Source organism: Peromyscus leucopus, chromosome 11 (assembly GCF_004664715.2).
Source record: "Peromyscus leucopus breed LL Stock chromosome 11, UCI_PerLeu_2.1, whole genome shotgun sequence".
NCBI classification, from domain to species: domain Eukaryota; kingdom Metazoa; phylum Chordata; class Mammalia; order Rodentia; family Cricetidae; genus Peromyscus; species Peromyscus leucopus.
Window position 1 is genome coordinate 63,434,367 of NC_051072.1, and position 144,179 is coordinate 63,578,545.

The window sequence follows — 144,179 nt, forward strand, 5'->3', positions numbered from 1 at the left end:
TTAAAAGTAACCCAAACCTTCTTTTCAAAATGAAGTTGGTGTTATGGGGTTTAGGAGGAATATCACAGAGGTAAATTTCTGCTCTCATCACACCACACCAAGTGTACATGCTACAACCAAAGTGACATTTTTCAGGCACTGCCACCACAGTTACTTCTTCATTCTGTATATTCTGTAAGGAAGTTAGGGTGCATGTCCCACCTTTTGGTCCCCCACATTGAGGTTGGGACAACTGTACAAACAATTTGGAATTTGTTATAGTTGAAACTTAATGTCCCTAAAGCTAAGGTGTTTGGGGCTTGATCTCCAGGGTGGTGCTTTTCATTTTATCTAAATTGTCAAATTTACTGAGTTAGGGCTATTCATAATATGTTTTTTTTTTTCTTCAACATTTTATTGTAGATATTTCAAGCAATAGAAATTCTTGCAACAGGTTGAATTTTACAATAAACAAGTGTTTTTTTTCTACTGGATTATACCATCAGAATCTCATAACTAGTACATAACTGTCAACCTATCACTCACAGTTCTAGACATCTATCCTATGTTTTGGTGTGTTGCAAAGTAGATAACACCTATGGTAACCTTCCCCTTACATGTTCTATGTATGCCACTATCTAGAGTGGAGTAAATATGAGCCCTTTCCCCATTATTGTTTAATGCTTTCCTTTTGAGTAACATTCTCAATGAAATATACAAACAAGTGAAGGATCATTGAGTGCTGATGGATAGAATAAATCAGGATAACCTCTTGTCTTAGGGTTTCTATTGCTGTGAAGAGACACTATGACCATGACAACTCTTTTTTTTTGTAACTCTTGAAACACAGATTTATCTTTTTTGAAAACTTCTAATGTAAGGTACATAAAGCAGTCATCATAAAAAGCCAGAATATTTAGGAAATGATTTTTCATATGCACTGCAGGTGAGATGCTGGATGGGTGTGCCCTGCAGGTGAGATGCTGGATGGGTGTGCCCTGCAGGTGAGATGCTGGATGAGTGTGTACTGTAGGTGAGATGCTGGATGGGTGTGCCCTGCAGATGAGATGCTGGATGGGTATGCCTGTGGGTGAGATGCTAGATGGGTGTGCCTGCAGGTGAGATGCTGGATGGGTGTGCCTGCAGGTGAGATGCTGGATGGATGTGCCTGTGGGTGAGATGCCAGATGGCTCTTCCAGAGGAGACAGTTTCAATTCCCAGCACCCACATGGCAGCTAACAACTATTGGTAACTCCAAGATCTGACACCCTCACATAGACATACATGCAGGCAAAAGTACCAATGCAAATAAAATAAAAATAAATAAATTTAAAAATAATGTAATCAGCACCTCTTTACATTTTGTCCATTTAGACAGTATTGTCATGATCAGGCACTGCTTTCTTCAGTCATCTCCTCTGTTAAGGTGTCTATGTAGTACCACAAAATTTAATGCCAGACTTAGCCAATGCTTTCTAAATAATTTATCCTTTTTTTTTTTTTTCAGTATTACTAGGTATTGAACACGGGGCTTTGTGAGCATTCTAGGCAAGTGCTCTCTGATGTATTTTTTTTTATTTTAATACATTTGTTTATTTATTTTACACCCTAGCTGCAGGTTCACCTCCCTTCTCTCCTCCCCTCCCCCAAGCCCTTTCTGATCCCACTTGTAGATGAATTTCTAAATGGTCTTATTAAATAAAAAACATGGAGCCAAATATAGGGGTGAAAGCCTTAGAGATCAGGGAAATATGGAAAGCCACCAGCCAACCTTACCTCACCAACTCTGCAGTTTCCAAAGAGAGTGACTTCCTGTCTTACCCATGCCTTTATTGCCTTGCTTTTCTGCCCTCTCATTGGCTCTTAGCCCAGCTACCTCACTTGTCAGGTCTCTATGGTTGGTGTGTTACCAAGCTTGGCTTTGTTCCTTAGTATGGCCTTGAACACATAGAAACCCTGCCATAAGTGATAGGATTAAGAGCATGTGCTGCCTGACTTTATTTACTAAAAATGACTGGCCTTTTCCCTCTGATCTCCAGGCAAGCTTTATTTATCAAAGCACAAATAAAATATCACCACACCCCCCTCCCAATCTACTTCATGGCAACTCTTATAAAGAAAACATTTAATTGGGGTGGCTTGCTTACAATTTCAGAGGTCCAGGCCATGATAATCATGGCAGGAAGCATGGCAGCATACAGTCAGACTTGGTTCTGGCTACATTTTGGCTTGCAGGCAACAGGAAGTTGACTGAGACACTTGGTGGTATCCTGACCATAGGAAACCTCAAAGCCTGCCCCTACGGTGACACATTTCCTCCAACAAGGCCATATTCACTCCAACAAAACCCTATCTCCTTATCTTATGAGATATATGCCACATCTTATGAGATTATGGGGTACAATCACATTCAAACTACCACAATAAGGAACATTCTTTTCCTTCCAGAAGGTCCCACATCTCCCCAGGCAGTCCTCAATACCAACATCCTAAGAGGCAACCATTCTTTTGATAGCTTTTACTATAGATTAAGTTAACTATTCTACAGATTACATAAATGTGGTGTGTGCTATGCTACATAAGGCTTTATCTTTAGCACATTGTTTCAAAGATTAACCCAGGCTTTGTGTGAATCAGTACTATGTGCTTCCATTGCTGAGTATATTCTATTGTAGATATACATCAGTGTCTTTACATACTGTATTACTACTGGATTCTTAGACTGCTTCATGAGGCTATTATGAATACAGTTCTATGAACATTATTCAAAACTTTCAAAGATTTTTTTTTTTCTCTTAGGCAAACACATGCAAGTAAAATTGCTGGGCTAGGTAGACATTTTAAGAAATCTTTCATTTCTTGACAGTGTGTTGTTGATCATTATTCTATAGGAAAGCTACTCATTTTTAAAAATTTGATTCATATTTTGTTGGAAGTGTTTACAAGTTCTAGAGTCTCCGGTTGAAAGTTTTAGGGTTTCTTAAGTTTAGGGTCCTATGTGCAAACATGGATGACCTGACTTCTTCCTTTGCTGCTTCGCCCTTTCTCTCGCTTGCCTTTCTGCTCTAGCACAGACCTCAAGCACTATATTGAATAAAAATAGAAATAATAAACACCTTTGTCTTACTTCTGATTTTTGAGGAAATACTTGAATTTTCCTGCAGTCGGGAAAAATATTGGCTATCTGTGTATTTATCATGTTGAGGTTTGCTGTTTCTATTGTGAGCTTCTTTGGGGCTTTTATCATGAACAGATGCTAAACTTTGTCAAGGGTCGTTTCTACCTATTTGACATAGAAGGAGAAGCTGGAGAAGCAGGAGGAGGGGAGGAAAGAAGAGGGGTGGATACAGTCAAAGTACATGGTATACTTGAGCTATGATACTGATCACCATGTATAATGAATACACACCAATAAAAACCAAAATGACGGGTACCTTTTCTAGAGCAGGGATACCATTTCCCAAGCAACTTTACCAAAACACTAAATCTTGGTTGATTTGCATGCCTTTCGACATGTGGGGATGACAGGCTTCTTACTTTTCATCAGTTTAGTGGTTATTCCTGGTAGTTTTGATTGGCATTTCTCTGATGACTAATGATTTCAAGTGGCATATCTTTTAAAATAACATGTGACTTTCCTCAAGCTATAATAAAACATCTGGTGAAGAGCAACCAGAAGGAGAAAAGTTAGTTTGGAGTACAGTTTGAGGGGATTCATCCCATTGTGGTGGGGAGGAGATCACAGCAGGAGCAGGAAGCAGCTGGTTTTATTGCACCCACAGCAGAAAGCAAGTAATTTGAATGCTTGCTTTTTCTTTTTTGATGAATTCCAGGTCACCTGCCCAATGGAATGACACTGTTCATATTTTCAGTCCAATTTCTCACTGAAACTAACATAATCTAGAAGGTCCTTCACAGATGTGCACAAATCTGTTTCCAAGTGATTTCTATATCCATCAAGTCATTGCAGGCATGTTTGTCGGGGGTGAGGGTGGGGCCCTGCAGGTATCAAGGTCAGCAGGGAAACCAATAGAGAAGAAGTGAAAATGAAAACTCAGTAGAGACGGTGTTGGTCAGTCAGACTAGAACAAAACTTCTAGAGTCTGATCCTGTGGTTTAATTTCCTTAGACATTTAAGCACAGAAAAACTTTAGAAGTGGGGTCTCCAGGTGATGATTCTCATAATAAAGCTTCAGGATGGCTACACTGAAATTCCTTTGCAAAACACACCACTATAGCAAAATACATACCTGAAACATTTATCATAAGAATGAGTTCTTTTAACTGGGAAACAGTGCTCAGGGTTAGGGCAGAGAGAGGAAGGATTTGTAGTAAGCATTAAGGATGAATCCTATTGTCAGAGGATGCAAAGTACATAGAACTTCTCACAGAGACAAAGTCCAGGATTAAGGCCTAAATGATTCTCAGGATTTTGGGGAAATTCAGGTGAAGGCTGACTCCTAATAGAATAGCAAAGGATAACCAGTTTGTATGACCATTTTCACTCCAGCATTCCAGGCGACCAGGTGTCCTTCTTCCTTCCTTTGAAGAAAGTAGGCCCTCTTGTAGGTAGGCTCTTTTGTAATCCTGGCTCCTCCAATGTGTTCTTTAAGCTGCGAATCCTACACTTATTGAATCAATATGAAGAAAGTAACAAATTCACCTTCCTAGATACACCCAGTCCCGTGCTTTACTAATTTGCTATGCATTTCTTAATGCAATCAATTTATAATTAATCATTACATTAAGGAATTTACTTAATGTTAATAAAGCACTTGTAGACAATTTACATCTCTTAACATCTTCTTTCTCTCATAGACTACACATATGCACATTTTTGGAAACCCAAAGAGCTATTGACCTTACTGTTAAGGCTCTGTACCTGACTTTGAGAAGGAACTAAACACTTCATAAATTTTCTATAAAGTAGTCTATAAAGGACTTGGATTTATGCAGTACTTTACTTTAAAGGACAACTTTCTATAGGATATTTGTACAATTATAGTGTGTGAATAATATATATATTGCTGGAGAGATGGCTCAGCAATTGAGAGCGCCTGCTGCTCTTTCACCAGACCTGAGCTCGGGGCTCAGCACCCATATGGCAGGTTACAACTATCTGTAACTCCAGCTGCAGGGGATTCAGCACACTCTTCTGGACTCTGGGCAATGCATTCACATAGTGCACATACATGTGTGAGGCAAAGCAGTCCTACACAGAAAATAACATAAAATACATCTTTAAAAAGAAAAGAAAAATAACATGTGAACAGGAAGCCTGTCTATGAATAGAGATGGGAAATAAACATGCTCCAACCTGAAGTGAAAGCCAGGAGCTAGTTATTCCTCCACTTCCATCCAACAGGAAATTACTGGAAACCAAATAGACTCCTTCACTTTTCAAAACTCAAGTCCACAAACACACATTAAATAAAAATGTAAAGAACTGAGTAAGTGGCAAGGTACTGGAAAGGAAAACGATGAGATAAACACGTGTTCGTGCTCCTACTCACTGTAGTATCAGGCCACAGACCAGCAGAGCCCAAGTGTCTCCTGAGGTAAGAGGATTGTTCTGCAAAAGGGATCTGGAGTCCACACGGCACAGAGCCATTCGGGCCAGAGCCAGAGCTCTAGCGTGGCGGAGACTACTTCATCTTTTCAGCTGAATTGTTGACTTTTCATTGTATTCCTTAGAGACAGTGTGTTACACAGGGGTATTTCATGCGAGTGTAAACTACCCACTGAGAACATGTCCCCTTCTCACTGTCCCTTCAGGCTTCTTGGTTACCCTGGGCAGTTTTTGCTGCCACTCTCCTGTCATAAATCTTGAAACCATAAATGAGAGAAGTGTAGAGTATCTGTGTTAATATTCTGATCCGCCCCTTGAAATCTCACTCCTTGGGGCCGTCCTGCGTCCTGACATAGAAGCCTCTTCTTAAGGAAATACTCCACCCCTTTCTCGCTCTCTCTCATCTCCCACGAGGTGTGAACCCCTCGACTCCCCTCTCTCCCTTTCTCTTCTTTCCTCTCTTCTCTTCGGCTCCCGCCGCCACGCCCACATGGGGTGGGTCACCTGCCAGCCCATCCCTGCATCTGCCCAGCTTGCCAGCATGTTTCTCTGCATGCACGGGATACCCTTGGGGGTCACCCCTGCATATATCATAACATTGGTGCTGAGACAATTTGTCTGTGTGTCCGTGACTCAATTACTTAACATCACCAAGTACCGATCTGTACTAACAAAGTGCCGTGAAGTCTTACAAGATAACGCCACTGTTTGGTGTAGAGATCTATCCAGGATAAAGATAAGGTGGCTCAGAATCTGAGATGTGTGTGTGTGTGTGTGTGTCTGTCTGTCTGTCTGTCTTCTTTCTGCAACTGGACTGTGGTGGAGTTATTGTGGACTTTTTTTTTTTTTAACCTTCAGCTTCTATCTTTACACCAGTTTTGTATTTTTCTTTGAATTAAGCAATCTTAATACACTTCATTTTAGGCCATGTGGCTCACATACACTAATCCACTACCGATACAGCTGTATGCATTTCCAGTGCTCATGATTTATACTGTTCTGATTTGCACTAATTTTTATTCATACTGTGAATGAACACTATTCTCCTTTACCCTTCCATTTATTATAAATTCTTAAACTGATTATTTTAGGATTCTACTGTATATTCGTTTTTAAAGAAATAGTTAATAGACACTAGCTCCTTTCACAAATGGCAACATTCTTTTAATTTTTCTTTCCCACTGTTACTATGCACTTTGGGACTGTTGAATTAAAAAAAAAAATTATGTGTATGTTTGTGTGCTCAAGTGTGCATGGGCCATGTGCATGGAGGAGCCTGAGAAGGCCAGAAAAGGCATTGGGTACCACAGAACTGGAGTTCCAAGTGGTTGTGAGCTGCCATGTAGTGGCTGGCAATGGTACATGAGTTCTCTGCAAGTGCTCTTCACCTGAGCTGTCTCTCGAGCTCCAAATACATTATTTTTATTTTATGTGTGTGTTTTGCCTGCATGTATGTATACACGTGTGCAATGTCAGCAGAGTTCAGAAGAGGGCATCAGATCACCTAGAGCTGAAGTTACAGGTGGTTGGGAGCCAAACATCTTTAAAATACCATCAGACAGTCAGTCTGTCAGTGGGTACTGGGAGCAGGAGACACTGCCCCAAGCCGTCCCCTGTAGCAACCCTGAGTTCTTTTCAGAGACCTCTCAAGTAAAGCTGGCTTCTTGACTGCCACACTAAAAGGATTTCAGGATAAATCATTACTAGCCTGTATTAACTTATTAGTGTTACAAGATTTTTAACAGATTTCAGCACATTAGTAGAAACAGACACCAGAAAGGGTAACAGGCACTGTGTGCCTTACAATCGCCATACATATGATCTGGATGGCTTCTGAAGTTACATCTTGTAGCACAGCTAAGGGACAGTCCACCCTTTCCTGAGGTACCTGAGAGGATTACACTCTGGTAAGGAACAACGTGGGTCATAAAGATTGCACATGGGGTTAAGGCATGTCCTCTACAGCAGGTGTTTATAGTTCTGCCTGTGAGCTTCCTACAAATTCAAGGCTTGTCCACCTGTTCCAACTTATATAAACCAATAATAGAGAAACTTCTTTTTGTACATCTAAGTGTCCAGGTGTACTCAGTTATATTCTAAGCTGACTTCTAGTTTAATATATTTAGCGGGTGATGATCACTGAACAATACTTGCAGGAATTAATGAACACCATGGAAAAGAACTTTCTTGATAGAAATGCTCAAAGTTGTTCAGTAGTTTCAGTATCTAATTTCTATATTACAATAATGGTGCTGTTAATATTCTTGTAAAGAAATGAAGTGTGAGTGACGACGGAGACATTCCAATTATCTGACTTTCTTTAGTGAGTGGAGTTTCCCACTCTTTCTTGGATGGTCCTTCACTGCACCTAGCAGTAGAGTCCAGTGTTCAATTCAGTCCCACCTCTAAAAAGATTCTCTTATGCCTTTGGGAAACCAAGTGATTACACCAGGTACAGTGACCACAGGAACTGTCTGAGAAATGCACTGGGAAGGGAGGCCAATGCCTGCTCACATTCCCTCACCACAGCACAGTAGGCACATACACTGGTTCACTTTGGACCTTCCAGGCCAGCTGAAAGCAACCTCAATCTGTGGCTTGTGGAGGCAGGGTCACTGGATTGCTTGAAACTAACCCACACCGTCAGGACAGGTAATAAAGTAGCTGACGGAAGCGACAAGTTCATTGTCATAGTTTTGGGGCAATAGGTAACTGGAACAAATGGTCATCAAATAGCAGCTCTCAAGATTCTCCTTGCTCCATCAAATGTCTTAGTTCCATTTATGAACCACTGAAGTATAATCTTTTCTTTTAGCTTTACCCACTGACTGGCTGGAGGGACCTGGCATAACTTTACCTTTCCAGTCTGACTTGTGATAAATCTCTATATTAAAACAAAAACCTTTTAGGTGACCAAATAATTTCATTTTAAATTGTATTTAATTTTGATTAATATCATGAAATGAGTAGCTTTGGCGCATCAAATGTTTGACTGAGAAAAACATGTTACATTTGTATCCATTCTACCTATGGCTGGCCAGATATTTATTTTAAAATTATCTGAAGTTATAAGGAAAGTATAAAAACAAACTTATAGCATAATTTCTGCGTGCATTCTGTTAACAGTATCTTATAGCAAAAATATACAAAATAGCATTTCATTGAGTAATGGCTTAAAAAACCAAGGAGCAATGTTACCTCAGGATCAAGGTGCTTATTACACCAAGCAGGTACATCATAAGCTCTTCTCAAACCTTGGAAATCCCCATCTCTTACTACTGATCCCAAGGAATTTAATTTGTTACATTTTGACTTGAAAAATAAATCAACTTAAAAGTCTATATTCTAAAGATACCATGGGAAACCTTTTCCCTTGATCTGTAAAATGTAGGTGGAAAGAGGAATGCATCACCATTTGCCAGGACTGCACTAGCTGAATATGTCTGTGGCACCCTGGAGGGCACCCTGCTGAAAACCTCTCCAGTGACAACAAAAGCCCCCACCTTCAGATTGACAGATAACATATGGCTTTTTACTTGAAAATACCCTCCATGTAACTTCAGTCTAAAACTTGCCTCGTGTGCTTTATACACTAAAATTATATATTAAAATTCCACAAAAGAAAGTGTAAAAATTAATAGTTTTGTAAATATGTGCTACTGATTTCTAGTACACACCAAAACTCTTTCCCCATGGTCTAGGGATCACTGAGGAGGAGGGGGTAGAAAGATTGTAGGAGCCACAGGTGGCGATGACTCCTGGGGAAGTTTCCCAACTACAGGAGAGCAGCTCTCATAGGAACTCACAGCTATGAGACAGCAAGCACAGGGTCTTCTCAACAGGACACCATTCCAGGATGGGGAGGGAACGAAAGGGCATGGAGTCCTACCCATAGCGAGGGAACTCCAGCAATTGATAGATGCTGGGAGAGCGAAGAGTCAGCTGTTTCTAAGGATAGAATTCCCTGAAAGCTCCACCATGTTTTAGTAGAAGACACATTCAAGAGCATATGGGTAGCACAATTGAACTTGATGGACTTAACAAAACAGGAGATACAAGTTGTATGAAGGGGGGTCTGAGAAATGAGGGAGAGGAGGTAAATATGATTAAATGCATTGTGTAAAATTCTCAAAGTACTAATAAATTTAAAAAGAGTCATAGCAGATAACATTTAAGAACATTACCTAGTTTTACACTGGGCATTATTGATACCGTTAAGAGGGGTTATACACTAGCACATATTTCTAGTACATGTGAGCTCATTCAGCACACTAGCATTTAAGTACTAATAAAATGACCTTTAATCATGTGATTCAATTTAAGCCACAAGTCTTATTTAGAAATTCACTTATCTTGTGAGAATTAGTTTAAAAGTTAAATGTTACCTCAGGAACTCTGAAGTTCCGAGTAAAATTACAAAGCCTGTACAGCATAACTCTCAGACTTACTTACTTTGACACAGAGCCACAGCCCTTCAGTCAGTTTCTCAGATGGAGAGTCAAGGTCTCCTTGAGGAAACTCTGAGATGCAGACACTAATTCACTGGCTCAAAGTATCAGCCAGTCTATGTAAGCACTGTGGTGGTTGGCTTGCTTCTTCACATTCTCTCTCACCCTCCCTCCCAATTTCTTCTGAGATGGTGTTTCATTTAACCCAGGCTGGTTTGAATTCAATTTGCAGCTGAGGATGACCATGAACTTCTGATTCCACCTTCCAAGTGCTGGGACTTCACGAAAGTGCTACCATGCTAGTAGAGAATTTTCAATGGAATTTTACTCAGATCTGTCAATGGGGTCCCTGAGTCTATTTGAGTTTTTCACCCCTTGCTTCCAGAACACATAGTTGAGATATGTATGTATGTATGTATGTATGTATGTATGTATGTATGTATATGTATTTAGCAGCTGGCAGAATCTTCACCTTGAGAATTCAAGTAATTCAAGAACACAAATATAGGAAAAGTTTCCATTCAAATTATTTTTTCAGCTGGGCGGTGGTGGCACACGCCTTTAATCCCAGCACTCGGGAGGCAGAGCCAGGAGGATCTCTGTGAGTTCAAGGCCAGCCTGGTCTACAGAGAGATCCAGGAAAGGCACCAAAGCTACACTGAGAAACCATCTCGAAAAAAACAACAACAACAACAAAAACAAAAAAACAAAACAAAACAAAAAACCCTTTTTTCCTTTTCTTCCACAATGCTATTACTTTTCAAATTTTATGAGCTTTTAAAACTCATAATCAAAAATTTAAGATAATTTTTATTCTTTTTTTTGTAACTGAGACCTCTGATGTCTAGCCATAACAGAATATTAACTTTAACTATAAGCTACTTATTCAAAAATAGGTATAAGAACTTATCATAATGATAAAAATTTGAACATTTGGTAGATACTTTATTCCATGCTTGAAGAAACTATTAAAACTAGAAAGGAAAGAGTAAGCATAAACACATTCACGTAATAATAATTGTAATAATTCCTGTATCTAATTTGTGATTTCCTATTTTTAATTTTGAAATTTCTTATTCAAAAGTATGAATTACTTCATTGTTCAATTACAGAATAAAAAATTTATTGCAAATAAAAGTATATGCTAATGCTAATTTTGGTAGACAATATTAAAAACAATAAAACTTCCCTTAAAAAAATGTTGGACAAGCTGGGCGGTGGTGGCGCATGCCTTTAATCCCAGCACTCGGGAGGCAGAGCCAGGCGGATCTCTGTGAGTTCGAGGCCAGCCTGGGCTACCAAGTGAGCTCCAGGAAAGGCGCAAAGCTACGCAGAGAAACCCTGTCTCGAAAAACAAAAAAACAAAACAAAACAAAAAAAAAAATGTTGGAGGTCCAACTTGTACATGCTCCCAGTCAGAGCTGTCCATCACCTCATTTTTATGGTACTTAATATACTTTGTGTACAAATTAAAGTAAGACATATAGGCATTTATTTCCTTAGCCTCACAGCAAGCCAAGTCGCAGAAATCAGGTTGTTTGTCCTGTTGTGAGCCACAGCAATATTGATGCTAACAATCCATGTTCCTGTATGCACTCATGTCCTTCGAGTACTGAGAAGCCATCCTCGGTGATGCTCTCTGTAGTCATCTCGCTTAAAATTTAAATGTTATCTCCAACTCCACATTCCCCTTCCATAATTTATCTTCCTACCCTGAACTCACCAGATCTCATTCTTACTTAACACACCCTCTAAGAGACATATGCATCTGCTTATTTTCTGCATCCCTCACTACATTCCCTCCAAGACAATTTAGCTGTATTTAATTAGTAGGAATTGAGGGCCCAGTGCATGCACGCATGCATGCATGCATGCAAAAAAAGGGGGGGGGGCTAATTACAGACAGAAATGGAATGAGCTATTTTTATTATTAGATTAGTATTTCTGCAAAATCATGTTAGTTCATTCAAGAACATAAACTGTCTTTCACTAAATGGGAGTTATATGAAAGAAATACAAAATGCAAAAACTATCTGCTCTAGTAAAAATAGAGAGAAAGCAGTCATAAAGGCTGTGCCTTGCTTTCTTCTACAGGAAGAAAACACAAATGAGTGTGACCACTTCCTACTCTAATAATGCTAATGAAAGGTTAGCATCAGCCTTCTAGGCACCTGTCAGCGCCTATGTTGCTTGAAGCAGCATGATCCAGTGAGAGAGTAGAGGATGACAGCGACTGCGTGAGCTATAGGTCTTTAAACCTGACTCTTCAGGCTACTTGAAGTTCTGTGAAGACACAGAATGAACCACATTAAAAAAAGAAAAAAACACAACAAAACCATTTAGCTTTATTTGCTGAATAAAATCATATATCACAAGAGTATTTTCAATTATGTGATGGCTCAGAAAATGTGTACAAATTCAGAGAATGTTGCAATTTTATGCTCCCAAATACTGAGAATTTAAAGTTTCCGTTGAAAAGAAGAAAACCTATCTAGTGATACTCCAATTATATATTTTATAATGAATTCGACTCACTGTTTCCTGGACCTAATAATTCCATCAATAGATGATTGTCTCTTCTGAATCATGACTCTAGGAAGAAAGGGCGATATTTTTGCCAGTGTTATTTATTTATGAAACAATAAGACAATGGGCCCATTATGCTTGCATGCACTGGTCACTCCATGCACAGCAACTGGGATTCGAAGGAAAGATAATTAAAATGCATATAAATATTAAAATCATATGCTTTTCATTCCAGAAATGTAGGAATAGGAAGGAGTATATAGTTGTGAATTTTATAGTGTGTTAGGGCCAAAAATTGCCAAATGAATTCTACAAATCGTACAAGGCAGTGTTATAAGGGTTCATGTGTCAAACATAGATTAAAAAGAAAACTTGGCCTTTAAAACATGTCCTGATTAGATTCTAATACAAAAAGCACAAAGAACTGTACCGGTCTAACTGGGGGATGTGAAAATATTTGGTAGGCAGTCATAGTGGCTCACACCTTTAATTTTAGCACTTGGGAGACAGAAGCAGGTAGATTTCTGAGTACAAGGTCGCAATGGTCTCCACAGTGAGTTCCAGGACAGCCAGTACTACACAGAAAAACCCTGTCTCAAAAAATAAGAATTAAAATAAGAAAATATTATTTAGTTTATATAAAGTACAAAAAATTCAATTAAATAACATAATTTTTGGCACATAGGTAAGGTAGTTAAATATACCAGTTCAAATAAAACCAATATAAATAACCTACTTTAAAAAAACATGCCTTTTGCCCAAGTCCACAGTATACTTAAGGAGAGTTCTATAAATAAATGAACCAGCAAAGCACTAAGTACACATTATTCTATACAGTACTCTAGTATGTGCCTGTCATCTGACATGCTACCGTGCAATCTGTGGAACATGAAACAGTAACTTTCACAGTTGCTGACCTTAGTAGGAAATATTATAAACACCAGGTGCAATTCTCTCCAATATTAGCATCTCAGAACCTACACATCCAACATAAATCAAACTCTGGTATAATCTTGTTATAAGATACATATCCAGTGATGCTGTACAGCTGAAGATACACCTGAAATGTTTTAGAAATACACATGAAGTCTCATTACACTGTAGTCAAAATTCATTTCAATCAGCTTTAGACTTTAAAAGGAACCCATTAGTCTTAAAATATCAATTGCTTCCAAAATATTTAGATCTATATTAAAGACAAGAATTTGCTGCCCTGAGATTATTCAAATGAATGTGAACCATAAGCTATGAAGATTAACTCCAAAAAAGTGCTTCAAACCTGCTTCGAATAGTGGGAACAGTACTAAAACATAATATACAGTTTCCTATGACAGGTGTATGAAAACAACAACAAAACAACAAAAAACCCAAACAAAACTCAAACCTATTCATTTCTTATAGTTATAACTTTAATCTTTCATTTTGAGTTTTACTTTTTTCATATTTTAAAAATTCAGATTATTTCATATTTGGCCCATTAAATAAAAAGAGTGTTTTAAATTTCGGACACTAGAAGTTTGAAAGAAGTACTATTTAACAAGGCTTAAACATGTAAACTTGGTCAGAAAGAGCATAACTTTTAAAAGTGAAAGAAAAAGAAACTTATAGACCACCCCTGCCAGAAAACCAGGAAGGCTGACTACAGATCTCTTTCCCTCTGCTCTCATCCCCAGCTCTGCAGCAGAACACCTGTGGCAGCTTTCCGTCTCCATCCCACTCACTGTCCCCATCTCTTGTGGATCTCAGATCTTCTCTAACCTCCCTCCCTGACTCATTGTTCCAGTGCCCAGCCCAGCAACCACCCCATGCTAAGCCAAGGGTCCCTCGAGCCAGGGAAACAAATAGGCTGAAGGTGGATCCACACCTTCTTCTGCTCCTTCAGATCCAATTCCCCCAGCTCTGGAGCAGGGAACCTGCTGTGGTCTCCCTTTCCTTTCTGACCTCATCACAAAGGATCACAAAGACCATCTCCCCCAACCTTCCTTCCCACAACCTATCCCATTATCTCAGCCTCCAGCACCAGCAGGAATTTATTGGGAACACAAGAGCTGACGAGGGCCAGAGAAACAAGACCACAGAAAATTTTCTACCAGGCAGCACACAGTCACCACAACCTCCTAAGTCCAGGGAAGAAGCAGAAACTAAGGAACCAAACAATCATCCAACAGAGACAAAACCAGCGATCATAACCCGGAACTAAAATTATCCCAATCCCAGATGCCTAGACATCAGTATATAAACATAATCAGTAACAGCCAGGACAATATCCTCTACATATTGTAGAGCCCAGCAATCGGACCACAGCAGGCACTGGATTCTTCAACACAGCTGAAGTCCAAGAAAAAGACCACAAAACAACCTATACGAAGATGACAGATGCCATGAAAGAGAAAAATGATTACATCCCTTAGAGAAAACAGGAAAAAACAAAGAGTTAAAGGAAATGTTTAGAATAAAACTGTTCAAGATCGAAACATGGAAACAGAAGCAATAAAGAAAGCACAAACTGAAGGAATTCTGGAAATTAAAATTTTAGGAATTCAGAAACTAGAGAGGCAAGCTTCACCAACAGAATACAAGAAATGGGAAAAAATGGACACATTGGTCAAAGGAAATGTTAAATTTAAAAACATTTTCTATCTCCTGATAGAAAACATCTAGAAATCTGTGACACTATGAAAAAAACCAAATCTAAGAATAAGAACAGAGGAAGGAGAAGAAAGCTAGCTCATAAGCACAGAAAATATTTTCAACAAAATCACAGAAGAAAATTTTCCTAACTTCAGAACTTCATCAAAAAGATTAGACCAGAAAATAAAGTCCCCATGGCATACAATAATCAAAACATTAATTGTACAGAGCAAGAAAGAATATTAAAAGCTCCAAGGAAAAACGACCAAGTAACATATAAAAGGCAGATCTATTAGAATTATACCAGACTTCTCAATGGAGATTATAAGACAGAAGGTCGTGAAAGGTGTGCTGCATCCTCTGTATTAAAGGGTCACAACATTAGGAAGGTTGAGAACCACAGAGAACAAGAAAGAATATCCAAAGTAACAAAATCAGAAATGAAAAGGGAGACATAACAACAGACACCAAGGAAATCTAGAGAACCATAAGGACCGACGTTAAAACTGTACTCTACCAAATTGGAAAATCTTAAAGAAATGGATAATTTTCTGGATAGATACCACTTACCAAAGTTAAATCAAGATCAGATAAGCAATTTAAGTTACCTCTAACTCCCAATGAAACTGAGAAGCTTTTGTAGAGCAAAGGACACAGCCTACAGAATGGGAAAAGATCTTCACCAACCCCACATCTGACAGAGGGCTGATATCCAGAATATATAAAGAACTCAAGAAATTAGACATCAAAATGCCCAACAGTTCAATTAAGAAATGGGCTATAGAGCTAAACAGAGAATTCTCAATGGAGGAAGCTCAAATGGCTGAAAGACATTTAAGGGATTGCTCAATATCCCTAATCATCAGGGAAATGCAAATCAAAATGACTCTGAGACACCACCTTACACCCGTCAGAATGGCTAAGATCAAAAACACTGAAGACAGCTTATGCTGGAGAGGATGTGGAGCAAGGGGAACTCTCCTCCACTGTTGGTGGGAATGCAAGCTTGTACAGCCACTTTGGAAATCAATATGGCACTTTCTTAGAAAATTGGGAATCATCTTCCAAGACCCAGCTATACCACTCTTGGGCATATTCCCAATGAATGCTCAATCATACCACAAGGGCACATGCTCAGCTATGTTCACAGCAGCATTATTTGTAATAGCCAGCGCTTGGAAACAACCTAGATGCACTTCAACTGAAGAATGAATAAATAAAATGTGGTACATATATACAATGGAGATACACTACTCAGCAGAGAAAAACAATGACATCATGAGGTTTGCAGGCAAATGGATGGATCTAGAAACAATCATCCTGAGTAAGGTAACCCAGACTCAGAAAGACAAACATGGTATGTACTCACTCATAGGTGGATGCCAGATGTAAAACAAAGGATGACTAGACTGCTACTCACAAATCCAGGGAGGCTACCTAGTAAAGAGGACCCTAAGAAAGACACAGGGATCACCCAATGACAGAGAAATGGATGTGATCTACATGAGCAAACTGGACGTGAGGGGGGGTGATAATGAAGGGCAAGGGTCAAGGGAAAGAGAGCTCAGGAGATTGGGAGATCCCAGCTGGATCAAGAACAGAGAGGGAGAACAAGGTAAGAGAGACCATGATAAATGAAACCCCATGGGAATAGGAAGAAGCAAAGTGCTAGAGAGGTCCCCAGAAATCCACAAATACCTCCACAATAGACTACTGGCAATGGTCGAGAGAAAGCCTGAACTGACCTACTCTGGTGATCGGATGGCCAAACACCTTAACTGTCGTGGTAGAACTCTCATCCAATGACTGAGGGAACTGGATGCAGAGATCCACAGCAAGGCCCCAGGTGGAGCTCTGGGAGTCCAATCGGCAAGAAAGAGGAGGGATTGTATGAGCGAAAGATGTTGAGACCATGATTGGAAAAAGCACAGGGACAAATAGCCAAACTAGTGGAAACACATGAACTATGAACCAATAGCTGAAGAGCCCCCAACTGGATCAGGCCCTCTGGATAAGTGAGAGAGTTGATTAGCTTGAACTGTTTGGGAGGCACCCAGGCAGTTGGACCCAGACCTGTCCTTAGTGCATGAGCTGGCTGTTTGCAGCCTGGGACCTATGCTGGGACACTTTGCTCAGCCTGGGTGAAGGGAGGAGGGGACTGGACCTGCCTCGACTTAATCTACCAGGCTGAGCTGAACCCCAGGGGAGTCCTTGCCCTGGAGGAGATGGGAATGGGGGTGGGTTGGGGGGAGGGAGAGGCGGGAGGAGTGAGGACAGGGAAATCCGTGCCTGATATGTAAAATTATATTATAAAATAAAAAAATAAATTAATAGGAGCAGAAATTAAAAGTCTCCAAAACCAAGAAAGAAAAGCTCATGGCCAGATGAATTTTATCAGACTTTCAAAGAGTTAACACCAATACTCCTAAAATTATTTCACAAAATAGAAACAGAAGGAACATTGCCCAATTCATTTTATAAGACAACAGTTAACCTGACACAAAAACCACATAAAGATCCAACAAAGAAAGAATTAGAGACCAATTTCCCTTATAAATATAGATGCAAAAAATACTCAATAACTTGCAAACCTAATCCAAGACCACATCAAAATGACCATCCACCATGATCAAGGTTTTATCACAGCAGTACAAGAGATGGTTCAATGTATGAAAATCAATAAATGTAATCTACCATATAAACAAACTGAAAGAAAAAAAACATTATATACAGAAAAAGCTTTTAACAAAATCCAACACCCTTTCATGATAAAAAGTCTTAGAGAGATCAGGAATACAAGGAACATACCTAAACATAATAAAAGCAATATACAGCAAGTTGATAGCCAACATCAACTTAAATGGAGAGAAACTCAAAGCAACTCCACGAAAATCAGGAACAAAACAAGGCTATTTCCTCTCTATATACCTACTGAATATAGTACTTGAAGTTTTAGCTAGAGCAATAAGACAACTGAAGGTGATCAAGGGGGTAGATTGTAAAGGAAGAAGTCAAAATACATTTATTTGTGTATGATATGAAGTATACATAAGTGACCCTAAAAATTCCACCAGGGAATTCCTACAGCTTTTCAGTGCAATATGACTGGATACAAGATTAACTCACAAAAATTGGTAGCCCACCTGTATACAAATGACAAATGGACTGAAAAAGAAATCAGGAAACATCTTTCACAATAGCTTCAAATAATATAAAACATCGTGGGGTAACTCTAACCAAGCAAATGAAAGACTTGTATGATAAACATTTCAAGTCTTTGAAGAAAAGAATTGAAGAAGATATCACAAGATGGAATGATCTCCAATGTTCATGGATTGGTACAATTAACATAGTAAAAATGGCCATCCTACCAAAAGCAATCTACATATTCAATGCAATCCACATCAAAATTTCAACACAATTCTTCACAAATCTTGAAAGAAAAATTCTCAGCTCCATATGGAAGTACAAAACCCCTGGATAACTAAAACAATCTTAACAACAATAGCAACAAGAACAACTGTACTTGTCACCATTCCTGATCTCAAGTTATACTACAAAGCTATAGTAATAAAAAAAAAAAAGCACATAAAATAAAGAGTGATCAACTGAATCAAATCTAGATACACTGAACCTGATAGAAGAGAAAGTAGGGAGGAGCCTTGAATGCACTGGCACAGGAGACAACTTTCTGAACAGAATGCCAATAGTATAGGCCCTAAGGTCAGCCATTAGTAAATGGGACCTCATTACAGCAGGACAAAGCAGCAGCCTACAGAATGGGAAAAGATTTTCACCAACTCCACATCTGATAGAAGACTAATATCCAAAATATATAGAACTCAAGAAACTAGACATAAAAAACCAAATAACCCAATTAAAAGTGGGGGTATAGATCTAAACAGAATTTTCAATATAGGAAACTCAAATGGCTGAGAAACACTTAAACACATCCTTAGACAGAGTTAATGAAAATCAAAACTAATTTGAGATTCCATCTTACACCTGTCAGAATGGCTAAGATCAATAATACAAGTCACAGCTCATGCTGGCAAGGATGTGTAGCAAGGGGGAGCACTCTTCTATTGCAGATGGAAGTACAGCCACTGTGGACATCAGTATGGTGGTTCCCCCAAAAGTTGGGAACTGATGTACCTCAAGATCCAACTATACCACTCTTGGTCATATACCCAAAGGATGCTTCATCCTACCAAGATACTCCTGCTCAACCATGTTCATTGCTGCTCTATTCAGAAATTGGAAAGTCAAGATGTCCATCAACAGATAAATGGATAAAGAAAATATGGCACATTTATTCAATGGAATATTACTCAATGACTTAAAAAATTGACATCATACAATTTGCAGGCAAATGGATGGAATTAGAAACAAAATCATCCTGAGAGAGGTAATCCATACCTAGAAAGAGAAATAGGGTATGCATTTGCTTATATCTGGCTCACGGCAGAGAGAGAGGGGGGAGAGAGAGGGGATAGAGAGGGGAGAGAGAGGGGAGGGGGAGAGAGAGAGAGAGAGAGAGAGAGAGAGACAGAGACAGAGAGAGAGAGAGAGACAGAGACAGAGAAAGGGAGGCATATACTTTGGAACACATAGCTTAAAACAAGATGTCTCCATCAAATCCCTCTCCTTAGAGCTCAGGGAAACTCCGCAAAAGAGACAGCAAGTTTGGGGGAGACAAAGGGTATGGAGGACACCAGGAGAACAAGGCCTTTCCTGAACAAGGCTCATACAAACTCACAGAGACTGAAGCAGCAAGCCCAGGGCCCACTGGTCTGCATCAGGTCCCCTGCATACACTACAGCTTTCAGTTCGGCACTTTGACGGACTCCTGAGTGTATGAAGAGTGAGTCTCTGACTTTTGTCTGCTCTTGGCTCTTTTTATTTTTTTCTGTTGGCTTGTCTTGTCCAATTTCAATGTAATGGCTTTTATCTTATTATATTTTATTTTGTTATGTTTCCTTGCTCTCTCTTAGAAGCCTGTTCTTTTCTAATGAGAGGCAGAAAGGGAGTGGATCTGGATGGGAGAGGAAGTGGGGAAGAACTGGGAGGAGCACAGGAAGGGGAACTGTACTCAGATTATACTGTATGAGAAAAGAATTTGTGTTTAATAACAGGCAAAAACTGAAAAAGAAAAAAAGAAATTTAATTTGGAAGAAATCACTTAATCATCCATAACATTTTAATTAATGTCATATATGTTCAACAAATAAATTACACTCTATTAAGCTTTAAAAAAATGTATTTTAATCTCATTCCAAACAAAATTTCTAGATACAAATACATCTCATTCAAATCATTTTTAACAAACATTCTGCAACTTAAAATATTATAAGGATTCAATATTTTCATCTTTTATAACATCAATATATTATATATTTAATATATAATATAAACACAATACATACACATAGTCAGCAGGATTACAAAGTAATTTTTAAATTTGATCAGTATTGATAAATATTTTTAGATTAAACGTAACTATGTAGAATCAAAAAAATAAAATACAGCAGGCCCAAAACTAACAGTGAGACTGCAAGTGTTCAAATGGCCAATCATTTGAACAGAACTTTCACGCTAGGTGGCACACACTTTAAAACAATACTCTTGCTACTCTCAAGGAGCAGTACTTGTAGACTTCAGGCATTTATATCTCCATTCAATTTAAAATGACTACGCAGCTTTTCGTACTGTAATATACAGTAGCTTTCTCTTCCTTTCTGTTGGATTTTTGTTCATTTGTTTGAAGACTTATATTACCAACAGAAGTGACTTTAGTTCCTTCCCTCCCCTAGAGCATGGCTCAGTTTGAAGATTGTTCTATAGGCAGCAACTAGAGTAATAACAGTACCACAAGACCATGAAGAGACACCAGGAACTGGAGTCCTAGAAGTCGGAAAGACTGTTGGAGGTTTGCACTGTAAACCAAGGTAATCAGAAGGATCACCCTTGCAGATAGCCCTCTCCCATTAGCTAATACAGTGAGTTACGATTCCAATGCCACAGTGTAACAGTGTAACAACCTATCCTGGGATTTTTAACTAGTACAACATGAATTCACCCTGAGAGTACAGAGGACGCATTTGCAACAAGACACTCCAATAATTCCTTTTCTCCTTTGTATTTGCATTCTTCTTTTGTCAACCCTTCAAGGGCACAAATATCCGAATTGAAAGTGTGACTTGGATATCCATTTTTGACTGAAATTCATGCCACTGTCAGATATTGATGATAGAAAAGCCCAAAAAGGCTTGTGGAAAAGAGGCAGGCAGCGATCCACCATGTCAAAAACGACAGAAGTCCTCGAAAAAGGAGAGGGGTGAAGATGGTCTTCAAGCTGCTCAGTGCCACTGTGATCTGTGTAACAGTCACCTTCATCTTCCCGTCAGCTGACGGTAGTTCAGAGTAGATGGAGTTGGAAGGGAAGCTATCCACTGGCGAGGGAGACACAGCTTCCGGATAAATCCCCCAGGAATGATTCCCTAGAATAGTCAAGACACAAAACAACAAACAGAAGAAAACCTGAAATCCCCAACCTATATTAGAAACTCAAACATTTAGTGATACACTCAATCATTTTAAGTTGAAAATAAAGTAATAATTTTGCTATCTGTTAAAAGAACATAATTAATGGAACCATATTACAGAATGTTTTTCAAGTAAAAATATTAAAAAACCCAAGTCTGACAAGGCTCTTAATTCACTGCAGTAGAATCTAGAAATCCATAAGCTATGAATCGACCACCTTTACTAACAGAACAGACTCATTAACTTCCTAGAAATCCTTTCTACCTCCACAGCATCACTACAAATGTCTTTCTGAGAAACTACGTATGACGTCAAAGGAAGCAACTACTGGTGGCTTTTGGAACTGGTTTCCTCCTAAGCTTTTCTACCTCGCACAGGATGTGACTCACACTTTGTAACTGAGCTACCTGCCCAGTATGGAACACAGTTCTAAGGCACAGGTATACTTATCATCAGTTCCACCCTATCAGTTAGCTTACTCGGATCATACTTAAGAGTTTCTTGGTGCTTCTAAGCCTGCACAATGGCAGGCTGCCCAATCTAAAAAAAAAGAGAGAGAAACAGGGCAACAATGGGCAGTTCCTGGGCACTACCACACAAGCAGACTTGACAGTCCAGACCTCCCTTATTCCTAGAAAATCCTGAACCTTTTCTACATAAGTTACCTAAAGTCAAACTATACAACCCTGCAGTCTAGCCAAGTTTATAAAGACTTGGTAATAATTTAAATGTTAGGCACTAACAAACCTTTAATTTACCTGTTTCTACACTAATATCTAAACAAGTGCTTACCCACATTACTTGAGAAATCTGGAAATTAACATTAACATAAAACCCTTCTAAACAGAAAATAAGAAAAACATATACACCTGAGCTTCTAGAATGAAGACCAATCAACTCCTATGGATAAATCTTTCCCCGATTCCATAAAGCTACGACGACGACAGCTGGAATGTCATGATGTGCATTTCTGTGCTAGTAATAGCAAAGGAATTAACTATAGGGAGAAAGCAAGGGGTGTTTCCCAGTTGCCATGGCATGCCTACCTAGTGTTTTCAAAAGCAGAGTTGTGTGAAGCAGCATTACCAGCGGTGCCACATACTGCAGGGCAATGACACAGAGGTAATAAAAGACTCGAGCCACCTGCAACCAACAACATGCTTAAGTATCCAATACAGCTGACATGGTACGAGTGAGTTAAACTTTCATAAAATCATCTAACTGAAATGTTTATAAGTAATCCTTTCATGAGAAGAGAGCTAAATATGATTCATTTACATTTCGTTATATATGTACCCTGACTTTAGAAAGGCTCAACCCAAAGATAAGCTTTTGGAATTTGAAAATATTACAAAATTGTTTAAAGAAACATTTCAAAGGTAAAACAAAATACTAAAATCTCTATGGAGAGCTACTTAAACATCATAGTTAGTAACTGTGACAGGTAGGCATGTACAACACGAACTCCTTATAAATAAAAACACTAGATCTTCATTCCATGTGAACATATTTGAAGTTAAGTTTTAAATAACATGTAATATATGAAAGATAAAAACAAAAAATAGAGGCACAACATTATAGTAAATCTAAAAAGAAAGAGGACTAGATTACCTCTTTCTTCTTCTCTAAAATCTCTGCAAGTATTTAAAATTCCCATGGAAGCACATGGAAGAATGTTAAAAGGAATGATCCGAGGCACTGAATTTCTACTCATGATGTCTGGGCAACATACCATAATGCCTTTCTGATCATCAGGCAGGTTCCCGCTCAGCAAACAGGCTTGCTACAGCTTTGCAGCATCCACCTGTGTTGACACTTAGAGCACCAAAGGCAAGAAGACAAGCCAGATCCCTATTCAGCACCAAAATCCAATAAGATCTGACAAATGTCAGCTTATGGCTCTCCGCCCCTTTATTCTAAGGACATGAGATGGCTTGCGCCATTTTTGTTTTCATTTTAACTCTTACAAAGCTTACCATTTTCTGTAGCTCAACTGTACTTATTCGGCCTGCTTCTTTCTTCATTTGATCTACGCATTTCTGGGCCAAGTTTAAATATGCTTGCAGGTGACTTCGCATCATGGCCAACCGCAAAGCACATAACAGGATTATTAACCAGAGTCGCAGGGTATCAAATGTGGCTTCTGTCATTCTATAGATCAAAAAGTTGATATGTGCTCTCAGGGACTACAATACACTAGCATAGCGGTCATGCAACTGTTCACCACATAGAATACAGGAAATCTCTACTTCCTTAGAGTCAACTGGTAGACCCGAACAAGAGTTCTATTCTGCCAATAACTTATCTAATGGCTCTACTTGTGTAAAATAATTAAGCAGATAGATGTATAATGAAAGCACAAGTCACAATAGAGCCCCCTTTCTAGCTACCTATATCTATGGAAGAAATGTAAGCTATAACACAGGCAGTGAGTCTCAATGCTCTTAGAGATGAAAGAGTCCCTAAGGGGGACCGGGGACCATAGGTGATCACAGGTGGAACTAATCAAGTCAATGACTTATGTAGTAGGTAGCTGTTCCAACTTTGACCTTGAAGCACTGCCCCAGTGAGGCAGCTGGTAACTGCCACACCTACTTATGACCTGTCCCTGGGGTGTGGCTAAGACAGGAGCCCTTAAGACCTGAGATCCAGACATGTGGGCCTCTTGTTTCCTTGTGATCCTGGATGCTCGACTGTAGACCAAGTCAGAGTTCTCCAGAGAACCCTGCTGGACTGCACCTCACCTCTCCTGGATCCTGTAACCAACCCCTTTACTGGCTGTAAGTTACACCAAAATAAACTTCCTTTAACTATCAGATAAACTACATAAAGTTGCCTTGCTAAATCCCTGCATTAGACTCATCTATAATTTGCTATACTTTTGTCTGTTTATATACTTACTTGATTGGGTGGATTTCAGTCTATTCTATTTTTAATTAGGACCACTGAAAACTAAAAGCATCCTTACATATTACAGCACATTAGATACCTCAGATTTCTCTAAAAGCCACTTAATTAACCTATTATGCTCTAAGCAGTACCTTAACGCTGAGTTTACAATTTTAACACATCTTTTAGCTCACAATTAGAGGGAGCTGGGGGGGGGGAATGGGTGGGAGCAGAGACAGGTGCATCCCTGAAGCTCACTGGCTAAACAGTCCAGCCAAATCAATCAGCTTCAGTGATTCTCTGCCCCAGAAAACATACTGGTATATTGTGATCTAGGAAAGACACTGATGTTGACACTGGTGCTCTATATGCATGTGTACACATTTATCTCACACACATGTACCCCGCCCTCAGCACACACCCTCACCCCCACATACAATTTTTCCCTTTTGTGTGTTTCTATCCATTCTATCATCTATTTCAGGAAGCATCTTCTTAGTTATAGCTCCTCTTTGGGCAATCAGTGTATGCAATACACTCAACAGTCATGCTAAGTACCTTGGGATCCATGCTACAGATCAGAGTAGTAGCAAGCTTGGTCCAGTTACTACATCAAATTACTCAAAAGGCAATTTCCTTTCAGCAGGAATCAGTTCTTACAAAACAACAAAACCTTTAAACCCTGAAGGATAGATATCAGAAAGTCTGTCTTCAATACCAAAATATTTTAAGCTTTTCCTAGCAGTCTAATTTCTGGAAAGATATAAGAGTATGGTTCTCAGGCCTGGCTTTTTATGTGGGTTCCAGGGACCTGAACTCAGGTCTTTGTGCTTACACAGCTGTCAACTTTACCAACTGAGCCATCTCTCTAGCCTGAAAAGATGAAAATGATAATAACTTATAACGATTCACAATAGTTCTCCCCTAAATGTGTTCCATTACCACATCATCCCTTTGTCCAACAGCAAGTGCCTGGAAATGTACTAGAGGCCCAATACAAGTGCTATGGAACGGCCTGCTGTTGAATAGGGAAGGACAAGGAAAGGCAGAGAAGACATCAAAGTGTGATTTTGTTTAACTGTCAGAAACGGGAACGAGACAAAAACTTTGTAATACATAATCTCTTGTTTGCCTTTTCAAGGTTATGAATGCACATGGATATAAAACTCTAATGCAAAGGCACTGTTGTCTAGAAAACATAAACACATAATATTTTAACAATACATTTTCACTACAATAAAAAACAAATGAGCAGTCACATAGAAGTAACAGTGTATAGGATGTAAGGGCATCTGCAGCCTTGAAACTTTCCAAGGGGCATCTAGAAATCTGTTCCCTACAGTGTGGAACAAGAACTGACTGGCAGCACAACGAAGATGGCTATTTCACAGCCATCAAGGAGAACAAACATAAAAGTTACTAGAGTAAAATAGAAAATGACTAACTCATTTCATAAGTTTAAGATTTGGTATAACAGCTATTATTCTTCTAACCCATACTAAGGTAATACAAGGATCTGATAATGTGATCAGATGGGGTGTCTCAAGAAGAAATCTAAGCTGGGGTAAAACAATAGGTCAAGAATAGGCATAAGACAAGTGTGGTAGCTCACACCTTACACAGTAGTTTCTGGTAAGCCTGAGCCACAGCCACAGCTCTAACAAAGGGGAAAAAAAAAGCCCAGGTAGGGGGTGTGTAGAGATCTCTGTGAGTTCCAAGACAGCTGGGGCTACAGTAAGACCCTGCCTCAATCAATCAGGGAGAATAGGAAGAATGGATTCTTGCCAAATTTCAAGGTAATTTCAAGGGTTTTACGATAACTACTGATTTTCTTCTCAGGTTATAAACATACCAAGGCTGCACATAGCCACACTTTACTTTTTCAGTACTGTATCAGAATATGTGGATGAATTAACGCACATTTCCAAATTGCACAACACCACATCTCTGCTTCTGACTACAAACACTTTTCCATATACTAACTTGTTTATGCAACAGAAACACTCATCATTTCCTTTCTGACTACAGACAGTCATTATTTCATTCTCTACCACATTGACACTGAAATTTAAATAGAAATTTTAAACTAAATTATTAACTCACAACTAAAGAAGAGTGAGATGGAGCATACTTAAGGTTATAAGTCTGACTGATTATTTATAAAATTGGGTGGAAGCAAAGATGAGACAAAGAAGAAAGAAGTTTCAACAAGAAGAACCCAGGCTGTTGTGTATAAACAAAATGGAAAACAAATTTTGGTACTGCTACTATCTCGGGGAGGGAGGGGCTGGGAAAAGGTAAGAATCTCACTCTGTATCCCAGCCTGGCTTTAAACTCCTGATCTCCCTGCCTCAGGCACCCACAACTAAGATTATTAGGTATGCACCACCATGTCTGGCTCCCCCCAAAATGGCCAACAACTAGTAGCCAAACTATTTAATTCTAAGTCTGCTACCTTACACAGACAATAAGAACAGTAACTACAAATGATTACTATACAGAAAAGCATAAACCAGCACAACTGGTTTATGACAAATGCTAGTTTCCTTGTTTTTCCTGATTTTATCTGTTATCTGTCAAGTGAAAACTATTACTAAAGTCATACTTAAACATTACTTCTTCAGTGGATATTTCCCTAAAAAAAGTCATGGTCTCACTGGTTCTATTCTCCAAGACAAACAAATACATACAGCATTTAAAAGAAGTGTATTCTATACAATGCACACTGTGGAGTCAATGACTAGTCAGGCTTTTCTATTTGAATTCTGATGAGACACTGTGAAAAAAATATTACTAAGCGCTCATTTTTCAAAGACTGAATTACATGTGTTACTTCACTGATTCCAGCAATAACCCTGTGAGGTTCATACTATTTCATTTTCCAGATGTGGAAACAGAGGCTTAGTATAGCTAAATAACCTACCTCAAGTGACAGTTTTAGTGAGAAGCAAAGCTAGAGTTAGAACCAGCTCTCTAAACCTTTCTGGAACTGTGGAATAGTTCCATAACACTGTATCTAACGCACAAAGTAGTTATTAATGTCTTTCAATAAACTGCTGCTATATTTCCTTGACATGCTATTCTGCTAAACCACGGTTGTCAACTGGGGATATCTGAACAAGTATTAATCATAATTTTAAGACATTACTTTTAATTTTCCTAAGTATGTTGTAAACAAAACTTCTCATTTGTTAGAGATGGAAATCGCAGTGCTTGTTGTATAAAAATACATCTCTAATTTATTTGAAAAACATTTTATCCAAAAAACAGACATGAAGCAAAAAGAAATGTTAAAAATTTCCATGGATAAGGAAAGGAACATCACTTATATCTCTATTGACAACACTTTTCCTCCATAAATTTCACAAAAGGACAATAATAAAAGCACTATACAAGCATCTAAATAGGCAAAATGACAGGAAAAATGTAAGATGGCAATTAGATTACATAATTAAATAAAAAATAAAGTACCTAGTGCTGGGCAGTGGTGGCATATGCTTTTAATCCCAGCAATTGGAAAGCAGAGGCAGGTAGACCAAGTTCAAGGCCAGCCTGGTCTACAAAAACAATTTTCAGGACAGCCAGGGCTACACAAAGAAACCCTATCTCAAAAAGCCAAAAACAAACAAACAAACAAACAAATAACCTCAATTTATCCAAAAAACTGAAACAGACAAATAAACAAAAACTTAGATATAAGCCAGGCATGGTAGTGGCACATGTCTTTAATTCTAGTACTCAAGAGACAGAAGAAAGAACTGAGTTCAAGACCAGACAGGTCCACATAATGAGTTCCAAGACAGCCAGTCATATACACTGAGACCCTGTCTCAAATAGCAAACAAGCAAACCTATCAAAATACAGTGCCATTTAGGAAAGTAGCTTTGATTTATAATGAAACAAAACTCAGAGCTCAAGTCCTTATACTTACAAAGGGACACTTTCTTTCCCCAATGGTGGGTTCATGATGTAGTCTTTGGTGATAGGTTTAACCCAGAGCAGAACCATAAATAAAGGTGCCAAGAAGTTGATATGAAGTAATGTTCTGAAAGAATACAAGAAATAAGCATAAAGATCCAGAAACAAAATGTGATAGTCAAGTGTAACTTGCCTATTACATTTTTAGTTATTTATTGTTAATCTGAGTTCTTAAGAAATGAGGTTATTTTCTTAGTTTTTCAGATGAGAACATGTACACAGAGAGAGTTCAATAGCTTGCTCAGAGCCATTTAACAGAGGAGAGGGCTCTCTAAGACTAAAATGAAGATCTGTTCACTTCTAGTCGAGATGCATTTGGTAATCCCTTATTAAATCCATGATTCCAACAGGTGCCTTAATGATTCGCTAATTTCCTATAGTCAGTAATTCCAATGGCAGATACTCAGGAGTCATCTGATAATTTTCAGCACAGCCAAACAAAACGCTTGCTCAGTATTCACAAATAAATGACAGTGATTAGCAAAGTCCTAATACCAGAAGGCATATGGCAAATAGAACACAACTTATAACTGAGAAACCTTGCAATATGTAATGACCATTTATAATGTTTAAATTATACTATCAAAATTATAAATGACTCAAAAATTTGTATTTCTTCTTGGACTGTTGCAAACACAGCTGAAATTAATTTTTTTATCATATTCAAATAAAGATAATTTACTTTTTGTTTCTATTTTTAATTTTGTGGAATAGCTCTTGTTTACACAGCCTAGCTTGGCCTCCACTCCATGATACTCTCAGCCTCATGAGGGTTGGAATTACAGACATGAGCCACCACACCTTGCTTTTCTCGTGACAAGGCTACAGTCCTAATGCAGCAGGACTGGGCTCCAACCTCATTATTAACTAGTATCTAAATTTGTATCCTACAGATACACATGGCTGCTAAAAATTCTGTTTTAGGGATAAAAAGCAAACTCAACAGACTGTTTTATTCAATATACTGTTTTCATTATCAAGAGTTTAATTTCATTATTAATTAATTAATTTCATTATCAAGAAATATAGTTAAGCCACAGACAGGCTTAACACCATGCTTTAACATACACACAAACACACACACAAATGGGAGTGATGGGTGTGAGGTACAGGGCTGAATGAGGAACAGGGAGGTGATAGGGAAGATGGTTGCAATCCCTCTTACTCCACAAGTCCCAGTGCCTTGCCACTCAAGCTACCCACAGCAGAACTAGCTTGCCCCAACTGTTACAACACAGCAGAGGGATGCACTACAGCATGAGGCTGTAATAAACTGGAAATAAAACAAAACCCCAAGTCCCCAAAGGGAAAACACTTAAAAAGAAGCCACATTTTACTGAAGACAGATGTGCCACCCCTCGCTCCAACCACCACTAAACGCTTTATGTTTTATAAAGTGATTCTTTCATCCCACACAGCCTTGGTAAACCGTCAAGGGCAGGGAAGAAAGAGCAGTATTAGGTATGCAGTGTTGCTAGGGAACACTCCAGTATCAAGGAGCAGCCCACAGCGGTTTCAGTAGCTTGTGAAGGGCTCCCCTCCACCCATCCTTTCAGCTTATTTAAATCATAGCACTGGGGTTAGTGGACTGCAGTTGTGTGTGTAGGGAGGAGGGGGGAACCAGGTTTTGTCTTAAAAGAAGGCTTCAGAGAGATGGGTGGTGGGAAAAGGGCAGGACATAGTAAGGAGCATGCTGAGTCAGAACAGGGAGATGAGGTAGTGTGTAACGGGCGGGGTGAGGGGCTAAGATAAGTAAACACATACTAAACATGTAGAAAAATGAAGTCACGGAGGAAGAGTGAAAATTAAATAACACAGGTAAGAAATAAGAATGGAAAAGCAGAATCAGCATCATTAAATACAGTATTTTAAAAGAACAGTAATTTTAGGAAATAGGATTGTCTGGAGAAGCTTAATGACTATACACATTCATGTAAAGTGGAGTGTTCTCAGGTAGGGCTTGCACTGCACGTAAGATAAGGCCTGGATCTAAAGCATACACAAGCCCACCCTTCTGTTACGCTGTCTCTAGTCACTAACAAACAAACACCCCCAAAACAAAACAAACCAACCCTGAAATACCTACAAAGAAAGCAGCAAAGGGCTTGGAACCGCAGGCAGAAGTTTAGTATGTTTTCCCCATTTCAGAATCGTTCAAACTCCCTTGCTCTGGGACGGTGCGCATTCTTTGCAATCTCACAATAAACAGTGAGTCACTTTAAGTCTAACACAGATCACCAACTTAGGGAAAATATTTCTTACAAATGTAACTCTTAGCTTTAAAAATATTTAATTATCTTAAACAAAAATAACAAAATACTTGAATAAACACATAAACTTTTAAGTATTTTAAAACAAAATTTAACAGGGAAATTGGATCTTCAGTTCCAATGTAGAGACTGAAATATCATAAATATCTGAATTAAAAAGAATTAACATAAACCTTGGTATTTCAAGTAGAAACACATTTAACAGCAACTGTATTTTTAACATAGGCTTGAAAAGAGAAACTATTTATAGCTGAGAGGAAGTGGTGTGACATCAAATGTTTATTAATATTAATTCTGAATAAAATAATTTATTATGTTATCACAATAATATACCTTAATTAAGATGGAAAACATATATTTATCTGCATGTGCTTATGTACATTTTCCGCTTACTGTGTAATTTTTTCTGTTGCCAAATTCAGGGCATCCAGATGCATTTGAGCCAGCCGTAATCCAGGAAATGTCAAAAAAGCCCCAATGAGTGAACAGAAAATAGCCAGGAAAAATTTGAAAGTAAGTTTGGAAACAGGACCCCTAAAAATAAAGTTTTAAAAAGAGCTGATAAATTTTCCAAGAACCCATTTTTTCCCCATTCACCTAATTTACAAATCACAAAAATAGTATCAGTACATCAAAGAATATATCTACAAAAATACTGATCTTATTCACAACAGATCTTGGTGAATGATAAACTAAACCAGGTATTTCTTAAATGACAGTCAACAATCCAAGCTACATATTCAAATGATATATAGCTTGAATATATAGTTTGTTTCATCCTTGGAGATAGTGGGCATATAAGATATCGTAGGGATATAAGAGCAAATACAACTACAAAATCAACAGGAGATTCTGACTTCACAACTGTAAAAAGTGTGATGACTGAGGGCTGGGGATGGAGTGGGATGAGCCCCTGCTGGTCTGCATGCATTAGCCCCTGTGCTTAATCCCAACACTGTAAGGACCAGGGACAGAAGTGAGTACTATAAGGAATTATTTTACTGATTAAAATCAAATAATTATATCTATTTTTTACTATAGTAAAAAGTGCTTTATTTAAGAATAGAAAATGTTAAATTTAAATAATGTTCAAGTTTTCAAAAACTTACTGAGATTCTAAACCCTGCTTTTCAAGAAACTGCATCGCACTGTCTGAAAAATTTGTAAACCCTGTAGGAAAAAAGAGATTCCTCTTATCATGAGGGTGAAATATAGCCTCTCCTACAACAGAGCATCTCATTAGGTTAGTGACTAGCTTTGGGTGTGTGCGTGCTAACTAGTATGCTATAATGCAATAAAATCAGTTATTAGCAAGAAAAGTCTCTAAAATATCCCTTTGATCCTTGTACATTCCACAAGTGCATAAAATTTGAATTAATTCTTTAGCATTACATAAATTAATTTAACTTTATGAAGAAAGTGAGGTTGTAGTATTTTGGGGGAAAAGTTAATAAAAACCTTAGCTAAAACAGCAATAAAGATCTCAATGAAGATTAATAAATGTTAACTAGAACATAAGCCAACTTCAATTTTAAGTATTTATTAAACCTAAAACTAAGATAAATACTGAAATCAAAAATTACACTACACAAATAAAATTGATTTTTAAGGTTGTGTAAAACTGTTACCTGTTTCAAGCCCGAACTCCAGGTAATTCTCCGTTACGATCAAAACTGCCATTGCTTTAACGAAGAAAAAAAATCCAAAGGTGACACAGACTGACCTTTCACCACCGTCTTCTACTTTAAAATAGTGGGTAGTTAATGAAAATAGAACTTTGCTGCAGAAGGAAAAGTTCAGGAAAAACCACAAATAACTTGTGGGAGCTATACACAACATCTCTAAACGAGGCAAATGCCAAGAGTTAACACGATTCACTGATTCTATTGGGCAGTCTGTCAGGTGTACTTTGGAAGTGAAAACCTAATGAAAGACTTGATGGAAGCAGAACAGAAACAAAGAGAAAAGCTAGTATGACTTTATCTTTTTAAACTAAGGAAAAGTACATTAAAAGTGAGTTGCAATTATAGAATGTATTTCTTATGTATATGACTCAAATTTAATGGGGTAACTACACAATTTTATGCTAATAAGTTCATGACAATAGTAGCATGAAAAGAAGGGGTGGTAGAGAATTTAGGCAGTTAATCTTATTGGGCATATTTATCAGACATTTATTGTTACATTTATAATTAAATACAGAATTCAACACCACAGGACTAATTTGTAACCATTTAACAATTCAAAATTTGAAAATTACTAATAGCTACGGGTACTCTGTTATATGAAAACTATTTAGGACCGTCATTCATGAGGGTTAAACAAATATGAGTTCCACACTAGTCAAAGTTTCAACATGTTCACCTTGAAAATCAAACTAAAAGAACATGTTACCTGAGCCCCACATAACACACACTCATTTAATTAGGATCAAATCAAATATGACCCAAACCTAGAACCTGGACCTTATATATACAAATCATCCTTCTTGAAAGGATAAGCCAAACACAAAATAATGCAGCCAGTAAACAAACCTAGACACAAGTGACTCTGATATGACTGTTGGTTAAGCACTAGGAATAATGAGCTGCCACTTAGGATGAGTCATGTACACAACAAAACACATTTAAAGAAACCTGTGTGGGGTTAAGTAAAGACCTGAAAGTTATGCAGATTAGAGATGATTGAGATTTAAACCCAGGCAGTCATAATCCAAAGCCTGGGCACTTAGCACTCATCTGCCTCCATAAATTACACGAAGCACCTAATAGTTATGTGTAGCAGCTCAGAGATAAAAGATGGAATCTTTTCAAACTAGTTAAGCATTCTTGCTATAGTTTTCAAAGGCAGCAAGCTCTATGCTAAATTTGAAGCTAATTTTTTTTTTTGCATTTTATTTTAATTAACCCATCAATTAAAGGATAAATGCTGTTAAGGGTTCCAACCTAGGGTCTTGGGGTTTCTAGGCAAGTGCTCAGCCACGAAGACATATGCCCATCCTGCTACATTATTTTTATAACACAGAATAAATCTTCAACTCTTCTGCATCTGGAAAGCTGACACTCTCTTCAAAGCACAGAAGAATTTCAAGAGCAATCCTGTCCTGTGTCCCCGGCAGTCAGGACTTGGTGCCTCTGTTTCACCCCTCCTCCTCCATCCCTATGATTACTAGATAAATCCTCCCTGCACAGGAGTCAATCTCTTCCTCCTCTGACCACCATGGACTCGATCATTTCTCAGCAGCTAAGCGTATACTGTGGCACTCCTAAATCTGGCATGGTTCTGTGCGATTAAGCTTAATCAAATCATCATATTTCAATTAAAATGACTCACAGAGGTTTATCAGCAGCATGATTTCCATGTTATTTTAAGAACGATGATTTTTTAAAGCTTCTCTTCCATAAAACCATTGCATATAACCCAATACTATTCTTCTCGACTTTTATACATAAGATTTGACCAGTTATGCTCTTACCTACCGCTATAGAAAAGACTCTTCAATACCAAGTTTTTTGATAAAGCCAAGGGACCATATATTTAACTTTTACCTTAAAATTAAAGCATATACACATACATACACATGTATATAATCTTAAGCAGAGTTCTACCTCTTGGACTGATAATGTTCTCCCCAAGAACCATAGACTAACAAAAACCTCAGTACCAGGGATGAGAAACCTATTTTGAGCTGTTGGTCAGGGCTGTCCAAGTGGCTCACAAAACAATATAGGTTACTGCTATTGCTCTTGGCTGTGTCTCAGAGGTCAAAGGTCAGATACTACACACTTAAGATAAAGGGCTTGGATGATTGAGCATAATACCATGGCCTCCTTCTTTCAGTCAGAATGTAATACCAGAAAGTACCATGCAAACTGACAAGGGAGGAAAGCAATCATAGTTCTATCTAGCTGTGATGCTTGTGAATCACAACAATAGTGACATTTGTATTTTGGAAGTAATGTTAGATAGGCCAACAGCTATCTAATTGCACTTAAGGTTCCCTCAACAGCAGGAAAATCATGCCTAGTACTAGAGACCTAGCCAACTACTTGGGGCTGGGGAAGTCATGGATCTTAGAAGAGAACCTATTCCTTTCTACTTTACTAGACTGGCATAATTCCTAACTACATTCTAATACTTATTCTTATAACTACAGGTCTGTATGGCTCTCATCCCTCATCAAAGAAGCTTCTCTTTACAGCAAACAGAGATCATTACAGAAAACTGTAGCATAAATTCTAATTGGTCTTAAAAATAAAAACCCGGAGTCAGATATCAGAGAAGCAGAGCAGCCAGCCACTAGAAAGACTTCTTACCTCTTGGAATCATCAGACTGAAAGGGCTGAGCTCCTGTCTCCATCCCCTTATCACTTCATCTCTCCACCCAGCCATATCACTTACTGTTTCCTCCTCCCAAGTCCTGAGATTAAAGGTGTGTGCCATCACTATCTGTCCTCTAGAGGCTAGCTCTGCACTCTGATCTCTGGGCAAGCTTTATTTGTTAGAGCACAAACAAAATATCACCACAGAAAACCACAACAGGACACAATGCAGAAGTCAAAGAGACTATGGGGAACTCAACCCCAACTGATACATCTACAATACAAGACCGGTTACCTAAGCTCATAGAACACCGTAGACTATGTGGTAGAAGGATGTAAGAACCAGAGACCCAGAAAGTCTCTATATCCCTAGAAATGGCTGCCTATATAACACTTGAACAATGACAATATCAGTAGTCATGCTAATTAATGCAGAAGAAAACAAATCTCATGGGGTCCAAATCCTAGACAAAAAACTACAATTAATGACTGCTGAGAAAATGAGAATTAGCCTCTCCAAAGGATGAGTCCTCTAATTGATTATCTAATACAAAGTGGTCAGCCCTGAAATCCTATATATACAAAGAACAAAAAGAGACTCAGAAGGTTGTATTTATGTATCTCTGCCTCTCTTCTCTCTCCTCTCCTCTCTCTCTCCCTCCCTACCTCCCTCTCTCTCCGTCCCCCACACCAATAGTAATCAAAGCAAAAAAAGGCCATCAATTTGAGAGTAAGATAGAACATGGAAAGGGTTGACGAAAAGAAAAGGGGGAAGTGATGTAATTATATGTTAACTGAAAGTTTATTTAAAAATACTATATACATTGAGAGACTATGACCCTGATAAGACTAAAGAATCTCCAATTTTAACAATGCAGGGACAGTAAGACCCACATAGATAAATGTAATTCATCAAGTAGTTAAGATCAAAACACAGAAATAACATAATCACCTCAATAGAAAACCTTTGACAAAATCCAGCACCCTTTCATGATAAAAGTCATAAAATGGCTAGTGATGGAAGGAGCATATATCAACATAATAAAAGTTATATACAACAAACCTATAGCTACCATCATACTAAATGTGGAAATCTCAAACTCTAAGAAAAACTCACATTAAGATCTAGAATAAGATAAGAATATCCCTTCTTTCTACTTTTACACAATATAGCTTGAAGTCTTAGCTAGACAAATTCTTTAAAAAAAGGAAATAAAAGGGATACAAATTGGAAAAAAAGGACAAAGCATCCCTTTTGGCAGATGATATTATATGAGACCCTAAAAACTCAGTCAAAAAAAAAAAATTCTAGAGATGATACTTTCAGCAAAATGGGAGGATACAAAACACATAAAACCAGTAGCCCTCCTATATACCAATGACACACTGAAAAAAGAAAATCCTATCTATAATATAGCCATATAATAATAGCCATAACAAAATCAAATCAAAATGGCTGGAAATAAACCAAACCAAGGAAATTGAAGAACTCTACAATGAAAACTTTATGACAGAGAAGAAAGAAATTAAGGAAGACACTGAAAGACAACAAGCTTCCATGCTCATGGATTGGAACAACTAATCTTGTGAAAATAGCCATCCTACCAAAAGCAACCTACAGATTCAATGCAATTCCAGTCAGAATTCCATGGCCCCCTCACAGATGGGACAAAAAGGAACCAGGACAGCTAAGGCAGTCCTGGGCAAAACAAGATGGCTAAGGAGGCACCAGCATGCTGTTGTTTGTTTTAGCTCTTTGGCGGGGGTGGGGGGGTTGGTAGGTGGTGGTGGTGGTGTCTGCCACTCAGCTCCCACACAGAGGCTTTTCTTACTTATAAATGCCCAGCTGTAGCTTGGCTTTTTCTTGCCAGTTTTCCTTAACTTGTCCGGTCTCCGGGCTTTTCCTCATCTCTTCTGTAAATCTTACTCTTACTCCATGGCTTGCTGTGTAGTTGGGTGGCTGGCTCCTGACGTACTCCTCTTTTTCTGGCTACTGCTCCTTCATCCTCTCCCCCAAGATTTCTCCTGCTATTTATCCTCTCTGCCTGCCAGCCCTGCCTATTTCTCTCTCCTGCCTCATTATTGGCCGTTCAGCTCTTTATTAGTTAGACCATCAGGTGTTTTAACAGGCACAGTTAAACAAATGCAACATAAAAAGTAAGTAACACACCTTAAAAGAATATTAATCAACACCACCATACTCGATTTCAATTATACTACACAGCCTCAATAATAAAAACAGCATGGCACTAGAACAAAAACTCAGATCAATGGAATTAGCTACTCAAATTTTGGCAAAGATGCCAAAATTATACATTGAAGAAAAACTGTATCTTCATCAAATGATGCTGAGAAACCTGGATATCAATATGCAGAAAAACCAAAGTAGATACTTACCACCCATCCTCCACAAAACTCAACCACAAAAGAATCAAGGACCACTTCAACATAGTCCTGATACTATAAAACTAGCAGAGGAAAAAGTAGGGTGCATGCTTCAACTTATAAGTTGAAGGACAGGTAAGAACTTGGGGAGTAAGACTCCAGTACCAGAGGACATAAAAACAACTGACAAATAGGATCTCACAAAACTCAAAAGTTTCTGTCCAGCAAGGGAAACTGACACAAGGAAAAAAGACCATATTTGCCAGCCATTCATCCACCAAAAATTAATGTCCAAAATATACGAACTTAAAAAACTAAACATTAAGAAAATAAAGAATCCAACTGAAATATGGGTTATGAACTGAACAGAAAATTCTCTAAAGAAAAAAATACAAAAATCTTGATAACACTTTAAAAAGTGCTCAGCATCATTGGCTGAGGTAGTTTGAAAGAAAATGGCCCCCAACGGGAGTGGCACTATTAGGAGGTGTAGTCTTGTTGGAGAAGGTGTGGTCTTGTAGGAGCAAGTGTTGTCACTGAGGAGGTGGGCTCTGAGGTCTCATATATGCTCAAGCCACACTCAGTAAGTCAGACTACTTCCTGGTGCCTTCCAGTGAAGAGGTAGGGCTCTCAGCTACTTCTCTAGCACCACTTCTGCTTGTATGCCACCATGTTGCACCATGATGACAATGAGCTAAACCTCTGAAAACGTAAGCTACCTCAATTAAAAGTTTTTCCTTTATAATAGTTGCTGTGGTCACGGTGTTTCTTCACAGCAACAGAAACCCTAAGACATTAGCCATGAAGGAAATGCAGATTAAAACTATTTTAAGATTCCATCTCACCTAATCTAAACAGTCATCTCCAGTAATACAAATGACAACAAATGCTTGCATGGATGTGGCAAGAGGGTAATTTTTACATACTGCTGGTGGAAGTATAAACTAGTGGAAATCAGTCTGGAGGTATCTCAGGAAGTTCTATATAAAACTGCCATATGACATATATATACCACTCATTCCTGGGCACACATTAAAAGGACTTAATATTTTACCCCAGAGAGACACCTGTACATCCATGTTCACTGCTGTTGTGGAATGTTACTTTAACTAGGCAAAGATGTGTTACATTTGTTTATGCTGTATTTGTTTAATAATGTAAAGACATGTTGCTCTGCCTGCCTACAGCACCTGATTGGTCTAATAAAAAGCCAAATGGCCAATAGTTAGGCAGTAGAGGGATAGGTGGGGCTATCTTACTAACCTAAATGAGTAGGTTTCTGTAATGCTTTATTATATAATGCTAGTGTATAATAAGTTATCATTTAGGATAGTAAGTAGGAGGAGGAATCTTAGCTTGAGGCTTGAATAGAAGGAAAAGAAGAGAACGAGAGAAAAAGAGGGAGATGCTCAGGGCCAGTCTACCAGGCAGCTGCCAACCAGAACATGGAGTAGAGCATACAGAATGAAAAGCAGTGAGGCAAAACATAGATGAAGAGAAACAGGTTAAATTAAGTTATAAGAGCTGGCAAGAAATGAGCCTACCTAAGGCTGAGCATTTGTAAGTCTCCGAGTCATGATTTGGGAGCTGGTTGGTGGCCCAAAAGAAAGCCTGCTACACACTGCTCCTCTACTGACAATAGCAAAATGACAGAAAATATGAACTGATAAATAGATAAGGAAAATGTGGTACATATACACAGTGGAATGCTGTTCAGGTACAAAGAACAACAAAATAAATCTGCAGGTAAAAGAACAGAACAGGAAAACTAGTATCTCAGGCCCCAAAGCATAAATGCCTCAAATTCCCTCATATCTGTATCCTAGTTGCAAACTTTTGTGTATTTAACATGAAGCCAGTAATTAAAAAGGTGCCATGGAGGGATGCATTGAAGGAGAGAGGAGAGCAGATTATAGGTAAAAAGAAAGTAGAGAGCTGTAGGAATGGGCATTCAAGGAAGGGTATATGATAAAATAAATGGAACCCTGTTAAATATTAAAATACATGTGAAATGGAAGAAAGAAGTTTGGAAAGCTAAAGAAGTGGGGGTGTGGGTAGGAGAATGGGCAGGAGGAAAGAACACAGCCGGTGGGTTAACCAACACTGGCGTTGTATAATAAGCACTACAGAAACCTACTCACTTAGCAAGCTCATTTCAAAACAGTAGTCTGGGCAGAAGGACCCTGCACAGATGGACAATGCCATTCCCAGAAGACACAGGCTATTAAATGAAAATCATAATGCTAGGCATAGGATGCCTCCATCTGAGTTACTAGTTAGGGAAGCCCAAGAGGTCTCAAAAACCAACAGAGGCTATTGACACTGTACTTGATTACCTATCACAGATACATGGGGAAATCCTACTGTGGAAGACACCACATACTTAGGCTACAGGCCATAAAGAAATCAATCTCAGACCAAACAAGAAACCTCCTCCCGGGAAACTAGCCTTTACAGTGCTAGAAAGTGCTACTACAGGAGAAAGGAGAGCATTGCTCTTACTCAGAGCTGGACCTTGCATGCCACATCAATCTGTTAAGTTTTATGTGCCCACTGGTGCAACAGTCTAACTTCCTGCATTGTGACTGGAGTTGAGTCCTGCTCCCTAGGAAATCTTCCTGGTATTGTAATCTCATAGCTGCAGAGGTAACAGACCCTAAGGTGGACCCTGATAGTATGTTATAAAATGGTCCTATTGTCAAAAGCCTCCTAAGCATGTTTATACCTATAGATTTATGTTACTTTCAACCTTGGTGAGAGAGGCTTCTTTTTAAAGCAGGAAGCACAAACTCCTAACTGATCAAAGAGCTAAGAATAAATGACTGACTGCTCAGCCCCAATTGGGACACCAATAGACCCTCCCCGCACACCTCCAAAGGCTGTGGACAGGAGGTGGAAGGAAAGAGCTGAAGGATGGGGAGGAATGCTGTGAACTGCTGTCTTCTGGATATGGCCTGGCTATCACAAGCACAAACTCCCAGATCTGTACACCAAGTGTACCATCTCAAGCAAGCCAAAATTCTAGCAAACACAAGGGAGGGTCTTTTAAAGCTCCACTTCTACTGAAAGGCTCTTGGCAGTTCACAGATACTGGAGAAGGAAGAATCACTCTACCCTGAGGAAGTAGCCTCTGAGATCCAGGCTCTAATGGATGGTCCTATGCCTACACACACATGGGCAACATTTATTGGTCCCATAGGTTGTTTTTTAAAAAGAGAGAGAACATGAAGTGTGGGGGAAAACACGTTGGAAAAAGGGGTCAGGAGGAGTTGCATGGGGAAGGTGGGGGAAGGATATGATCATATTTCATTGTATACATGTATGAAATTCTAGAAGGAAGGGAGAGAAGGAAAGAAAAAGAAAAGGAAGGAAGCAGAATGTGGCTAGCCCATGACACCATAGGCAGTGCTCGCCCTAACACTGCTGCAAAGTCAGACTTACAGCTCAGTGGCAGAGTCTGGGTGGCACCTACGGGGCTCTGGGCTCAATTCCTAGCACTGCCAAATCTACAGACACATCTAAAGTAGACATGGCTTGTAATGAAACAACAGGATGCAGCCTGGAGTCAACTAGCTGTGTATCAGAGAAAAGAAAGGCCAAATGTATTCATCTAAATTTTAAACCACCTTGCATGGTCTAAGATCTTGGAGTCTTGATCTCGGAGTTAACAAATTCTAAACATGCTATAATTTGGATTTATTTTACTCGGTTAGTAAAGGAGAACTGTAGAGTAAGCTTTCTCTGTTTAGACTTTCTAGTTTCTCACAGGAAACTAGTATGTATATGTATGTGTGTGCGCATATATATATATATACATATATATATATATACACACACACACACATACATACATATATACAGTCTCATACACAACTAGTTTTAAACTATGCATTTTAAGGCATTATTAACTACCTAGTAATAGAAGTGAAAGCCAATATGATGGAAAAGTTGGAAGCAAACAGACAAGAAAAAAAACTTCAGGACTTAAGACTATTGAAACCTTATCTATACAAATCATAATTTTCTCTTTGAAAGTTAGGAAATTGAGTATCAAGTTAAAGAGAAAGCAACCACAATGACAAATTAGGAAACATGTTTAAGTCTTAAAAAAAACTATCTAATTAACACATTAAATACTCTTCACCTAACTAACATACTAGTCAGAATCCAAATAACTAAAAGCACTTTTTGAGAGCAATGGTAGGACTCTAGAACACAGATGTTCAAATTATTCTCTATTTCTTCCACATTACTCTAAGCCACATGTTTCCCTTATTTATCTTTTCTAAAATAAAACTAGAAGTAAACCCATTGGTTTCTTTTACTAGAACCAAATACTACAACTCCTTCTCTTTGACATTATATTGGAATATACAGGAAAAGAGAATAAAGGTAAAAATCACAGAATATAAAATCTCCCAAACCACACCTGAACTACTTCCAAGATACAGTTTTGCCATCTTTTAATGCCTCAGGAGCCTAACCCCTGGTTTGAAAAACACTGTTTCATTTTATTGAAAACAGAAACTAGAATTTCCAGAGACAATTTTCAACTCCTCTACTGACAAAAAAAAAAAGTCTTCGGCCAAAATGATGTGAAATGACCAGAGTGACATTTCCAAAGATGACATCTAATGCTATAGATCTGAATACATTATAAAATATATCAACACTGAAAGCAAATAATACTAGATATAACATGACCCAGCATTAAGTATGACCTTGCCTTCAGAATTTATCTATTAATATAATCCCATACCACAAATGCCTAAAACATAATTCCTGACTCAATTCATACTGCATACTAGACAAATTATAAAATCAAGTACTTACTTCTACCAGATTAGAATAAACCCTCCTCAGAACTTGCTATAAAGTACACATAAAATATTCTGCAATGTAATGCTATGATCTGGGTTATTAATTCACATCTTCAAGTTTTCTTATAATAATAATCCCCAAACCTCCTCTTGAATTAAAATCTACCATCTTCCAGATGTAATCCATACACTGTCTTGATCATAATCTATAATCTGGACTGTCCTCTTCCCTCCCATCTCCCTAATCAAAGACTGAAGTGAAAGCCCCACATCCTTCAGCGCTCTCTTCTGAATGGATGACCGCACTTACTTCTACAATGCATGCACTATGCAGTCACATGCTGAGGACTGCTATGTGACAAAGCTGTAAAGAGCATTCTTTTGCTCTACAGTGTCTTGGTTCTACTCTTGCCATGTGACCTTCTACATTAACCTCTCTGTGTTTCTATTTCCTCACCTGTAAAGTACAGCCACTATATTCAAGACCTTAAAGGTCTAGTTTGAAAATCAGAGATTCTTTCTAGTCTCAGCAACTTCAATGTTTTCTAGACACCTGAATTAACAGCTGAACACTGATAACAGGAAGGAAAAGGGAATGTATTCATGGACTGACAGATCACATAATGATTCAACTTTTTAACCTTTCCCATGAAATTTCAAGCGGTAAAAGATTCCACAAAGTATGTCATGCTGTGAGCTAAAAATAGAGGTGAGCTGACCTCTCTCTATGATGGAGAGCAGTTAAAACTCTATTCCTATTGCCTTCCTGTGCAAGCAGGGAACTAACCCCACTGTGACTCTAAAACTAGAGACTGCCTGTGAAGAAATGAACTTGAGGCAAACAGACTTTAGATTAGGTCAGTATACTAAAAAACAGAACAATTAAGTGATAGTCAAAGATACCAAAGATGCTCAACTTTAGTGAAAGGTGCATACTGATAAACCCACAATAAGCTGAAAATATTCAAACTAAAAAAATGCATGGACTACCCCTAATCTACTGACTACTGCAGCTAAGACATACTGCCCTGTGACCACACAATGACTAGTAGCTCTAACTGACCAGCTCCCTGGAATACTGTAACACATATTACTAGTCCCAATAAAGAGCAAACTTTCAAGTGTGGTTTACACAGGATGTGTTGTGTTCACACAACTTAAAGGAACCAAAAGGAAAAGGAGACTTGAGGGGTTCCCTGCTCCCCCTTGGAAACAGTTTGTACACACGCAGGAAGGAGACTGAGGACTACAGAAACTAAATCACTCCAAAGGACAGTAAATGACATCATGGCCTTTTCATAAGATGAGCTTCAATATTACTAAATTATTCCTCAGTGAAACTCCCAAACCCTACTTACATACAGAACTTCCATTCTTCCTCTTCAAGTTCAGTCTCTCACTTTTAAATAGGAAAGGAAGCCTTAGATATTAAGGCAGGGATCAAAAATTTTCAAATAGTAAATGCTTTGGGCTTTGTAAGCAACATATACAGTCTAATTCTGTATATAAATTTTGTATCCTTTTCCCTACCCTGAATCCTTAAAAAAAAAAAAAAAAAAAGTTAATCAACTATCCTTTGCCCTAGAGCTATACAAAACAAACTGTGAATGTAGGCCCTGTTTATTTGTATACATCTATATTATATTAAATCAAAGACACAATTATCAATGAGGAAAATTAACTTGGTAAAAAGATGCAGGCAGCCACATAAAACATTTCAAATATGTAAGTTATGCATGTTTCTGTACACATACACACACACATATATATTTCATATTAGCTATGTAAAGGTAAATGCATTTTTCAAAGAACAAAATGTTATGAAAAGTGATTAGCTAATAAAATTAAACATACAATAAACAAAAAAAATAGACAAAAGAAAGTTTCATCAAGCAAAACAAAGAGCATCAATGCATGAGGTACATTATCTATCTAACATGAGACAAAAGGAATTATATGCACTTATACGTACGGTGTGTGTGTGTGTGAGGGGGGTAAGAGTGGGGCCTTGAGGATGTCAAAGGCACAATAAAACAGTTTCCAAACCGAAATTTACAAAGTTGAGGAGTCTTCAAGAAGCCTAGCCCAGGGAAGTAAGAGCTCAATCAAAGTATGTGTCGACGAGCTTACAGAAGTGGGACAAACCAGTTAATAATCACTGTTTCCTAAGGGAGGAGGAGAGGGGGCAATGTAAGCCATATGTATATCACGACAAGAATGTTACTCTCAATGGTATCTCTGAAAGTTATGGATAGTGGAATTATATTTGAAACAATGGAGAAATATTGAAAACCTAGAACTCTACACCCAATCGAATGGCAGCACAAAGTAAGGCAGCTTCAAAATCACAAAGTCCAAAACCAGTCACTGTCCATGCTATGGCTGGAAGTTCCATCCAACCATTTGAACAAACCAAGAAAAACAATGAAAAATTAGGAAAATGGGAAGTTAAGATTGGGAGAAGGGAACAGGAAATTCTTATGAAACCCACAAAACTAAGCCCCAAGATAACAGTTACTTAGTTGGTCTGAAAGGCAAATAATCCCAATAAAGCCAAAGCAAAAAGAAAGTAATTCAGTTATAAGTGACCTAGTAGGCCATTACTGAAAAGCTAATGGAATTACTAAGAAATGCAAAGAATAAGTAAAATTTTACAAAGAGTAGTAATTTATGAAAAAATTACAAATGAAACCACAGTGCCTTAAAATGCTCACTATGAATACTTAGGTATAAAAAAAAATCTGACTACTGATTTCACCAAAGTTATACAAAGTGTACTAGTAATATTAAAAAGGAAAAATAGAGGGAATAGTATATTGTGAGAAAAAGAAATTCTCTCTGGCCATAGCAGCACATGCCTGAGGTTGATGCAGAAGAATTTTGAGTTCTAAGATAGCTTGTGACAAACAAATTGACCCTGTCTTAAAACAAACCAAAATACAAAGCTACATTCACTGGTCAGGAGAAGAAAGAAAATCTTCACATGCCATAACAGATAAATTATTGGAACTGTAACCTCTCATTTAGAAATACAGAGATTTGACTATGATTGCATGTATGAAGTGTGTGTGGGAGAAGGAGCCATACGCATGCACCACGTGTGTGGAGGTCAGAGGGGCAACTGTGTGGAGTCGGCTCTCTCCTTCCACTTGACATGGTTTCAAGGGTGGACACAGATGTCAGACTGGAGCAGCAAGTGCTTTTACCCACTAAGACATCTCACTGGCTTTGAACATATGCTGATTTTTAAAAGTGAGAAGAAACAGCAAAAATGGAAGATAAAATAGAAAACAGAAGAGGGCAGATTTAAAATCTGCATGGAGATGTGTGCAAACTATAGAACTATTGCATCATCTCTAATCTCAGCACTCTGGGATACTATTTGGAGTCAGCTCAACTGATTCACTGTCTTAAAGACCCGACCGATTCTCTGGGCTGAAGAAAGTGCTCAGTGGTTCAGAGTGCTTATTGCTCTTGTAAAGGATCCGAGTTCAGCTCCCAGTACCCACACCAAGCAGGTCAAAACCACTTATACCTCCAGCTCCAAGGGATCAGCTACCTACATCTGAACCTGTGCCTTCACAGCATACACTCACCTAGAGACAAATACACATTTTAAAAAGGACCAATTCTCGTATCAAGAAAACATGGCTTTTGTTAATAATATACTGAAATCAAACAAATATATTTTACCACTTTTTTTTTTTTTTGGAATGGAAGAAACAAAACATACTGTGATTGTGATTATCAAATACTTAATTCTGACCTGTGTAGCAATACCTAATAAAGTGACAGCTAAATTCATTCAAATACAACAAAAAGGGAGACTATATTCTAAGAAGAAATATTACTCAAAATGCAAATGTGATTAATATTTTAATGAATAAGCATAAATATTCTTCATCATTTCTCACAAATTTGAGATTATTTTTAAAAATATGATTATGTTTCTACTTAAGTGATTTTCATATAAATTGAAATGTGTTCAACTATGGAAAGAGAGATTATAATATATATATATATATATATTTTCTGTGACTTATAAAAAAATGTTAGTCCTCCCCAACCCATTCAAATGATTAAGCTTCCCACATCTATTTTTCTTGGTGGAAAGGCAACTAAAATACTTGAAACACATTACACTTTTCATTCTACACTAGAAACAACAGACAAACCAAACTCTAGAAACAGTATTAAAATTCTATTACAGATTTTCATTTAAGCTAACAATAAGCATGTTCACTCTTATGACTTATCTAATAAAAACCTTTTAAAGACAATCGTTCCTATTCAATGGTACAAAAACTTTATAACATTACCTTAAAATTTATTTGTAATTTTAGATGTGCAGGCTTAATTATTACTTTTTAAAAAAACATAAAATTCTCCCAGATGTTAGAAAAATTAGCATGCATGTTTTAAACTATGTCACAAAATAAGCTTACAGTCGCCAAGCTCAATCTGAAAGCAATAAATACGAGCTTTATGTGCAAAACAAAAAACGACCAGAGTTCTGGTTAAGATAAAACAAAAAAGGCCACCCTTGAATTTTTAGTTTCAGAAAGAAAATGATCACTTCCCAGCTAAGAGGAGAAAGTCATATTAACTGTCAATCAATAGACAGAAAGAAGGTCCTATTACTCAGATTCAGCTCCCCTCTTTCATTCTTAGGTTCTGACCAGAAATCTTAGTACCCTGAAAGGACTCATGTCACAAAAGGCCTGTAAATGTTAAAGAAACAAGCCTGGAGCTAGCAAGCTGACTCAGTTCTTAAAGGCATTTGTTGCCAAGCCTGACAACCGTGAATTTGATTCCCAAGAACCAACGTGGGGGTGGAGAGAAATGACTCCCTCATGTGGTCCCGACATTCACATGTGTGTGTGTACACCACATTTGCACATACATACAAAACAAGCTTAAACATGTCTGCTCTAAGTTCTCAAGTTCACATAAATACCTTGGCTAAGATTAAAATTCTCTTTTCTCACTACACTTGATATATAAAGCAATCTACTTCAGAGTTCCACTTTCCCTATTAATTTAAGGCAGAAACATTTGTATGGAGGAAGAATATAGTAATTTGCAACCTTTTAAGGGATTTAGAAATGGCAACTGAGTTGTACCTCTTTGCTATAGCTGTCTAGTTCCCACAGCAAATAAGGTAGCATTAATTTATATACCTCTGCATGTCTAGAAAGAAAACTGACTCAATCGGAAAACCTTATAACTTATTTTCACTAAAACTATTTACAACTTTTGATTTTATAAAAATCTACATGTCCACAATCACGGCAAATTAAAAACAAGCATAATGCCTTTTGTAGCTTACACGTTTGACACTGTATAATACAAATACTGTGGAAATGTGACTAATGCTTTAGTTCTTTAGCCAAGCACAACAGGTGCAACTGAGAAGCCTTAGACTTCTTTGCAGCCTAGTTTTCTTCTTGATATTCATGTAATTGACTCAGCATTACATAGCACTACAGTTTATTCTCAAGAAAGCGTTTTATTTGTATCACAGGATCACTGGCTTTTTTCTATGATAATTTTACCTTTTCACTTTTCATTTATTCATAAATGAGGATAATATGCTTCATAATCATAAGATCAATAGACATTTCCCCATAATTCTAAGATATCACACAAAGTAAAGACGGTCACTACAGCTGCTTCCCTGTGCTGCAAGTCTTCACAGCTGTCTTCCTTACACTGTTAACAGGTGGCAAAAAAGGGGACTGAACATCAAGTACTGGGTCACCGATGGTGCTCAGAGATGCAGAGAGGAGGGGAGCTAAGGATCAGTGTGAGATTAAGAGTGCACTGATAGGTGGTGGTGCACACCTTTAATCACAACACTCGGGAGGCAAAGGCTGGTGGGTCTCTGGGTTTGAGGCCATCCTAGTGTACAGAGCGAGTTCTAGGACAGACAGGGCTACACAGAGAAACCCTGTCTCGGAAAAACAAAACAAAAACAAAAACAAAAAAGAGAGAGGGAGGGAGGGAGAGAGAGAACTGATGACAAGAGGTGGCACCCTACCAAGTTCCACCACTCAAGCTTTAGTATCACACATTCAATGTCATTCTCAGACTTCTGGACTCTCACGATACTACAGAAGCCACTTCCGCTGTCCTATGCAAGTATGCCAAAACGGTGAAGAAAGAAAGGAAACAAAATGATTATGGAAATAAAGCAATTGGCTCATGACTATCCACTAAGCTGATTAAGTACATGTATCTAATTTGAGGACTACTTTAACCAGTAACAACTGCAGAGATTTTCTGAATCAATTATATATATGTGCTTGGAATTCAGCAGAACTATTGCCCCATGAAGTCAATGGAGACCTGATTTTGATTCCTAAGTAGGACATACAACAATGAAATAAAGAAATCTCAGACAGAAGTCACTTCTAGTAGACTTAGTGTATAGAGTTAAAGCTGAAAACAGTTGTTATAGCTAGAAAAGGCACAGCCTGCCAGAACTCTCTTCTTTGTTGTGAATCTAGACATTTGGCATGCAATTCTGGTCTCCTGAATGTGCATAACTGCAGTAGACTATTATTTCACACCCGATGTTAAATAAAACTCACATACGCAGTCATACATACAATTCTACTTCTTTCTTCTTCCCTAACCTCTTCACAGAGAGTCAAAGCTAAAAAAAAAGTGACCTGGATTATAAACTCTACCATTTTCTATACTCTGTACTATGAGCACATAGAACACCCCAACATTCCTGTGGGAAGATGGTATTGTTTGGTACCTTTCATAAGAACACTACTTAAATGGAGTAGAGCTAGTTCAGCTAAAGACTGTGATTGCTGCCATCAACTAAGCAACAGGAAATAAAATGAAAAATGACAGAAAATATGTGAGTAGCCTGTTGTAAGTATGTGTTTGTTTCTAGTAGTAATATACTAATGGCTACACTACATAAAATAATCTGCATAAAAAGCATATACATTCCCATATACGCATAAACTGTAACTAAAGCAGAGAAAGAAGCATTCCATAAAGGATATTTATCATTAATATCTTAACACACAAAATAATGTAGTCATAAAATAAGCAGTTTCACAGAAGGAGTAAAAATGAAGAGCTCATGAACATTTTCAACTGTAGTAGAAAGTGTAAACAAGAACCATAGTAAAATAGTTGGGAAAGTTAAGAGTATCTCCTAGGAAATCTAAAATTAAAATAACCATGCCATGAATGACAGATGACAATTCTAGATGTTAACATAGGAGACCCTACTTCCTCAGCAATAAGCATCCCTGAAGTGTTCTAAATGAAGAGAAACTCATCAAATAATTACATAAAAGCTTCCTAGAATTCATGAACATATATTTCCCAAACTGGCAGTTTTACAAAAATAAGATCAGCTCTTCCCTAAAGTACAGTTATCTACTTTTGTTTTGATAATCTAAGGGGTAAACATAGGATTTAAGACAAAATTTCAGAATCCCCAAAACAAAGAAAACAAGTTCCGGAGTGAGGGCTGTATTTAGGTGGGGGGAGGAGGCACAATGTGAGTGCCAACAGGCCATCCAGTTCTTCAACACTTCGGAATTCTGAAGAAAACTATTTTTGAATTTTCTACCAAGTCAAATTATCAATCAATAAAGACAGCTTAAGGCACACAAAACTTCAAAAACCACCTTTTCTAAAGACACCACAGAAGAGTTCATGCTTGCAAAAAAGAAAGTGAGTCAAGGAAGAAGAGATCAAGGTACCTAAAAAAAGAAATGGATTTTTTTTTTTTAGGAAGACAGCAATGAATAATGTTCCAGGACAAGAGCTACGTAAAAGTTTATGAAGACAGAACTGGGGATGGCCAAGCAGAAGGTGCTAGACACCCAGCCTGAGGACCCGAGTTCAGTTTGAGGGCAAAATGGTAGAGAAAACCGTCTCCTGAGAGAGGTCCTTTGCTCTCTCCCCACACACGTGCACACATAAAGTAATGCACTAACACAACTGTGTAGCTTATAAACAACCAAGGGTTCCAGAAGGATAGTTCTATAGAAAATAAAACGAAAATGATGTACTGATCTACTCATGTACCAGCGCTCTGGGAAAGCTTAGTTTCTATAATATAAAAATACATTTTCAAGTGAGGTAATAAAATATTTTTTGCTACAAACATTATTTTCATAGGTAGCACCACAAAACTGACAGAATCTTAATAAAATGTTATCTCTATTAGGGAGAATTGTCCCGATATCAAAGAGTAATTAAGCACCTGGGAGGAAAGCCTCCCTCTATTCCCACCAGCACAAAAGGCCCCTTAAAGAAGTCAAAATGTCTGTGGCCTTTCTGACATTCTACTTGGATAAAAAATAGAATGAGGTGACATCTCTCTACATTTAACTTTTTAAACTACCCAGCCATTTTGAAATTTTAAGAAGTTACATAAAGAATTTCCACTGAATATAATCAAGGTACACTGTATACATAAGAAATTGTCAAAGAATAAATAAATTTAACATATCCTAAAAATTCTGTGAAGTATTCAACAAAGGAAAATTCTCTAGCAACAGACAAAATCTTTTAACATTAAACACAAGGTCTAATGGTCTAAGTTCAAAACCAAGTAAGTTTACAACACCAATGATGGTTGGAAGGATACATTGCAAAAGACAGAACCAGGAGGCACCAGACTAAGCTGATGTTCATTTCCTGTGTAGGCTTCATGAAACTGTAATATACTTCAGTTACTAAGTACACAACAGTAGCAGCCACTGTGAAATCAACCAGCCACTGATATTCTGGAAAGTAATGCAATGCTGAAAAATAAAAGGCAAGAAAAGTTTCAGTTAATTGAAGCTCATGAGGATCTATCCATATAACTTTAAGTATGCTACACTTTATTCTACTTGCAGACTTGAACTGTAAAATTTGCAAATATAAAAATGTAAAAGAGAGTCAAATTTTAGCATTTAACATTAAATTTTGATAGTTCATAAATTAAATAAGGAAAACAACCCTGAACTGATTACTATAAATCATTTAAATTGCTGTTAAAAAATGAATACAAATATACTGGTGTTTTCTTAACCAGTCAGCTTATTTTTACAAAAATTATGTGACTAATTTTCTTTTGGTGTATCTAACTATGTTAACCTTAACTTCAATGAATACAACTTGGTTTAAAATACAAAAGGTTTACATTCATTTCAGACTTAAACTTTGCTTTTAACCACTGATGGAGGACTAGTAATTTGTGAGTTACTGCACACAACAGTAAATGAACACTCTTCTCATTCTCTCTTAGAAGAAAAACAATGCTGATTTTACATAAAACCACAGCCTTTCAACAAGTAATTCCATCATTCAGTGCTTATATTCAAAATAAAATTCCCTGACAGTACATGTAATTCTATTGCTCTAAGTATTTCATTTGATTTAAATTTTTTACAAAATATATAGTGTGTTTTATATCCTCTAGAGTGTGATAGTTATCAATTATGTACACAGGCAACCAAAGTAAAAGTGATATGCTTAGCCATATATTAACCAATATGATCATGTCTTTTATTCCTATTTAATAATATAACCATATATGTCTCTTCAGTAGAAAACTGGGAGTCAAAAGAAGTCCACAGAGGGCAGAGAGCTCAGTTGTAAAGTGCTTGCTTGTATGAGGCACTTGGTTCAATAAGGAATACCAAAAAAAGGAAGAGGTTCAGACAAGCCTGTCTGCATAGCCATACACACGTGCATGCATTCACACAAGTACACACACACACACACACACACACACACACACACACACACACACACAGACACAGAGAGAGAGAGAGAGAAGGAACATGTCACTGCTACTCTGGTTAATAAGAATGTTCTTGAATTAAATAACCAGTTGTTAAACTAATACTATTTGTAAGTACTTCTCAAAACTATCTATGGGAAATCATATGTTAAGAAACTATATGCTAAAGCCACATCACCTAAGTGCACTGTTTAAGTTAAAAGAGCCAAGTTCTCATTGGTTTGCTTTTTAACATACAGAATCTAATTACCCAGTTACTTCATATTATAGAAATGAGTTTAGAAAACAAACAAAAAGATATCTACCGTGAGACCTCTGAGTGTAACAATATTCATACAATGTTTGGCTAAGTAGCTGCTAACTTTTCAATAAATATTAGCTGATATCAGAAACAACAACAATATACAGAAATTAGTGAGCACTTTTACACAAGTAAACACACATACAGAACTCATAAAAACAAATTTGACAACTGCTGATCAAAATAACAAGGTGTTTTGAAAGTTACATGAGAAAGCAAAAAGAAAAAGGATGGTTATCAGTCTTAAATGTTTAAGTGAGCTCATGAGATTGATTTACAAAGTTCTTTGTGGGTTATAGGCTTCCTCTATAGATACTTACAAATTTTATACAACTAATACTCAATCCTCAACTGATAAAGATTCTGATGTTATTTTATATTATAAAATAATTTTATATAAGATGCTTGATAAATCTGCTATGGTTTTGTTGAAGTTGGTATGACTTAGTCCTAAGAAGAATCAAATTATAAAATAATACTTTATGTATTATCTGAAGTATTGTTTAAGCTAATGTAGCCATTTTAATATGACAAAATAGATCTCAAACCAAAACTAATCAGAAGACACAAGGAAACACTATAAACTCAACAAAGGAAAATCCACCAAGAGGACGCTGAAATTCTTAACATCTATGCCCCAAATCCAAGTTCATAAAAGAAACACTAGCACAACTAAAATTACATTCTGACCCTCAAACAGTGATAGTGGGTAACTTTAATACCCCACTCTTGCACAGACATTAATAAATAACAGAGATGCTGAACTAATGAGTATAAATCAAATGGACCTAAGAGATATTTGCAGAATATTTCACCCAAACACAAAAGATTATATCTTCTCAGCACCTCATGGAACTTTCTCAAAAACTGACCACATACTGGTCACAAAACAAGCTTCAACAGATATAAGAGAACTGAAATAATGCCCCACATCCTACCTGACCATCAGGATTAAAGCTGGATATCAACAATGGGAACAGCAGAAAGCTCACACTCATAGAAAATGACCAACTCAGTATGGGATGAAAATGTGTTACAAGACAGAAATTAAGGAAATTAAAACATTGAGAACTGAATGAAAATAAAAACACAACACACCCAAATCTATGATGAGTAGTTCTAAGCAGAAAGTTCATAGAGAACAAATGGAAAGCTCTCACACAAGCAACTTAACAGCACACAGTTCTAAAACATAAAGAAGAAATAACACCCCAAAAGAGTAGACAGAAAGAAATAACCAAAGGCAGGGCTGAAATCAATAAAATAGAAACAACCAACCAAAAGGAACCAATGAAACGAAGAGTTGGTTGTTTGAGAAAATCAACAAGACTGTTTAAGCCCTTAGTGAAATTAACTAAAAGGGAGAGAGAATATCCAAATTATCCAAAATCAGAGATGAAAGGGGGACATCACAACAGACATCTAGGAAATCCAGAGAATTATAAGGACAGGCTGTAAAAATCTGTACTTTATCAAACAGGAAAATCTTTAAAAAAAAAATCCATTTCTTGATATATACAATCTAACAAAGTTAAATCAAAACCAGACAATTTAACAATTTAAACGTACCTACATAACAACTAGTGAAATAGAAGCAGTAATTGAAAGTCTCCCCACCAACAAAAACCCTGGGCTAGATTAATTTTGCATAGTATACTAGCAGACCTTCAAAGAATTAACATCAATACTCCTCAAATTATTCTCCAATATAGAAACTGAAAGAATACATAGATGAAAAAATACTCAATAAAATACTTGCAAACCAAATAAAAAAATACATCAAAAAGAGCATCCACTATGATCAAGTAGACTTTATCCCAGAAATGCAGGAATGGTTCAACATATGTAAACAGATAAATGTAATCCACCAAATAAGCATCCTTAAGTACAAAAACCACATGATCATCTCATTAAATGCAGAGAAGACCTTTGACAAAATCCAACACTCCTTCATTATAAAAGTCCTGGAGAGACTAGGGATTCAAAAGTCAAAACTCAACATAATAAAGACAATTTGCAACAAGCCCACAGCTATCATCTACCTAACCTCAGAGAAACTCAAAGACTTTCCAATAAAGCCAAGAAAAAAACAAGTCTACTCTCTTCATACCTATTCAATAGATAGTACTTAAAGCCTTACCTAGAGCAGTAAGACAATCAAAGACCATCAATGGTATAAAAATAGAAAAGGAAGAAGTCGAAGTATCTTTATTGGCAGATGATACGATTATATACATAAATGACCCTAAAAACTCCACCAGGAAACTTCTACAGCTGATAACACTTTAAGCAAAATAGCAGGATATGAAACTAACAGAAATTAGTATACAAACGACAAACTGATTCAGAAAGAAATCAAGGAAACAGTACCTTTCACCTCAAAAAGCAAAACCAAACACACACACTTAGGATAACTCTAACCAATAAGTGAAATACTTGTATAATAAATTAAGATATTGAAAAAAGAAATTGAAGATCAGAAGATGGAAAGGATCCCATGCTCAAATGATTGGTAGAAACAGAGTGAAAGTGGCCATCCTACCAAAATTAATCTACAGATTCAATGCAATCCTTATCAAATTTCTAATTCAATTCTTCACAGAAATTGAGAAGAAAAAAATTTAGTTTCATATGAAAACTAAAGAACGGCTACCAGCTTACCCTATGTCAAGGCGTACTACAGAGCTATAGTAATAAAAGCATCATGGTATTATTATAAAAATAGACATATTGATCAATGGAATCAAACTGAAGGCCACACAGAAGTCCATACACCTATGGACACCTGATTTTTGATACAATGATAAAAAAGACAGCATCTTCAACAAATGATAGCTGGTCAAACTGGATAGCTGCCAATAGAAGAATGGAAATAGATCTCTATTATCACCCTGCACAAAAACACAACTATAGCATAAGGCCAGGTACATGGAATCTGATAGAAGAGAAAGTGGGGAATAGTTTTGAACTCCTTGACAAAGGAAAAGGCTTTCTGAACTGAACTCTTATAGCACATTCAGAAAGAACATTTAATAAATGGGACTTCATGACACTGAAAAGTTTCTGTACGGCAAACGACACCACCATTCAGACAAAGTGGCAGACTAGAGAATGGGAAAAGATTTTTACTAACTACACATCTGATAGAGGGCTAATATCCTAATTATATAAGGAAAAACACTAGACATCAAGAAACAAATAACCCAATTTAAAAATGTGGTATAGATCTAAAACAGAGAATTCATAAAAGAAGAACCACAAAGAAATGTTCCACATCCTTAATCACCAGGGAAGCGCAAATCAAAACTATTTGGAGATTTCATCTTATACCAGTAAGAATGCCCAAGATCAATAAAACAAGTAACAGCTCATGCTGTCAAGAACATAGGGTAAGGGAACATCATCCATAGCTGCTGAAAGTGGAAACTTGTACAGATACTATGGAAATAAGTATGGCAATTCTTCAGGAAGCTAAGAATAGATTGACCTCAAGATCCAGTCATATCACTCTTAGGCATCTACCTAAAGAATTCTACATCTTATTACAGAGACACTTGTCCAACCATGTTCAGTGCTACTCTATTCACAATAGTCAGAAACAGGAAACAACCTAGACGCCTGATGAATGGATAATGAAAATGTGGTACCTTTCACAATGAAATAGTACTCAGCTGTTAACTTAATGAAATTTGCAGGTAATAGGAAAAATTGTCCAGAGAGAGGTAATCCCGACCCAGAAGGAAAAATAGGGTATTTGCTTATATGTGGATGTTAGCTTTTACGCCTTCAATTGGCATGCTACAATCCATAACCACAGAGATTACGTAAGAATAAGAAGCTAGCAGGGTGGGGAGGATCTCCCAAGGAAGCTGAAATGAAATGTATGGTTATGAAGAGACAAGGGGAGGAGGATGGATTCAAGGGGCTAAAGGGGATGTTGGGAGAGACACCTAACACTAAGGACCAGTTGAGGGTTCATATTGATGCCCACAACTATAGAAGCTTCCTAACATGTATACATACATGAACAAAATATAATTAATTGGTGTCACCAATATCAATGCCCCACCTAGAAATCTTTTGCCACCAAATGAAAACTTCAGGAATGGGTTACACTTAAATGTGTTGCTGGTCAAAGGGCCCCATGGAAATCCCCAAACATCTCAGGCTGATTGCTCTCTACAAATTCATAGTAAGGCCTTATTGCTGAAGATAGTACTTCCATATCTCATTGAACATGGAGATGTCAAGCTGGTGCCTAACTAGAGCTTTCCTCTATTGACTAGTGTTCATGGTACTGGAAGGAACCCTGCACATTACCAGAGGAGAAAGGTAACTATCAACCCAACTACAAACCCTGTGGTCTACAATGATGTCCTGCCTGCATGATTTGATGATGCAATAATCGCACAAATGTTGTAGGAGTGACCAATCACTCTTTGATTGGATTAAGTCACACTCCAGCAGATGGAACCTATGCCTGACACTGCTCAGGTGGCTAAGAATCTAAGACTGGATAGGTCATGGGCCTAAGGAAAAATTAAATACTATTGTTCTGTTAAATAAACATAACAATAAATAACTCTTAACAACATTCTGCTATAGATCATTGTCTTGATCGGCCATCATCAATCAGAGAAGCTTCCTCTTGTAGTAGATGGGAATGAATTAAAACAGAGACCCACAACTGAACAATATGCAGAGAGTGAGATACTTTAGAAGAGTCAGTCCTAAATGGGATGTCTATCAAATCCCCCCACCCTACAAGGTTCAGGAGGTCATGTGGAAGAGGAGGAAGAAAGATTGTAAGAGCCAGAGGTGATGGATGATTCCAAGGGAATAGTGTCTTTCAGATACAACAAGACTGACACTGACATACATATGAACTCACAAAGACTATGGCAACATGCATAGGACCTGGAAAGGATTAAGTCAGATGGGGTCCCAATGTTGAAAAAGGGTAGTGGACATGGGAATCCATCCCTAATGAAGAAGCTATATCAAACTGACACTGGCTTGCAAAGGAAAAATTAAGAGTCTCATTGTGTGTAGTAAACACATTTAAGGATAGGCCTCCTGCCAAGTGATAGGTGGCTAACACAAAACAAATTCAACAGTATTTGCAAACTTTTTGTCTCAGAGAGTTTTGGGCATTTTTGTCTTAATTATCTTTTGTTTGTTTATTATGGTTTCTGATTTTGTGTTTTTATGGTTTCTGGTGGTAGTGTGTGTGTGTTTCTTATGACTTATCTTTTTAATTCTGGTTTGTTCAGGTTTTTGTTGTTTTGTTTTATTTTCGGGGGGGGGAGGGTGTAGAGCTGAGAGGGTAGAGAAATGGGGAGGAACTAGAGGACTTAGAGGAGGAGAAACCCTGATTAGAATATAAAGTATGACATTTCTTTAAATTTAAGTACTGATTAATGTGTTAATTCCTCATTTTTCATGTAACCCAGTGGTTCTCACATCTGATTATAAATCAAAATCACTTGTTTCACTTTTGAAGTCAAATTCCCACAACCTATTCTAGAGTCAATGAATTTTTAAAAAGAATTGCTGTGGAATGTCTTTCTGTATGCTGTGAATGTGTTGCTCTGATTGGTTGATAAATAAAATGCTGATTGTCCAGTAGCCAGGCAGGAAGTATAGACAGGGCAAACAGATGAAAAGAAGGCTGGGAACAGGAAGGCTGAGTTAGGAGTCGCCAGTCAGACACAGAGGAAGCAAGATGACAAGGCAGAACTGAGAAAAGGTACCAAGCCACATGGCTAAACAGAAAAGAATTATGGGTTAATTCAAGTGTAAGAGCTAGTCAGTAATAAGCCTGAGCTAATGGCCGAGCAGTTATAATTAATATATGCTTCTGAATGATTATTTGTAAGTGGGCCAGGGGACTGCGGGTGCCTGGTGGGACCAGAGAAACTGACTACAGTGAATAAGGAATCTTTATTTCTAAAGATCTCTTCAAGTAATATGAATGTATAAGGTCTGAAAACTAGCCTTACAAACAACATCACTTCAGATGTCTTCCCCCTCTAGGATTCAATTAGCTTCATATAAAATTCATTGTAAACTTAAAAATCATTATAGTCATTATTATAAAAACTGAAAAGGAAAAGTAAATTATTTATTTTGATATACTCAATGGATAAAGGTGATTTGTGAATAAATTTTTTTCAACATCTTAATACCCAACACTATTAGAATAGTTGAATTACTACACTTTAGATAATTCAATATGCAAATGTAGTTTAAAGTGCATTATGAAAGTAGATTATTATAGGAAATAAGTTTTGGGAATTATTATTGCAAGACTGTGATTCCCGCCTAATAACCAGAAGCTGTAACAAAGATGAGTAAGTGTCTGCTTTCCAGAACTGGGGAAAACAATACCATACAAAGAGAAAAGAAAAATTTCATTTGAGTAAAGTCATTTGGAGCTGTTAAGTTCATTTTGAGAAACTTACATGTTAGACTTCATGCTTTGGACAATAAATTCATGATTAGAAAAATACGCAAAGTATACCCCATAAACAAACAAAAGATGTTCATTGCCATTAGATTGGTGTAAACAGAACAAGTACAGGACTCCCTTACCTAGAGTATCTACTTCTGTAACAGATTTGGTTTCTAGATGAAGGTCAATGTCTTTTGGAATGGTTAGTGGCTTATTTTCAATGTGACCATTGTATTTTCTGCAAAAATGAGACAAGTGACACAAAAAACAAATTACTTAGTTATCCAAGTGCTTATATCCTTCTAAATGCAAAAGAGATTTTAAGTTTCATTCTAATGTCACCCTGGAGGAGGTCAGATACTCAAAAACAGTTTTCCAAAGGAGACTACAAAATGCTAAAAGTAAATTATGTTACTGTGTAATTGACCAGAGGAAGAATGACCTGAACTAGCAAGAGAAACAAAACCTTGCTTGCTAGTATAGTATTTCACACCCATTTTTCCTACTCTCTTTTGCAGATTCAAAAGCAACCTAGTATCTCTTTTGTAGGCACAATATTAAAGGGATGGAAGAGAAAATAAAATTCTCTTTGAAATGATGTACACACAAACACAGCTGTAATTATATGTAGGACTGAGATGAGTGAGTATATTAAAATTAATGTTCGTAAGAAATTCAGAAACATGAAAGGCAACCACTGGAGGTTCCTACACAGACTTACAGACAGAGGAGGCCAGCAAATATCTCTAAGTGTACTTGTGTTACTCCTAAATCTAAGTTTTAAGGGCAATCATATAAATATAGAAAGTAACAAGTCCAGCTTTAATAAGATTATTTTCAACATTATATTTACTCTTGAATAAATAAAAATGGGGGGATCTCGGTGACAAATTTCATGTAAGTAAATCAAATCATGGTTACTGCTGTTAGTAAGAGGAGAGCATCACTACTACATCTCTCTGTAATTACAACACTGAGAAATTCCTGTAAGGGCTGGGCATATAGTGCAGCTGAAGACTGCCACGCTCCTGGGTTTGATCCTAGGATGTAGCCAGAAACCAAGAATGGTGATACATGGCTGTTATTGGGAACTAGAAGCAGGAGGATCACAAGTTCAAGGTCTTCCTCTGCTACCAGCATGGGCTACACAAAACTCAGCCTGAAAAAGGAAAACAACAGATTATAAGGCATGCAAAAAGAATCCAAATATTTACTTACCAAATGAATAATATACCGCATAAATAAATCCCACAATTGTCTGACATGGTAACAATGGCTACCATCAGAGTTTTAGTGGTTGAAAACAAAAAAGCAACTAAAAACTAACCTGGATTAAAATTCTGGTCCTTAAGTATATCAACTTGGGGAATTATTTGATACTTTAAAAAAAAATTTTTTATTGTGTTTCTGCCAGAATCTGTGTACTACATGCATGCAGTGCTCTTGGAGACCAGAAGAGGGCCTCATATCCAATCGAACTGGAGTTACAGGTTGTGATCTCATGTGGGTGTCAGGGATTGAACCCGGGACCTCTGCAAGAACTGCCAGTGCTCTTAATCACTGAGCCATCACTCCAGCCAGGGTGATTATCTATATTAAGTTGCACCTATACATAAAATATTTTGGAAACTATAACACTGGCTAAGATTATTTTATTAAAGAACTACTAAAATTTACAAAGGGGAAGGTGCGTGATTAATAATCCAATGAAATTCAATGTATATTATAATAAGTGAAAAGGGAAAAGCCTTAGTCAACCCCTAGTTGAGGAAACTAAAGCTAATGTAGAGAGTACATCAAGGCAGACTTTCTCAGAATTAAATACAGGTATGCAACTTTAATGGCAGAAAAGTTCTTCAATACGACTATGTTCAATCTCTCCAATTCACCAAGGTGACTGTGGTTCATTCAATGAGGCCTGGCAGCAGACAATTAAAACATTAAACAGACGACATATAAAGAACTGGGCCGAGGACTAACGCTCCACGTAGAGTTCTTGCTTAGTAGCTAGCACCTTGAGGAGAAGCAGTGCAGTGATGAGTGGAACCTACAAAGCCAGGGCTTGCTCTATTCTTCTGTGCATGCGGACTCTAAGTCAATAGGCCAATCTACCAAGAAACACGATGTAAGGCAGTGCCATGCTGTCTAGCAATAGGAGCAGCCAAGATTCCCAAAAGACATCTTTGAAAGACCTGTGGACAATACTTCAGCTCTTCTCTTAAGCAACCAAAGCAAACAAATGTAAAAGGTATTTTCATAATTTAAGAATAAAGTTAACAACTTTTGAGTGAAACAACTGTCTTGCATTTACATACTATTTTCACTTACTGAGATTTACATGGGTTCTGATGTCAAACATATTAACTATTCAAGAATAAAGTTACTCTGAGTAAAACAATTATTTTGTGCTTATATTCTAATTTCTATTTTACTGGAATTTTCATGGGTTCTGATCTGAAATTCATCAACTACTTACAATAGTTGTAGTTGTTAATACACATTGCTTTAATCAAAGCACAAACTGTATCTGCAGAAACGATGTTAAACAGTTCACGTTGGAAGCTCATCAAGGGAACTTACCTGTCTTTTTTACTCTTTCCTTTCTGCTGCTTCCCTGCAAGGATTCTCAGTTCTTCTTCTGAAGGATGTTGATACCACCTCAAACTAAAGGAAGAAAAAAATGCCCTTTTAAAGAAATCGCTTAATTTACCAGATTATTTATTTATTCTACAAATATTTACTGAGTCTCGAATTTGTGAAGACATTGTGGGAAATAATCAGGTGGCAACTGTAATACAAACAGACACTGCTGCTTAGGCCTTAGAGAGCTCAGAGGCAGACCCAGGCAACACCTAGATGCAATTACTAGATGCCAGGCCCTGCCATGCTGTATGGATTTCTAACATCCTCCTCTTTCATAAACGAAATGACACGAACTCTGCAGGTGATGGGCACATTAATTCCCCACCCTCCTTCATTTAAATGAAGTGATAGTTACCTTTAAAAGAGCTGACTGAATGCTCCCCATAGTTATAAGTCATCTTTCTTTTTGTCCTTTCTACCACACAAAATATCCACATCATTTAATCCCCCCCACACCAACCACTTCACTGACTTTCATGTCTTACTGAGTGGTCTCACTATCTACCAGTCACTTCAGTTTACTAATGTATCTTACCATCAGTTGGTCGAATGCTTTAAACTTTCCCACTCTACTGCAAACAGTTTACTTCAACCCTGAGCTCCATCCACTTAGTCCTCTGCGGCATGACTATCACAAAACTCTCTGATCCTGCCTTCCCTTGGACATCCTTCTCACCCACCACTCAGAGCTCACTTGGTTCTTTTTCCACAACGGACACCTCCTCAAAGTACATGAGCACATTTAAATCCTTCCCAAGGCCACTCAAGGCAATGAGTTGGCTAAGCCAGAACTTTCATCAAGGTCCTTGCCCCTATACTGTTACAAAGGATGATAAATACACACCTCATGCTGCTATACTATTTTTTTAATTACAAAACTCTAGATTATAATGGCATATCTAAATTTAAAGAAATACCAACAACTAACTTGCTCTTTTAAAAATGCTACAGAAATGACAATTTGAGCAACGACTGAATATTTGATATAAAAGTGTTTGAGAAAAATCTTAAGATGACTGTGAGATTATGTTAATTTAAGTTTACATTAACAAAGATACTGAAATATTCATGGCTAAAATAATACAATGTTTAAAATTTGCAACAAAATATGTTGGGGTAAGGGTAGATGAAGCCAAGAACACAGGAATTGATAATATTAGTCTGTCACTCTGTTTGAAACTTCCTGCTAAGACACCTCTCAAGGCCTTAAGGGGTACAGAACTTGTGACTTCCTGGTCCCACAGCCCTGAACCATAAGCCCAGAGCTCACTTCTGCAGATTTCTTTTCAATCATTCCCTACTTCAAAAGAACACACTACCTTTGAAAAACCCTAACCCTTCAGGCTTACACCCCCAAGTCCCAGGAGAATAAGGAACTAAAAGGAAAATCTAGTTCCAAGGGCCACCTGACTCAGCCATTATTCAAACTGTAACAATGTAACAATGTAAAGAGATTTCTATTAAGAGATGTGCTCAACTGTGACTGGGATAGTTGCAAGTGTTCCAGGAAGGACCACTGTGACCTTTGTGTAAACTCCACTCCCGCCCTGATACCCCCCTTGAGGTTTTGGGAAGAATGTGCATGCGGATGTGACTGTACCCACTCTGTGATTACCCTGTGATCAGGCCATGAAATTGTATGGGAATCTTATGGCTTTTGTGGGTTTTTCCTTTAAAAGTACCCATGTGATTGCAATAGGCGTGACTCTTGCTCTCTGGAGCTGAGTTTGCCCAACTGTACAGCCGCATCAATAAACACCTCTTGCTGTTGCATCAACTGGATCAGAGTCTGGGTTCTTGGGACGCCCACTCAAGACCCTAAGCTTTGGGGGGGGGTCTAACATTGGAGGTTCCACCGAGATTTTGGGGTGCCCCCGGACCCCCACTCTGCAAGTTGGAGGTAAAAACAAGCTCGATCTATGTTTTATGTTATTGTGTCCTTACCCTTTGTCTGGTTGATTTGGCATCTGTATTCTGTGCCTGCGCAGGAGGTGCGTGCAGGACCTGTATCTGGGACCTGTAAGGGGAGCAGACGTGCTCAGACGTCCCCGGGTCCCCTCTCTGGAGGTTTCCTCCAGAGTGGTCTGGAGGAAGGAGGCAGACACAGTGTCTCTCCTTCCTAGAGGGGGGGGAAGGGGTGAGGCTGCAGGCTGTTCGCGGCCACTCCCATCTGAATCTGTGCTTTCAGTTTTGTAGCCGGATCGATCAACCACCACACGGACTGTGTCTGTCCATTTTATGTTTTGTTTTATGTTTTATCTCTCTTTGTCTGTCTCTACCTCTAACTTCCCTCTCCATGGGGCCCCGACACCACTTCCCCTTTATCCGCACACTCCCCCTCTCCACCTTCAAGCAGCTGCTGCCAGCCATGACCCCCCCTCTCCCCGGCACCTGCCTGAGCGCCTCGCACCTGTGCCCAGCACGCACTGAGCGCAGGCCGAGCTGCCGTTCCTCCACACCCAGGCCCTTGTTCTCCAGGCTGCTGCCGCCTGGCCCTGGCTGCGGTGGGACTCCCACTGGCAGGCAGGACTCCTGCTCCTGCTGACTCTGCTTGCATCGAAGCTTTCCCCTTGACCCGCCCCACTGTCAGATTCTCCTGGCGGGTCTCAAGGGGGCAGGTAGACGCCCCACCAATTTGGCTAAGGTAAAAAGATTTTCACACTGGGACGTCACAGGTCTTTCCCCTCCACTGGGGGGACGGCCACTAACCCAACTCCCCCATTGCTTCCTTGCTCCCTCTCTGACCAGAGCACAGGCAGCAGGCAACAAAAAGCTCTGCAATGGGTCCTGCACGCAGCGGCTGCACAGCTGCCGCTTCGGGGACCCAGGGCACCACTGAGAAGTCTAGGCAGCCTGTGAGCATGGGGCAAAGCTGGCGGGAACCAGCTGGAGCCTCGAGGAGCTCAGAGTGTGGGGGCTGGTGGAGAACTAACTGTCCTTCCAGGGTCGCAGTTGAGGAATGACCTACAGGTCTATGGGCCCAGCCAGGATATGGAGTCACTTTCAGTCTGCCGCTCTCGTTTAAACTGTTTGTTATGGTTTCTTATACCTGCAAATACTGAATTTGAAAGTTAATTCTGGTTGGTTTTCACCTTAAAAATGGCTAATGATTCTGCAAACTGCTTATGTGTGTATATGGACAAGTATATGACCTGGAAATGTAAGCAAGCTTTAATTGTATGTATGTATTATGTATATATGTATGTATGTATGTATGTATGTATGTATGTAACTTGGATCCAACTGTGTGTATGTATGCAAGTAATTATTGTTTATAAAATATATATATGTATGTATGTAACACCTAAATACTTATCTTTACCAAATGTTCAACAAGTTTCTAGAAAATTTAAATAGATAACATATGTTTAATAAATAATATATTTGATAAATATTAAAGCTGCACATCAATGCTTTTATACACAGGAATATACCTTGCTCTGGCAGCTAAACTTTGTAACTTAAGATTTACCCATGTAAAATGATAGTGATTTTAAAGACATAAAAGGATCACAGGAAACAGCTGAGGTTTACAAATATATGGCAGGACTAGAGTTCCAAAAAGAGTCTGGCTGCAGTGGTGGACCTTAGCAGTTTTAAAAACTGCCAGTTCAGGTGATGATCACCGGAAGCACCAGCCATAATAAAATAAAACAGACAGGCTATGAATATGCTGCCAAAGGTAGGGTCAAAAAAATCATCCAAGCCTCTAAGTAAAAGAACCAGAAAGATTATAAATGAATCCCAGATATTGAACTTTGGGACTGTTTGTACTCTGGAGCTTGGTTTTACTTTATACAGATTATGATGATGCCATGTTTTCTCCCCCTTAAAGTAAAAAAAAAAGGTACTTTATTGTTAATACTACAAGAAGACATTTAAGAGATCTTAATCTTTTAAAAACAGTTTTTAAAAATGTTTCTCCTTATCCAAGGTACATTCAGGCTTAAGAATGTTGTCTAGCCGGGCGGTGGTGAACGCCTTTAATCCCAGCACTTGGGAGGCAGAGCCAGGCAGATCTCTCTGAGTTCGAGGCCAGCCTGGTCTACAGAGGGAGATCCAGGACAGGCACCAAAATGACACAGAGAAACCCTGTCTCGAAGAAAAAAGAAAAAAAAAAAAAAAAAGAATGTTGTCTAGCCTCCTTGTATTTGCTAAGTTTGTTAAACTTAAGTTATTTGGATAAGCTGGTACATAATACTGATATTTTGTTTTGGCTTCTTTACTGAACCTGTATTTGATGCTAGAAGAGCTTCAACTTAAAAGCATTGTTTTTAATAGTCAGTCATGAGTAATCAAGTTTCTTTTTAATTGTAGTCAGGGTGAATAAGTACTGATGTAATATTACTGGGATAGGTTTACTCATTTACTCAGTCCCTTGCATATGTTTTCAGGGTTGAGCTTAAAACAAGTAATTAGAAACAAAGTTTGTCTATTCAGACACCTGGACAGCCCTCATACCAGAGATCTGCAGAATATGGCATTTAAATGTTGATCTAAAAGTTTATTATATCAGACAGGCTTCCAGATCCTAGCAGTGACCCAAGATCTCCGAAGATTACGTATGAGGCACCACAACATCTCTGCCTGGATTAAGACAACGCTGACCACAGCACAAGATGCCCCAGTGCAACGCCTGCTGCCAGGACCCAGCCCAGACTATGGACAAGCAGTAGGACACTGAAATTGATTGCACCCTTTTGCCTGGTCAAGGTCAGTCTTCCGTGTCCCTATTCTACAGGAAAAATACTCTGCCTTATGGGCCTGATGGCGGAAGAAGATTGATGCTGTTCTTACTGGTGCCTCCAATGCTATGGAGACCTGGGTAGGGATTGGTCCCTCTAATTTATAGGATTGGAAGTTTCTTGGTCTGCACTCAGATATAGTTTATCCTTCTCAGATCTCTGACAGTATTGATGGCTAGGCTAGCTCTAACTTTGTCAGCATGGAAGCATCAGACAACCAGATCCTTCTGCAAGGCCATAGCTAGCTTGTTAGCTCACTTTTAAAAAAATGTTCTAAGATATAAAAGTTTTAGTAAGTCATAAAAGTTCAGATATGAGTCTAAAATGAGATATGTTTTAGATTACTCTCCTGTTCTATGATTCAGAGCTTAACATTTAGGAGTCTTGATGAGTAGGTAGAGCAATGACTAACTACTTACTGTTCAGTCACAAGCTCAATATTTTGGATTTGTTTTAGATGTCATCTAAACATGTCTAAATGTAAACCTAGAAGTGCTTCTCACCAGGCCAAAAATCTCTGTCCAACTTATACCAGGCTTTCTGGACAGAAGAAAAATGCCCAAATCTGTAGTTCTTGTTGGGACTCAAAGGTATGAGTCCACTTCTGCTGTGGCATAGAACTTGGATCTCACACCTCAGCTCTCTGTCAGGAAACCAGGGAATTCTGCTTTCCTGCCTGCTACAAACTCCCTTGATGCTCTACACGAAGGTGGAAGGTGGGGAACTAAAACCACATTAATGCCTTCTGGTGAGCAGCTTTGGAAGTGGCTGTCTATATTTCTATTATAGAAGTGTGTTACATGTTTACCCCGATTTTAACCCGTCTCCTAATTGATTATAGGTCATCTCTTTAGAGGAGCACTGTTAGAGTGACAGGAAAAGGTCCTGTAACAAAACTATTACCTTCCAGCCACTGAAATGAAATCTACCTCTGGGTGGAGACAAGCCACTGTTTCCTCCTTCAGGAGTTAATCCAGTTAAGCAAGTCAACTGCCTGACTAAGGGCCACCCCTCAGAAGAGTAGATTCACCTAATGCCATCTTTAAAAAGAGGAGAGGAATAGTTACTCCTTTAATGACCCTTTCTTCCCAGAATTCCCACCCTCTGTACAGTTGCTCACAGAGCAGCTGGCCTCTCTGAAGTGCTCAGAGAACTGTAATTTCCCATTTTCTTCACCTCTTTTGAAAACATGCTGTACCTGATGCTTTGGGCTTCCTCACTCTTTGAAGTTTTCCAACTCCTGTTTTTGGCAGTGGCTTCCTGCTTCTAAATCCATGCCTAACATTAAGAGGCACTTTGTCTCCACCCTGCTTCTCCAGGCAACTCCTGAGATTTACAGCTTGCCTACCCTGGAGATTTCTTCTGAGTCTGCTCTTGAACTCCTTTATTAAGGAGACTAGGAACCCAAGAGGGGGCAGGGCCTGCTTGTGGCAACTCTAGTGGTCCTCTCCAAATTTTCTGGTACTGTTCTGATTCTGCATGCAAAGGACACAGAAACTATGTGCCTTTCACCCCAGATCTTATCATATGTGCATCTTTTACAAATAAGTACAGAAGTTTCTTGAAGTCTATGAATCACTCTATGAATTACCGAACTGCAGCCCAGTCAGCTGCCAGTTGTTTAGATTAAACAGAACAGTGCTCTAATTTTCCTGATGCTGACTTCCTATTTTACTATTTCTTGTTTCTGTATACCACAAAGCTAGTATAGTTACTGGCATATAGTAAGTGCTCAAACAGGATCACTGAACCAAAATAATTCAGTTTTCCTCCTAGTTTAATGGACAGATGGACGGACGGACGGACACACACATGGGGACACACACATGGACACACACACACACACACACACACACACACACACACACACACAAGTCTCTAAATTACAATTAAGAGGTGAGGAGGAACTTCCTGCTATTTCTATTCAAGTCCAGAACTTGAACTTACAGTTGATTCTCGTTATTTGCAGTAGTTATGCTCTATAAAGCCACCATGAAACACTGAACCATTGCTCCTAGGGGAAATACAGGGTTAGGTTCCTGCGAGCCTCTGGCCACAACAGCTTTCATCAACTGATCAAGACATAACCTGTTATACATGTTTCAAAGACTGCTGGTTCATTAACAATGAATTCACCAAGCAGCACAATCATGCCTGAATATAGCTTTTCTAATGTCCACAATCATAAATATAGCATTTTCCCACATTCTGTAAATCATTCAAACAATTTCCATGAGCACAATCACAGCTTTTGTGTGCTTATGAATATTAGACAATAACTCAGTCTTATGTTTGGAGGTCATTTTATTTTATTTTTATTTATTTATTTTTTTTGTGACAGGATTTCTCTATGTAGTCCCGACTGTCCAGGGACTCACTATGTAGATCAGATTGGCCTCAATTGCTTCCTGAATCCTGCCTGGGATTAAAGGCTTGCACCACTGCACCTGCCTGGAGGTCAACTTTTTAAAAAGCAAAACTATCAATAAAAAGTCAAAGTGAAGTAAGAGTAGCTTTGACAGGACAATCAAGATGCCTACTTATGAGAATTTAAAAAAAACAGGTAAAATGTTCTTGTCAGGCTCCAACTGGGAAGATATGTGTAGGTCCACACGAACTTATTACCACCTTGTAGAAGTCCATATCTGACTAGGACAGCCTTACCCACATACTGACTCTGGTGTTACACATATTTTAGTTTGTGGAAAATCTCAAGTGTACAATCCAGAAATGTTGGTGAATGCATGGTATTCAGAAGAACATCTAAGCAACAATGCATTTAAGAGACTCCATTTAGTTGTCTGGCTTTGAGAAATAAAACACAGTGAGTGAAAAAAAATCACAGAATTGATGAGCTATCTTAAAAACCTTCTATTATCAAAGAACTGTTTCTTCTAAAATTACTTACTTGTGTGGGCCATCATGTATGCATATGTATGTATGCTCACATGCACATATGAAATGGAGGGGCAGTGCACGAGTGTTCCCCTTTATCACTCCCTCTTCTACCCTATCCTTTGAGGCCACAGTCTCTCCTAGAACCTGGATGGAAGCTCACAGCTTGAGTGGGTTTGTATTCTGTCAGGAAGGCAGTAAGCCACAGTGCTCCTGCTGTCTCTGCCCACTGCCATAACGGGGTGACAGGCACAGCATGGGACCACATATGGTTTGCTCTGTAAGTGCTCAGGTCCTCATGGCTGCACAGCATCTGTTTCAGTCACTGAGTCATCTCTCGAGCTCCTAACTTATAAGTCCATTTTTCTAAAATGGAATGCATACTATAGTTCTTCTTAGACAATTTAAAATTAACTTCATTAGGATTATTTTTACAGCTAAACTCCAGTGATACTCGGTCTTTTAGGAACATCTATTTCTAATCTACCTCTCATTCATTCATTCATCAGCCATTTATGGAGAGCCCATCATGTTCCAGATACTTTGACATGGTTATATACTTGATTCAAAATCAACTTCAATAAAGCCAAAATCCCTGTCTTCTTGATGCTTCTATTCCAGTCAGGGTAGAATTTAACCATTTTCTAATGAAAAATAAATTGCAAGTTGTGAAACCACATAAAAAAAACAAATGAATGGTGAAAATATGAGATTTCACTTATTAGATATATGATTAGACATATGAAAAAAAAAAAAAAACCAACAAACTTCTCTGAGCCAGTACTTAACTAGCATCCTAATAGGTAGGAAATGAGGAGAAGAGCATTTCAAGCAAGAAAGAGCATGTCCAAATGCACAGAAGCTTAAAGAAATACACAACACTGCAGTAACTAAAAACCCAACGAGGCAATAATAGTATCAACAAAAGATGCAAGAGGTAAGAAAGGACCATATCATGCCAAGCCTTCTAGGTGATCGTATGGAGTACAGACTTTATGCTAAAATAATATTCTCAAACTTGAGACAGAGTCGTTCAATTTATGCTTTAAGATTTATTTTGTTGCTCTGTACATCAGTGGGAGGCCAGAAACAATAGGGAGAAAATGCATTCTAGACTGCAAATCACCAGGCGAAACTCAGATGGATGCTTGCCTGATTTCCTTTAATAACAGTCAGCACACTTTGCAGTTTCATTCACTACCACACGGTTCCCACTTTCTACATTTGTCTCAGGAAAATGACTGCATGTCTGCAACAGCTGCACTGTGTCTTCCTAACATGGCTACAAGAGCGTAGTTAGAGGAAAACCGTTTGCTATGTTAAGCAAAAAGCTGTACTAGGGTGTAACTAATGGGGGATACTGAATAGAAAGATCAGAAGGAAATACAACAAAATTTACTTATTATCACCTGTAGGTCATAGACATTTAATCTACTTCCTATTTTTTTAAACATTTTTATCAATTTGCCATCTTTGTTTCTCACACAGTACGTATAGGCTGCTTCTGAAGTGGAAAGCAGTAAAAGGTATAAATAAATTTAAAAAGGCACTCATTAATACCTGAACCTCTCACATTTAAGTATATTAATTTCAGTGCATTTGTTAGCAGTTAACTTGGTTGGCTACTCTGTGCTTTTTTTTTTCACTTACGTTGAGTTTATATTAGTAGCAATATTTCAGATAATAAAGTTAAGCTGCTGTTGTACTTTACTAAATTATTAAATCAGGTTTATAATGGTCATTCTCACATCAGTTACTTACATAAAATATCTGACTACTATAACAATTCAGCAACACTGAAAATCAAATAGCAGAAACTATAGAATTATTTGGTCTGGATTTTACTATAAAAATTGAAGTAGTAGGGTTATTCACCTCAAATCTTTTTTTTTTTTTTTTCCGAGACAGGGTTTCTCTGAGTAGCTTTGTGCCTTTCCTGGAGCTCACTTGGTAGCCCAGGCTGGCCTCGAACTCGCAGAGATCCGCCTGCTCTGCCTCCCAAGTGCTGGGATTAAAGGCGTGAGCGGGGGGGGGGGCCGCCTCCGTCGGGCGAGGGAGACTCTGCGAGTCGCTGGCTACAAGTAAAAGCAAAGTAGCAAAAATGCGAAAAAAAAAAAAAAAAAAAAAAAAAAAAAGGCGTGAGCCACCACCGCCGGCTACTATCAATCTTTATAAAATCAAATGAAATTAGATGAACAAGATAAAAAAAAAAAAAAAAAAAAAAAAAAAAAAAAAAAAAAAAAAAAAATTTTGTTTCTAAAATATAAAACAAAAACAAGTACAAATAATATCTATAAACATGAGCTTAAGAACAATAGCTAAAAAAGCAGAAAGTCTTCCTCTCTGTTGAAATACACAAAAACAGCAGTGGAAATAAAGACTGAAACCAAAACACCTGACAGAATAGTAAACTGTGAGCGACAGGCTTCTGATTATACAAGCCACTCAGTTGATGGCACATGCTCTGTTAGAGCAGCCCAAACTGACGAAGGTAGTAACTAATCACAATTTTAGTTTTTATTCTAAATGTTCATAGTTATATTAGGTGGGAAGAAATAATCCTCTGCTAGTTGTTGAAAGATTTCAATGATTATCATGAACATTCCAGACCTGGAAGTTATTAAGGCAAAGAGAGCAAGGACTCAAACATTTCTTATTGGCAATAGCTGAAGATTTAAATCTTTCTTTTAGGTCTTAGGTCCCACTCACTGTGCATGTGAATAGTAGGTTCCTCTCACAGAAAGGAACTTCCAGATGGTTGACTCAGGAAACGTGCATCCAATAACAGGCAAAAAGAATTCCAACAATTGAACACTAAGGTGTTATAACACCCTCCTTACTCGATATGGAAGGAGACAACATTACAGTACATTTGACCAAATTACAATTTAATTTTAAGCTATTATTAAAGTGTGTGATGTGTGTGTGTGTGATGTGTGTGTGTGTGTGAGAGGGGGGGGGGAGAGAAGACGGAACAAGAGCATGCATGCCACGGCATAAATGTGGAGTCGGTTTTCTCCTACCATGAGTTCTGGTGATTGACCTCAGGTCTTCCTGTTTATGTGGCAAGCACTTTTACCCACTGAGCCATCTTACAACCCCCCAAATGTATTTCTGCTGAGAGACTTGTGGAAGGTAGCAAACCAAAGCAAAGTGAGAGAGAAATGAAAGTGTCAAGAGAAATGCACGCATGAGGTTTATGCTGAGCAAACAAGGAAAATGACCAGCAAGGTGGCACACAAACCATCCTGAGTCAACAGTACCCTGTGTTCATGCAAACCCACTATTCAAATGTCTGAAGACTGGAACCTATCACTTACCTCTGTGTAAAGAGGGGCCAAGCAAACTTCAAAACAAAAGGTAACTTTCATTACAATAGAAAGTCAAGAATTCTTTGGCTCAAGTGAGTGGTTAGAGAAAGCTATTCACTCTACTATATGAAGAACACAATTTCTTAGGATTGTCCTTCTAAAGGTGAGAGACTGGAAGTCTAAGAGCATCAGGCTCTTTGAGGTTGTTTTTCAAGGTCAGCAATAAACTTCATGAGTTAGGCCTAAGAGATGCTACTCACTAAACTACCCAGATTCTTGTTAAAGGAGAAATCCCTTCAACCAAATCTGGTAATCTTTTTAGACAGGGTTTCTCTGTGTAGCTTTGCGCCTTTCCTAGAACTCGCTTTGTAGACCAGGCTGGCCTCGAACTCACAGATATCCGCCTGCCTCTGCCTCCCAAGTGCTGGGATTAAAGGTGTGCGCCACCACCGCCCGGCAAGTCTGGTAATCTTAAAAAAGTACAACTAACATTTCATAAAATAGTGGCCGGCCAAGTAAACCTGCAGGTGAACCAGATGGGTTCAAGGTTCAGATTTTGTAGTATTTGCATACACATGGTATCCTGGGGTTGGAATACAAAACCTAATTATGGAATTCATTTGTTTTAAAATATATATAGCTTGAAGGCAATTTTAAAATTTAAAATTTAAATTTTAAATTTAATTTACTATTTAAATTAAATAGTAAAATACACTTTGTTACCTGAAACATGAAGTGTCAAGCTGTCTAGTTGTGGTATTGTGAAGGCCTAGACTTAACTTTACAGGCTCAGGAATGTGCCATGATAACTCGAATGGATACAGAGCAGTATCCTCCTGCAGACATCCTGTCTGCTGTTTAAAGGAAAGCCTAACAGGATCCAGATATTGCTGCAGACATCCTGTCTGCTGTTTATACAGGAAAGGAAAGCTTAACAGGATCCTGTCTGTGGTTTATGGTCCTTGGAGATATCTAGATAATCCTGCTGAACAGTCCAGATAATCCTGTCCAGGGGGTTGTGGTTCCCCACCAAAAGCCTAGACCAATAGTTTCAAATCATCACCTTGCCCCTTCTACCCTATCCCAAGTTGCCAATTCCTGGCTTGTGGTTTTTCCCTAGAAAAACCCTCTATACCTGGGCTCCTGGCCATCACCACATTTCCTTCCATCTGCCATGTGGTGGCCCAGGTTGAACCTGAATAAAAGGACCCTTATCTGCTTGCATCAGAAACCAGCTCCTTGGTGGTCTCTGGGGGTTTCGCAAAACGGGTAAAACAGTATTACATAGATATTTAAAAAGTTTCAAACTTTAGATAATTTTAGATTTGGGAATTTTAGGTTCTGAATGGTCACTATGTATTCTCCTATTAAAGACTGAAAGGATGAACATAAAACACATGGAATAAACTTAATTTCAAATGACAAGGTAAGAGGTATATAGATTAAGAAATAAGATAGTATTTAAATTTTACATCATAGTATGCTTCTGAATTAAAATTAGTGTTGATGTGCCTTTTGATTTAGAATATAAATGGCTAGGTGCCTAAGAACACAGAAAGTGAAGAGAAATCATACACTAGCTGTAACTACCTATGTGTATGTGTATGTATGCGAGTATATTCTACATATACATGACACTCTAAAAGACAAAGCATTGCAGGGAGAAAGGCAAAGAAGATAATCCTAAATTATTCCACTGCCAAGAGAAATCACAGTTCTACTTGTAGTTAGATAACCATATCACATTTAAAACCCTGTTCACTATGACAGCTCCAGGACAAGATGTGGAGCACAAGAGAAGCCATCAATCAAGCAAATACAGGACTTCACCCCTTACACTTGGTAGTATGGACCAAAAAACCTTAGTGGGTACTTTTGAAACTACAGACACTATCAAACCCTATATATGCTATGATTTTTCTTACATATACTTATTGGTAAAGTTTAATTTATAAATTAGATACAGTAACAATAAATAACAAGTAGCAAAATTATAGCAAATTACAGCAAGATACTGTAATAAAATTGTTACTATTGCCTCTCATAATCTCACTGTACTACCCTGACCCTTCTTGTGATGGAGTGAGGTAATACAACACAGCTAGATGATCAGATGAAGTGAAGGGTAAATGATGTGGGCAACCTGATCTAATGTAAATATGATTTAAATGCAGCCCTCTGATACCGCCCAAGTAAGCCTCATCCCCTGGCATGGGTCTAGAGTGAATAACAGGCAGGTAGCATGCAGTGTGGTCAGTCACGAACACACTGCAGTTTTATTATGCTACTCAGAATGGTGTGCCATTTAAAAGACAAACTGTTTCTTTCTGAAGTTTTTCCCATTCAGTGTTTTCAGATTCTGATGGACTGTAGTGGAAAGTAAGATCACAGGTTTGGGTGAAAACTCTTGCACTAGACTATGACTTGGCTTCTAAAGGAAGGTCTGGGGCTATTTATTTCTCATTATATGGACCTGAGTAAATTACTTACAACTTGTTTTCCCACATGTAAAAATGGAATACCATCTATTCTAAAAAATAAATAAATAAATAAATAAATAAATAAATAAATAAATAAATAAATAAAAATAAAATAGGTATTCAATAATCTTGTTTTTATTTCCGAGGTACAATGACAACAATATTTCTGCTTCCCCTAACCTTTAGCTAGCCCTAGTCAAAAGGCCGCAGCTTATGAAATCAATCAGTCTATTTCTAAAGTTGATACCTCAGAATCTCTTGATCCATAGTCCACTCTTTTCATTTGCCAACCAGCATAGCAGTTGACAGAAGAATCTAAGGTCATGGGAAGAACACTAAAGCCACAACAAGCAAGACGACTAGATTACCTATACTTCACCACTGAAAAGGTAACTAAATTCCTTAATCACCATTTTGTGAAGAGTTCACCTGAAGAGCTGCCCAATCACACTGATTCCCATGTGATCCCATTCCTGTCCGGCAGAAGCAAAGCCTACATTAATTCATATGCACTGGGATTCTGGAGGTTATAAACATGTCCCAGTGCATCTCTTTTCCTACTTTACTCAGAATATCCAAATGAGACACTAGATTTTAAAAAATTTGTCAGTATGCATTATATAACTACAAAGGTAATATCAATGGAATTAAACCAGATTTAAGGCTTTACAGGTTTTTTTTTTTTAACAAAAAAACATACTGTTAAAAATTACAGTAATGTTACAAAATAAACTTTTTATATTAAAAGTCTTGTTAATTTTAAAAACTGCTTATTTTGTTAGGTACAGTTGCTTATTCCTTGAAGGTACTGACTCCTTTGGAAAACTGTCTTAACTATCATGTCAATCACTTGGCTCAAGTGCCTCTGTAATCTCTGCACTTCAAAGACACAGGGTCAAAGAAATAGAGAACATAAGTTAACAGGAACCTAAGTCCTAAGTTTTAAGAAAATTATGATTTATTTATATTATCATGAAATAAATGAATAGTAAGATATACACAAAAAGTTTTTTTAAAAAAACACCCAAATTTTTAGCATACTATTGATTAGTGGTATCTATACCTGTATTCAATCACATATATGATCTTACTAAACAGGTCTATTAAACACAGTAATTCCCATGTCATCCTATAATAGTTTTCATTTGTTCAAATGGCTTCCAATGAAAACTATCATTTAGGATCACTAGTACATAAGCCACTAAGAAGATATCTGAGTGTTTTTTCAATTTTAACACAATATGGTTTCATATCACTGAAGGTTGGCAAAATAGTAATTATTCTAAATGTTATAAAAATACATGATCTTATTCTACTAGATTAGTTGACAGTGCTGAGAGTTGGCTTTTGTGACTCCAAAATATCAGTGTCAAACTTTACAAATGCAGATAACATTAGAACATGAGACAAAACAGTAGGGATATGAAATAACAGACATAACCTTACTAGAACATATGTCTATTAACACACTTCGTTTAGCATTAAAGGCAGCCTTTATCAATACAAAACACAATCTGCTAATGAGAATAAGTTAAAAAGACGCATTCTTGTAAAAGAGCACACTTTGAGTGATGGAATATAGCTCTCAGTGAGAGCCCTGCATATATATGACCCTGAGCTCAACTACCAGCACCACAAAAAAGAAAAACTTTATAACACATTATTCCAATATTAACAAATTTTTTAAAATACATTTTAAGGTTTTGTATGTTTAGAACGTTATCATTTGCTTAGAACTAATGATAATTAGCACAGCTGTTATTTTTCATAATCTATGGAATACAAAATAAGCAAACAAGATTATGGAAGGTATATTAAGCAGACATAACAAAATTTCAGTCACAGATGATGGATCTATACATGAGCTTATCAATTTTATCAAAAAATTTCATCACTCTTTATTTAAAATACATTTAAACAGCCAATTTCACATTATGAGTATATATACAAACGTGCAGTATTAAAAACTTTAAGTCTGAATATTTTTCTACAATTGACTATCACAAAGAGAAAAGTATGAAACATAGCAAACATGGGTAAAATGAGAAATAAATCAGATGAAGGAAACTTCAGTTTTTAAAGAGAATAGCCTATTAAATTAAAGGCTTATTTGTCTTGCTGCATAACGAAGTACTAGTAAGAGAGCCACCCACCATCTTCAAATTTCAAAAGGTCTAAACAAAAGAAAATAGTTGACATTTGGTCATCTATTAAAATAGTTATGGTACCAAATTTATTACTGACCTTTCATTAACTGCACAGGAAATACATATGATATTTCTGTGTATAGATTTTCTGTAATTATATCACCTAATTTCTTTTTTTCTGATTTCATTATATTATACAAATTCTGGAGTGTCAACCTAGTTCTTGGAAGCAGTGGGGATAAACAATATTAAGTTTACAGTACAATAGATAAATTTAAATAATACAACATAATTCCACTCCATCCTTACTGAATTAAGGAGATTAAAGTTATTTGAAATCAAACAAAGAACATCTAGTTTTTATACTAATTTTTTTAACTAACTCACCAAAATCAAGACCTTTTTTTCTAATTTCTTTCAAACATTTAATTAAGCACTTGGATTTCTAACTTTTCACCCTCTTGCTGACCAGCTTTCTTTCTTTTTTTTTTTTTCTTTTCAGTTTTTAAGACAGGGTTTCTCTGTGTGGTCCTGGCTGTCCTGGAACTTACTCTGTAGACCAGGCTGGCCTCAAACTCACAGAGCTCCATCTGCCACTGCCTCTTGAGTGCCAGGATTAAAGGTGTGCACCACCACCACCTGGCTGCTGATCAGCTTTTAAAGGTAACTAGAAAAGAAAAAGAAAAAAAAAAAAAAAAAAACTTCCTTGTCTCAGTGTCCAGAAAATAGATGAAGAGGAAAAAGGAAACAGAACCTGAATTGTTACGGCTTGCCCTGTTGCCTCTGTGCAACACAGATAAACCAGCATGTCAAGAGAAAGAGAAAGCAAGATTTTCTCACTCCTTGCTGTTATTTTAGAAACAGATTGGAATTAGTACTTGGAGGAAGTTCCTCAGCTTGTAAGCTGAATGGAGACTGCAGGTGCCGCCAGGTATGATGCAGGTGAGGAGGTCTTTGCTTACAACCCTAGTACTTGGTAGGCAGAAAGGCCAAGATGGGGAACTGAAGGTATCTTACTCTAGGCCAGTCTGGGTTACACAAAGCCTCATCTCAAAACAAAAAAGTGCCCATTACAGTCAGCCTATCCCTTACTTACCTGCCATTACAGAGTAGCCAACGAGCAAGAGAATAGTGAGGTATAATCTTCTGCATGACACTGGCCATCACCATGGTAACAACCAGCTGTATACCTATCACACCCTGTGTGAAAAACAAATAAATTTAACAATAAATTAATTAATGTTTGGGGACCCTGCTGGAAAACTCTCTATATATTTTGAAAATGTACAGAAAAATGACTTAAACAATAAAATATCTCATTCTTGCAGCATTTAGGTATTCAAGACCACATACTTCCTTTAAACTTAAAGCACAGTAGGGGATGTCACTCAATAGTCTTCTTCAAATTACCAAAATATCACATTCATGTGAGTACAAGTAAAATAAACTCAACATTAAATATTTATTCCCAATAGATACTCTATATAAATTAAGGGTATCTGGTCAATAATGGTAAAAATTCGGAGGTGCTGAGAAGATATAGTCTTTTGTGTTTTCATGAAATGTTCTGTAAACATGTTAGGTTCATTTGGTTTTTAATGTCTGTTAGCACCAGCATTTCTCTGTTCAGTGTTAGTTTGGATGGTTTGCCTAACTGGTGAGAGAGAGGTAGTGAAATCTCCCACTCTCGGTGGGAGTCAATCAGTGTGTACGGGTCAGCATGTGATTTAAGCTGCAGTAGGATTCCTTTTATTAACTTGGGTGCCCTTGTGTTTGGTGCACAAATGTTACGAATTTAAATGTCATCTTGGTGGATTTTTCCTTGATGAGTATGTAGTGTCCTGTCCTATATCTGCTGATTGGTTTTGGTTTGAAGTCTTTTTGTTTTTTGTTTTTGGGGTTTTTTTTGTTTGTTTGTTTGTTTGTTTTTTCGAGACAGGGTTTCCCAGTGTAGCTTTGCGCCTTTCCTGGAACTCACTCTGTAGACCAGGCCGGCCTCGAACTCACAGAGATCCGCCTGCCTCTGCCTCCCGAGTGCTGGGATTAAAGGCGTGCGCCAACACTGCCCGGCGAAGTCTTTTTGTTAAATATTAAAATGGCTATACCAGCTTGCTTAGATCCATTTGCTTGGAATATCTTTTTCTACCCTTTTATTATCATCCCTGAGGTGATGTCTATCCTTGATGTTAAGGTGTGTTTCTGGGATACAGTAAAAGAATAAATTCCATTTTTTTTTTTTTTTTGCTTTTATTCTGCTAATCTATGTCTTTTTACTTGGTAATTGAGACCACTGATGTTGAGAGATATCAATGAGCAGTGTTCACTGATTCCTGTTCATTTGTGTGTACACACACAATTCCCTTCTCTTGATTTGCTGGTCTGGGATTATTATTTCTTGTGTTTTGCTGGGTGTGGTTCACCTCTTCAGGTTGGGATTCTCCTTCTAGAACCTCCTGTTGGGCTTGAGATAGATACTGTTTAAGTTTGATTTTATCATAGAATGTCTTATTTTCTCCATCTATTGTGATTGAAAACAACCCAGGCTGTTGCCAGGACTATATCCTCCACAAAACTGATGGCAAGGCCCTAGTACTGAAAACAATACCTACAAAACTCCTGACCATGGAGAAGTCAAGCTGCTACCTACACAGAGCATTCTACATGCTAGCATCTTTGGTAAAAGAAGGTACTCTGCATGCTACCAAAGAGGAAATGAAAACACCAAGCCAGCTACAAACCCTTTGATCTACAAAGGCATCCTGACCCCAAGATATGCTACTACAACGAGAGCCCAAAGATTCTTGGGAGTAACCCACCAATATCCAGTTTGACTTAAGGTCCGCTCCATGAGACGGAACCCTTATCCAACACTGCTTGGGTGACCAGGAATCTGAGACTAGATAGCCCAGGGACCTAGGGAAAAACCATATAGTACTGTTCTAGGAAAAGAATACAACATTACACTGACTCCTAATGACATTATGCTATACATATATATCCGTGCCTTGTTCAATTATCATCAGAGAAGCTTCCTCCTACAGCAGAGGAGAAGAAACAGAGATCCACAGACAGACATTATGCAGAGTGAGAGACCTTGGAACACTCAGGCCTAACCAGGATATCTCTATCAAGTCCCTCCCCTCAGGGTTCAGGAAACTTTGCAGAAGAGGTAGGCAGAAAGAGTGCAAGAGCCAGAGGGGATGGAGTCCACCAAGGAAACAAGGCTCTCTCCAGCAGCAGGCTAGAAGCACATGTGAACTCACAAACTGAGGCAGCATGCACTGGGCCTGCACAGGTCTGCACCAGATCGGGCCCTAGGCCTGAAAGGAGAAGTGGACACATGTGCTATTCTTTACCCAGAAGCAATGTCCAAGTGATAACCACTTGCAAATGAAAATTTAGGTTTCCCAAAGAATTCTCATGGGGGGCAGGGAGACACAGACAAACTACTCCTAAGGATAGGCAATATAAAATGAACTCAAGGGCATCTTTGGAGGTTCCTTGTCTCATAATGTTGTGTCAGGGCTTTTTTTTTTTTTTTTAAATTATATGTAACTTTTCTATCTTTTACCCTATAGGTATTTTATGTATGTATTTAAGGCTTCTAGTTTATTCTTTTTTTTTTTTTTAACGTGATTTCTAAGTAACAAGTGAGTCTCTCTATCTACTTATGTTTCTTATGACTTTTCCTGGGCTCTTTTCCTTCTGTTTGTTTTTTCCTATTGCAATATGTAAGTTTTTCTTTTATCGTATTTTATTTCATTTTCAGGCTGAAGAATTGGGGAGGTAAGAGATGGCTGTGGCTTACTCTTTTGTCTCTCTGATCTTTCACCATTTACCCCAATATCTGGCTCCAGGTTCTTATCATTAAGACCAATTAGAATTCACACTATAGCCGGGCGGTGGTGGCGCACGCCTTTAATCCCAGCACTCGGAGCAGAGCCAGCGGATCTCTGTGAGTTCGAGCAGCCTCTCCAAAGCGAGTTCCAGGAAAGGCGCAAAGCTACACAGAGAAACCCTGTCTCGAAAAAACCAAAAAAAAAAAAAAAGAATTCACACTATAAGGCATAGTGGTGAACGCTAAAAAAAAACTGAGGTAGGAACATTGAGAGTCAGAAGCCGAAGTAGACTATCTTACCTGAGAGAGAGAAACAAAAAACAAGAAAACACAAAAAACGAAACAGCTCTTTAGTTCAAGACTACCGATCAAAGCAAATGGTTAAAGAGCACTAGCTGCATGAAGCACGAGGGCAGAACTTTGACTGTTCTCTCTTCAAGTCCTCAATCTAACAGCAGTGACTTTGGCACACCATTCAAACACTCTGTACCTGTGTTTCCTTGTCCATACACATATAATAATTCAATCTACTTCACGGAACTGTTACAGAGCAAGAATAAGTCCACACAACTATTATTTGTTGTAGTGATTACCACCATTAAAAGACAGAATTTCTTAAGTAAAAGAGTTGAGAAGTGGTCCTTGAACAGGACTATTTTTTAAATGTCTACCAAATCTATTTCAACTCTACTTTATTTCTAGATATTTTAATGACTTCAATTCTGGCAACTGGATTACAGATAGGGCATCTTTCATTTTACTTTACATTCTCTAGTCTTTTTCCTATAGGTTGTAACAGAAGTTCTGCAATCTCTATACTCTAAATATAATCACAGAAAACTCTTCAACAGTATGCCAGAAGGTTGGTTTATTTGAAATTAACAGATTTAAAAGGCAAAGCACTTTCAGTTAGTAAAGTGTTGTAGACAAAGTAAGCCTCACTCAACCTGGCCTTGAAAACAGTGACAGTAGCCCAGAGTCCAAGGTCAACGGTGCAACCTCTCACAGACACAAAGACAATTTAACAGTTCAGTCATTTCTGTCCTCAATAGTAAAACCACATTTTAGTTGCATTTAATGAAAGTCACTACTATAAAAAGCTATTCCAGCAAGATTGATCTAGAAGATGTATATGATAGAATATGATAACTGGAAGAGGATACTGCTCCTCTTCCTTCAAATCACAAACCGTTAAAGATGTAGGCCATGTAAGTAAAGCACAAATAATGCAACAAAAATCAGAGAAACAGATTTAATGATCCCAATTAGAAAGTAATAACGTTGTACCTTTGGGACCCAGAGGAGAAAAGCAATCTAGAGATGATGCTGAAAATTCAGAACCTGATCAAATATGGAGCCAAGAGAAAATTAAGGAACTCCTCACCTTGAGAAAGGCAAACGCTATGGTATAAGAAAGCTGGTATATTCTCAGTATTCTAGTTCATGTATGACTAAAAACTGATCAATGCAAAAGCATAACTCTACTCTGTTCAATTAACTATGTTACTTTCCTCTTCTGAAACGAAGCAGAAAATAGCTTTCCAAAACCTCATCTACCTGCTGTGCTAAACACATTATTACATAACAGGAATCTTTCAGCTTTCTAAGAGAAATCACTAAGTCTTTCCTCGAACTTGTCACTGTTAGATGACTAAAAATGTCATACTAAAAGGGAACGTAACTTTTACACTAAAACAGGAATCTACATAAAGAGATCATTTTGAAATTATATGAAAAATATTTGGCCAGTTATTCCTTTTCACACACATACAGGAAGAATACCTGGAGTATACTGTCAAAATTGTAATTTTGGGGGAACTGTCTCATTAATTTACTATTTTACTAGTACTAACTTAGAAATTAGCAACTGTAATATTCTTATCAGATTTGAACATTTTAAAGTCTCTTAAATGTATGAATATTTTTCATTATTTCTTTAATGGAATATTGAAATAAATTTAACTCTGGAGTTAAACAAATTTCACAACATAAAACTTTTAAACTGATACACTGAAGCTACAAAGACCATCACAGTTGAATCTCAAACATGCTGAATGAAGTCTTAATGCTTTTATTAATGCTTCAAAACAATAATTTGGCCAAACACTTTCTATCTGGACCCACTGTCCCTAGGTTCAGATTCCCTTGATAACTGGAACTGGGAAAATTAACTTATGAAATAGTTTAGAGACCTAAGACTTGAGTAAAGCCTACAGTACCTTGGTGTGAACCTTTCCAAGTCTACTAACCTGAGGTCATGGAAAGCAGGGAAAAGTTACATCTTTAGTATCTAGAAGAATGATCATTTCAACTTTTGTTAAGTTTCTGGGTAGCATAAAAAATTTTTAATCAATGAGAATTAATTCTCCAATAAATAAAATATATACTAAACACCAATAGTTTCTTCTGCCTGTCAACAATGAAAACCAAACTTCAATAATAAAACACAAACGCTGCAGTTTTAAATTTCAAACTTTGAAAGTGATGCCACCCTCAGAGGAGTTGACATTTTGTTATGTTTCATTAAACTAGCTCTCCTGCTGACAAACCAATTGAAAGGAAGCACACATTGTTTACTATTAGAGGGCATATTTGCATATAAACCTGGGACTCAGATCACCCCAAATGGTTTCAATTATCATCTCCTTTACAAAAAAGAGAAAGGCTATTACCTATCGACCTTCTCATTTTTTTTGTTTGTTTCTCAAGTGTTTAAAACATTTTAGTGACTTTTAACAAGACATACTGAGGCATGTAAAAAATCAATTTTACTCCAAAAGAATAGGAAACTTATTTCAACCTAGACTAATAAAAACTTAAGCATTTAAACAAACCTTCTCTAGGCAACTAACAAAGGGAAGCAGAATCTAAATGACCAAAATCATACAACTACCTGGTTACAGACTTAACTAGAACCCAGGAATCTAATTTCAAATGTAATGATTTTTCTACTAAAGTCTATTGAGTTCACTTAATTAACATGTATTAAGGAACAAGCTTTATGGTACTTTAGAATACTAGAAGCAAGGAAATGTGCATGTTCTTGACCTTTAATGAACAGTTAGCACATACCTCAGCTGAGAGATACATATTATATTCAAAAGTGATAAGCAGATAGGAAGTCTATAACAGAACAAAGGAGAGAGAAATTGAGAACAAACTTATGAAAGGTCACTTTGGAAGGTCAAGCTCTAATCAAGAGGCAAAAGTTTGGTCAATCAACACTGCTAACTGCTTTAAGAGAAAGATAGAGGGCAAAACCAGATATTGAAAGGTAAGACTACCAGATTTAAAATTTAACCTTAAGGCTATAATACCATGAAAAGTGATAGGATATGATGAGTAGTTAAGAAAAAATCCCTTTGAATACCAAGAACAAACGAGGAAGAGGAGAGCCCAGCAGCACTGAAACAATTGGCCTGAATCCAAGAAGAGGTCCTACAGATCAAGCAGGAAGCAGGGAAGCCCTGTCTCTTACCTTAGTGACAAGAACTATGTATGTCTGTGTCTGTGGTGTCACAGAGATAATTTAATAATTTCGAACAATAAAGCACTACAAGTCCAATCATACCATCACAGAAATAAGTATAAATCTAAAAAACAAAAATACATTTTCTTGCTGGTTATTATGATATAAGCCTATAATCCCAAGAAGCTGAAGCAGGAAGATTACAAGTTTGAAGCTAGGCTTGGCCAGAAAGTTTGTGTACTGCCTGGGCTACACAGTGAAAACCTGTTTCAAAACAAACAACCCCCTCCCTCAATACTCTCTAACATACAGCTGATATCTTGCTGGCTATGATCAGGAACTTAGAACAAAAATACGTGTTTTTACTGACAGTTAACGCCCCAGCACTCAGAACAATATCATTTAGAACAATTTAGAGCACATAGTACAGCACGTGATATCTGAATGAATGAAGTCACTATCACTAATGTTATCAAAATTTATAATCCAAGATTAACATATAAGGGAACATCACATAAGATAACTGACAGAATTCCTAGCCACTCCCCCATGACTGAGCATGTGCTGGCAAGAAGTTTAAGTCATTCTGGGGGCCTTATGTCCATGTCCAGAGTGATCACGTAATCTATGCACACGCGTGGTGTAGCTATGTAAGCCCATGTGCTCATGCGTGGGGGAATCCATAAAAACAAATCCAGCACACCCTTCCCCCCTCTTCCTCCCAATCTTCCAATAGGCCTAAGCACATCCCTTCTGTCCCCCTTCCCCTAATAAACTCTTACAGTGAGTTTTGTTGTACCTCATAGTTTTTCTTGCATGGTAAAGAACACTGCGTAATAAATAACAATAACATTTGGGCACAAACTTGTACATTATAAAGAAGTGCTATAGAAATATTAAAACTGGCTAATGTAGTGGGTAGCTGTTTCAGCTTTGACCTGGAAGTACTACCCCCAGTGAGGCTTCCGTAACTGTCCCACCTACCTATGGCCTACCCCGGAGGTAGGGCCGAGACAGGAGCCCTTAACACCTGAGGTCCGGATGTGCCGGCTCTCCTGGTTCCTGATGATACTGGATGCTGGATGGTAGACTGAGCAGAGTTCTCCAGAGAACCCCACTGGACTGCACCTCACTTCCCCTTGATCCTGTAACCAACCCCTTTACTAGCTGTAAGTTACCCGCCCCCAAAATAAACCTCCTTTTTAATTACATGGAGTTGCCTTAATAATTGCCCCAAACGGTAAGAAAGCTTCATAGGAATGGGAAAACCTAAGATGGAAATTGAAATTTCAGACAAATAAAAGAAAATTTCAGGCTAAATGACAAACATAAGTATGAGTGAGGGTGTGTGTGTGTGTGTGTGTGGTCCCGAATATGAAATGTAATGTTCCCTCAAAGATTCATGTGCTGAATGCAGGCTTCATCTCCAGATGGTTGATCTAATCATTGATAATGAAGGCTCAAAGTTAATTCAGTGCACAAACATCAAAGTCATACTTTGATGGCATTACTAGGAGGTGGTAGGAACCAAGAGGTAGGTGGACACTGACTACAGGAAATGTGTCTTTAATGGTACAATTTGTTCCACCCCCTTCCCATCTGCCTTTCTGCCTTCCTTTGCCATGAAATGTGCTCTCCTTCCTCGCCACAGCATCAGAAACAATGGAGCAGCTGACATGGACTGACACTTCTAACACTGTAAGCCAAAATAAACCTTTCCTTCTTAAAATGTTTTTGCCAGATATTCTGTCATGGCAACAAAGCATGTAACATGAGAAATATTTAACTTTCATTTCCTGTTTGATGAAACTATCACTTTGGAAGTCTAAGCAGTCAGAAACAGGGCAATGAACATTACATGTACAAAATCAGACACATTGGTAAACTGCTTAATCAAAGAGAAACTCTAAGACAAAAGGGCAGTTAAAACCAGGAGGAATGAATAGAGACCACTCCAGATGAAAAATCAAACTGAGTATGATCAAGTGTAAAGGATAACAACAGGATACAGCTGAGGAAGGCTCAATGGTATGGCAAGCTGTTTCCATGTGGGTGGCTGGGAGAATACAAGAAAAGGTAGACTGAAAGATACCAAGAAGCAGCTGACAAGCCTCAGAGAGGCTTCCCAAGGACACTGCTTGGCTACAGCCCAGCTTTTCAGAAAATACACAGTTACTGGTGTGGTAAAGAAAATCAATTTGCTTGAGACAAGACTGGTGGAAATCAGGTTTGGAGGAGTACTATGAGTTAATTTACAGAAAAAATGTAAGCTAGTAGTATGCATCAAATTTAAGGAGCCATTCAATTAATGTCTTAATGTATGAGTTACACAAGTAACCCAACGTGCAGGCTGCTTGGTGAATTTAAACACAGAAAACAGCAAGTAACCCTGAAGGACATTTCACCGAGGCAATGCTTAAAGACTGATAAAAAATATGTATGCAATAGATCTTTGTAGTGTGTTGTAGTGGGTAGCCATTCCAGCTTTGGTCTGGAAGTTCCAACCCTCATTGAGGCTTCGGTAACTATCATGCCTACAAGGCAGGGCCAAGGTAGGGCCCTGAAGACCTGAGATGGGGATGCGCCACGCGGCTCGGAGCCTGGATGCTAGAGGTCTTTTCCAGAACCCGCCACCTATCCCTTCATTTGTAAGTTACCCACTAAATAAATCTCCCTTTTAACTACATGGAGTGGCCTTAATAATCTCACCAATAGTGTGTAAAATATATTTAACCCCAAATAGTTCTGAATAAATATGTTTTACTTGGCTACTTAAACTGTTCTTTTTCTTTAGACTTCCAACTGTTAACATAAACCTATCTGCTCTTCAGATGAAAACTAATGAAATGCTACTCCTTTGGACATGTAAAATACAACTGATATGGCTATACTCTAGAACTAGCAGGCCAAGGAGCCAAACAATATCTAAGTTCAATGTGAAAGGACATAACATTTCTTTCATTCTATGTTGATTTATCCAATTCTGGAAATGCTAACCACCCCACACCACCTACGAGCAAAAGTTGGTAATTTGTAAGATAAACATCACTGTCTAGTATTATGGTAACCCTACAAGTTTAGGGAATAATTAGCATACAAAGGTGGCCTGAGAAATGTGGTAATACTTTGCTTTTGCTCTAACAAATAAAGCTTGCCTGGAGATCAGAGGTGGAGCTAGCCATTAGTCAACCACAGAGGTCTGGAGGTCCGTACAGATAAGAGACAGGAAGTGATATGGCTGGGCAGAGAGAGGAATATAAGGTGGGCAGAGACAGGAGCTCACCCCCTTTTTGGTCTGAGGAGTTGTGGAGGTAAGAGGTGACTATGTCTGCTCCTTTACTTCTCTGATCTTTCATCATTTATCCTGCTATCCAACCCCTAGTTTTATTATTAAGGCCAATTAGAATTCAAGTTACATCTGGTGTCCAACTTTGGAGCACGAATTGACAAAAAAAGCCACTTGCCTATTGCTTTGCAGCTACTGGCACAAGCCGGAGCTGCACAATGGGGGTGTCAGAGTCACTAACCCCCTGGCTAGGCTTTCCTCCCTTTTTTCCCTAAGCCTCTGAGAGTGTTTGGGATTTTTCTGTTGCAGCCTCTCTGCAGCAAACTCCCCAGATGAGTGGGCTCTGGATGCCGCAGAAATTAGCCCCTCACCAGCAGTCAGCTCTGCTTTTAGGCACTCTCTGCCACACGTTTCTCCCCCACAATCCCCGGTGCACGTTTTTTCGGACAGCTGGTTCCCTCTCCTGGTGGGTTGTGGGTTTTCCCTGGACGACTCCTCAGGCTGCTGCCACACTAGGTGGCTGGCCTGACACCCGATTGGGCTTCTACAGTTTTATGAAGCAGCAATCAGCCTCACATTTCATCATCTGAATCAGCAGCAGCAGTACATTTGGTGAGATAACTGGGAATTCTTAGAGGGAGGAATTAGTTAACTAAGAGAGTTTTTTCCACATTAAAGAATGGGAAGCACTATTACAGTGAAGGGAGTTAGGTCTATATGTTAATACACTGGACAGTTTGAAAATGGAACAATTACAGCCAGGACTACTTCACAGAGAATCCCTGTCTCGAAAAAAAAAAAAAAAAAAAAACAAAAAACAAAAAAAAAAAAAAAGAAAGAAAGAAAGAAAATGGGAAAATGGAACAATTAAATGAGAAGATTGATAAGTTTTAGGCCTCCTGAAGGCCTCTCCACCGAATCAGACCGAAATGGAAAGCCCAGGTTTAGTGGGTAAAGCACTCCTGGGCGATTCCCCAACCCCACAGAGGAGATGGGGACACAAGACCAGAAGAACCAAGAGTCTGTTTTCGGGGATGCCACTTATATACCCTGTGGGAGTGGTCTTGAGCATCTCTGGGGGAGGAGCTGTGTTTGACAGGCTTTGAGGGGGTGGGTTTAAGGGAAGGGGAGTTGAAGTGGATCTTCCATCAGACTCCTTCCAAACATTCCAGACTCTTTGGGTATAGGGATGCCAGGGTGCCAGGGGTTGAGGTGGAGCACCCACCCAAACAAGGATAATTAATTTAGATGAGATTTATGTAATGTCAATTATAAACATTATCAGTTTTATCATTTTTGTTTTATCACTAAAAAAGTTGGTTAATGTGAGTGCTAAGATATAAGTTTTAGAAAAACTTATTAAAAACCAGTAATAGAGATATTCAGACCCAGACAAAGGAATTTAAAGGAGAACCAATCTCAATGTTACATTATAAGGTTCAAGAGGAACAGCCTAAGTTTCAAACAACCAACTTTAATTGATCCGGAAACCTTACAGGAATTGCCAAATAATAGATATCCCTAAGGCAGTGTAAGAGCTAAATGGACTCCTGTGGAAACGTTAGATTTAAGGAAATTCAAGGAAGCGAAAGTCTCATATGGCATGCATTCACCATTTGTGAAGCAGATGTTAAATTTGTGGTCTCCTTGTAATAGAATTGTCGCTAAAGTCTGAAGAGACTAGGTTAAAGCAGTCTTGGAGCCTGGTCCTCAATTACAGTGAAGGACCTGGTGGAAAGATGAGGCTCAGACCACTGAACAACAAAGTAGGGCTAGAGGTATGGAAATCTCTCAAGACCAACTTCTTGGATAGGAAGATTATGCTAATGTACAAAGGCAACCTCTATATGATTACCACATCCTGGCTTTATGCCGTGCAGCAGTTTTGAATGCTTTGGACAGAATTGAAGAAGGAGGAAATAAAACTGAGTCATTTACTAAAGTTATATATGGCACAAAAGAAACCACTGATTTTTTTTTTTTAAACAAAGATTGACTTAGGCAGTAAATAGAATGACACCAAATTCAGAAGCTAGGTAAATAATAATTGAATCTCTAGCTTTTGAAAATGCTACTATACAACACAAAAGGGTAATTAGGCTGTTAAAGGCAAGATCAGCATCCTTGGATGAATGGATCTGAGATATAGTCAAGTCAATACCAAATCTCATGACCATGATGCTGCTTGGATAGGTTTCCTGGAATTTGCTCCGCCCAAAGGAGGCAGTGCTTCTTGTCATTGTAGTGACCTCTTAAAAGGAAAGGGAGAAGAAAGGGTCACAAGGCCCTTCTCCCTGCAGCCTGCTTCCTGGTGTGATCAAACCACCAGGTGGATTCACTCCTGGTCAGATCAGAGGATGACTTCAGCTGTCTACTAGGTTCTGTATTCATGAGTGTATTTTCTCAATTTATCCTAATAAATTTCCCTAATACTCCTTAAGCAGACTCCTGTGGATTTCTCCAATTAGGAGAGGTAATTTCCAGAGGTTTGAAGAAAAACCAAAATGTCAAGCATTTCAATTGCAGTAAACAAGATCACCTAAAAAGGGATTGTGAACAGTTTCTAGAAACAAAATGTTTTTTCTAAGAATAATCCAAATAGAATGCCCCTCCTTCTGGAGTATGCACAAGGTGTGGTAAAGGCAGACATTGGACTAATGAACGTAGATCAACAAGGGACAAATAGTCAAGGAAACCCTTTGCTATCGGGAAACACTTTCAGGGGTCTCTTACAGGACCCTAGGTTAAACTTGGTTCAGTCATTTCCTGTCATTGTGGAGGAAACTCCATCCCAGAGCAAATAAAGGATCTAATTAATGCCTATTGTAAAAAACCATACTGCTCTGGATGACAGAATAGCTATAGAGAATAAAACAAAAATTCCAGGAGAAACCAAAACAAGAGAGACCTCTTGATTAGAAGAGGTGATAGTTCATCAAACAGCGTGGCCATTTAATCTAAACTAACCTATAAAACTAACACATGCTTTTTATTTGATTAGATTTAACTTGCCATAAGGGAACCTCCCCAAAATTAGGGTTGGGGCAGGGTTTTGTTTTGTCTTTTCTGGAGAATAAAGACATCTAGCTAAGGAATCTGAAGACCACTGGACAAATGAGACATGTGAAGAAAAAGGACAAATCATCCAGAAAAAAAAATGTCCCAAGAAAAAGAGTAAATTGGCCTATTAGTATATCACATCTCCAACAGGAAAAAAATGTCATAAATATTCCCAAATGTTTGTTTCTGCTGTTCTCTACAGACATATAATGCATATGGTCTTTTTGTAGTCTCGGTTCAATTGAAAATTAAAGCTGGCCTTGGAGTTAAGAGTGTGGTTCTTTCCTTCTCTCTAAACTCAACCATGCTTGTTATAGTAAAATCCAAAATCTGTCTCATGTCAGAAGAGCCACCTGATATGGGACAGAAGAAAAACCAAAATTTAAGGACTATTTTATTGCCACTAATTTCATAATCCTTTCGTTTTATATAGACTCTTTAACACTTAAGGTATAAATATTATCTCAAAATTTATAATATATATATATATATATTTTAAACTTTTGTCATGATATTAATGGTCATATAGAGTACTAACTAATTCTAGGAAAAGGCTTCCTCTAGCTTCCTGTACACAATTTCAGGTTTGATTCTCTATCAGGTAACTCAGAATTAAGTTTTTATATTCTGGATGTACATAATAAATATTGATCTTTTAACTTCTTTGAGATTTGCTGCATATGACATTTAAAATATTTATGTTTTCTGCAATGAACCATGACCATGCCTAACAGCGACCTTTTAAGTCTCTAAAAGGAGGATGGGGCCTCACAATATCAGTATGATAACACCACTAAGCTGAAAAAACACCACCTAAGATCAGCTTTGGACTACAAACTGCTCAGGACAATTTCAAGGTGGCTAGCTAAGATGATCCATCCTCACAGACTACTCTAGCCAGGATTTAAGACAAGCCCTGTACTTTCCCATTACATAGAGTCTGGATAACAAGTGATATAGCTACCTCTCCCAGGACTTGATAATTAACCCAATTTTTTCTTTTCAGCATCCCCTAAAGATGTTGTTGCCCCCAGACAGCAGGAAGTAATTTTAAGAGCACTATTCCCAAGAGGTGGTATGGATGGTTTTTTGGTCTTTCAATGGGTTACAGATATTTGTCATTGTTTAAGTTGGCTGGTTACAAGTTGTTATTGGTAACTGTCAGGAAAAAGCTGAACAAAGGAGATTAGATCCAGGGATCTTGTTCTGAAAAAAAAAGGGGGGGTATAGATATGATAGGATAAAGGTAGATTATTGAATCTACTTTTAAACCAAAAAAGAAACTACTAGTTTTAAATATTTTATATTGGCTTGGATTTTTGTTTATTGGTACCAAACTTGAGATTATTTTTGTCATACTGTATATGTGTTATAGAAATGATAGACTAAAAAGGTAGATTATTGAATCTACTTTTAAACCAAAAAAGCAACTACTAGTTTTAAATATTTTACATTGAAATGAGTTTTTGTATTTTGATACAAATTTGAGATTATTTTTGTTAGAACATACTGTACATACATGTCTACTCTTATTCAAGGTATTATGCCTATACAACTCACTTAACAATAATGCAAATTTTTAGTGCTTCAAGGTTTTTATTACCAACTATTTAGGATAATAAGGAAATGCAGGTTAGTAGTTAGTCGCCTATTATAATCAAACTTGTAGTCATGTTAGGCATGTTTTCAAGGTCAAACAGAGATGTGTCTTAGATAAAGAAGTGGTCTTTAAATACTTCAGAGATGGGCACTGAAGAAACCCCATGTGGAGTTTACTTTCTTTGTGGCGAAAATTAGACACTGGGCAAGAAATTGCCCTTGCCTCAACTGCTTACAGTATACTGTCTAAAATGGACATGCAGGACACAAACGAAAGTAACTGCCGAACTTCACCAAGACAAGGTAGGACCCAGTCCTTCAGAAAATCCTGCTTCACAGAGAAGTCTGTCAGATGCTAGGCTGGTAAGCCAAAGATGGATGCCCCAATGTTGCAGAGAAACCCTGGGTGACTGTCCAGGCAGCCAGCTGTTTCTGTCATTTCTCACATTTTTTTTTAAGTAGATTGCTTGTACTTCCTGCTTACTCAGATAATATTATTTCCTTCTTGGGTCTCTGAAGGAATTGAAGGTTTTATAGTTATAGTTTTCCTTGCTAACAAATTCAGAAAAAAATTCACTAAAGAGGTGTAAAGTGTATAGGTTGAGAGACATTAAAAGATAGTTTTGGTAATACAAGTCAGAATAGAAAATAAATTAGGTACAACCTTTTGGACTCACAAAGATAGGATAGATAATGGAGTATTTTATCTGAATTTGTCAAATGTTAGTTGATGTATTTACTGCCTCTATATATTATATAGTTATTGTACTTATTGTATATGCTTTTTCTTATATTAGTTATAACATAACTGTAATATATAATTTTTTTAATTTTAGACAAAAAGAGGGAGAAGTGGTGATATTTTGTTTTTGCTCTAACAAATAAAGCTTGCCTGAAGATCAAAGTGGAGCCAACCATTAGTCAACCATATAGGTCTGGAGGTCTATACAGACAGGAGACAGGAAGTGATATGGCAGGCTGGCGGAGACAAGCACTCACCTCCTTTTCACTCTGAGGAGTCGTGGAAGTAAGAGTGACTTTGGCTGCTCCTTTACTTCTCTGATCTTTCTGCATTTACCCGATATATGACTCCAGGTTTTTATCATTAAGACCGATTAGAATTTGCAATCCAGGGAAAGGCTGGTTTAAGGAATGATATTTGACCTAGTCTGACAAGGTTAAAAATGGACCCCACTCAAAGGTTGCTCCAGTCAGGGCAACAAGTAGACAGACCTATCCTTCTCCCCAGATCCATGCCCCCAACCTCATCCCCATTTCTGTAGCAGAACTTTTGTTGAGGTCTGCCTTTTCTCTTCGACCCCATCCCCAATGGATCACAAAGATCTTCTCCTCAAACCTTCCTTCCTCCAACTCATCCCAGTATCTCAGCCTCCAACACCAGCAGACATTCAATTGGAACACAACAGCCAAGCAAACCAGGGAAACAGGTAAACCAGCTGAAAACCTTTATCACTCCCTGCTGTAGGATGGTCTGTATATCAAATCTGTTGCTCTGATTGGTCAATAAATAAAACACTGATTGGCCAGTGGCCAGGCAGGAGCAAGTATAGGCAGGACAAGGAGGAGAATAATTCTGGGAAGTGGAAGGCTGAGTCAGAGAAACTGCTAGCCGCCACCATGACAAGCCGCATGTGAAGACACCGGTAAGCCACAAGCCACGTGGCAAGGTATAGATTTATGGAAATGGATTAATTTAAGCTATAAGAACAGTTAGCAAGAAGCCTGCCACGGCCATACAGTTTGTAAGCAATATAAGTCTCTGTGTTTACTTGGTTGGGTCTGAGCGGCGGTGGGACTGGCGGGTGACAGAGATTTGTCCTGACTGTGGGCAAGGCAGGAAAACTCTAGCTACAACTCCCTCCTCCCCTCCAAATCCAATCCCCCAGTTTCATCCCCAACTCTGTAGCAGACACCAGTGGCAGCCCTCCTTGCCCTCTGCTCCCATGTCCTGTGGATCCCACGGATCTTCCCCTGCTAACCTCCCTCCCCCAACTGTGTCCCAGCCCCCAACTCCAGCAGGCCCAGACTACAGACTCTAGAAAACCAGGTAGTCTGCCTGCAGATTCTCTCTTCTCCCTGTTCCTATCCCAGCCTCACCGCCAGTTCTGTAACAAACCACCTGCTGCAGCCTTCCTTCCCCTCTGCCCACATCTCCTATAGATCCCACAGACCTTCCTCTCCCAACTTCCCTCTCCACACTTGTCGCTTTATCCCAGTCCCCAACTCCACCAGGTGCTCTCTGCTAACCAACAGACCACTCCTGCCAAGAAGGCAGGGAGGCTGTCTGTAGATCTTCCCCTCTCCTTCTGTCCCTCTAGATCCAAGGCCCAGTCTCATCCTCAGAGCTATAGCAGACCCTCTTTGGTGACCAGGCTTCACTGTCTCTCCCCATTCCAAGGAGACAAAATGAGCATATCCTTGTTGAACACTCTGCTTTCCTCCCTCCTATGGACCCTCTCCAGCCTGTTCCCATTCCTATGCATCAGCTCCTAATACTCAGAAACAACATTTTACTTGGAACTTCCAGTGGCCACAACTCCCATGTCCATAGAAAATTTCCTACAAGCATCACACCCTCCAAAAACCCAGAGGGAAAAAAAGAAAGCAAAGAACAAAACAGCCACCCAACAAAGAGAAGTGCAGAAATAAGCACTGAGACCTATAATCAACCCATCCCAGATGCCTGAACACCAGTGTAAAACCACAATCATTAAGAGCCATGTCAATATGTCTTTACTAAAGCCCAGATAAACTACCACAACAGGCCTGAAGAAATAAACCTTAAAGTCACCTGTATAAAGATTACAAAGGTCTAAAAGGAGAAATTAATAAATCCCTTAAAGAAATCCAGGAAAGCAAACAGTGTAAGGAAATCAATATAACTGACAAAGACCTGAAAATGCAAACAGAATCAATACAGCAAACACACACTGGCATGGAAACCTAGTACAGCGGGAACTCCCTAAAATGTATTGGGGGAGTCCTAATGAGGTTTCCTAATAGTGGTGTTGAAGGAGTCCCTACTGGCCTCTCTTGTCACCAAACAAGTCTTCAGTACTGGGACTGGGTTTCATTCAATTGAGTTGTTGGCCGGGGTGGGAGTAGGGGTGGGAGGTGATCCCATAAAGATACTAAGCTTAAAGCTATAATAGATACAGAGAAAGACCTGGTACAGGCTCTGTTCTTGCTGCTTTAGTCTGAGTTCATATGAGATTTGCTCAGTTGATTCAGAGGGTCTTGTTCTTCTGGTGTCCTCCACCCCCTCTGGCTCTTAAACTCTTTTCATCTCTTCTTCTGCAGGGTTTTTCTTGAGCTCTGAGGGGAGGAATTTGATGGAGACCTCCCATTTAGAGCTGCATATTCTGAGAAGACAGTCTCTCCTCTCTCTCTCTCTCTCTCCCTCTGCTCTCCTCTGCTCTCCTCTCCTCTCTTCTCTCTCTCTCTCCTCCCTCTCCCTTCTCTCCTCTTTCCCCTCCCCTCCCCTCCTCTCCTCCCCACCCCCTCTCTCTCCCCATTGTTTGGCTGTGGGTCTCTGTATTTGATTGCACCTGCTGCAGGAGGAAACTTCACTGATAATGGTTGAATAAGGCAGTGATCTATGAGTATAGTAGAATATCATTGAGAATCATTTTATTGTTACTTTAAAAAAAAATTCTTATACCAGTAGTATTTGATATTACTCTAGGTCTAGGAGCAAAGAACTTAGTTTAAGCAATGTCACAAAAGCAAGAGCACCATAAGAACTAAGATCTTTTTTGGCATCAAAATAGAAACTATATTTTCAAGGAAAGGATAAAACTCAGGTGCTTTTTTAAAGATAAAATGGGCATAATTTTTCATTGAGGAAAATTTGATGTGATATATATTACTCTGTGTCCTTTCCCACTGAATGAAAGCATAAATAAGAAGTATGGACTATATTAAATGTGAAAACTGTGGTTGTCACAGGTAATAAGAACCTGGTCGGGAAAATCAGATAAATGAGGTCAAGATTCCAGATACTTTGCTGGTACCATGTAGTTATTTTTGAAAACTCGGATTTTTCCAAAGTTTTCAAATTAGCTCCTAACCATCAGAACAGGCAGAAGATATAAGGTATAAAAGGGTAGAATATCTCCAAGTTATGAGAATGTGGGCCAAAAACAAAAACCACATGAATTGAATGGATGATTTCCAAGAGACCATAAGTCTGCCTAAGTGACTACAAGCTTAGGTACACTATCAGAAAAAAAGAATGATCAGGATTTAGAATCTTTAAATGTTATGAGAATTAAAAAACACAAGATGAAATAGCTTATCAATAGCCAAATAAAGCACCAGACAGCATCTGAGATGTCCTTGAAGAACAGTCACACCAACAACAGGATCTCTGAAGGTGAAAAAACCAACACTAGGATTATCATCAAAACTCAATGTCATTAAAAGGAGGGTGAGAAACCTGAAAGGAAAACATCTGATAAAAGTCACACAGGTGATAGACTGGCAGCCCTAAGCAGAGGCTTTTAAGAGATCAAGGCATTAAGAACAGTTTAGACTTAATCCAAAAGAGAAATCCTCTACATACTCCAATACTAGTAAAAGCAACATAAAACAACCATAAACAGACATGAAGTCTTTCTCATGGGCCATCTCCAGTACCCCAGATACACAAGCTATTCCTGCTTTGAGTAAGCCATTAGTAACAGAGTAAGATGGACTGAAAAGTTTGCTTTTTCAAAACAAGGCCTTTATATTAAATAAAAAATAATAGAAGAATGTTGTAGTACTATTCTAAAGAGGGCTCAGAAAATGGCTTAGTAGGTAATGGCGCTTGTAGCCAAACATTATCACCTGAGCTCCATCCCTGAAATTCACATGGTGAAAGGAAGGAACCCACTCATTTACACAAACAACTTACTACAACCATGCTAAGTGCACTTCATCATTTACAAAGCACACTTAAAATACAAAATTCAGTTATAAATACAAAAGCCCAGACCCTTTAAACAGATATCCCTAAAGTTAACTCCTGTGACTCTTTAAACAATTCAACAATGAAACAGTGAGTATCTGCACTTGTCATCAGCTACACAACAACTAGACAAGCTCTCTCTCTCTTTAATTTCATTTCCTCTCTTTAATAAAAACAAATGGCAAATGATCTCTCAAATCCCAAGCAAACATTACTGTTTATGACAAGAATTTAACTAAATACACATCTAGCATTTAAAAGTTTAACACTTCTATACAAAGCCTCTAACCGAAGTTTTCAGCTAGTGGTAATAAATAATGATCTTTTCCTTAAAAGGATTAAATGAACTACAATTTATAAGAAGCTTGAAAGGAAACCAAGAGTTGCAAATTAATGTAGCATGGTAGACTTAGCCCACCACTCAACAGTCTCACCTCAATTAGTGCCCTAAAAAATAAAATAAATAAAACAAATCTCCAGGGTCACCGGCATGCTTGGAGGGTAAAGGTCTTCACTGCCAAGTCTGAGGAACTGAGTTGGATTCCCTGGACCCACATGGTAGAAAAATGATTCCCATAAGCAATATTTAGCCCTCCATATACATCCCATACTATGGCAGATGCACCTGTTGCCACACACACAAATAAATAAACACAGGTACTCCATTTTTAAAAACTTCAATTGATCTCCAGAGACTTACAACTTATCTAAGCCTAAAGTTTTATTTTTGAAGTTTAGTCAATTATCTCTTTAAATGACTTTGGGTTTTTGCTTGTTTTAATGATATAATATTTTTTTTCTAATCAGTGGGTATTAAGAGAAAGGAGTTGGCAATATTACATAGCACCGGGGGGAAAATGAAACAAAACTGCTTATTTGAGGGTATAATGCACACATTTGTAATCTCAGCACTTAGAAGATTTTTTTTTATCAGGACAGTGGGTTCGACAGAGTTAAGTTCCAGAGGGAGAGTCAAAGAGAACATAAGAACTATGACCACAAACACTTCTAGTAAAAATGATCAATGGGCAAATTATAAAAATAAAATGCAAGCACTCATATTAACATTAGCTGAAATTATACTAGAAAATAGTTTCAATCTTAAAAAAATAAACGTTTTAAGACTAAGGTCATAATCTACAGTACAGTGAAATGTTTCATGGTGTTTTCCTGTGTTTCTAATGATCAGAAAAATATGCTAACAATTACTTCCAAAATCCAATCACCGAGTCTTCTACTTTTTTGTCTTAAAGAACGTAAGACGATTTTTAACCACAATAAATGTAAAACTTAGCTGGACATGGCAGCATACACCTGTAATCCCAGCTCTGGGAAGGCAATGGCAGGGAGATCATGTTCTAGGCAGCATGAAGGACAGAGTGAGTTTCATCCTAGCCTGGGCTAATTAGCAAGAAACTGTGGCAAAAACAAAAAAGAAATGCCTATGAGTTAGGAAATCATGGTTTCCCTTTTGAACAAGGCTAAACAGAAAGAAAATGGATGCTTACACAAACATCCCTACAAGCCTGAAGAATATTAACAATTTGTAATTAATCACTTATAATCATCATAAGTATGGCTGAAGTCTTTGGAATGATAAAATATTTAAACGACAAGCTAATGGAAAAAATTCTTCCAGCATGACTTTCCTTCAGAAAACAGAAGGTGACATTGCTTTTCAAAGTAGATCATGGCATTAGAGTCGACAGCAGCAATCAGCAAATAAAGATTACAAACACCAGTTGAGCACAACTGGTGTGGAAGACAAGCAGATAATTCAAATAACTGAGATTATTATTTCAAAGACTCCTATTTATCACAGAGATCAAAATGTGAAGCTTGCTTTAAAAGGTAAACACAGGGTTGTAACTCGGTAGTCAAACACTTCCCTCAGCACTGCAAACACAGTAAAACTAAAATCTTACAGTGCTAAGTATGCACGGCAGCAGGCACCAACTGTTGGCAACCTCCAATGACGTACACACAGAACACAACGACATGCCAAGCGTTCCTCTTGACATGCTCGCTGCACTGGATAAAGGTTTCCTTTTCTTTTCCAGTACCCATTCATCCTAACCACTCTCTTCACAACCCAAACCTCTCTGCACCCAAGACTTTGCTACAAGTTACTATCACTGTCATCCAGCAGATATTTCCAACTGTGACATGTACTGCAGAGTACATGAATGTGAACCAACAGTTGTAAATTTACTTAAAATATGAGTTTTAAAATGTGATTTCTCTTGTAACTCAAATGTGCGATTGTTGAGCATAAACTTGAGATGACAATACCTCATCAAAAGTCCTATTTTTCCTCTAAAAAAGATCTCTGTACTAATTAATTAAACTGTTAGTGGTCGTGAAGAAATGACATGGAGAGATGGTCTTTGTGTCAGCTGACCATATGGAAGGGAAGGGAAGCTTCTCTAAGAGTTACAGTTTTTGCAACTCCTATGGAAGCAAAGTTTCAGCTGTAAGCAACAGTCATTACAAGTGCAAGGGGGGGGGGGGGGAGACAGGCAACTGCTAGAGCCCCGAGGAAAAGAAATGGGTGTGACACAGGCTTGGAACAAGTATGAAAAAGAAAGCTTAGAGTAATTAAGAAATTCCGGTTCAAGGCTCTGCATCTCCAATTCCTTCTCACTCATCAGCATTACTTCAAGTCCATGCCCAGACCTAAATGATTAATCCTCCAGTATGAAGGAATCTTTTAACTTTTGTGCATTTAAGGCACAAGAGGCACTAAGGAATCTACACTGTAACTCACTGTAACAGTGGAAGAAGTTTAGCACTTGCCTTAGGAAACCATGTTAGGCCTAACAGTAATATATATTAGGTAGGAACTAGGCTTGGTAAGACTTTCCAGAAGTACAAGTATGTAACAGTTATAAAAATTACTTCTTTTTTCCTTTTTTTCCATTGGTTCTAGGGACTGAATTTAGGGTCTTATACATGCTACACTAGGCAAGTACTCTACCATTGAGTTATGTATCTCCAGCCTTCTTTATGCTTACTTCAAAAAGAGCCTGGGTATATTGTCCAGGCTAGCCTTAAAATCTAGCCCAGGCTAGCTTGAACCTGTGGTCCTCTTTCTTGCCTCAAGTCTCTAAAATAGCTAGGATTAGAAGATTAAACCACCAGGACTAACAAAAATAATCTATTTATTATTATAATATTACCTCTATAAGCAAATGGTTTTTAATTTTAACATTGGATTAAACTTTTGAAATCTAATTATTTTATAAGCTGGAAGTTATGAAATTAAACAATAATTAGCCTGGCTAAGTGGCACAGTGAAACAGGAAAACTAGCTTCAAAGTCAAATTCTATCAGTGCTATCTATATTTCTTTGAACCAGTTAGTCTAATTTTGTTGTGCCTCCACCTGTAAAATGAAAATTAAGAAAAAACAAAACCCCAGAGCTTAAAAACTTCATAAGGATCTAAATGAAGTTCACTTTTAGAATATCTGATAAATTCCAGCTGCTAAATATATTTAGCGATTAGTTACTGATGAAAAGTAAAATTCAATGTTTAGCCACCTGCAGTGCTTTGAAAGTCTTTAACTTTTAAGAACTCTCTTAGTTTTTATTCCTGCTGTTGTAACAGCCCTGACAAGAGCAACTCCAGGAGCCAGGACTTACCTGGCTCACAGTTCTAGGTTACAGTCTAGCTCTGCAGGGAGCCATGGCTACCTGGCTCACAGTTCTAGGTTACAGTCTAGCTCTGCAGAGCTTACCTTGCTCACAGTTCTAGGTTACAGTCTAGCTCTGCAGAGAGACAGGGTTTACCTGGCTCACAGTTCTAGGTTACAATCTAGCTCTACAGAGCTTACCTGGCTCACAGTTCTAGGTTACAGTCTAGCTCTGCAGGGAGACAGGGTTTACCTGGCTCACAGTTCTAGGTTACAATCTAGCTCTGCAGAGCTTACCTGGCTCACAGTTCTAGGTTATAGTCTATCTCTGCAGGGCTTACCTGGCTCACAGTTCTAGGTTACCATCTAGCTCTGCAAGGAAGGAAAGGGGCAGGAGTGAAACAGCCAGTCACATTACAGCTACATTCAAGATCATGGAGCAGTGAACTAACACACTCATGCTATTGATCTGCTTCCTCAACTCTAGAGTAGAGAATCTCCTTCCTATTGAACAGTTCACCTACAGAGGGTGGCCTTCCTACCTCAATTAAGGTTAATTTTCTTAGGAAAAACTGAAAATGTTCTCCCTTTTCCCCAAATCTTACATTTTATGCCAAAAAATACAAAAGATATTCCATCTACTTTAATAATAGAATTACTCTTTCTGTTTTATTTCAGTGTTATGAAGGTACAACTGGGATTATTAGTGCCTGAGGTATATTTTCTCAGAACTCTAATGAGGCAAAGCACTAACATGACACACTGTGGACCAACAGCAATTACAGCAAGGCTGTAGAGTACAATCTAACACCCAAAAATCAATGCCCTCCCACCAGCATAGAACAAGACCCTGCCTTAAAAACTATCATTTTAGCTAAAGATACATCACAGTGGTAGAGCACCTGCCTAGTATGAAAAGTCTTGGGCTTATTCTTCAGCATCAAACAAAACAACAACAGCATTTTCCTATCAGTATCCAAAATAAAGTGAAAGATTTAAATATCAGAGGTTGCCAGAGAAAGGGAAAGACGAAGTATGAATAAGTAAAACACAGACTTTCAGGGGAGTTAAAATAATTCACAATAATGACGGGTACACAGAATCATGAATTCATCCAAACCCACAAAAAAGAACATTAAAATGAATCCTGGGCTGGTGAGATGGCTCCGTAGATAAAGGTGCTTGTCATTGCCACCAAACCTAATAAACTGAGTTCCATCCCCTGAACCCATATGAGGGAAGAAGAGAATCAACTCCCACAAATTGTCCCCTGATCTCCATATACATGGTAGGGTGTAAGTGCACACACACAAACACAACAAATAAACAAACAAACAAACTTTTTTTTTAAGAGAAATCCTAATACAGAATATAGACTTTGGGTGATAATGTATCAATTGTACAAAATGTACCACTCTGAGCTGGGCCTAGTAACACATGTCTACAATCACAGCACTGTGGAGGCTGAGACAGAAAGATCAGAAGTTCCAGACTAGCGTGGGCTATGTAGCCAGAACCTATCCCCAAAAGTACAACGAATCATTTTTATTTTTTAAAAAAGATGAAGACCCTCTAGTAGGTCAGCCACAAACCACAGCAGGACTCACACCCGAGAGTAGCTGGACAACACAAATCAGAGACTAGTTGTGGGTTTAAAAAGACAAAGAACATGAAATTACCAGATAGTAAAGTGGAGGTGGAGAAGAACTGGAGAGAAGGGGTGAATTTGATCAAATCCATTGTATGAAATCCTCAATGAGTAAAATATACTATTTTTAAAACGATGAGATTTACCAATCTGGTTAAAGTTAAGAGATAATGGAGAGGATATGTAGAACAACAGAAACTTATGCACACAAATCTAAAGCTTCTCTTTAAAAAATACTTTCATGGCCTGGAGGCTTAACTGTTAAGAGCAGTGACTATTTTTCCAGGGGACCCTCATTCAATTCTCAGAACCTACGTGACTACTAACAACGATCTGTACCTCCAGTTCTAGAGGATCTGACCCCCTCCTATGGCCTCTTCAGGCACTGCACACGCATACATGCAGGCAAAATACCAACATCCATAAGAAAGTAATTAGGCCGGGTGGTGGTTGGTGCACATCTTTAATCCCAGCACTCGGGAGGCAGAGGCAGGGAGATCTCTGTGAGTTCAAAGCCAGCCTGATCTACAGAGCGAGATCCAGGACAGGCTTCAAAACTACACAGAGAAACCCTGTCTCAAAAAACCAAAGGAAAAAGAAAGTAATTCGTTAATTAAAAATTAATTGGGTTTAAAAAAAAATCTTCAAGGGGATGGACATGGCTCAGAAGTGAAGAGCACCCACATACGGACTCACTGTCTATTACTGCAGCTCCAGGAGATCAACACCCTCTTCTGGCCTCTGCACCAGATATACAAATGGTACATATGTACATACATACATACATATATACATACATACACACACACACACACACACATCTACAATTAAGCACTCACACCCACAAAATAAAAAATAAATCTTTAACAATAAAAGGCTTTTTTTTTTTTTTCAGTATGTGACATACAACTGCGATCTAAGTAACGCCATTATCTACATGCTTAAAAATAAGTATCTGTAATCATTCTGTTCACCAAAACCCTGTAATAATTTTACTGGAAGTCTTCCACAGCTAAAAACAATCTAAGGTTTGTGACTGTGCATTAGACGTGTTAGAACTGACTGTTTAAACTCATTTGTGCCAGTCAATTTGGTTATGTTTCATCAGTCGTCAACACCACCACCATTTTCTATCTCCTGCTTTCTTTGTTTCATTCACCAAAGCCAGCACACTAGCTGTTTCACTACAAGATCAGCATCTGCCTCTCCTAAGGAAAGCAAGCTCCAAAGAGGCAGAGATGTTTGTTTTATAAAGTTATATCCTTGGCCTATCAAGGCTGAAAATAGTAAGTGAGTAAACAGTTATCATTTAAAATTATATGATTTTTTAACAGTTGTCTGGTATAACAAAGGATAGTCATTTCAAGCAAACCAAGAGAGCACATTCATTTCACAAGGACTTGAAAACTATTGTTTTTGTTGTTGTTGTTTTTGTTAACATAGTTCCAGAGCAGATGATAAAGTATGGTTTGTCCTCTCTAAAATTCATGCTAGGGTTTAGCTTCCACTGCATTTAAGAGGGTAGAAACTTAATTCATGTTTCAGGATATTGCCATTGGGATGTGATTACAATTAGATATGGCACCACAGTAGAGATTATTATCCTATATTAAATCAAAAAAAGAGAAATGAGAGAATGCATGCACACACACACACACACACACACACACACACACCCCTACCTCTCATCCACCTCTTGCCATGTGATTACCTGAAATACTTCAACCACTGCCAGCAAAGTTATCATCAGATGAGGTCCATCAACCTTGGACCAAGACTGTGAACCACAAACCCATTCCTCACAATTTACACAACCTGTGGTAACATATTATTAGCAATGGAAAAGATAATAAAACAAGGATATAGAAAGAGTGAAAGGTAGTTTACATTTTTGGGTTTTTTTGGGTTTTTTTTTTTCCTACAAAGGTGCTCAGAGACAAGTTGAATTAACTAATACTAACCGGAGAAACGGGAAGTCCCAATATAGTATCCACTAGGCCCCTTGAAGGACAAAAACAGCAAAGAAGAATATCAGTAAAAGGAAGTCAGAAAACTTTAAAGGAAACTCAAATCTCTGCTACTACATGTTCAATGCTTAAACCTCCTTAGAACCTGTCTTTCCAATTGCATGTCTTATTTTCATTCAAACACATAAGAACTTCTAATAAATACATCCAAGTATCTTCACCTTCCATTTTACTCTATGAATGGCTTGAAGACAACTTCTTTTAGGGTTTACAGAATTTATTAGATATAAAATTCTGAGTTGAGAATCATGAACCATACAATAATCTCAGCATTTGGGAGACTGAAGCAAGGTAGTAGGGAGTTCAAGGCTAGCTTCAACTACCGAGTAAGACCATGTTTCAAAGAACAGCCAAGCAAGCAAGTAGAGATTCTGAAATTTCACTGCTCAATAATGGGATCCAAATATACATTTTTACCAAGAATCATTGGGGTTTTTATTTGTTTGTTTGTTTTTTAGGTTGAATCTCACTATATAGAACTGTAGACCTGAACAACATGGAATTCACTGTATACTAGGCTGGCCTGGAACTCATAGATCTCATGCTGATATTAAAGGCATGCACCACCATTCCCAGCCAGTCTTAAGTAAACTCAAGTATCCCAACACTCTTTCCAAGCCCATTAGAAGTCACCTACTCTATGACTCCCCCAATTTAGACTCAATTCACTGATCTGTACACTTCAAGTATACTGTGTTATTTCTCTCATAACATGTACCACATTATCTCTACCCAGCCTACCCCTCACCAACTCTGACTATAGCAAAGCTTTCCATCTCCCCACGGCTAACAGTGGCAAATAATTATAAATTCCTACGTAGACTACAAAAGCTAGGAAACACCTACAACTCAAAATGCTAGCTCTAATCTACTGTTCTCCCACAAATCAGCATGAATGCAAGACTTCCATCACAACAGAGAGTAAAACAGAATTAGTATACCTTTAATAAATTTTCTATGGAATATGTTCACAAACTGAAAGCAAAATAATTTAGAGAGCTAGGTATTTTCAGTCTACATCACAAGCTTATTGTCATTTGCTTACAATTCAAGAACCTGATACAAACAGCACACCCATAAAGTTTGGGGCTACATACCTATCAAAGAATGAGAGGGCAGAATAAATTTATAACCAATTAAACAACTATAAAACCAAAATGTCCATTCTGGGGTAGCATTTACAAGACAACAGTAGTAAAATATTTGGCTAAATATAAGGTCAAAGATTTTAAGACTACCCACATGATGTATAAAAATACAAAAAAGAGTTTTTTTTCCAAAAAGGAACTAACGGGCCAAGGAAACCAAATTAAATCTTCTTCAGAAATATGTGTATATGCAGAGATCCACAGCCAAGTGCCAGGCTGAGCTCCAGGAGTCCAATCAAAGAGAGGGAAGAGGGGTTCTATGGGCAAGGGGCATCAAGATCATGATGGGGAAACCTACAGAGACAATCAAACCAAGCCAGTGGGAACTCATGAACTTTAGACCAAGAGCTGCGGAGCTGTGGAATGGACTAGGCCCTCTGTATAAGCAAGACAGTTGTGTAGCTTGGTCTACTTAAGAGGCTCCTGGCAGTGGGATCAGGAGGGACTTGGACCTGACTGAAATGAATGTACCAGGCTTTGCTGACTCCCCATGTGAAGCTTCACTTTTTCAGAAGAGGGAATGGGAGACGGGGTGTTGGGGGGAGAGGCTGGAGTGGGGAGGGAGTGGGAGGAAGGAAGAGAGGGGGATCTGTGGTTGGTATGTAAAATGAATTTTAAAAATTCTTAATAAAAAAAAGATAAAAAAATTTAATGTAAGACAATAATAAAATAAAATAACATTTTTGCAATAAAAAATATAAATACGTCCTGAAACAAAGTTCTAAGTCACTGAATGTAAGAATCAGAAGATGACTCAAAGACCAATTCTACTTTTGTCAGGAATCTAGAACTTCTTACAGAGCTGAGTAATCTTGCCAAAATCATGTAACTAGTGGGCAGATCTGGACTTCAGAGTTCATGTATGGTGCTCACTACACAGTTTGCAATTTAAAAGAAACGGCTAATTCAACTAAGATGCATCCTCACAAAGTTCAATTCTTAGACCAAGCACTGACTGCAATTACATACCCAAACATGATCAATTTCAAGGCTGTGAACAACTACAGTCAAGTAACTCAAAAACAAGATCAATGTCACAGTGGACACAGTTAACTACCCAGTGGTTGTGAAAATCACCATGGGATTAGCTGGAAACATATTTACTTCTTTGGAGCTGCCAGAGTGGTTTTACAGATCTCAGAATGAAGAGAAGACATTCTAATCGAGCTTCTCTGTGACTATAGTGTATTGAGAAGTGTTATTGATAGTCTATCATCACTTTTCTAGAGACCAAGTTCATTAGATGTCATCTCAAGTATACCATTGCCTGTTTCTAGACTCCACATTCTTCCTTTAAAGGGGTGGGAAGGTTGACTAGATTTTGATTCCTTCTAGTTCTAGTGCTCCCACTCTAAGTTAATTATTCCAAATGAAAACAGGGCTCTCTTAAGGAATGTAAGCCATACTATGCCGAGGTCCAAAACATTAAACAAAATAAATAAAAGAAACATAAGTCACCTGTTAGAGTGCAACTGGAACCAGATGAGTCTGAAAGTTTTTATTTTCAAGTTCAAAAGTCCTTCTAAAATCATCACAGACAACAGCTAAAACTGGCAATATTTGACCCTGAAAAACAGGCATGGCCAAACTGGGAGTAGTGGCATTTGCCTTTGATCCCCACACCTGGGAAGCAGTGGCAGACAGATCTCTGAACTGGAGGACAGCCTGGTGTACATAAAGAGAAGATGATATAGACAATTGGAGCAAGAATCAGAGAGAGAAGTGCCTGCAGATGAGGGTTTGAAATCTTTCATATGGTAAACTGTTCAACTTTACCAGAACCATGTCATCTTGGAAACATCAAGTCTGTTTTTTAAATCCTTTTATGTTCCAGAAAACAGTTTACTGCAATCACCATCCCCTACACAACCACTTGCCCTCCTCTCATTTTCCTATAAAGCAAAACCTAGACCTTTCAAAATCCCATCGTTTATTTCATGAGTTCACTTCTGAGCTGTGTGATCAATCACCGTCCACTGTTTCTTAACTAACGTGGATTAAGATTTTCTTTCTATAAGTCCCTTAACTTTATCCTACTTTCAGCCTAAAACTGCATAGGAACTCTCAGGATGACTGACCTCACATTAAAACACCCTCTGCTTACTGCCCACCAGACCCCTTTCCATCCTACCCGCCCATACCAGGCTCTTTCTATATTTACTCCTCTCTATGAAATCCTTTCCACCTCATCTTTGGGACACTTGCAAATATTATGACCGAGGCTATTCTCCCTACTGCAACTGCTGTCTTCTCAACACAACATCTTCACAAATTTTCCTTCCAGATTCAATCTGTTGATACTCAACTTGGGCGCTTTCTTTCTTTCTTTTTTTTTTAAGTGACATTATTTCCAGTTCTGAAATAGTTGAGTTTTAAGAGAAACCAATTTTATCTTAAGTGCCTAGCGTTGCTTGTCTCTAAGAAAGATATGGGCAATGTTCAAAAGGTATTTCTATACCCTTCAATTCTTGGCCACAAGCCCCGGGCGGGAAAAAGTGACAGGGCCGGGGTGATGAGCTGAGCAAGGTCATCTGGGGGCCACCTGGTGCCACAGGCCACACACAAGCCATGCAGGCTTACTCAGTGCACTCCGACCCCACGGGTCCCTGGGCGGACCGGGTTGCCTGCGGCGGCCGCGCACACTCTGGGCAGGGGGGGTGGGGGGTCCCGCCGGCAGTGCACCCCACCGCTCCTGCAGGCTCCCCTCAGAGCAGGGGCGCCCACCGGCTCCTTCCCCAGACTGACCTCCCCGCCCTCCGCTGCAGGCTGTCGCTCTGGCCCTCACAGAAGGACTCACCATAACGCCACGCGCAGGTCGGGAGACGGACACGCTAGAGTCGCCGGCGGGCGTCCCGCACCTCTCCCCTCCAGGGTCCGCAAGTCCGGAGCTCTCCCAAGCCGCGAGGGAGAAGGTCTTCCGGCCCTGCCGGAAGTCCTGCCCGCGCGGGACAGGAAGTCCCGCCCTCCCCTGACCGCCCGCGACCCCACGCCACGCAGCGACGAGGAGACGCCAGGCGTCCTCCGAAGCGACTTCCGTGGGTGCGAGGCTCGGGCGCGGGGCGGGGCCGACCTTGGGAGCGCGGGGGCGCAGGCGCACAGGTAGGTGGGCGGGGCGGGGCGCCGCGCCGCGCCCGCCGGGTTCCTAGGTGGGCTGGGCGCCTGCGGCGGCGGCGGGAGCTGGTGATCCCGGCAGCCTTGGGGGCGGAGGGCCGCCTGGTGCCCTGTGGGTTTGCAGAGGATGGGGGGCGTCCTGGGTTCTGCTCCTGCCGAGAGGTCTCAGGAAATTGTCTGGCTCCGCCAGCGCCCTTTCTGTGTTTCGGTTTTCCTCACGCGGTACCTTGGAATCTTGGTGAAAACCCAGGTCCGGCCAAAGCACCAGCCTCTCTGAGGTCAATGGAATTTGACCTTTACAAGTTCTTCGCTCTCCACGGATGCCGGCTGAAGCCAGTGGATATCTACCAAGGACAGGAACCAAGAAGAAAATTCAGTGGACACGTCCTCCCTACTTAATTCCAGTATGAACAGAAAAGGCATTATTATAACGCAGAAAGAAGTGAAATTCTCATATACACACACACCCCAACCCCACCCCAAAAAAAAATCTGTACCGGCGAACTCTGCCCTTTGTGATGAGAATTAATGTTGGAGGCAAGTTTGAAATAACTACACAGAGCATCTTTGATCCAGAAATTGATCCGTTTGAGAAGACCGGAACTTGGCCTATCTTACCCTTATCCTTGAGATATCATTTACCATAATGTGGTTTTGTCCTGACAGTACCTGGAAGTAATGGTGTTCAACCTCTAAATGGCCCAAAGGCCCTGGGAATCAGTTCTGAGCCACCTGAAGAAGTTAGATGGGACTATTTGAAAAGGGTACGGGAACAAAGTTTACCTTGTTAGTTCTTAATTGGAGGGGGTGGGTAAGTAGGGTGACAGGTGTTAGAGAAAGAATAAGAAATTACAGAAGTTGATGCAAGTCCAGTGGCCTTGAGGAATAGTTGTGAAATAGATTTCTGCTGATGGTCAATCCAGAGCTTCCCCAAGGGTCCTGTTTCTGCTCTCCAGCCCCAGGACAATGGCAGATGGTTGAGTGTGGTAAAGCAGGATTAGGGCTGTCTGCTGGTGTATCTGGGGGAAGCAGTTGCTATCCTTGTGGAAGAAAAGGTGGAGAAGGAGAGTGGCTACCAGCCTGTCAGTGACATCACGTTCTGTGAAGTCTTACTCTTTCATTTATGACACAGTGGGTCTTCTAGCTGTCCTAAACCTGGCAGCCTCATTGAGGTTCACAAAACATCTCCTCCTATATGACAGTAAGGTGGGAATTATTAGCAGGATAGAATCCATTCCTGCCAGAGTAAAAACAAGAAATCAGTCAGTTTTTGCTATCATCACTTTTAATAGACTGTCATAGTCTGTACTCTATTTTCTGCATGGCACATTGATTAATAATCTTTGGATGAAATCTTTTAATTTCACATGGTTACCACTGTTACAACATTACAAAATCCATTATAAAAGTAGCATTTTTAATGATTAGTTTGTGTATATGCTTACAATTGTGTGAAGTCTTTTTATCCTATAAACAATATTTTCTATCAATTACCCGTCTTTGTTTTAAAAAAAGAATTTACCCCTTTCCAATTCTTAAATGGATAGAGGTTGTTGACAAAGATTCAAATAAAGAGAATCATGAAAGGGAGGGAGGGGAGATGTGATGATGTTAACATTTTAAAGATCTTTTTGGCAATGGAGTCATGAGTACAATCAGAAAAGTCTTGGCACTTACCATTTAGGATTTATGATAACTTAAAATGTCCTCTTTGAGAATTGATCTCAAATATGTATAAATATCAACAGAACACTGCTTATATCAGCACCCACTGTGATCTGAAACGCTTCCAGTTATTAAAATCTATCACTTTTTCAAAGTCCAATCCCTGTCTTTTACAAAATGTGTTGATTTGTTTCACCTCTTTAAAAAGTTCCATTGACTTCTCTTTACTAAATATGTTTTATTCTGTGATTTATATTGTTCTGCTATTTGTGGCTATGTGGGAAGTTAGGTCCTTATTTTTGTTGGGTTTTGCTTCTGTAGTTAAATTGCACATAGAATTCTTTATAGTAGGAACAACTGAGTTCCAGTATGGTTATGGAACATTACGTAATTGTTCTAAAAAGCCACTAGCCTAGTCTCAATAGTGGAAAATGGTTGTCTTTTAAGTTCGAAGAGGATCAGTGAGTGTGGAACCTACATGATGTGTTTAATGCCCTTGTCAGAGACAAAAGAGCTTGTTTCTCCTTTTATTCAGCACCATGTGAGAACATAGCAAGAACTCATCTACCAACCATGAAGAGGGCCCTCTTCAAATCCCCCTTTGATAACTATGAGAACTGATTTTATGGTTTAAATCATCTAGTTTGTGGTAGTTCTGTTACAGGATACAAAGTAAAGAATGCTAATCTTTCCACATGGCCACAGGCAAACAGTAAAACAATATAAATCACAGGATGAAACATATCTAGTAAGGAGAAAGATTGTGTTCAGTGTAATTGCTTTGACCTGAAAAAAGGTCCTACACTCAGCAAAAAAGATAATTCAGAATGTATTTATTAATACTCAGCATTAATTTTGCAAACCTTTCTATAGTAAGGAAAATTTTTGAAAAAAAAAGTATTTAAGAAAAAATATTCATCATTAAAACTTTTTTGAAAAGCACCTATATTGCTCTTACCTTCCTGATTTGAGAGAAGAGTTCTCCAGTAGTTAAACCAGACATATGACCATACTCCCAGCAGTTGGAGAGTAGAGACAGGAAAATCAGGAGTCTACGGTGAACCTGGGCTGCATGAAACAGTCTCAAAAATAACAATGCACTGCAGTCCTTCAGTAATTCACTAACATTCCTGTGAACCTTTGTTTCTATGTTGCTTCACCAAGTTGTTTTTAGAACTTAAGGAGTGGAATGCTAATTCCAGTTTTGTACAAGTTGTATATTGCATATTTTCATAGGATCTGGGGTAAGGGGAGACAAAGAAACCTGAGCATCCTTCCTTGGGAGATGCCCACCATGGTTTTTGAGTTGTGATCTCCCTCTCTCTCTTTGGCCAGGAACTTGCTAGGTAGGTTAGGCTGACTGACCAGCAACCAATAGCAACTTTGCCTTATGTTTTGGGGGTGTGGTTTTTTGTTTGGTTATTTTTGGTTTGGTTTGGTTTGGTTTGTTTTTTTTTTTGTTGTTGTTTTGTTTTGTTTTGTGTGTGTGTGTGTGTGTGTGTGTGTGTGTGTGTGTGTGTGTTTTGTTTTGGGGTTTTGCTTTTGATTTAAGTATAGGTTCTAGGATTCAAACTCTGCCTTCATACTTGAACAACAAGCATTTTACTGCCTGAGATATCTTCCCATAATGGGGTCTGGATGCCACTTGTGAAACCTTTTCTTTCCTCCTCCCCCAAGTCCTCTGTGATCAGCTAACCCACCCATCTTCATGTTCTTTCTCTCTTACTTTCAACACAAACAAAAACTAAGAAAACAAAGCAAAAAAGAAAAGGACAAACAAAGCCACCAAACCCTAACAACAGCAAAAAATGTCCACAAAGAAACAAAAAACAGAACCTCATAAAACTAAAAAGCTGCAGTGTAGCAAAGGACAACCTCAAAGTGACAGCCTGCAGAATGAGAAATAGATTAACTGAACATCAAGAAAACAGTTAATTAAAAACTGAGGTATAGAACTAAGAGTTCTCAAAAGATGAAACACAAATGGCTGAAAAAAAAAAACCACTAAAAACATTCAGCGTTTTTTCCTAGGCATCCCACGTCTGCATGTGTAGGGATATATTTTACTTCAAAAAGACCATCCTCACAAAACCACCTACTTTCTGGCTTGAGATTATAAACAAAAAGTGATATGCAAATATCTTCAGCTTATTAGAAAAAAATACTGCCTCTAGTGAACTCGTGGGCTGAGAAGTGAGTATTAATAACTAAAATGTACCTAAAGACAAGAGGAAGCTTGGGACTGATATAGAAGGGTTTGTGCCTATCTGGTTTCAGACACTTACTGCCACATGCTATTCTTCATAGCATAATTTATTGTTAATTCAGTACCATACAGCATATGCAATTTTCAATACTTGTAGCCATGCCACACTCAGAAAAGGAAATTCAAATCACTGGACACCTTAAAAGTTTCCTTGAGGTAAAATTTTTAAAAAACAAAGGAATGTTTCACTTGCCTTTCTTATGATTTAGCATACTGGCACAGCACCTGGGGAACCTGACTCGGACCAACAAGGAGGAATTGCTTGACTAATTGAAAGCGACAGAAACCTTGGGAGAAAGCAGTAGCACACCAAGGATAATTATAAAAAGTAACACAAGCACTAAAGAATAGTGTTAAGACCCTAAAGCTCCCAAATGAGGTTAGACTTGAAAAAAAAAATCTAAGAGAGGACAGATAATGGACCCTTTAAACTTCTGCTCAGAATCAGTAGACAACCGTGGGTAGCCATGTGCAGCCTCTCATGCTGGCTTAGCTCTAACAGAGAAGGCACAGCTCCCTGTCTTGCTCCGTTTGTAACAAAGGAAGCATATGCTGCCATGGTGAGAGAACCTGCGTTTGTGGTGTCAAGAACCTGGTTTCGATTCTTGTTCACACTATCGAACTGTATCGTTCTGAACTGAGCTCCAACAAACCAGACAAAAACAGAGTCCTCCTGATAAAGGTGGACATCACTGAACTGAAAGCATCAAAGTCCCCAAACAAGCCACTCTAGCCCACATGATAAGGAATACGCTCCATTGTAACCCCCTTAGCAAAGCGACCTTGAAGTGACCAGTTGGCTTCACAGTCCTTGTGTGTACTTCTTTTAGTCTTTTCTGCTTGTCGAGACCACCCCCTTACCCAGCTCACTGGATCACTTATGCTATAGAACAAGACATTACTCAATTTTAGAAGCATCTATAAAAGCCAGTCTAGTCTTTTAAGATACATGTGTTGTGATTTTGACATTTGGCAACACTTAATTTTATTGTTCTGGGTAGGTGTTCCTCCCATCTATAAGATGGAGGTGATAGTTCTCATAGGAATTTTCTGGATAGTGGAAATGACACATTTCAAGCACTGAATCAGGCTCACAAATTGTCTTAGTTAAAGTTTTATTGCTGTGAAGAGACACCATGACCACGGCAACTTTTATGAAAAAGAAATATTCAAAACTGGCTTTCAGTTTCAGAGGTTTAGTCCATTGTCATCATGGCAGGAAGTATGGCAGCATGCAGGCAGACGTGATGCTGGAGAAGGAGCTGGGAACTCTACATCTTGATCCACAGGCAGCAGAAGGAGACTGTCACTAAGCCTAGCTTGAGCTTGTAAAACCTCAAAGCCTGCCTTCACAGTGACACACTTCCTCCAACAAGGTCACACCCACTCCAACAAGGCCACACCTCCTAATAGTGCCACTCCCTATGGGCCAAGCATTCAAAGACATGAGTCTATGGAGGCCATACCTACTCAAACCACCACACAAATAGTACCTAAAAAATAGTAACTCCAACTTGGTGATTCTTCTCAAAAAAAGAAGTTTAAAAAGTTTAAAAAGTTGTGAAAATAACACTATTCCCAAGTAGGGGGAGACATTCTGACAGTTCCTAACAATTCAAGTTCAGATTCCATCATCTGCTATGAGAGGTTTCCATTCCAGGCTTTAGAGGGAAACTAATGAGGTCTGAAAACAGTCACATACATATTTGAGGAATTGCGGAACCAAATAGAGCAAACTAAACTAAACCTAAGCAAATGTGTACCTTTAGAGTAAGAAATGGAACTCTTTTAAAAAATATTTATTAATAATCTGTGAGCTTGTGCATGCACCTGAGTGGTAGATCTGGAGCTGGACTTCTAGGCAGTTATGAGCTACCTTATGTTGGCTCTGGGACATAGACTCAGGTCCTCTGTTAGAACAACACATGCTCTTCACCACTGAGCCATCTTTCCAGCTCAAGATATGGAAATCTTAAACAGCGAATTATAATCATGTGCCACATAATGGTATTTTGGTCATCAACATGTCACGTATATGATCATGGTCCCATCAGATTGTTATATAGAGAAAAGATTCTTGTAGCCGTGTGATGTCAACCATCCTAAAATTGTAACTCAGGCTACATGTTTGTGGTAGTTTGGGTGTTATAAAATGCACTGTACTGTTGGTTGCATAAAAGTATGCTCCACACTTGATAACAACTGGTTTATCTATTTACTATATGTGTTTTAGTTTCTTATATCCTTTGGACAAAATACCTGACAGAAGCTACTTAAGGGGGGAAGATATAATTTCAGAAAATTTTCTGGGGAAAGGAAGGGATGGGGACAGGAGCAAGAGGCAGCTGGTCACACTGCCTCCATAGTCAGGAGGCAGAGAATGATGAATGCTTATGTTCAGTTTCCTTTCTCCTCTTTATTCGGTCCATGACCCTCCCTACACATGGAAATGGTGTAGCCCACAGCTATGGCGGATCTTCACCTCAGTTAACCTAAACTAGAAAATTTCTCACAGACATATCCAGAGGCTTGACTCATAGTCAAGTGACCCTTGGGCCTGTCAAGTTGATAACACCAACCCTTACAATGTGCTTTTATCATTTTTGAGTGCAGTTCTACTTATTTAAAGAATTGCCTGGGTCAGAAAGTTAGTGCAATGGGCAAAGGTGCTTCCTGCTGAGTCTGGCAACCTGAGTTCAGTCGCTGGAACCCACAGGATGGGAGGAAAGTATCAACTCCTACAAGTTGTGCTCTGACCATACACATGCTGTGCCATTCACCACACCCCCAGATACAAATATAAATATATGTAGTATAATTTTAGAAAACTTACTGTAAAACAATGTACAGTGTTCAGCCAGAAGTATCTTTCCATTTGTTCACCACATTTCTTGATTCCTTCAAGAAGATGATTGACTAACTGGTTTGCATCTTTGATCTTTGTGTAAGTACAGCCTATGATGGATGTTTGCACAAGGACTTCACAATGCATTTCTCAGAATGCCTTCCCATTTTCTTTAAGTGATGCATGTTTATATTTGCTTTTTCTAGTGAATCCCTTCCCAATGATATCATGTTCATTTACCTACAGGATAGAAATTTTCAAATAAATAGAAACAAAAGAATAAGTTTACTGAAGAAATGCTTGAGTGGAAACGTAAGACTTAGAAACTAAGATGATGTGGAAAGAACAGGTTTCTTAAATTTCATTAAAAAATTAAGAGGCAGTTTTAAGAGGAAAGAAAGCTTGTGTCCTTATTCGGCAAGCAGTTGTTGATGATGACCCTCATAAGATGAATCCATATCCTAATCTTATGACCTGTGAACATTATTTTAATGGGAAGAGATGTTATTAGGAATCTGGGGATGAGGTTATCCTGGATTATTTGGTAAGCTGTAAACCCAATAACATATTTTTATATGACAAACAGAAGAAAAGAGGTAGTGTAATCATAGAAACAGGAAGTGGATTAATATGGCTACAATCAAAGAACACTGATGCTTGCCAGAAATGGGAGAAAACTAAGAACATGATCTCCCTTAGACTCTCAAAAGGAAGTCCAAGCCTGCTAATGTAAGCCCCTTGAGCCACAGGAGTGGCTAGGCCCCTCCCCAAAGGACCTCTTAACTGCCAAGTTCCACCCACAGAACACTCTAACTGCCCAAACTGCTAGACCCTGCCCCTGCCCCTGCCCCTGCCCCTGCCCCTGCCCTACAGAGTAAAAAACCCAATCTCTGAACATGAAATCCCACCAATCTCCACCCTGGAAAACTCCACCCTTTAAAGTTCTACCCTCTTCTGAAGGAACTCTATAAAAGCCCTGCATCCTGTTCAGGTTGCTGCTGTTTCTCACCTGAGCAGAGGCAGCCACCCTCCTGGTTTTTCCCTCCCAATAAATCTTGTGTGAGGTTCCTGGTTTTTTTTCTTCCCAATAAGGTTTGTTGTGCGGTGTGACTTTGTGGTATTCCTTGACTCCCAAGTGCCAGGATACCTTTCTAGCTGAGCTGTAATGCTTACAGCTAAAGTCATGATTTTGGAGTCTTGGCTTAGAACTCCAGGAGATGCAATCTTTCTGGTTTTAAGTGGAAAGAGGTGGAGGGAAGGAAAAACAAAAGGAAAGATGAAGGAAAGAAAATAAAGAGGAAGGAAAGGAAAAAAGGAGTGAAGAGAAAAAGAATTAAAATGGAAACATTGCTTGAAGACTCTCTGAGCAAAAGAAAAAAAAAACCGTTAGGCTTCATAAAGTAATCTTGCTTGATTTGCAAACAAGTAAAAGAACTAATTATTTGCTTTGCTTTACGTCTGTGTTTCTCCTTACAATAAAGCAAGTGATATGATCCAGCTGAAGGTTGAAAGCCTCAAACCCTGTAGGGCCAATAATGAATGTCAGTCCCACCCCAAGGCACAAGAGTGAGGGCTGTGAGTGCTGGCATAAGCCCAGATGTTCAGAACCAGCTCCGGTAGCGAACAGACTAGAGGACTTTGGTGCTCCAACTCCAAAAGAAAGCATTATTAAAATATCTGCCTGGGCATGTCCATGATCAGCTAGATGATGCCTGCTGGCACTGGTAAGGGCAAATCAACGATGCAAAGACTAACATCTCTTACAGAAATATAAACCTTCAAGTTTTCTCTTTTTTTTTTTTTTTTTTTTTTTTTAACCAGCTGTCTGTATATCCTTTGACCCAATCTGGGTAGCATAAAATTAGTCATCACAATCGGGTTTAGAGGAAATAATAGATGATGAAATGAGCTACAGAGGGTGAAGCAGGTCTGAGGTGCATTCGAGGGAATAACAGATAGTGAAATGGATACAAGGGGTGAAGAAGGTCTGAGATAGGTTTCAGGGTGATTATTTGAATCAAAATGTGGTTATTAAATTGCAGATCACACTATCTCTGTGGTGATATAGATTATCAGGAATCAAAGGATTCCTCAGGATTAATATTGCCAGCAGCAGAAGACATGTTTCAGCAAAGCAAAACCCCATGCTCCCCAGAGCCAGGTAATCAGAGAAAGCTTGTTTGATTAACAAATGTTTCTGCCTATTTCTTTGATCTGTAGAGGAAGTAAATCTGTAGTTGTGCATATATTTAAATCAATCATATATTTATAGAATAAAAATACTTTTTAAAATGTTTTTCAAGCCTCAAATATACAGTTATATGTGGTGATATAGTTGTAATCTAAAAAATAAAGCTTACCTGAAGGTCAGAGGACAGAGCCAGCCACAGAGTTAGTCATAGAGGTCAGGCAGTGGTGGCACACACCTTTAATCCTAGCACTCCAGAGGCAGAGGCAGAGGCAGAAATCCAGAAGGATTTCTGTGAATTCAAGGCCACACTGGGCTACATGAGATTAATATAGTCTAAAAGAGAAACAGCCAGGCAGTGGTGACACACACCTTTAATCCCAGCACTAGGAAGGTTGAGAGAGGAAGTGATATGGCTAGCCAGAGAAAGCAATATAAGGCAGGAGACAGGAATTCACTCTCTTGCAGAGACTCTGTCAGGCTGAGGAGTTGGTAAGATGAGGTTGGCTGTGGCTTGTTCTGTTTCTCTGATCTTTCAGCTTTCACCCTGATATCTGGCTCTGGGTTTTTATTATAAGACCATTTAGGATGTATGCAACAGTTACAAAGTATTTAAAGTGATATAACATGGAAATCATATAACTCAGGAACTGTCCCTTCAATTTTATTTGACTGGGAATTTATTCATCTAGCTAAGATTTCCTGATAACCAAGGAAATGCCAAGATAGGACCATGTTGATCCTTGGCAAGAATCTTAATGTGTATAATTGTCCTAGCTAGGGTTGCTATTGCTATGATGAAACAACATGATCAAAAGCAAGTTGGGGAGGAAATAATTTATTTGGCTTATACTTCCACATCATAGTCCATTACTGAAGGAATGAGTTCGAGGCCAGCCTTGTCTATACAGCAAGTTTCAGGACAGCCAAAATGACACAGAGAAACCATTTATTTAAAAATCGAGAGAGTGAGAGAGAGAGAGACAGAGAGAGAGAGGAGAGGAGAGGAGAGGAGAGGAGAGGAGAAAAGGAAAGAATTTCAGAATATTTTTCCAAATGTCTCAGTGACATGAAATACATTATCAATGAAAAATGCATTTCATTGTATTTTGCTGTAGATGTGTATAGACTGTATTACTATAAATGTTTTGTTTAGTAGTTTGCCCAATAATAAATCTAGGACTGACTCACATGAGAATAAGCATCATGGTGAAGAAGTTTACTTTAGGAATGTTTGAAGGGAAAATGTGCATGTTTAGCTTGAAATACATTTGAGAGGTCAAGATGACTGTTTTTAAATATCCAAGTCCCTGCCATGAGGAAAGAAATAATATTTCCACTGAATGGTCTCAAAGGATTGAACTAGATCCTTGGCAGGATCTACATAGGAAACTATTTTAGCTCAATATCAAAATGCTTAATTGTTCACTTGTTTATAGGCAATTTCACTCAATATCAAGAAAGTGCTTTGTACTCTAAAAGTACAGAGTAAAAAATGAGTGGATTCCCAGCCAATTAAAAGATTCAAACTCAAATTGTCAACCAGTAGATGGGAAACCCTACAGGATATTCAAACACCATGAGTGTTTATTCTGATTTCTGGAAAGTGAAAAATCATCCCACTTTCTGGAACAAAGGGACAATTGCATAGTTATAAAACATGGGGCCTTGGGAACTTACTTCACCTTTCCCATCCAGTTTACATTGTTTTGAGCCTCTATGGGTACCATTAGACATGTCTGACTGCCTTTTACTAGTCCAATATATGATGCCAGCTCTTTATCACTTGAAGTATATTTCTACTATACTTGCAAGAATGAACATGAATGTTCAAAATATCATTTGTAAAAGTACAACACATAATGTAAATGTAAAATGTCATTCTCCTTTCATATCGTTGGCCATTGAGAGAATACAAAGAAATACCTTAGTGAGTTGTCACTATATACCCATTAAAAGGCATAATATGGTGAGGGTGAGGGAAAGATGCCCTCTTTCCTTAATCCTGCCACCTGTCAGGGGTGGGAGAGCTGACCCTCCCCTCATCAGCTGTAGCACTAGGAAGAGGGGCCCTGCACCTAGCCTGGGCAGCCCAGCAGAGCTGCCCCTATTGACAGGGATGTGATGAACTGTCCTGAGAATGTGAGTATGGGAGATCTGGCTCAACCTCTCATCTGCCATATGGTGGGGTAGGCAGGGGAGAGATGCCCCCCAACCCGTGCCCCTCACCACCTGTGGCAGGTGGGAGAGCTGGCCCTGAGGTCATAAGAGCTGAAGAGCTGTCCTTGCCTCTCACAAGCTGCAACACTCGGGAAAGTGACCCCTGCACCTCTTTTGAACAACACAGTAGAGCTGGCCCTGATGGCATAAGTGTAGGAAAGCTGACCCTGAGGGCGCGAAAGCAGGAGAACTGGCCCCACCCCTTGCTCACTGCTGCCTGAACAATGCTGGAGAGCTCATCCTGGTGATGAGGATGGTGGGCTGACCAACCCTGCAACTACCCAGGCCCAGAACCAGGATTATGAGTTGGCCCACCCCAACATCCACCACATCTGTGATCTGCTGGAGCACATGGAGGGGCTGGTCCTGCAGACCCAAAGCTGCAGGATCTCCATGACACAGGACAACAACAGGATATTCAAGAGGAGTCTCAGTGAGGGACCAGTATCAATAGGGTAGAAGAAACCAGAGGCCTCCAATCAGACCAATGGCTCTTTGCAATGAACACAAATAAAGGTATTTGGACAAAAGGACATACTGTGTGACTCACTGTATTACACTACAGCTCCCATGACAAGATTTTTCCTCTTAACTTTTATTATCTTGTGGGAAGACATAGCAGGGGCAGAGCGTGGATATAAAAGGACAGGAAATAAATGGGATCAAGATACATGATGTGAAAGACACAAAGAATAAATAAAAAAAATTTAAAAAAGAACAGAGAGGTTATTTGTAACAGGCTTGAATGTGCAGGTAAGATACAGCATCTTGGGAACAAGAAGGAAGAGAGAAAACAAGGAAGGACATAAAACAGATATTTAGTGAGCACCTACAGTGTGTGATACTTTGCCATCTAATGTCTCTGAGTTTTCACAATGCCCAGAGGTTCCTTGGAGATATACCCATTTTACAGACAAAGTTACTGAAAATCATATAAGCCAATACTGCCTGGATGACTAGGATTCTTAGGCTGGATAGCACAGAGACCTATGATAGAAAAAAATCAATAAAATGATTCTTAATGATATCTTTATATACTCATAGATTGGTGCCTAGCCCAATCGTCATCAAAGAGGCTACCAACAGCAGCTAAGGAGCTCATGCAGACACCCAGAGCTAAACATTAGTCACAGAGACAGCCCAAATTGGGGATCTCCATCAGGTCTTTCCCACTTGAGCTTGGGGTCTGGGAAGAGGGGGAGAAAGAAATGTAGGAGCCAGATGGGTCAAAGATATCAAGAGAACAAACACAATCCACCAACATAAAATAAGTATGACTCGTAGCAGCTCACAGACTCTGAAGCAGCAATCACAGAGCCTTCATGGGTCTGTGCTAGGTCCTCTGCACATATAATATGGTTCACAATTTAGTGTTTTTATGGGACCCCTAACAGTGGGAGTGGGGGTGTCTTTGACTTTTTTGTCTGCTCTTAGGACCCTTTTCCTCCTACTGGGTGGCCTCACCCAGCCTTCATATGAGGGTTTGTGCCTTGTCTTATTGTTATCTTGTTATACTGTGTTGGATGGATATTCCTGGGAGGCCTGCTGTCTTCTGAAGGAGAACAGAGGAAGAGTGGATTTGGGGAAGAGAGGAGATGGAGTGTAGGGGGAATGGGAGGAGTGGAGGGAGGAGAAAATGCGATTGGGATGTGTTGAAGACAAAACACAATTTAAAAAGAAAGAACGAAAGGAAAAGGGGGCCGTGAATTTGAAAGAGAGCAAGGAGAAACAGATGGGAGAGTCTGAGCGGAGAAATGGGAAGAGGAAATGACAGGCTTATAATATACTTATATTAATATCAAAAATAAAGGAAAACAATGAAAATATAGCTGAGCATGGTAGTGAATACCATGATCACTGCACTCTGGAGAGGGAGGAACTCTGTGAACTCAAGGCCAACTTGGAGGATGCAGAAACTTCCAGGCCAGTTGAGGATACATAATGAAGCCTTGTCTCAAAAATTAAATAGAGTTCCTGTCCTGACTTCCTCCAGTGAAGGACTGTGATCTAGACGTGTAAGCCAAATAAACCCTTTCCTCCCCAACTTGCTTTTTTGGTCATGGGGTTTCATTGCAGTAATAGAAAGCCAAAGTCAAAGGGTATGAGAAATGGTTGTGATGCAGGATAGTTTTATTCCCTTTTTTTTTTCATAAAGGAGTGAATAATAAAATATGGAAGTGAATTCTAGCAAAGCTCAGCTTATAGCATTTTAAGTTTTACAACAATCTTTTCAAGGAAATCTCTGGGGAAAATTTACCTAATTTACTTGTTCAAATATGTTCCTCTCACATCTAATTGTCTTGTGAGTTAAAAGCTTTCATGGCGTTTTATGCTTCTACAGTTCAGATGAACATGCTTCAGTTATATGTAAATCATCACCTTTTTCAAAAAGTACTTAATATGCAAAACAGCTCAATCAACAACTTGTGTCATTGCCTCTAGCATTAAATTTTCTAATCAAAATGAAGAATGCTGCAAAACTTTTTATTATCTATACCATTTTTATAACTCATACCTTGGTATAGTAATTGCTAATCAATAAAAATAGAGACATTGGTTTAAACAGTTTTCTAATTTTCTAATAATATTGACATCTTATCCTATTTCCTGGGAAATAGAATCTAAGGTTGAAATGTACACACAGAAAAACTTCTAAGATCATGTTCTTGGATTTAACACTGTGGAGAAATACAGTCTTGAACAGAAGGAAGAGTTGAGGCAGTTATAGTAAAGCTCACTCAAACTTTATGAGTGGCTCTGAACCTAACATAACCTTTCAAAGGTGTCCCAACTTGAGACAGGGTGTTGGAACTTGGCATTACTATCAGAGACAGACACTGAATAAAGGCTACCCTGAGGAAGTGGATAGAACCTTGACTGAAACTGAGGCCAATGCCTCTTTGGAATTAACGTTTTGAGAACTGTGAGCCAAAACATTCCCAGCAGTTAAGCAAATTTATCTTTGGACCTAAGTAAGGATTGCAGTATATCCCAGTCTTGGATACAACTGATAGTCATGAAGAGACATGTGTCTGTCTGGATGACGATCTCCACCACTACCACCATCCCCCAAAAGTACTAATAGCATTGCTTTATGCCATGCACTTTGTGTCTTGAGTGCTTTCAAATTATTAGCTCATGCAATTTTCAAAATAACACTATGTAATCTAAATATGCCTTATTCTGAAAATTTTAAGTATAAATGTTTTTTTTCCCCAGAAACATGCCCCAATACTAGAAATGCTTTTTTTAAAAACAGGTACTCAGTAATTTTCTTCTTTTTAATTAAGACAATTTTTTATTCATTTTACATACCAATCACAGAACCCCCTCTTCTGTCCTCCTATCCCTATGGCCTCCCCCCAACCCATGCCCCATTCTCCCTTACAAGAAGGTAAGGCCTCCCATGCATGGGGAGTCAGCAAAGCCTGGTACATTCAGTAGAGGCAGGTCCAAGCCCCTCCCCCTGCCTCAAGGATGTGTGAGGTGTCCCTTATGTTCTCATCCTTCATCCCAAATCCTCCATTGGCCTCCCCCCAACCCCCAGTTTACTCATGGAGATCTCATATATTTCCCCTTCCCAGGGTGATCCATGCATCCCTTTTAGAATCCTCCTTGTTTGCTAACTTCTCTGGAGCTGTGGATTGTAGTCTGATTATACTTTGCTTTACATCTAGTATCCACTTATGAATGAGTACATATAATAATTGTCCTTCTGAGTCTGGGTTACCACACTCAGGATATTTTCTAGTTCTATCCATTTGCCTGTGAATTTCATGATGTCATTGTTTATTTACTGCTGAGCAGTACTCCATGTGTATATGACCCACATTTTCTTTATCCATTCTTCGGTTGAGGGATGTTGTGTTCTGCCTATTACAAATAATGCTGCTATGAACACAGTTGAGTATGTGTCCTTGTGGTATGATTGAGCATTCCTTGGGTATATGCCCAAGAGTGGTAGAGCTTGGTCTTGAGGAAGATTGATTCCCAATTTTCTGAGAAACTGCCATACTGATTTCCAAAGTGGCTGTATAAGTTTTCACTCCCACCAAAAGTGTAGGAGTGTTCCCCTTGCTCCACATCCTCTCCAACATAAGCTGTCTTCAGTGTTTTTGATCTTAGTCATTCTGACAGGTGTAAGATGGTATCTCAGAATCATTTTGACTTGCCTTTCCCTGATGACTAAGGATGTAGTATTCAGTAATTTTCAATGAAAATTACTCTGTCCAGTATAAGTAGCCCCATTTGGTGGCAGTCCTTGACCAGAATAGTTTTTTTTTTTCATAGTTGTACTATCTAAATCAAAGATGGCTTAAGATGTCTGTAATTTACTCTCAATAATCTAATAATCTAAGATCTCTGTGATTTATCCTCAATTGAGGATATACAATGTGAAGACATGTACTGATACATATGTATATGTTAATTAGACTACATCACAAAGTGCCATTGCTCTCCAAAATTTAAAATTCATTTTCTTGGGCATGGTTAACTGATATTTAGTGAAAAGGACACCTTGCTGCCCCGTTTTATGTCAGCTTGACACATGCATCAGAGAGTCAGAAACCACAACTGAGAAATTTCCTCTATAAGATCAGGCTGCAGGCAAGCCAGAAGGTAATTTTCTTAATTAGTGATTGATGGGGAGGGCCAAGCCCATCGTGAGTGGTGCCATCCCTGGGCTAGTGGTCCTGAGTCCTACAAGAATGCAGGCTGAGCAAGCCAGGGGTTTCCTGCTAGTAAGCAGCAACACTAAATGGCTCCTGGATCAGTTCTTGACTCAGGATTCCTGGAGAGTTTCAGTTCCTGTCCTGACTTCCTTTGATGATGAACAGTGATGTGAAAGTGTAAGTAAAACAAACACTTTTCTCCCCAAGTTGCTTTTGATCATGGTGTTTCATCACAGCAAAAGTAATTAACGAATACAGAAATATTCCAGAGAAAGCTATGACAAGTGCACGGTCATAGGAATCATAGTTTTCTGTTTAACATAGTGAATGTTAGCAAAAGTTTAATTGGTAAAGTTAATGTTATTCAAAGTATAGTGAATAACAAATTTATTCCCCACATTTCACCTTTGCAAAGCATACAAATCTAGCAAGCACCCTACTGTATCCTTAAGAATTGATCCTTTCTTCACAGCAAGTCCTAACCTACTTCCAGTTTTTCTTTTTTGTACATGACCCTCTGAGTTTTATTAGTTTCTTGTCCTAGCATGGGTGAGAAGTTATTTACTGGACCTAGGAAAATGATACTTCCTTTCCCCAATTGGCCCCCAGGAAGGGGGCTTCATCCTTGAAGAAATGCTGATGGACCAAATCATGTGCAGGTCTCATTACAGATCGTTACAGCTGCACTGAGTTCAGGAGTGCAGCAGCTGTTTCACGTCCAAAAGATACGTTTTCCTGTACATTTCCCTACCTTCCTGCTCTTATGTTCTTTCCACCTGCGTGAGAGAGGAGAATCAGAGGACGTGGACTGTGAAAATGACTAAAATTCATTATGTAAATGTTTGAAACTGTCAAACAATAAAACCTAATAAATGATAAAAAAAAAAAAAAAGGAACCCAAAAGTTGAGCACTAATACACCTTCTTTCCAGCTACTGATTCAAGCATACACTGGTCCCTAAGGCCTACCTCAAACTATGCATCCGCAGCAATAAAACAACTACACATGTGTGTGAAGGCCAGCCTTCAAATTGGCCTTCGATGACTCTGTTATACTGCTTTCTGTTACTGTAACAGAATACCGGGGACCAGATAAGGTATTAAAAAAATAGAGCTTTAATTCACTTATGGTTCTGTATGCTAGAAAGTCCAAAAGCATAATTTAATTGATTTCTCCATTAATTCTTGAATGGATTAAAAAATTTGCAGAGTCCTCATAACCCCATTACGTCCTAAAGGACCCATATTTCCACACATGACTTTTGAGGCACACTTTTTACAACACAACACTGGTAATCCTTAGTGTGTGTCCCTTTGCATAGTAATCTCTCAGATCAAATCAAGCAGACCTATATAATCAATAAGATACTGGCATAATAGTTACTTCTGGGTCTAAGTCTTAAAAGATATGGCAGATTTCATATTATGTTGATTATCTGTTCTGGAAGGAAAGAGCTCCATTTTTGTGAAGCTGTTGAAGTTGTAAACAGATCCACATGGGTAGGAGCAAAAGACATCCACCATTATTCTAGGCTAACTTGGCTAACCATAGGAATGAACCAAGGTGGAGGTAGCTCATGCCATTTGGTAACATCATCTTAAATCAAGACAGATCCCTAAAATAAATCTATGAAGCCAACTTGTTCTCAAATTCCTGAGCTACAGAAACTAGGGTAAACAATACTTAATATTGCTTCACATCAGTAAGTTTTAGGGTAATTTGCTACAGATAAATATTATATTACCAACATAAAAGGACAGAGTTCTAGAATTTAAATTAGCTTAAAGAGGAGATTATATGAAGTGGTATATACCTCATTGTTAATAAGTATTTATATATAAAATGTCTTTGCATAACTCAGTGTGATAGTGTATGTCTATAACGCTAATACTTACGAAGCTGAGGCCCAAAGATCAATAGTTCAAGATTATCCCAGACCACATGGAAAAACTACTAATCTGAAAGTGTTCTTCCTGAAAGCTAGCTTTTATTATGTAATTAGGGGCTATGTAAGCTATTGAGGGAGAAAGTTATCAATAGTCTCACCCAGCTGCAAATCCCATGTATTACAATAATGACCAGGCAGCAAGATATCTCTATTAGTAGACTAGTGGCACAAATATCTTGGAGGTAACCAACACCTATCTGATTGGACTCAAGGCCCACTCAATAGGAGAAAACTAATACCTGATACTGTGAACCTAGCCAAGAACCTGTGGGCAGAGCTATTACAGAATCTATAGTTTCCAACTGCCAGCTATACATTCACCCTTGTATCCATACACAAGTTCAACTTTGCCCCTTGTCAAGCACCTTCTTTTTGCAGCTGACAGAGGCTATTATAGCAAATAAGTGAGTGGTCATCCCAAATGGGACATTTACAACACATCTAAGGCTCAGGGAACATTGGGGAAGAGAAGGTGGAAAGAGTGTAACGACCAAGGACTAGGAGGACGATTGTGAGATGCCATTTTCTGGATACTTTAGGACTGTTTCACCTATGAGCTCTCAAATGTATTGTGATTGCCACAGCAGCTGACATACGACATACCACCATGGATAGGGGAAGGTTCACAAAGCCTACCCTGAGTCGAAGAGCTCATGACATGAGTGGGAGCAATGAAGGGCGAGGGTCGAGGGAAAGAGAGCGGGAGATCCTAGCTGGATCAAGAAAAGAGAGGGAGAACAAGGAATAGGAGACCATGGTAAATGAAGACCATGTGAGAAAAGGAAGAAACAAAGAGCTAAAGAGGCCCACAGAAATCCACAAAGATACCCCAACAATAGACTGCTGGCAATGGCCGAGAGACAGCCGGAACTGACCTACTCTGGTGATGGGATGACCAAACACCCTAATAGTTGTGCCATAAACCCCATCCAAGGACTGAGGAATCTGGATGCAGACATCCACGGCTAGGCCCCAGATGGAGTGCTGGGAGTCTAATTAGTGAGAAAGACGAGGGTTTATATGAGCGAGAATTGTTGAAACCAAGGTTGGATAAAGCACAGGGACAAATAACCAAATGAATGGAAACACATGAACTATGAACCAAAGGCTGAGGGGCCCCCAACTGGATCAGGCCCTCTGAATAGGTGAGACAGTCGATTGGCTTGATCTGTTTGGGAGGCATCCAGGCAGTGGTACCAGGTCCTGTGTTCATTGTATGAGTTGGCTGTTTCAAACCTGGGGCTTATGAAGGGACGCTTGGCTCAGTCTGGGAGGAGGGGACTGGACCTGCCTGGACTGAGTCTACCAGGTTGATCTCAGTCCTCAGGGGAGGCTTTGCCCTGGAGGAGGTGGGAATGGGAGGTGGGCTGGGGGGAAGGGGAGGGGGGCAGGAGGGGGAGAACATAGGGAATCCATGGCTGATATGTAGAACTGAATGGTATTGTAAAATAAAATAAAAGGAAAAAAACAAAGAAGAGGTCATGAATAATTTGAAAGGGGACATGGCAGGATTTGACAAAGGGTGAGGGAAGGGTAGAAATGATGAAAATACACTGTACTCATTTTTGGAATTCTCAAAATATAAAAATATTCACCACCAGGGTCTTTCTAGGAAGAATTTGTTTTCCTTGTAGTTACCCTTCCACCTATCTCGATTCTACTTTTATCTATCTGGAAAAGCAAACAGTTGTATCTGACCAAATCGTCTTCTATCATTTTGAGTTTCAAGTTGATTTTTTCTGCTTGTAACAGTTTGATTCTATGCACTTGTCTTTATTACCATCCTCACTCTAATATAATCATGTCTCACCTGGACTATTATAATAAACTTCTAATTAATTTATATCTATTGGCTCTTTTCCATTTCATCATAACCATTAAAGTTATAATGATCCTTTAAAAACACATACCTATAATTCCACCACTGATCCTGGACCATTTAAAAATCTTTAAATGCTTGGAAGAGCTCATTAAGTAAAAGTTATGAAGACAAAACATGTCCTATATAACCTCTGCTGGGTCCCAGCCTTCCACTCTTGTCTTCCAATCTTCTTCCTCTTGCTGTCTGTGATTCTACCCTTCACTAATCTTCCTTCAATGATTAGTATTCTTGTTTTCTCTGACCATCAAGGATGCTTTGTTTCATTTTGAGACATTTCTCGCCATGTTTCGAAGACTGATCTCAAACTCCTATACTCTTCCTATATTAGCCTCTGGAGTAGTTGGAACCACAGGCACATGTCGCTATACCCAGCCAACCAATGACGACTGTATGTGCTTGAAATCCCTTTCTTTTCCTCTTTGTCTACTCAAGGCTCTACACCCTTCACGGTTAATGGATTTTTCACATTCTTACCAATATTTTGGCTAATATTTCTTTTTGGTTTCCATAGCATCATTTATTTGTCCTTTGTACACCAGTTACCTTGAAATTTTACATTTGTTTGTGACATTATTTACATTATTTGACTAATACTAAGGCTCCCTTATAGATAGATCTTACCTACTATGAGAACAGGTACCATATCTGCTATTATTCACTTATGTATTCCCTAGAGCCTACCACAGGACTGGGGAATAGCACGTATTTCATGAAAAAAAAAATGAATAACTGATTGCCTAATTTAAAGAGTTCATTTGACTATGAATTCTTCAGAACCAGACTACCACGGTTCAAATTATGTCACTTCCTAACTCTGTAATCTTAAGGATGATTTTAATGCATTGTTCCATTAGAGTTGCTCTCTGTGAATTGAAAACAATTACCTTGTTGAGTTTTTAAATTCTTTTTTTTTTTCCAGTAGTGATCAGGAGGAAGGATTTGGGCTCTCAGTTCTAGCTTAGTCTCTGTTGGTGAGGAGGGCATGGTGGAGCTCTATGCAGCAGAAACAAGTCATCCTGGAAAATCAGGGAGAAAAGCATCCAGACTGTATATGATGTAAATTCCTGAAGAAGATCAAATTTGCGTCTTCACTCCTCAGTTTTGTCAGTTCTCTTCTTTGTTCTTATGTATACAGTGTTCTGCCTGCATGTGTCCCTGCACTCCAGAAGACAGCACCAGGTCTTACTATAGATGGTTCTGAACCACCATGTGGTTGCTGGGAATTGAACTCAGGTCCTCTGGAAGAGCAGCCAGTGCTCTTAACCTCTGAGCTATCTCTCCAGCCCCGAGTTTTAAAATTCTTTTTTCTTTTCTTTTTCAAGATACAGTTTCTCTATGTAGCCTTGACTGTCCTAAAACTAGCTCTGTAGACTAGGCTGATCCGAAACTCACAGAGATCCATCTGCCTTTGCCTTCTGAGTGCTGAGATTAAGGCATGCACTGCAGCAGCAGCCACCACCACCACCACTACCACCCAAGAAATTTTAAAATTCTTAAATGAGTTAATATACATCTTAAAATAATGCCTAACAAAGTAGATACTGTATATGGTGGGTGCAATCATTAGTATTAATAATACACTTGGTCATTTTGACATGCATATTCTTTAGGCCATAATCACCTGTTCCTTGAATAACTAACTTCATTGTCTTTTTGTAAATACAGAATTTCAAGTGTCTATGTAAACAAGAAACTGTGCCAAAAACAAATAGACACAGTAGTGGCCTAGAAATCTTTTCTGAGCTGTTCTGTTTGACAGGTATAAGGATACTGCTGTTAACACCATGTTGTTGGTGTTTGTTGGTATTTTGCTATTTATATAAAGCATCAAGAAAGCAGAGGTTATATTTAATGCGCGTCTCAAAAAATTCTATACTTTTCCTTTTTTTTTTATAATAGTCACCAGAAATAGCTGAGTCCACTTTCTATGTAGTTTTTGTAGATTGGTTACTTAATTGTGAGGCTTCCTCGTTAATCTTGATTTAAGACTCAATAATGGCAACCTATTAAAATCATATAAAATGCTATTGGTCTCTTTGGACTATAGACTTTCCACACTCAGATACTGACATTACCATGTTAAAGCTGCTGTTTCTTTCTTATTGGACAGTGGAGCTATTCGTTGGGAAGGAGGCTAGCGCCTCTTCCAGAGTTGTAAGTGCGGGCATTTTATCATATTCTGTTCCCACACACAGACATGTCCATGACAAGGGGCTGTAGACTGTAGGTTGCCAGTTGAGCTGCTGCTGATATGGTCTCTTCTGTCCCTCTGCCCCCCTCCCCAATCAAGAAAAACAACCTTTACTTTCTGGAGATAACTGAGACTACCCAGCCCTCGAAACTTAGCTCTTTTCAGTTTGGGTAAAAGAGAAGGAAGCTTTTTCAACTTTTTGCTAGATCATGGCTTTTTGAGCAGATGTCTCTGAAAGAAAATAGATCAAAGTTACTTGGGACTGAGGGCAGATCAGACAGCTGTACTTGTAGTCACTGAAAACAGAATCATCTTTATTGAAAAAGATTCATGTGTTGTAGCTATAGGGGGGCAGAGTCAAGGTTACAGGGAAAAAAACTAACCCAAAAATCCAAAGACCATTCTACCAGCTTGTCCAACTTTAAAATTCTATTAGAAATTCATTTAAAAAAAACAATTTCAAAGATTTTAAGAGATAATTCTGATTAAACAGTAAGTTCTGTATCAAATTGTGTTCTTGAAAGTGAATTTTGGAAACTCCGAGACCAAGAGGTGACTTTAGCTTCTGAAGTTCTGATCTGAGCCTAGATGAGCTGGGGCGAGGAAAGGTCAGAGGAGCAGGCTCCATTTGATGAGAGGCTGGAGGAGAGCTCTGGCTGGAGAGATGTTTCCTCTGTGTAATGACTGTGAAGAGAAAAAGGGAAAGAAAGTGGATTTTAAAATGTCTTCCTTGATATTTATAATAGAAAAAAGAATGTAATAACATAAAATAAAAGAAATATTAAGAATTGTGCTTACTTTGGCAGCGCATATGCCAAAAGGGACACTCAGATAAAATTGCACCATCATTTCTTTTCAAGCCAAGACTGTTGGAGCAACTTCACTTTCTTAAATATTTGAGTGGTGAATTTTATTCCTGCTGCTGTTGTTATCAAGCAGAGGGCTTGATAGGCAAGGAGGAGCTTTTCAAATGCCAGCAGTTTTGTGACTTTGAGTGCCAAAGGCTTGTCAACTAGGCTGATACACTCAGAGGGGTAGATCCCTACGTCTGGAATACCAGAGGCTTATGGCGGTAGGCACTCAGGTTAGCTGCCTATGGCTGTGGGCATTTGGTGCCAGCGGCCCGGCACTCAGCAGCGAGCTTATCCCGGGTTAACAGCAGGTAGCAGTAACGGAGGTCTTACTAGCTAGCGGCACAGCTCTTGGGTGTTGGATGCCAGGACCCTGTAACAGCAGCTGGTGTCACAGCGCAATTAATCTCAGCTGTGCTACACCTCAATTAGCGGGATTTCAGCTCTTTCAGTGGCTGCTCACTTCTCTTTAGCTTTAGTATCAGCATCCTCAGCCCTTAGGACTTCTGAGGTCCCTGGAACTGTTCCTGTGACCAGGGCCCATAGTCTCTCATCCTCGGCTCTTTACGAGCTTCCATGGTCTGCTCCGCGGCTCTCTTCCTTCCCTCACTTCTGTACATCCTCCATCCTATTTCAACCTTACCACCTCTGCATCCCACAGTCTCCAGGCCCCAGCTGCTGCTTCTGCCACCTCTGCCACTTGTTGCCAGTGCTACGGCCACTACCAGGACTGCAGCTGCGGCCCCCTTTGTGACCAGGATGCTCCTTGTTACCAGGATGCTGTAGCCCCTGTTGTTACCAGGATGCTGCGGCTGCCTCCACTGCTTCTCTTTACAGCTCAGCCCACTCTACCGATGATTAAGGTGACAATGTAACGAGAAGACTGTTTCGTCTTTTCCTTTTTTTTTTTTCCCCCCAGACTAGGTTTCTCTGTGCAGCTTTAGAGCCTGTCATGGAACTCACTCTGTAGACCAGGCTGGCCTCTAACTCACAGAAATCCACCTGCCTCTGCCTCCCGAGGGCTGGGATCACCACACTACTGGACAGGCCCAGACTAGAGAGGCTAGTGTCCCAACTGACATGAAAAAAGTGAGCCAAAGGGTCTAATGTGCTGGCTAGTTTTATGTCAGCTTGACACAAGCTAGAGTCATCTCAATGGAGAGACCCCCCAATTGAGAAAATGCCTCCATAGATCTGGCTGTAGGGCACTAATTTCTTAATTAGTGATTAGTGGGGGAGGGCCCAGCCCATTGTGGATGGTGCCATCCCTGGTCTGATGGTCCTCAGCTCTATAATAAGAAAGCAGTCTGAGCAAGCCATATGGAGCAAGCCAGCAAGCTGTACTCCTCCGTGGTCCCCAAATCAGCTCCCACCTCCAGGTTCCTGCCCTGTTTGAGTTTCTGTCCTGACTTTCTTCAGTGATGAACAATGACTTGAAAACAGAAGCCACACAAACCCATTCCTCCCAAGTTGCCTTGGCCAATAGTGTTTCATCACAGCGGTAGAAACCTAACTTAGGAAACCTAGTTACGTAACCAGAACGATATGTCATGGCACATATGTGTGACAAGTAGATTTAGTTTTGTAATTTTCGTCTCTTATAGCAGATCTCCCAGTTCTACTAATTACAAGCCTTACCAGGCAGCCAATCATTAGCCTTACACTGTAATTGCCAAGCCACCAAGGGAAGTGTGCCTCACCTTGAGCTTAAGCAAGAATACCTGCAGAGTAAACTGTGGTCCTATAGAGTTGACTGAGGCTCAACTTGGAGTGTTGTCTTCTGAGGCTAAGGAAGATTGTCTAAAGAGGTAAGAGCAAGAAAGGCCTTCGGGTTGGGAGTTGTAGCTTCAGCCGAGTTGTCCTAGAAGCTGGAGTAAAGTGTTCTTTGGTGTGTTAGTGGAGGATTGAAAACAGTGGGACTAGACCCTGGTTTCTATTCAGACCATATACATCTTTTGCCTTTTGAACAGCTGGTCTATCTGGGAGGCAGAACATTGTTTGCTATGGGGCTGGTTAGCGAGTAGCTCTCCCCTTGAGGCAGCAAGCAGGACATAAGAATGAATCTGACAGGTACTCAAGCCTTTGACTGCCTTGGTATCAATAATTCAAATAATTTGAAGAGGGAAAAACATCCAACATTATATACATTCAAATATTATTATGAAATTAATATTAATGCTGTCACGGGGCAAAGACCCCTTGAAAAAACTGGAGTCTGAATTTGAGAGTCCTCAGTAAGTGGCCAGTGACAGGTTGGAGAGAAAGAGTTCTCACAGGGCAGCTGAACTGCTTTGGGCGGGGAGCTTTTAAAGGCAAAAACCATAGCCTGGTTGGCAGCTATAGGGGTAAGTAGATCAAGCAGGCAGTTTAATAGAAGCAAAAGGGCAGTTAGCCGGGGCATCTGGACCTCGAGTCCCTGGGACAGGGTTGGTAATTTTCTGAAGGACTCTCTCTCACATCAACCAGGATCAGCTCTCAGTCAGACTTTTGCTAGAGCTAGGACAAGATGGAGGAACTGTGGCCCTGTCTTAAGAACTCTGTTAACTATGCCCATCTCCTGCCAAGTGACCCAGCGATGGTCAGGTGCCTCCTATCTGTGTCTATAATCACACTAATTTGATTACATTTTTATGGAATGATATACGAAGCCCCCAAGGGTAGGGTTTTTTTTGTTTGTTTGTTTGTTTGTTTGTTTCCTGCCTTTAACTAAATCTCCACACATGCTCTCTTCCAGTAACTCACTCTCCAACACAATGGATGAGGCTCTTTCCATGGATAGTTGAGAACACACTTCGTCTTACAACAAAGAGCCAAGTAAAGACAGGATGAATAGACAAAGAAGGAGGTTGGTGTAGATTTAGTCTTTAACTTGTCACTATATAATTGATATTTGACAGTTGCACGAGAAAGGAAAAAAATACATAGAACTGGTAAAGGTACTTGCCACTAAGACTGATGCCCTGAAGTCAATTTCCAGGCCCCATAAAATGGAAGGAGAGAGCTAACTCTGAAAAAAAAAATCTTCTTTACCTACATACACCCTGTGGCATGTATACAAGTGCACACTGCCCCCCCCACCACATACACACATCCTAGTATACATACATAGAGATATGCCCATACAAATAAATGTACTTTTAAAATTTTTAAATTATGATTAAAAATAAAAGCTATCTCCTGAAAAGAGAAGGCCTGGAATATGTGTGTGAAGGCCTGGAATATGCTTGTATACGAAGGAGAGATGGACATGGTAGGAACACAGATTGTGTCAATTTATATCCTACCAGTGACTTTGTTGTTGTTCATTTTGGCTTTTGGAGACAAGATCTAACTATGTAGATATGTTGGTCTGGAACTTTCTATGTAGCCCAGGAGAGGCTTGGACTCCTTGTGTATTGCTGGAACTACAGGTGTACACCACTACTGTGGTGATATTTAGTTTGTACTCCAACAAAGAAAGCTTGCCTGAAGATCAGAGGGTGGAGCTAGCCACTGGTTAACCACAAAGGCCAGCAGTGGTGGCACATACCTTTAATCCCAGCACTTGGGAGCTCATGCCTTTGATCCCACTACTTGGGAGGTTCACGCCTTTAATCCCAGCACTAGGGAGGTGGAGACAGGAATATAAGGCGGGTGGAGACAGGATCTCCCCATTTTGGTCTGAGGATTAGATAGAAGTATAAAGTCTCTCTAGTCTCTTTTCTTCTCTGATCTTTTAGCATTTATCCCGATATCTGCCTCTGGGCTTTTTTTAAAATTTATTTATTTATTTTATTTTATTTTACAATACCATTCAGTTCTACATATCAGCCACGGGTTCCCCTATTTTCCCCCTCCCACTCCCTCCCCTTACCCCCAACCTACCCCCCATTCCTACCTCCTCCAGGGCAATTCCTCCCCTGAGGACTGTGATCAACCTGGTAGACTCAGTCCAGGCAGGTCCAGTCCCTTCCTCCCAGACTGAGCCAAGTGTCCCTGCATAAGCTCCAGGTTTCAAACAGCCAACTCATGCAATGAGCACAGTACTTGGTCCCACTGCCTAGTTGCCTCCCAAACTGATCAAGCCAATCAACTGTCTCACCTATTCAGAGGGCCTGATCCAGCTGGGGGCCCCTCAGCCTTTGGTTCATAGTTCATGTGTTTCCTTTCATTTGGCTATTTTTTTCAATAATTGAGTAAAACCGAAATTTATTCTAAGCCACAGTCGTCCTAGGGACCTCCATGATATATATATATATATATATATATATATAATATATATATAATATATATATATATATATAGCCTCCATGGTTCTATGGGTTGTGGTCTGATTGTTCTTTATTTTATATCTAGAATCCACTTATGAGTGAGTACATACCATGACTGTCTTTCTGGGTTTGGGTTACCTCACTCAGGATGATTTTTTTCTAGTTCCATCCATTTGCCTACAAATTTCATGCTTTCATTGTTTTTCTCTGCTGAGTAGTACTCCATTGTGTATATGTACCACATTATTTTCATCCATTCTTCCGTTGACGGGCATCTAAGTTGTTTCCAGGTTCTGGCTATTACAAATAGTACTGCTATGAACATAGCTGAGCATGTATCTTTATGGTATGAATCAGCATTCCTTGGGTATATGCCCAAGAGTGGGATGCTGGGTCTTGAGGTAGTTCAATTCCTAATTTTCTGAGAAACCGCCATACTGATTTCCACAGTGGCTGTACAAGTTTACATTCCCACCAACAGTGGAGGAGTGTTCCCTTTGCTCCACATCCTCTCCAGCATTGATGGTCATTGGTGTTTTTGATCGTAGCCATTCTGACAGGTATAAGGTGGTATCTCAGAGTCGTTTTGATTTGCATTTCTCTGATGATTAAGGATGTTGAGCATTTCTTTAAATGTCTTTCAGCCATTTGTGACTCTTGTTTTGTGAATTCTCTGTTTAGCTCTTTAGCCCATTTTTTAATTGGACTGTTCAGTATTTTGATGTCTAGTTTCTTGAGTTCTTTATATACTGTGGAGATCAATCCTCTGTCAGATGTGGGGTTGGTGAAGATCTTTTCCCATTCTGTTGGCTGTCTTTTTGTCTTACTGACTGTGTCTTTTGCCCTGCAAAAGCTTCTCAATTTCGAGAGGTCCCATTTATTAATTGTTGTGCTCAGGGTCTGTGCTGTTGGTGTTTTATTTAGGAAATGGTCTCCGGTGCCAATGCGTTCAAGAGTGCTTCCTACTTTCCTTTCTATTAAGTTTAGTGTAACTGGATTTATGTTCAGGTCTTTGATCCACTTGGACTTGAGTTTTGTGCATGGTGACAGATATGGATCTGTTTGTAATCTTTTACATATTGACATCCAGTTATGCCAGCACCATTTGTTGAAGATACTTTCTTTTTTCCATTGTATAGTTTTGGCCCCTTTGTCAAAAACCAGGTGTTCATATGTGCATGGATTAATGTCAGGGTCTTCAATTCGATTCCATTGGTCTGTATGTCGGTTTTTATACCAGTACCAAGCTGTTTTTATTACTATAGCTCTATAGTAGAGTTTGAGGTCAGGGATGGTGATGCCTCCAAAGGTTGCTTTATCATATAGGATTCTTTTAGCTATCCTGGGTCTTTTGTTTTTCCATATGAAGTTGAGTATTTTTCTTTCCAAGTCTGTGAAGAATTGTGTTGGGATTTTGATGCTGCCTCTGAGTTTTTATTATTAAGATCTATTAGAATTTGAGCTGCACACCACACTCAGCTTCTAACAGCAATTTTGAGTATAGTAATGTCCAATTTTGATAATCTTGGTGTATAGTAATGTAATCATTAGTGTTCATTGTCAGTTTCACATAATCTAGAAGCACACAGCAGACTAGCCTGTGGGCACACCTATGAGGGATTATCTAGATTAATGCTAGTCTCTGATATTGTGAGGAACTACCTTGATTATGTTAGTATAGGATAGCTCATTTTAATTGTGAGCAAGACTATGCCCTGAGCAGGGAGTCCTGGATGATTAAGTGGAGAACGGAGCTAAGCAGCATGCATTCATTGCTCTCTACTCCTTAGCTGAAGATACCACACGACCAGCAGCTTCTGGCTCTGGCTGTCTTGACTTCCTCACCACAGTGGATGACGCCCTGAACACCTAGCTAAAGAGAACCCTTTCTCTCTTAGCCTACTGTGTCAGGATATTATATCACGGTAACAGGAAAAGAAGCTAAGGCATGGCTTTCATTTGCATTTCTCTGATTAATGTTTATTTTTAATATTTGTTGGCCATTTTTAGAACTACATTTATGAAGGCTTTACTCAAGTTTTATTTATTTTTAAGATCAGTCTTTCTCTTGTCCTTTGATAGAAATGCTTTATTTGGTTTTAATGTTAGTCTTTTATCAATAATTGTTTTATATTTCTCATCTCTGTTATTGCCTTCTTACTCTCTTCATGGTGTCTTTCCATGAACGAAAGTTAGTTTTAATGAAGTGTATTGTATCCAGCTCTTTGTCTTTTCTTTCACAGTTCCCAGGATGCTGAGACTGCAGGTGTGAGCCTCATGTCCAGCCTAGAAATGTGTGTGCATTTTTTGTTTGCTTTTTGGACTAAATATCACACTCTAATGAAGGCGGGTTGAGAATTCATCATACTTTGCATTAAGAAATCATTGTTTCTTATAGGTCATGAACATATTCTGTTTTCTTCTGGAAGTTTCCTTGTTTGTCCTTCACATTTAACACTTTGACACAATTTTAATTAATTTTGTATATAATTAGAGGAAAGAGGCATTGTTTATTTTTTCCATATTGATATTTAATATGGAACCATTTGTTCCAAAGGTCACCCTTTCCCCACTGAATTGCATATTGGTTTACAAATCTTAATTATTTAAGCGTGATCACCTCCCCAAATGCTCTTTTAAGCACACTAATTAATTGAGTAAAAGACATATTCAATAGGACAATACAGAAACAAATGAGTTAATGAACTGAGGTCAAAGGGCAAAAACTCATGTTGTAAAGAGCACAAGTCAATTACACTCACCCCACACTATAGCCTCTGTTTCTTTCAGAAACAACCACAAGTGTGGTGTCCCAGTATGCCAAGTAGCTCAGCTTAATATTAAACCTTTATCCCACAGCCTATATTCTTTGATTTTTAACAAAACACCCCTTTAAAGTAATTTTGGTAATCAGTTCTTATGGTTCTGATACCATGTTCCAATCTAATTTAAAAAGTCTATTTGCCTCCCCTCCTTCAAATAGTATATGGCAGAATGTTTGTTTGTTTGAGATAGTCTGCATGTATAGTGTGGGCTAATCTGGAACTTCCTGTGTAACCTAGGCTGACCTCACACTCTCAGTAATCCTCCTGCCTCACAGAGCCTCCAGAGTGCTGAGATTATAGACCCCATGCCAGCTTAGTGATGTGTGTGCAATTTTGTTTTTGAGATAGTCTCACACTGTAGTGAAGGTTGGCCTAGAACCGATTATGTAAGCCACGTGGGCCTGGAACTTAGGGTGGTCCTCCAGCTTTTGCTTCTTGAGTGCTGGGTTATAGCCACCAGGCCCTGTTTAGCAGGATTTTCTAAAAGCCCAAACTAGACAAAGGCCTCATTTTATCAGCAGGGTTTAATTTACTTATATGCATTGTGAAGTGATTTCTTCCTGATAATCTTATCCTATCATTCATTAATTTCTCTTTTTTGCTCTTGATTAAATCAGTCAAGTAGCTTTCTTCCTTGCTGCATTAGCTTAGGTATTATACATCTTGTTCTATTCTGCACATAGATGCTTGTTTTATCACTCATTTTGTACATGTTCTCTTTCGAAGACTGAGTCAGTGGCACCCTACCCTGTCCCTTCCAACGTAGTCTTCTCTGAGCCTCTTTTCTACCACTGCCTGACATCATTTTATCTTCCAGTTTTGAGTTTTGGTTTATGCCTATTTCCTCTCATTATAAACAAAATTGATTGAAAGTGGATCTAAGTCCTAAATGTGAAGCCCAGACAAGGAGGCTTTTAGAAGAAAACAGAAGAATATTTTCACAACCTAAAATAACATTGATTTCTTAAATCACTTATTTTAAATTCAGATAACTACTCATTATCTTGACATATTTACAGTTTTTGTTTGCCTGTTTTTGTTTTGTTTTCTATCCAACCTCCATGGCCACTCCTCTGGTGGAATCCACTGCCATCTTTTGGAATATCCCTGTCAATCCAACTTCCTGCTTCCATCCTGTGCCTCTGCCCTTCCTCCCCGGTATGTATTCTCTATTTGCCACATAACAGCAGGAGTAATCCTTTTCAAAGAGTAAGTCAAATATACCAAAACACCCCGGTGCCATTTCATCACATTTAGAAAAAAATTCTAAGTACTCTGCTAGGCTGTCACCATAGCAGGTTGCTGATTTGACTTCAGCCACTGGTTCCCCAGTGTTCACTTGTCACCAAGCACACTCGAGTCTCAGGGGCTTTCCTCTGTGTTCACTGTGTGTGCAATGTTTTCACAATGACACTCTTTCATCACAGAAAGTTTCTCTGACCATTACATGGAACCAACTGTACACTGCAGTGACACCCCTCTCCCCCCCCCCCTCTCCCACCCCTACCCCCAATCTCCTAGTGAAAATCAGGAAAACAAGATTTATTCAATGTGGACATACTGAGAATAGACACAAAGAGATTCAGGGCACCCTCCCCTCAAGTCCGTCTTCAAGCTCTTGATATCGGGACAGGGTTTTAGTAAAGAGCAAGTGATATGCATAACTAAGCTGTCCCAAGGGATCATAGGAGTTAGCCAGTTTCCTCATAGGCAAATCACCATAGAACCATGGACAGACAAATTTGTTTTTCTCCAACTTACAAAAAGATGTTAGGCTTCTGGGCTCTTTCTCCTTTAGAACAAAGAATTCACGAGCAGATCTTGATTCTTCTTCCACTCTTCATCACAGTCCCCTATGGCAGTCGGAACTAACCAGCATGGAAGGAGGAAAAGCAGGTTTACCACCCTCCCAAACCTGGACCCTGCAGGGAGGAATGGACCGGCTTCAGAGCTCCTCCTCTCAGGGGAGTCTGGGGGTGTGCTGTGTGTATACTTTTCTTTTCCATAGAACTCGGCTGAGTGCTATGACTGCAGGTTTTCTTGCTTTTTAATTCTTTAGTAATGAAAACCTCCCCAACCTAAGAACCCCTGACGGTAACAAGGTGTGGTCCCCTGCCCACTGGTGTCTTAGCTCTCAGTCTCCTGCAAGGATGTCCAGTGAGTGCTAGATCTTTCTCCAGGGCTTTTCCTCTGGCTGTCCCAGGACTTCAACCATTTTTTCTTCCAGCAGGAGATTCTGGAGGAGGTTCTGACTTCTTGGGACCATTCTTTCGATAGTCTTATAGCTAAAGAGAAAAGCAGAAGTGTCTCCTTGGAATACATTCATTCCGCCGGGCGGCGGTGGCGCATGCTCTTAATCCCAGCAGAGCTAGGTGGATCTCTGTGAGTTCGAGGCCAACCTGGTCTACAGAGCAAGCTCTAGGCACCAAAAACTACACAGAGAAACCCTGTCTCGAAAAACAAAACAAAATATTCATTCCACCAGGCAGGCTGATGACATTTCCTCACTCTGCTGAATACCTCAATCTGGAAGTGAAATATGCCTGCTCTTAGACAAATATCATAAGCAGACTACAAGTAGGAATCAAAGTCAGAATGCACTCAGTTAGCATCCCATACATAGGAAACATTTCTGAATAATTTCTTGGCTTTTAGTAACTTTTGGAAATACTGGCACAAGCAACCCCATCTTGTTGATCTGAAACAGAAACAACTTCCTGCTCAAAAGAATAAAATCTGAGTTCTGTCTCTTGTGCTGGCTGAAGATTAAATCTTCCCAAAGATTATAACATTACATACCATTGTCTCCTCTCTCAATGCAGTTATCCACACATCTTTATTGTTAAGCTTGCTTGCCTTTTCTGACCCTCAACTTAAAAACAAACAACAATAAAGCCATAAAATATATGTTAGAAATAAAGAATGTAAAGGAAGAAAACTCGATGTTATACAAAGGAACACAAAAAGTGAAATTAGCCCAGTGAAAGCAATTACTGTTGCAAAAGGGCACACGAGAACCCAGACTGAGAATCCAGACTAGGCCAGCAAGCACCTGGGCAGCAGTGCACAGCTTTATGCTAACACAAGTGACGAGTGTGCCTTTTCCTCACTGGACTTCGCGGTCCTTAGTTGGCTAACTTTAAAAGAATTAGTGCAAAGGAAATGAAGGAAAGAGCGAAGTTCTGGAATGAGGAGGGCCTTTGTATAAACCAAACGTTTACCAGGAGCAGGGCAGTCATGGAATATTGACACTGGCGGGTTAGCTACTTTATATGTATGTATGTCCTACACACATAGCTTCCTTTCCCCATGGTGCATGACATTTAGCACATCCCACACATGCCAACCCTGATGCTGGGCGTTTTTCCTCATTCTCTGAAGACCCATCCTCCATGCAGCTTTAAGCCAACCTCCATTTCTAAGCTTGCCGACTTTACCCTTTTTTCAAACTAAGAGGTCCTCAAACTTTCTTCTGAGTCATGTTTCCAAATTCCCATATTATCAAGACTATGAACCCGTAAAAGGGAACTCTGATTTCCCACAACATAATTCTATATTAGAATATGTAATTTTATAATATATTTATAAGACAATGTGCTGGGGATTATTATTTTAAAGTGTGTTGCATTTTTTTCTACTGCTTTTGTTAACAATTCAAAGATGTGTTTGATTAAATAAAATTAGCCTGTGAGCAGGAGGCTGAGTCAGCAAGTAGCTGACAGGAAGTGGTAAGGAGGAACCATGTGTGGCAAGGGTTTTTTACGTGGGGACTGAGAAGGATGCTGGGTTTTTTGGAAGACACCAGCAAAGGGAGAAGATTAGCTACTAGCTACTCAGCCTCTCTGAGTGAGCAGAATTCCTAAACTGCTGAATCCTGAGGAGATATAGATAAGTTCCCTTAGTAGCTTTGAAAGAATTGGTACCTGAGGGGCAGCCACTGTAAATAATAAAAAAGTTAACAACAACAATGTATCTCTTAGCAACTATTCCAAAGCAAAAATTAGATCATCTCAACACGGACAAAATGTTTATACATTTTATTTTATTTTATTTTATTTTTCCGAGTCAGGGTTTCTCTGTGTAGCTTTGCACCTTTCTGAACTCACTCTGTAGCCAGCTGCCTCGAACTCACAGAGATCCACTTGCCTCTGCCTTCCGAGTGCTGGGATTAAAGGCCTGCGCCACCACCGACCGGCATGTTTATACATTTTAAATGGACCAAAGCAAAAATATCCCAATATGCAGGTCAATCCTAAAATTCATCTTTTTTTTTTTTGAGACAGGATTTCTCTGTGAGGCCTTGGCTGTGCTGGAGCTCACTCTGCAGCCCAGACTGGCCTCCAGCTCACAGAGATCTGTCTGCTTCTGCCCCCCAAGTGCTGAGTGATAGAAATCCCACCATGTCCCCATGGTTGGGCATGGTCGCACTTGCCCAGCAGGACACTTAGTCATCTTCGTCTAGTCATTTCCGGATCATACGTCATGCGTGACCCATGCCCCATGGTTACATGGTCACATAGTCACTCGGACATGATGGAGTGATCTCTGCGCATGGGCCTGTGTGGGCAGGTGTGTCCTGGCCTTTATAAGGCAGTGCCATGTTCCCCAGTCTCTCTCATCTCTCTCTCACATGTGTCTTTCCACAGGCCTGATCACATCTATCCCTTTCTCTTTGTCTTGATAAAACTCTTGTTCCATAGGGCAGGGGCCTAAGGCCTGTGAAGGCAAGGAGACCCCGAAATTCAGACAGCATTTTCTGCTTTGTCAAGCCAGAAAAATGTGTCAGCCTTACATAGCCTGAGGACGTGGGAGATGCCTAGAAATCCAAGCCTGCGATAGAGCCAACCGTAGCCAGTAAAGACTGTGGTCAGGGGTTCCCCCAGTTTCAAGAATACTAGAGGGATGCCAGACGCGCAATGGTCATTCCCACAGATCCAGGAGACTGTTTACGCTGGCTGAAAAGTGGGGGACTCACCAATTGAAGCATCCATTGGTGTGTGCAGGATCCTGCGGCCAGACAAATGGACAATGGGCTGTCTCGAATGGAGCAGACTCCCTGGTTTACAGGTTTACAAGCGCAAAGCACCCAGAAGCGCCTGTTGGGCCACGACACCAGATGTTGGTTGTTTTGTGACACTCTTGTCCCAAAGGAAAAGTCATGACACACAACAGAATCCACTAACAAGAGTTTTATCAAGACAAAGAAAAAGAGATAGATGTGATCAGGCCTGTGGAAAGACACATGTGAGAGAGACAGGGTAACATGGCGCCACCTTATAAAGGCCAGGACGCACCTGCACACACAGGCCCATGTACAGAGATCACTCCATCCTGTCCACATGACTACGTGACCATGTAACCATGGATATAGGTCACACATGACGTATGACCCAGAAATGACTAGGTGAAGATGACTAAGTGTCCATGCCCGACTGTGGGGCATGGTGGGAATTTCCATCACTGAGATGAAAGG

The 144,179-nt window shown here is 39.0% G+C and overlaps 1 protein-coding gene and 1 long non-coding RNA gene across 7 annotated transcripts; both read right to left on the bottom strand.

The window, feature by feature from the left end:
- Positions 1 to 20,301: 20,301 nt before the first annotated feature.
- On the bottom strand, positions 20,302 to 108,799 carry Tmem161b (transmembrane protein 161B). 6 transcript variants are annotated; one of them, XM_028894687.2, is made up of 12 exons: positions 108,589 to 108,792; positions 78,208 to 78,311; positions 61,471 to 61,554; positions 59,031 to 59,128; positions 50,993 to 51,149; positions 32,465 to 32,616; positions 31,946 to 32,006; positions 31,230 to 31,370; positions 28,520 to 28,633; positions 23,676 to 23,850; positions 22,746 to 22,842; positions 20,302 to 21,653 (listed from the first exon to the last, which is right to left on the bottom strand). In XM_028894687.2, the coding sequence occupies exons 1-12, from the start codon at positions 108,589 to 108,591 to the stop codon at positions 21,379 to 21,381; spliced, it is 1,461 nt and encodes a 486-aa protein (XP_028750520.1). In that variant the 5' UTR covers positions 108,592 to 108,792; the 3' UTR covers positions 20,302 to 21,378. The 6 variants fall into 6 exon arrangements, with proteins under 6 accessions (XP_028750520.1, XP_028750523.1, XP_037065432.1 ...); XM_028894690.2 differs by having other exon boundaries at positions 20,396 to 21,653; positions 32,465 to 32,578; positions 108,589 to 108,732; XM_037209537.1 differs by lacking the exon at positions 108,589 to 108,792 and adding an exon at positions 95,551 to 95,631 and having other exon boundaries at positions 20,396 to 21,653.
- Positions 108,800 to 131,073: 22,274 nt separating this feature from the next.
- On the bottom strand, positions 131,074 to 132,338 carry LOC119088761. The gene is made up of 2 exons (XR_005092481.1): positions 131,579 to 132,338; positions 131,074 to 131,464 (listed from the first exon to the last, which is right to left on the bottom strand). It is a non-coding gene; the product is annotated as an uncharacterized LOC119088761 (long non-coding RNA).
- Between the last annotated feature and the right edge of the window lie 11,841 nt (positions 132,339 to 144,179).

Coding starts and splice junctions, on each gene's coding strand:
- Tmem161b (XM_028894687.2), bottom strand. Junction 59,129..61,470: donor GGAAAGAGTAAAAAAGACAG/GTAAGTTCCCTT, acceptor TCATTTTTGCAG/AAAATACAATGGTCACATTG. Junction 31,371..31,945: donor AAGCAGGGTTTAGAATCTCA/GTAAGTTTTTGA, acceptor CTTTATTTTTAG/GGGTCCTGTTTCCAAACTTA.